Genomic DNA, 117,697 nt, shown 5'->3' with positions numbered 1-117,697 from the left:
AAGTTGAAGTGTTTTGGTTTGGTTTTTTTTTTGCAGTGAAAGCAGAATCTTAACCACTGGACCACTGTCAAAGTCCCTTGAGTGGTATTTTAAACGTTTTGTGTGTAGAGTGAATGTGGACACATACACACTCGTGTACATGTAATTTCTTTCAACATTAATTCATTTTTGATAATAGAAATATAAGCTTCTTTAAAGTAATATATTGTAAAAACAATGTATTTTTCTAATAAAATGTTAAGTAATTCACCTTAAGCCAGTGTAATGTTTTTTGGCCAAGCAGCCTAACAGTTTTCTTAATTTAAAATTTTTTAATTACCAATTTACACAGTTTACAGCAAATATATTAATCATTTAACAAATGTCCATCTTAAGGGAATTCCCTGGTGTTCCAGTGATTAGGCTTGGTGTTCTCACTGCTGAGGGCCTGAGTTCAATCGTTGGTTGGCGGACCAAGATCCCACACACTGTGTGGCATGACAGTGAATAAATGAGTAATCAATAAATCTTATCAATCAATCTATGGGAATTTCCTGGTGATTCAGTGGTCAGGACTCCGCACTTGCACTGTAGGGGGCACGTATTCAATCTCTGGTCAGGGAACTAAGATCCTGCATGCCATGTGGCTCCCCCCAATTTTTTTTTAATGAAATGTTTATCTTAGAAGTATCATCATTGAACCTTTTGTTTCAGTCAGATGCTTTTTAATTGCTCCAAGGTGACTGTTTCTATTAAAATTAGATTACTTGGACTCAGTGTTTAGATTGTCTTTATTTCTGTAATCAATCTATTTAAATTTTTCCAAAGAAATGTTTTATTTTTGTGTGCCAAGTTGCTTCAGTCATGTCCGACTCTTTGCAACCCTATGGACAGTAGCTCGTTAGGCTCCTCTATCCCTGCAATTCTCTAGGCAATATACTGGAGTAGTTGCTTTGCCCTCCTCCAGGGGATCTTCCCAACCCAGGGATCAAACCCGCATCTCTCATGTCTCCTGCATTGGCAGGTGGGTTCTTTTACCACTAGCATCATGTTTATTTCTGAGCACATGTCAATGTAAAAATCACTGAGATGTTCTTGGACTACATATTTTATTTTTATTTTAAATATATGGTTATTGAAAAGTGTGTAAAGTGATGAAAGTGTGCTTGAAATTTTAAATACACTGTTGTGTATTCATTATAAAGGAAAAAATGTAATTCCTGGATTCTCATAAAAATCTCTTTTCATTAATCCTCTCAGAAATGTATTTGGAGGATTTCCCTGGCAATCTAGTAGTTAAAAACTGCGCTTCCAATGCAGGGGGCATGGGTCCATTCCCTGGTAGGGTAACTGAGATCCCACATGCCGCACAGCATGTCTGGGGAAGAAAAAGAAAGAAACGTGTTCGGCATTTACCATAAGCATCCGTGAAGAATATTATAAGCTTGAGGGGAGGTCCTTCAGTAGCACAAAGGCTCTTTGATTAGTTAGTTACACAAGCTTCCCAGAGAGGGAGGAGAAAAAGGAGCAAAACCCAACTTTCATAGCCATAAAAAGGAATTCTCTTAGAAAAGAAATAGAGGTACAATATCAAGACATACTTAGATATGTTGCCAAATAAAATAACAACAAAGTTTTTCAGAACAATACACTTTTTGATGGTTACATTTAAGTATGTAAACTTACAGAAAAAGGTTTGTTAAGGGTATGCAGTCAATTGATGACATTGACTACTAGAGTGGAGGGCAGTCAGAAGGAACTTTAGATATATCTGTAATGTTTAATTTTTTATACATAAAAATATAATTTTGTACAATTTTAAAATCATAACCGAGACTAGGCTTCAAACTAGGAAATTGTCTTCCAGTTCAGTTTTATGACTTCTATACACCAGTAATATCTAAGGTAAGGACTCGTTGTTACGGGTATTATGTGCAATTCATTTGCTCTTTGGAATATGTCACCTAATAACAGAGCATGAGAGTAAGGTAAATGTTTGCAAAAATGCTTCTCTTTTTTTTTTTTTCCTAGGAAATTTTGGCAAGTAAATATGGAAAATCTGCTGTATTCTCTTACAAACGCCTATTAAGTTTGGGATTCCATCTTTATCCTGGTCTGTTATCTAATATTTAAAAAATGAGTTTGACTCCTTCACGTACTGATTCACATATAATTCTTTTTATTATTAACGGGTACCTACATGATCTTTCTGCAACATATATGACCCTAAGGCTATAGAATTGAGAAATTTGCCAATATCACCAAGCTAGGATGTGGGATTTAAACCCAGCAGTCTGATGACAGTCCTTGTGCTGTAGGTCACTATGATAATATTGCTTCTGTATCCTGGGGTAATATATCCTTATGCACTTGATTTAGTGTAATTGTAGATTGTGTAGGCAAGACTGCTGGCCTGTGCACGTTTCAGTTTTTATGGATACTGCCAAATTGCCTTCTTTCAAAGTTTAACTTTTACCAATGAAAGTTTCCCATATTCTTATCAGATCTATAAGGCGCTTGAATTTTTACCAAATCAAGAGGGGGGAAATGATACTTTTTTGTTTTGTTACTTCTTTTTACTAGTAATGGGTTATGTATTTTTCCACATTTGATGGTGATTTATATTTTTTTAGTGAATTGCTTTTCCTTTTCATTGGCCCATTTCCCTATTTGGGTATTTAGCTTTCTCTTACTGATTTATAAGCATATCCTATATAGTAACACGTAAAATACTCTTAAAATTTTAAGTAGGAAGAGCATGCACAGGATTTTTTTTTTTTAATTCAAGCAGAACAAAGGCCATACAATGAAAGGTACCTCTGTTCTAGATGCAGTGATTACCAGTTCCTTAGGTATCTTTCTAAAGATACATTGCCTATTTATATTCAAGTGTAACGTACACTTCCTTTAAAAAAAAAAAAAAAAAAAATATATATATATATATATATACACACACACACAAAGTTCTGTATTTTTTTCCCTTAACATATTTTAGAAGTCATTTCATATCAGGACATTGGCCTTTTAAAATTTATACATACACCTTTATAATGACCACATTCTTTGGAGGTAAGACAGTTTAACCAGCCCACACCAATGTACATTTAGGTTATAAAATGTCAGTTAAATACACATATACACATGCTTTAAAATAACAAAGTATAGATGTTTATTCTGGGATTAACAGGTGTCTTTTTTTTTTTTTTTTTCTTTAAATAGGTTTGCTATACTGGGTCTTCGTTGCTGTGCACAAAGGCTTTTTCTAGTTATGAGCAGGGGCTACTCCAGTTGCAGCGCCCAGGCTTGTTGCAGTGGCTTCTCTGGTTGCAGAGCACGGGCTCCAGGCACGCGGGCTTCAGTGGTTGCAGCACATGGGCTTGGTTGCCCCTTGGCATGTGGGATCTTCTCAGACCAGGAATCGAACCAGTGTACCCTTCATTGCAAGGCAAGTTCTTAACCACCGGACCACCAGGGATGCCCCAAGTTGAGTGTCTCAAAAAATTAAGTTAGGTCTTTGGATACTCAGTTTAACTGGTGATCAGTTTTGCAGTGTATTTCTTTGAGTTAGTGAAATACGAGAAAAGATAACTAGGAATATTAAAAATTTTTTTTTATTAAAGTGAGGTTTCAAAGCAGTTCTTGAGTTCATCCACTTCTGTAAGTATTAATACATTAATGTCCAGAGCAGGGAAATAGTATGAATTTATAACTAGTAAAGTGACCAATTACTGTGACTGCCTTGCTGTTCCAATCTTGCCAAAGTCAAGTGTTTTTTTTTGCTTTTTGTTTTACATTTCTGAAAGGCAGGAGGAATAATAGAATAAGCAAACTCTAAGTGCCCACCTCTCTGGATCATCTTTGTCTCCAAAGGTAATAGAATCAAATCAGATTTAGAAGGAATAACTTTCATGCCTTTTTTTTTTTTTAAGCTACACAGATCAGTTGTTTACAGTGTAAAATGCAGGTTACAAAGGAAATACAGTGTATTTAGAAGTTTTAAGATTGACATTGAATTGAAGTAAAAACGAAGATTCCTGCCAAAAGATGTGGCCAGTGTCTTAATCCATCAGGGCTACTGTAACAAAATACCATAGGCTGGGTTGCTTATAAAAGAAATTTCTTTCTGACAAATCTGGAAGCGGGTGAGAGTCTGCTTCCTGGTTCTGTCTTCTTACTGTGTCCTCACACGGTGGAAGGTGTCAGGGAGCTCTAGGGGCTTTTTATAAGGGTGCTAGACCCCTTTAGGAGGGCTTTGCCCAGAGTCCTCACTTCTAAACACCATGATGCTGGGAAATAGGTTCAGTGTGTGAATTTTGAAGGGACACAAACATTCAGTCTATATCAGTTCAGTTCAGTTCAGTTGCTCAGTTGTGTCCGACTCTTTGTGACCCCAAGGACTGCAGCACGCCAGGCCTCCCTGTCCATCACCAACTCCCAGAGTTTACTCCAACTCATGTCCATTGAGTCAGTGATGCCATCCAACCATCTCATCCTCTGTCATCCCCTTCTCCTGCTTCAATCTTTCCCAGAATCAGGGTCTTTTCAAATGAGGCAATTTTTCGCATAAGGTGACCAAAGTATTGGAGTTTTCAGCTTCAGCATTAGTCCTTCCAATGAATATTCAGGACTCATTTCTTTTAGGATGGACTGGTTGGATCTCCTTGCAGTCCAAGGAACTCTCAAGAGTCTTCTCCAACACCATAGTTCAAAAGCATCAATTCTTTGGAGTTCAGCTTTCTTTATAGTCCAACTCTCACATGCATATGTGACTACTGGAAAAACCATAGCTTTGACTAGATGGATGTTTGTTGGCAATGTCTCTGCTTTTCAGTATGCTGTCTAGGTTGGTCATAACTTTTCTTCCAAGGAATAAGCATCTTTTAATTTCATGGCTGCAGTAACCATCTGCAGTGATTTTGGAGCCCAAAAAATTAGTCTGTCACTGTTTCCATTGTTTCCCCATCTATTTGTCATGAAGTGATGGGACTGGATGCCATGATCTTTGTTTTTTTAATGTTGGGTTTTAAGCCAAGTTTTTCACTGTCCTCTTTCACATTCATTAAGAGGCTTTTTAGTTCTTCTTTGCTTTCTGCTATAAGGGCGGTATCATCTGCATATGTGAGGTTATTGATATTTCTCCCGGCAGTCTTGATTCCAGCTTGTGCTTCATCCAGTCCAGCGTTTTCCATGATGTACTCTGCATATAAGTTAAATAAGCAGGGTGACAATATACAGCCTTGACGTACTCCTTTCCCTATTTGGAACCAGTCTGTTGTTCCATGTCCACTTCTAACTGTTGCTTCCTGACTTGCATACAGATTTCTCATGAGGTGGGTAAGGTGGTCTGGTATTCCCATCTCTTTCAGAATTTTCCACAGTTTATTATAATCCATACAGTGAAAGGATTTGACATAGTCAATAAGGCAGAAGTAGATGTTTTTCTGGAACTCACTAGCTTTTTTGATATCCAATGGATGTTGGCAATTTGATCTCTGGTTCCTCTGCCTTTTCTAAATCCAGCCTGAACATCTGGAAGTTCACGGTTCACGTACTGTTGAAGCTTGGCTTGGAGAATTTTAAGCATTACTTTACTAGCGTGTGAGATGAATGCAATTGTGCAGTAGTTTGAGCATTCTTTGGCATTGCCTTTCTTTGAGATTGGAATGAAAACTGACCATTTCCAGTCCTGTGGTCACTGCTGAGTTTTCCAAATTTGCTGGCATATTGAGTGCAGCACTTTCACAGCATCATGTTTTTGGATTTGAAATAGCTCAATTTGAATTTCCTCACCTCCACTAGCTTTGTTCATAGTGACGCTTCCTAAGGCCCACTTGACTTCACATTCCAGGATGTCTGGCTCTAGGTGAGTGATCACACCATCGTGATTATCTGGGTCAAAGAGATATTTTTTGTATAGTTTTTCTGTGTATTCTTGCCACCTGTTCTTAATATCTTCTGCTTCTGTTAGGTCCACACCGTTTCTGTCCTTTATTGAGCCCATCTTTGCATGAATGTTCCCTTGGTATCTCTAATTTTCTTGAAGAGATCTCTAATCTTTCCCATTCTATTGTTTTCCTCTCTTTCTTTGCACTGATCACTGAGAAAGACTTTCTTATCTCTCCTTTCTATTCTTTGGAACTCTGCACTCAAATGGGTATATCTTTCCTTTTCTCCTTTGCCTTTAGCGTCTCTTCTTTTCACAGCTGTTTGTAAGGCCTCCTCAGACAGCCATTTTGCTTTTTGCATTTCTTTTTCTTGGGGATGGTCTTGACTTCTTCCTTCTGTACAGTGTCACAAACCTCCGTCCATAGTTCTTCAGGCATTCTGTCTATCAGATCTAATCCCTTGAATCTATTTCTCACTTTAGCACATAGGGAAGAAAAGTCATAAAACAAGGAACGTACGTTGATGCTGGTTTCCCCCAAAACGCAATTCCTGTTATGGCCACTAGAGCGTTTCAAAGATCAGAATATTGGGAAATTAAGGAATTTGATGGAGAAGGCAATGGCACCCCACTTCAGTATTCTTGCTTGGAGAATCCCAGGGACGGCGGAGCCTGGTAGGCTGCCGTCTGTGGGGTGGCACAGAGTCGGACATGACTAAAGCAACTTATCAGTAGCAAGGAATTAGAAATTGTAGAACATGCCTGGAAAATATGTTCACTCACTTAAAAGTTGCAAATATCGGGACTTCCCTGGTGGTCCAGTGGTTAAGAATCCGCCTTCCAGTGTAGGAGACATGGGTTTGATTCCTTGTTTGTGGGACTGAGATACCACATGCCACAGGGTAAATAATAAGCTTCCACCCTGCAACTAGTTGCAAATATAATCGCCTAATCGCCTATATTGCTGCTCTTTGTTTTTATATTGCCAGACTCCTTGAATTAACCCTTGTTAGGTCCTTGCCATCAGACTTATTCCTACCTTACCCCTGAGTTCTGTCAGGAACTCTTGGCTGCAAATGAATCATGTCTCAAGAGTTTGTTTATAGGTCAAATATTTACAAATGAAATTTTGCATGTTTTCCCACAGAGAGATAATAAGTGGTTATTGGTGCTGAGATTATCCCATGAAAACCTGACATGGAAGAACTGAGTATATATTCATTAAAACAAAAATACTATTTACGAGTTAATTTGTTAAAATTAATGCCAATATAAGAAAACAGAGTGAGAATTCTTTTTGAAAGTTTGAATGCTAACTTTTTTTTTTTAAGCAGACTTAAATGATGGAAGAAGAAGAAAATAATTTTAAGGAGATTTCTAAATGCTTTCAGTTATTTTTCTGCACTTTAGATACTCGTTCTGTGCTCCATACACATAAACTTGTCTTCTCTTCCTCAATTAAATTAACACTATTCTCAAATTCTACCACAGTTGAGGTCACTGAGTTTTTATCAATGAAACAGAGAAGGAAAGAAAGATTTTTCCTAAGATCACAAAGCACAAACTGGATGCATGAGGGAATGAGAAAAAGACCATTTCAGAGAAAAAGGTGTACATGAGATGGACAGAGAAAGAGAGAAAAGGGGAAGTAAAGCAAAGAGACCGTGGAACTGGATCGGAGCCATCACAGCCAGGGCGCCATCTCGGGTTTGTTTGTTTGTTTTGTCTGGGGAGGGATGGGACCCTTGGAAAAGGAAATCAGTGTGTAGTCCAGAAATAGTTGCAAATTAGGCACTATGTGACTTGGGAATGCCTCCCCAATTCTCTTAGGAATTAAGTTCCCTTTAGAAGAAAATCCAGCTGCATTTTTGAAGTCTTAGAAGACCTGGCAAAACAGAGCTGTTTGCATTCACATTTTCAGGCAAAATTACTTCTGGGCAGTTTTGTTTATTTGTTTATGTTCAGTAGAAACTAAACAGGTCAAATCCTAAAATTGTGGTATCACCAGAGAGACACTTTTATTGTGCCCAGTTGGCTTTGCTTTTCTTCTTCCCAGCAGGGGTGAATGGTACCCTCTTAAGGAGTTTAGAATCCCAGCCTTGTCCCTCCTCTTCCAAGCCCGCAGTCATATCATGGAGACAATTCAGGCATACTTATTGATTGAAAAGAATACCTTTGGACAGCAAAACTCAAGCATGCGTTTGCATTTAAACACTGGCAATGAAAGACTTGAGAATTTAGTGTCTGATAATATTGACCAGAGCAGAGAAGTGATCAGCCTTAGACATAGAAGTGGGTGTGGGGGTGGGGTGGGGTGGGGGGGGAGAGTGCAAAATGAAAATAGGGAGTTCTTGTTCAAAAAATAAGAATGTCGAAGAGGTGATAGCAAAGCGTCAAACCAAGTGCTCGGCGTCTTCACATCCTGGGCCCTGCACACCCGCCCAGGTGGTGCAGCCGTGATGCCAATCCTGCAGAGACGCTGTGAGAAACCGAATTCCCTCTGACCTGAGAGAAGTGTCTACTTTGGTTCTGGACATCACCCTGTGCCCTGGAGAAAGGGGTGGTGGCTGACTCTAACAAGGCTGCTGCAGAGGAAGGGAAGATTTTTTTTTAGATGAGTTTTGGGTTCACAGCAAAATTGAGGTGATCCCCCACCACAGTAGTACATTTGTTACAATTGGTAAATGCCTTGACACATAATTGCTCAAAGTCCATAATTTACATTGTTTCACGCTTGGTGTTGAATATCCTATGGGTTTGGTCACAGGGGCAATGACATGTATCCACCATTATAGAATCATACAGAATAGTTTCTCTGATGGGAAAATCCTCTGTTCTCCACCTGTTCATCTCCCCACTCTCTCCCTGGCAGCCACTGATCTTACTGTCTCCATAGTTTTGCCCTTTCCAGAATGTCATATAATTGGAATCATACTGTAGGCCACCTTTTCAGATTGGCTTCTTGCACTTAGTAATAATGCATTTAAGGTTTCTCCTTTTCCTTATGCCTGCCACGCCCACCCCACTTCAGGTATGTCTAGGAGGCTTCAGGGGATGTCTGATGTATGGTCAGCAAATGAATTCACTCTTGCCAAGTGTTGCCACTGCCTCCACTTGCCCCATAAGTCTTCTGATGAGTGCGACCTTTGCTGAAGACCCCACCGCCTGCTGGCACCTGAGACTGCTCCACCAGGCTTGAGGTTGCTTTCAGCATTTGTGCGTATTTAGCATATCAATCCTGAGATGCTAGAGCTTCATCATACCATACGTAGTAACCCTGGGTGAGATAGAGAATCTCTCTCCTTTTTGCATTATATTCTTTTGGGAGAGAGTTGTTAAAAACTCTCTGAGCCACCAGTGCTTCTGGGGGTCCAATGTCGTGCTGCATTCTTAGAGTTTTAGACCTATTAACTTATTTTGAATCGAGCTGGGCTGGCTTGGGGATGCAATCTGAGGGACAGTTCTTATGCTCCAGTTGGAATCATCCTTCCCCCAGAGATCTGTGCTTTGTTGCTGCCTGGGCTCTATGTCGTTTGGCTCGTTCTCTTTTTTTTTTTTAATTTTTAATTTATTTATCTTTGGCTGTACTGGGTCTTCCTTCCTGCACTGGTTTTTCTCTAGTTGCAGAGAGCGGGAGCTAATCTCTAGTTGTGCTTCGGCTTCTCATTGCAGCACCATCTCTTGTGGCTCCCGAGCTCTAGAGCAGAGGCTCAGTAGTTGTGGCACGTGGGCATATGTGGGGATCTTTCTGGATCAGGGATCAAACCTGTGTCTTCTGCACTGGCAGGCAGGTTCTTCCACTGAGCCACTAGGGAAGCTCTGGTGCATTCCCTTGAAATGCGTTATTTCCCAGAAGGATTCACCCCATGGCTCCCCCACCCCCACCTACAATCCACATGTGTTTACTTGCCAACCACACCCCACATGTCTGAGCCCCAGCAGTGAAAAATGAGATTTTCCATTAGCCTACTTTTTCACATCTCCTTGTTTCCACTTGAAATATTTTCTTATCCTATAGCGATCCTCTTTTAAGAAGTCTTTCCTCAAGAACCCACAAGTCTAGTTATTCCTTGTGCCCTGTTCTTTAAAAAAAAAATATTTTATCTATTTGGCTGTATTGGGTCTTAGTTGCTGCACGTGCGATCTTCTGCTGAAGCGCTTGGACTTAGCTGCCCTGTGGCACACGGGATCTTCGTTCTCTGACCAGGAATTGAGTCTGTGTCTCCTACATTGCAAGGATGAAGATGAGATGGTTGGATAGCATCAGTGATTCCATGGACATAAACTTGGGCAAACTCTGGGAGACCATGAGAGACAGGAAGGCCTGGCATGCTGCAGTCCATGGGGTCACAAAGAGTTGGACATGACTTAACAACATTGCAAGGGGGATTCTCAACCATTGGACCACCAGGGAAGTCCCCTTTGCACCGTTTCTATGCTGTGTCAAAGTGGTTTATAATGATTGTCTGCATCTTCATGTTGTATGTGACCTCCTACCTTTAGACACTTCTTTCTTCAGTCATGCTCACGGTTACTACATCAGGCTTCCTTAGTGCTTTGATAATGCTGCCAATCTTCAATAGCTCCCATTTTTTTATAGGAAAACAATTTAAACTGCTTAGCCTGGCATTCAAGAACTTGCACAGTCTGCGCCACCTACATTTCCATTCTGGTTTCCCATTCATCCCCTAACGAAACCCTCTCCAGCACGGTAGTCATGTAACCACCCCTCTTCTGGCCTTTATTTACATTCTCTTTTCTTCTTCACTATTTAAAATTGTTACCATCTATGACATGCACACATTTAAACATTATTTGCTGTGTTAGTAATGAAATAAATAAAAAATAATGAAGGTAAAGCCCCAGGCACTCAATAGTAGTCGATATTATTTGTTCTCATCTTATTCTCACTATTTCAAGAAGTCCACAGTTACCTGGACTACAAGGACTAATGACAGTTCTTGCCCCTGCCAATCTCGGCTAAAAACAGAAGAGTCTGACGTAGTAATAACTGATTACAGTGATGCATAATGACTAGCTACGAGGTCAGAGCTGAGTGCCTCGGGGTATAGTGCAGGAAGGGTTAAGGGTAAACTTCACTGAACAGTGAATTGGCCTTGAAGAGTAAATAGAAACTTTTTTCTTTTTCTTTGTAAAAGTTTTACACATTTCATTTTAGATTTATTCTAGGAAGTATTTGTAAAAGATAGCTTTTTAAAAACTTTGTTGCTGTTGAGTCGCTAAGTTGGGACCCTTTTGCGACCCCATGGACGGTAGCCCACCAGTATCTATGTGATTTCCCAGGGAAGAGTGCTGGAGTGTGTTGCTATTTCCTTCTCCAAGGGGTCTTCTTGACCCAAGATTGAATTCACATCTCCTGCATTGGCAGGTGGATCCTTACCACTGAGCCACCAGGGAAGTGTTTTTTTTTTTTTTAATTACATTTTAAAATTGTTGATGAAAGAGTGTGCCCTGCCCTCCTCCTTGTCTCACTAAGATATTTGACTTGTTTTAGTCAGAGTGAGCTGAAATAACTATTCAGAAATGTTTTCAGACTTTCACTACATTCTTAAATTGGGAAACAAATTTTGATCATGGGTTTCATTCAAACTGTTGGATATGAGAAACTGTTGTTGTTCAGTCACTAAGTCATGTCTGACTGTTTGCAACCCCTGAACTGAGGCACACCAGGCTTCCTTGTCCTTCACTATCTCCCAGAGTTTGTTCAAACTCGTGTCCACTGAGTCGGTGATGCCATCCAACCATCTCATCCTCTGTCACTCCTTCTCCTTTTGCCCTCAATCTTTCCCAGCATCAGGGTCTTTTCTTATGAGTTGGCTCTTCGCATCAGGTGGCCAAGGTACTGAAGCTTCAACTTCAGCATCAGTTTTTCCAATGAATATTCAGGACGGATTTCCTTTAGTGTTGACTGGTTTGATCTCCTTGCAGTCCAAGAGACTCCCAAGAGTCTTCTCCAACACCACAGTTCAAAAGCCTCAGTTCTTCAGCACTCAGCCTTCTTTATGGTCCAACTCTCACATCCATACATGACTGCTGGCAAACCATAGCTTGGACTATATGGACCTTTTTAGGCAAAGTGATGTCTCTGCTTTTTAATACGTTGTCTAGGTTTGTCATAGCTTTCCTTCGAAGGAGGAGGAGTCTTTTAATTTCATGACTGCAGTCACCATCCATGGTGATTTTGGAGCCCAAGAAAATAAAATCACTGTTTCCACTTTTCCCCCATCTATTTGCCATGAAGTGATGGGACCAGATGCCATGATCTTAGTTTTCTGAATATTGCACTTTAAGCCAACTTTTTCACTCTCACCATTATCAAGAGGTTCTTTAGATTCCTCTTTGCTTTCTGCCATTAAAGTGGTATAATTTGCATATCTGAGATTGTTGATTGGCAATCTTGATTCCAGCCTGTGAGTCATCCAGCCCAGCATTTTGCATGATGCACCCTGCATAGAAGTCAAATAAGCAGGGTGACAATATACAGCCTTGACATACTCCTTTCCCGATTTTGAATCGGCCTGTTGTTCCATGTCTGGTTCTAACTGTTGCTTCCTTTCCTGCATACTGGCTTCTTGGGAGACAGGTAAGGTGGTCTGGTATTCCCATCTTTTTAAGAATTTTCCATAGTCTATTGTGATCCACACAGTCAAAGGCTTAGCATAGTTAATGAAGCAGAAGTAGACTTTTTTTGGAATTCCATTGCTTTTTCTACAGTCCAACAGATGTTGGCAATTTGATCTCTGGTTCCTCTGCCTTTTCTAAATCCAGCTTGGACATCTGACTCATGGGCATACACATTTATTGAGAACTAGAACTCATACCTGATGCATTTCATTAATTACGATATCTGGGCTAAATGATCCCGAATGACTAAAATGTATTAATTCTGAGGCTTTATTTTTCAAAAATATGGCCAAATTTTCCATTGGCATTCCCAATACTCTTCCCCAAATCCTCTGAAGCCCAGGTACTACAACAATTTTCCTAAAACCCTCTTACTGAGACCCTCCTTGATTTCCTGTGGTGTGTGCTGCACTGGATAACAAACGGAACTTTAAAAGTTCCTGGTGTAATCTTGACCTTAAGGTTTTCTCTGACGGAACCTAAAACAGATATCAACCAATGGCAATGGATTCCTTTTTACTTTGGTTCTGATTTTAGTCCTTTTTGTGTCCCCAATTTCTTGGTTGCAGAAAATAGGCTTCATTTAGCCTCTTTGACATTCTCTGAGTTCCAAAGGGCAGACTCAAAAGGTTGCTAACAGGGAAGTTAGAGATGCAGAAACCAGAAAAGTGCAGTCCAGAAACGGCGCAGGGTGGTGGCCCAGTGGTTAAGATTCCACCCTGCAACGCAGAGAACTGTGATCCCACATGCCTTAGGGCAACTATACTGGAACGCCACAACTGCTGAGCCGTCCTGTGACAACCGGAGAGTCCTTGAGCTGCACTGAAAGGTCCTACACGACGCAGTGAAGATCCCAAGTGCCAACACTAAGACCCGATGCAGCCAAGAGAAAAAAAAACAATCGCGCAGTCACAACAGTGTGGTCTTGGGAAATAGGCAGAGACTACAAGGCCCCTACTCAGGTGGAGGATGGTAATTTAAGGCTGAGCCCAAGATTCCTGGTACACCACCGTTACCTCACCACCAGCCAATCAAAAGAAAGCCACCCACCCTGAGGCCTCACCCCAAATTTTGTCTGTAAAACTATCCCCCTAACCATCAAAGATTTCAGGCTTTTAGGCACAGGCACTCACCCCTGTGTATTGGCGCGTTTATAGTAAATGCCACGTTTTCCTTCCCTGCCGCCCAATGTCAGTAGCTTGGAGTGAGCAGACCCATTTGGTTCAGTAACAATCTGAAAAATTAACAATAAAAATAAGTACTAAGACAGGATAAATTTGAACTCTGGATATTTTGGTACTAAGCAATATTTCATTTTTTACGTTGGGATGATGCTATTGTGATCAGTTCCTGCTCCTCTCCCCCCAACTCGTTATTTTTTAGATCTACACCCTTAAAAATCTATAGATGACGTTACTTGTCTCCTACTCTCTTCCCTTTGGGAAAAGCAGTTAGAGCTGTACTACAGGCAATTAAGATGGTCAAAATGCCAGTAACTGTCAAGGGCTGTTAATGAGTAAGGTAATTATTCTGTTCTATATGATTTGGGGAATTCCCTGGTAGCTCACTTGCTGAAGAATCTGCCTGTACTGTAGGAGGCCAGGGTTCAGTCTCTGGGTCGGGAAGATCCCCTGGAGAAGGAAATGACAACCCACTCCAGTATTCTTGCCTGGGAAATCCTACGGACAGAGGAGCCTGGCGGGCTACAGTCCGTGGGGTCGCAAGAGTGGGAAACGACTTAGCGACTAAAACCACAATATGATTTAAGTTTTCCAAAGGGTTTTGTTTGTTTTTTTTTTTTAAGATTCCTTTAGGAGAGATCAATATTGCAAGGAAATTAAAACAAAAGGCCATAGCGCGCGGCCAGAAAGAGTGAAGCATTCCTGTTCGGAAGGCAGCTGCTGCTGCTGCTAAGTCGCCTCAGTCGTGTCCGACTCTGTGCGACCCCATAGACGGCAGCCCACCAGGCTCCTCCGTCCCTGGGATTCTCCAGGAAAGAACACTGGAGTGGGCTGCCTTTCCTTCTCCAACGCATGCATGCATGTTTAGGCGCTTCAGTCGAGCCCGACTCTGGGCGACCCCATGGACGGCAGCCCACCAGGCTCCCACGTGCACAGGATTCTCCAGGCAAGAGTACTGGAGTGGGCTGCCTTTTCCTTCTCCGCTCGGAAGGCAGGGGCTTTCTCTCTTAGCGCCCACACCTGAATCAAGACTGTTAAACACGTGTTCTTAAACGTCTCGGGGAGGTCAATGTCTGCATTAAACTGTATGCAGACCCCGGCTGTGTCGCGAGCTTCCGTTAGCAGGCTCCTCTGGCGTCGCCCCGGCAGCAGGTCCCTCCCTGCCCCTCTCCCCGGCCCGGAGCCGCCCGCGCCCACCAGCCTGGTGGGGCCGGACAGTGAGACGGGTCGCGCTCGCTCCGTCGCACGGCCTGCGCCGCGCCGGGGAGCGCATGCGCACTGCGGCTCCCCCGCTCGACCTTGGCGGATCGCGTTTGCGCGGTGGCGATCAGTTCCCAGCACCCGCTCGGCTCTGGGCTGGCCGAGGTCTCAGCGTGAGGGCGGCCGAGCTGGCTGGCTGCTTTAAGATGAGGCTTCTGCTGCTTCTGCTGGTGGCGGCGTCGGCGGTGGTCCGCAGCGATGCCTCGGCCAACTTGGGCGGCGTGCCTGGCAAGAGGCTGAAGATGCAGTACGCCACGGGGCCGCTGCTCAAGTTCCAGATTTGGTGAGTAGGTGCGCCGGCTCCCGGCCGCGCCTCTGCTCGGCTCCTCCGACTACGCGAGGCCCCGGATCCGCGGCCTAGAAGGCTGACCCTTCCCCAGCCCGGAAGAACGGCGCCAGCCGCCTTCCGCCGCCTGCCTCCTCCGGGTCTCTTCCCGGGGATGGCCTGGCCGCCCTCCTTGCCTCCAAGCGCAGCCGCTCACTTTGGTTTTTGTGTTTTTTTGGTTCCTCGAATGAATGGAATGGAGATTGGGGGCAGGGGGATGGTCAATACTGAAAGGCGAAGGCGTGGGGACACTTGTCCGTACGGAGACCCGGTCGGCGGCGTCACGCCACGGCCGTCCGGCTGCCTTGCGGAGGCGGGTTATGTATGAGTCGGCGCGGTGTCAGCGCCGGAGCTCCAGCGTTTATCGCTGGGTTCGTTTGCCTCTCGCCTTCCGCGGGTTGCGCCTGGCGGCCTCGCTGCCCGGCTAGACGAAGGTTAACTTGGGTCATTGGAGGGATCCCTCGAGGGACAGACGTCTTTTTCTCCAGGATCCGCCGAACTGACTGTTGGATGAGGGAGTAGGGATTCTGATAGCTGATGGGCTTGGATGGAGAAGCTGATTCTCCGTTTGCAATTTCCAAACTGTTTTTGAAAAGGAACACGTTGCTCTTCTGACAAACGTTCACTCCCAGACAACTGCATCTTCTCCAATCCCCATACTCCCGGGAGTTCCTTGCCCTGGCATCTCTCTCCACCTTTCAGATCTCTTGGGCCTTAAGAGAAACAGCAAAAGCAATCCCTCATCCCCCCAAACCCGGCAGTTTTTGACAATTTTCTGTAAGTTTGTTGTTACCTAGTTAAGTATTGGAAGCAGAATAGCAATGCATGCGATAAGGTAGGTGGTGTTGGGGAACGTTTGAAAGGCTCCGATGAAAAACAAAAACCAAAATTGTAACATTGTAGAAATTAGAATCCTGTATCTCAAAAGATCCCCCCCCCCTCTCAGAAGAGGGTAGTCAGATTAGTAAATCTGAAGAATCCTGTTATTTTTGAATATTGGTGTTGGCCTTAATGCATTTAAGATCAGTTTTTTCAAGCTTCATGTGTTAATATAAGTGTACTAAAATTTAGATTTTCTGCTTATCCAATTAGCTTTTTGCTCAATCTTAAAGACTAAGCAAATCTTCAAAATTAAATCAGTTTAAGTGACATTTAAAGAAAGTCAGAAAATAAGATTTTTGAAGTGAAAACTAAAACCTTGCTGCTTCTTTCTGATTGGAAAAAAGCTTCCTGTAGTGTTTACTGTGTGTCTGGCGTATATCGTTGTATATCATCTTTCAAGTGATACTGTAAATGGGAATTTTGGCTTGACCGTTCTGGCTCCCCCCTCCCCATCCTTTTTTTTTTTTTTGAAAGTGGCAGTCTTCTTACTAACTTATAAATATTATTAAGGATTAAGTGTGATACTTTTGGATTTAAGTAGTTAAAAAAAGACTGCATTTTCCAAGTTATGTAATTTTTTCTATTTCTTATCTCTGGGTTTCATTTGTGCTTTTCAAAAATATTCTTTTAAAGTTGCTTATATTGGTTTACTTGTCACAATAATTTAACAAATGTACCTTCCTCTTAGGTACACAGCAAAGTTTTGAAAATGTATAAATAAATGTAGGGGAAGGCATTCGGTTCTTAAAATTAAACTTCAAAAAAGTCATAAGTACTTCAGTTGAACTTCTTTTTAAAAAATTATTTAGTTATATTTGGCTGTGCTGGGTCTTGATGGCTGCACGGGCTTTTCCTTGGTTGTGATGAGCAGTGACTGCCGTCCGGTTGCGGCGTGCGGGTGTCTCTTGCGGCGGCTTGTCTTGTTGCAGAGCCCGCGAGAAGGGCCGGCGCTTCAGTCGCTGCGGCTCCCGGCTCTGGAGCACAGGCTCGGTGGTTGTGGCGGGCTTAGTTGTTCTTTGCCCCGTGGCATCTTCCTGGGTCGGGGATGGAACCGGTGTCTCCTGATTGGGGAAGCGGATTGTTTCCCACTAGGCCTCCAGGAACGCCCTCAGTTAAACTTCTGTTACTTAGTTTTTGTTTCCTTTTATTCTTTAAGCAGAGAAGTACAGACTTGTCCTAATAAATTCTTTTGCAGTCCTCCTAAGCATGTTACATATAAAATGCTTTCTTTGCTCTAAAAAAACAAAGATCTGTATAGGGCAAAAAAAAAAAACACCTGTTAATATGCCCTGTGCCCTTTTGTGACCCAGCAGTCCCACTTCTGGGCATACACACGAGGAAACCAGAATTGAGAGAGACACACGTACCCCAATGTTCATTTCAGCACTGTTTACAATAGCCAGGACGTGGAAGCGATCTAGATGTCCATTGGCAGAGAATGGATAAGGAAGCTGTGGTAAACATATACACAATGGACTTACTCAGCTATAAAAGAAAAGAACGCATTTGAGTCAGTTCTAATGAGGTGGATGAAACTGGAGCCTGTTATACAGAGTGAAGTCAGTCAGAAAGAGAAGCACCGATAGTATATTAATGCATATATGTGGAATTTAGAAAGACGGTAATGACGACCCTGTGTGCAGGACAGCAGAAGATGCACAGATGTAAAGAGCAGACTTTTGGACTCTGTGGGAGAAGGGGAGGGCGGGATGATTTGAGAGAATAGCATTGAAATGTGTGTGTTACCACATGTAAATTAGAGGACCAGAGCAAGTTCAGTGCACGAAGGGGGCACTCAGGCCGGAGCCCTGGGACAACCCAGAGGGACCCCGGGGTGGGGAGGGAGGGGGAGGGGACGGAGGGGGAGGGGGGCGGTTCAGGATGGGGGCACATGCACTCCTGGCTGATTCATGTCGATGTGTGGCAAAAACCACCACGATATTGTAAAGTGATTATCTGCCAATTAAATAAATAAATTAAAAAAAATACGCCCTATGCCCTACCAAATGCAGGTAAATTTAGCCTGTTTGTTACTTTTCCCCCCTGAGACTCATCTGTATATAGTAAAGTTAATATTCAGTTTCTGATTTTGGTAGAATCTCTTGGGCATTTATTTGCAGGTTTGTTTGGGAAAGGAAGGAAGCTAAGACGAGGATAAATCTGTGAAAATTCTTTTAATTCCATTTAAAATCGAAGTACTATAAAGTGCAACTTTTCATTGATTACCAGTGTTAACAGAGAACTCTTTTTTCCCAAACTTTAAACTTGTGTTTTTCCAAACTTTAACCCTTTTGTTTTGTGTTGGTGTGTAGCCGATGAACAGTGTCCTGGTGGTTTCAGGTGAGCAGCGAGGGACTCAGCCGTATGTACACATGTATCCGTTCTCCCCCAAGCCCCCCAGGCTGGCAGGTGACATTGAGCAGAGTTCCATGGCTATACAGCAGGTCCTTGTGTTATCCATTTTAAATACAGCAGTGTGTACATGAGCTATTTTCCCTTCCTTTCCATTTCTTTTGCCTTTTATCATTTTATATTTATTATGAGTACTCTTTCTTTAACTCAGTATATCATCTGTTAATTGTCGCACTTTTGTAATTGCTAACAGAACAAAATAATGCAGAATGGAATTGAAGGGAGAGAGACCAAGCATGCAGAGTAGCTTCAACAGACTTCCTGTCCTGTTTTCATGTACTTCTTCAGTAAATCCTCATTCAAGACCCGCTTGTGCCAAAGGCTAAACACAACTTGGTGAACAGGGCAGAGGTGGCTCCTCTCAAAGCCTCCTGAGAAGCACAATATAACTGAATGTTTGGTTTATTACATCAGTCGATCAAGTCATTGAATTAGATGCCTTTAAGGATGTTGCATATTTGGAGGAAAATTTATACTGTTTACTTGGATGTTTAGGCATTAAGCATAAAAAAAGAAGTTTTCTGATCAGAACTTAAAATTCCTTTATCACATTTTTTTCCTGTGATTTTTGTATAAATGTATTCTGACAGGTACTGTTTGGAGTGTTTGTATGCATGCTTTTTTCCTCCCATATATGTGAATTAACATGTAATCATACAACATAGTATCAGTTGTTGCAGGTTTTTTTTTTTTACAGTTGTTGCAGTTTAAAGAGATTACTATCTGCATCTCTTCATGGTTAATACTTAGTCAACATTTGACAATTGATTTACTCAGAATAGTAGATTAAAGTTAAGATTTCAAAACGTAAGCAGAATGCATCAGAATTTTCCAATTTTTGTTAACGAACCTGCTGCTATAATTTTAGGACAACCAATTTCTAAATGGAGTTTTAAGAGATAAATGAAACAATTACTAGAAGACATTTTAATTTAAATTTATGCCAATTTAACCTTGCTTTCATAGTATGGAGGTAAGAAAATAAAGACCAAAGACTGATTTGGATGTTAATATCGATCAAGATTAGTAAAATGCTGAATGGAGGAAATCTGAGAAATTGTGAGTTACAGTTTTTTAGACAAATATTTGTATGTTTAACAAATAGTTGAGCCCCAAGTCTATGCTTTGTTTGGTGCTGGGAGTTCAGTTCAGTGCTCTCATAGATGTTAAAGGCAAGACTAGAAGGCAGTCATTAATCCATGGCAACACATAAAATTCCCGTTGTGTTAATTGCAATAGGAAAGTAATATAGTATGAGAGATACCTAGTCACAGGATCAGGGAAGGTTTCTGTGAGAAAATGAACTTTGAACAGATTTGAAGGTTACAATATATTTAGGGAGCATTTTTGAGCAATGGAAATAACACGTTCGGTGGCCTTATAGTAGGAGAGAACATAATTTCTTGAGGTCAAGGCTCCTGACCTCAAAGACCAGGCAGAAGGTGGCGCAGACCCTGGGAGGTCTGAAGGGCCCCGTTAAGGGGAAATCAGCAGGTATCAGCGTGGGAAAGACACTGTGTGTGTGTCAGTCGCTCCGTCGTGTCCGACGCTGCGACCCCATGGACTGTAGCCCACCAGGCTGCTCTGTCCAGGGATTCTCCAGGCAAGAGTACTGGAGTGGGTTTCCATGTCCTCCTCCAGGGGATCTTCCTGACACGGGGATCGAACCTGGGTCTCCTGCAAGCATCCTGCAGGCGGACGCTTTACCGTCTGAGCCGCTAGGGAAGCCCCTTACAGGGGACAGCAGATAGCTACGGGGAGACGGTTTAGGGGACTCCTGAAGTTGCCCAGGCAGGAGACAGTGGTGCTCGGAACAGAGGGTGCTGGTAGAAGTACAGGTGCAGTCTGAGGTCTTTCTGAGAGTCAGTTAGTTCCCAGGGATGACATGTTTGAGGCCCGGAGGTGGCCTGGAATGAGAGGTGTCAGAGGTGGCTTCTCGGTTCTGGAGCGATGTCTAATGATAAATGGTTAAAGGAGAGAATAGTTTTTTACAGATTTGTGTGTGTGTAGTGGGGGGAATGAAAGGGGAGGAATCCTGAATCTTTTCTTTTTTTTTTTTTTTTTTTTACTAAAGTGTAGGTTATGATGTTGTGTTTAAAATGTAAAGTGATGTATATATTATATATATTTTCTTTTTCAGATTCTTCCCCATGATAGGTTGTTATAACATGCTGAGTGTAGTTTCCTGTGCTCTGCGGAAGGTCCCTGTTGATCTGTTTTACATTCAGTAGTACATATGTGTTAATCCCAAACTCTTAATTGACCACCTCCCCATCCCCTTTGGTAACCATAAGTTTCTTTTGTTTGTTCAGTTTTAAAACTAAAAACAGAGCAGCCAGGGCAAAATCCTACAGAGAAATTTTCATCTCTCCCAAATAGTCAATAGTAACTGAAACTAAAAACTTAAATTGCAGGGATTATATTTCTCCAAACCTAAGATATGATAGATTGTAAGATAACAGGTATTATATTTCTCAAAACCTAAGATACGATCGATTGTAAGATACACCATTATTTTATGTGGCACTCAGAAGGGGAAAAATATGGCCATTTAAAACTGTGACACACGAATGATGATGAGATAAATTTTGGTTTTTAGAGAGATGCTGAAAGGGAAGAATGTACTGCTTGGGAACAGTGAAATAAAGGAGTAATAGGAAGTTGATCCAAATAGCAGGGTAGTGGTAGAGCGCTATAGAGAGAAGTAAAACGGGAGCTGTCGCACCTGCCACTGTGGTGTATGTTTAAAGATACATAGAATTTAGTCATCATTTTGTTTTGACCATTTTGAAAATAAACAGCAGGAGCTAACTGACTGCTGGGCATATAATAGTTGTTTCTTCTTAATAATGAATGAAGTACTTCAGTTCAGAGCATTTAGATATAAGTAAAATATGAATGGTTTTAAGGTTTTATCTCCTCTTACAGAAAATTGGAACATTGTTTCCTTACAGTTTGCCATTAAGGTAAGTGGTAGCCAAAATCAAATTTAATATATCATTTAGAAACCTCATACATTTTGAATGGTGTAGTTACTGGGAAACTGAGCATTTACTGGACCAGCAGTTTGGAGGTCTAAAAAGGTCTGCCTTTTTATCTTCTGAATGACTTAGGGGAAAATTATATATCTCTTTAGCTCTCAACTTGTTCTTCTGCACAATAAGGATGTTGGTTGTATTCCAGTTACTTCTTTTTTATTTATTTTTATTTTTAAAAATTAATTTATTTTAATTGAAGGCTAATTACTTTACAATATTGTAGTGGTTTTTGCCACATTGACATGAATCAGCCACGGGCGTACATGCGTCCCCCATCCTGAACCCCTCTTCCACCTCCCTCCCCATCCCACCCCTCTGGGTCATCCCAGTGCACTGGCCCTGAGCATCCGTCTCATGCATGGAACCTGGACTGGCGATCTGTTTTACATATGATAATATACATGTTTCAATGCTATTCTCTCAAATCATCCCACCCTCGCCTTCTCCCACAGAGTCCAAGAGTCTGTTCTTTACATCTGTGCCTCTTTTACTGTCTCGCATACAGGGTCATCATTGCCATCTTTCTAAATTCCATATATATGCATTAATATACTGTATTGGTGTTTTTCTTTCTGCCTTACTTCACTCTGTATAACAGGTTACAGTTTCATCCACCTCATTAGAATGGACTCAAGTGCATTCTTTTTAATGGCTGAGTAATATTCCATGGTGTATATGTACCACAGCTTTCTTATCCATTCATCTGCCAGTGGACATCTAGGTTGCTTCCATGTCCTGGCTATTGTAAACAGTGCTGCGATGAACTTTGGGGTGCACGTGTCTCTTTCAGTTCTGGTTTCCTCGGTGTGTATGCCCAGCAGTGGGATTGCTGGGTTGTATGGCAGGTCTGTTTCCAGTTTTTTAAGGGATCTCTACAACTGCTACTTCTAATATTCTATTAAGTACTGTTGAGAAACTTAAAGGAAAAAGGTGAAAGCATGTATGTGTGTCTCATGTACATCTTTGTCACTTAAGAGTGTAGTTGGAGCCCTCTGGTTCATCTGATTGATATTTCCTGTTTTCTGGAAGCTTGTTGCTGAACCACGAAAAGATGCCGGGATTCTTTGCCTCCCGAGGAGAATTCTTCAGTCCGGGGCCAGAGACAAGGCTTGATGGCTGAGAGCTTTTGTGTAATAGAATTTTATTAAAGTATAAAGGAGATAGAGAAAGCTTCTGACATAGACATCAGAAGGGGCAGAAAGAGTACCCAGTACCCGCTTGCTAGTGTTAGCAATGGAGTTATATACTCTCCAATGAATCCAAAGAATGTCTGGAGGTTGTAAAGACCTCACCAGACCTACTCCCATAATTTACCTTTCAAGATAACAGGATTAGCCAGAAGGTTTAATCCAGAGACTGTCCTCAGGCAGGATTCATTATTTTTATATAATCCTAAGGAATGTAGAAAGAAAAAAAAAATTGACCTTTCTTCCTCCTTGAGAATTCCAGACCCCTCTCTCCTTGGGGACCCCTAGACTTCTTATCAACCTGCCTAGGAAATGACTCTCATTTCCAAAAAGGAAAATCATGTTTTCAAATACTTTATCTTGATTGAGATGCAGCCTGAAATTGATCAGAAATCGTGGCCACATAGATTTTAGCAAGAACTGATCATCAAGCCCTTAGTTTTTTTTTTCTTTGTTTTTTGATTGAAGGACAATTGCTTCACAGAATTTTGTTTTCTGTCAAACCTCAACAAAGCCCTTGGTTTTTAATGCCCCCTTTTTCATACCACTTTTTTCCCTTTCTGTTCAATTTTTAGGAAGATTTTTTTTTTTTTTAACTGTAACGTTTAAAAACCAGTGGTCTGGTAGGAGAGACAGACATGTAAACAATGTTACAGTAAAACATTGTGTTCTGCGTGTTCTAAAATAAGTCTTAAAAACCCAGAGGGAGGAAAGATTACCTGTTCAGGAGGCTGGAAGGCTTTGCAGAGAAGGAAATGAAATCTTGAAGGGTATGGGGAGCTCCTTCAGGAGATACAGAGGATGAGCTTTCCTAGCTGAAGGAAGGACGCATGCAAATGAAGCCTGACTCAGCAGAGAGGCAGAGCAGAGAGGAAGCAGGGAGAGCTGGACTCAGATAATCTGTTACAGACGCCGCAGTGTATCTGCTACTGCGTTTAGTAATTTATTGTTTATTGTCTTTAATGTTACAATGGTAACTTCAGTAAATAAACCTTTGAAAGCTTTACTTACTGGCTTTCAGCTTGAAAAAATTAAGATTATTGACTTGATGCTGAAAGGGTGGAGAAGGCAATGGCACCCCACTCCAGTCCGCTTGCCTGGAAAATCCCGTGTATGGAGGAGCCTGGTGGGCTGCAGTCCATGGGGTCGAGAAGAGTCGGACACAACTGAGTGGCTTCACTTTCACTTTTCACTTTTCACTTCTATGCACTGGAGAAGGAAATGGCAGCCCACTGCAGTGTTCTTGCCTGGAGAATCCCAGGGACGGGGGAGCCTGGTGGGCTGCCGTCTATGGGGTTGCACAGAGTCAGAAACGACTGAAGCGACTTAGCAGCAGCAGCAGCAGATGCTGAAAGCTTAGCTTCTTTGTACACTGGTGCTGAATTGAATCTCAAAGACAGCGTTTTGGGTGAAGTAGAAAAGGATCTGCCTTCCCTGGGTCAGGAAGACCTCCCGGAGAAGGAAGTGGCAACCCTCTCCAGTATTCTTGCCTGGGAAATCCCATGGAAGAGGAGCCTGATGGGCTAGAGTCCATGGAGTCGAAAAGGAGTCAGACACAGCTTGGCAACTGAACACATCAGCAGAAAAGAATAGTCTTACCGGCTTGCCGGGCAAAGGAAGACGGAGCAGACTCCTGCTTTGTGTCCCAACCCAGGGGGATTTGCTGAGTTTCATACAGTAGTTCAGGATGGGGTTGCTGACAGGATTAGGGTGGGTGCAGGGCCCCAGGTGGTCTTGTGGAGCTTCTCTGGTCTCTTAAATCTCACCTCAGCTGGTTTCTTGGATGCTCCTTTCCTTATAAGCAACTGTTCCATCTGCCCTTTGAAACTCAGGGAATGTCCTGGAGGTTAGAGTCTTGGCTATGAGAAACAGAGGACAAAAAGGCTTCTGTGCCCAGGAGCCCCACAAGTTCCCTCTCGGTTTCACTCTGAAAGTAACTTGTTTGTTGTAAAAATAATAAAAAGAGGAAGTATATAGAAGAAAATGAAAAACCCTTGTAGCTCTTTGATAACATTTTGAAGAATCATCCTTCAAGCTGACTCTTCACACAGGCACATGCTATATTTTATATTAATGAGTTCATAGTTCATAGTTGTATGGTTTATGAAATTTGCCTTCCCCTCCATCACTTACCCATTTATATCACTAAATACTGTTCTGTATCAACAGGCATCATATTCCATAAGATAGGTATTCTTTTTGTGTTAGTCACTTAGTCATGTCCGACTCTTTGTGACCCACTGGACTGTCCCCCGCCAGGCCCCTCCGTCCATGGGATTCTCCAGGCAAGAGTACTGGAGTGGGTTGCCATTTCCTTCTCCAGGGGATCTTCCTGACCCAGGGATGAAACCTGGATCTCCTGCATCGCAGGCAGATTCTTTACCATCTGAGCTATAGGGAAGTCGGCTACTCAGTCTTTTGTTTAAGGTTCATGTTTGCCCTGATTGTCCTTTTTTTAGAATGTGTTTATTTTTGGCTATACCGGCGTCTTCCTTGCTGCGCACAGGCTTTCTCTGGTCTCTGTGCACAGGCTTCTGGCTGCAGGGGCTTCTCTCGCTGCAGAGCATGGGCTCTGGGGCACGTGGGCTTCAGCAGTTGTGCTGCCTGGGCTTACGGAATCTTCTCAGACCAGGAATTGAACCTGTGTCCCCTGCATTGGCAAGTGGATTCTTAACCACTGGCCCACCAGAGAAGTCCTACGTTGGTCCTCATTTTCCATACAGTTACTTTGTTTAGGTGACTGTCAGTTATCTAGTGTACTTGTCCAATTATTTCCATAAACTAAATCCGTAGAAGTAAAATATTATGATTACATTAATGGGTATCACATTTAAAATTTTGACATAGTTAAACTAGGTAATACTCTTACTAGAAGATCTTAAAGTGAGTTGGGTTTTTTAGAATTCACTAGTTTATTGCTCTGTAATTAGAGAACGTGACATTTGCTGTTATATTTTATTCCACGGACATACTGAGGACTGAGCCCTGGGAGACAGCCTCTCATCAACAAGGGACTATTACCAAGAGGTAGGGGAGGAACCAGGAGTTTTTGCAGAAAAAAAACAAAACAAAACAAATGGTTATCAGAGCATCAGAAGATTACTGTTAATGAAAGAAGAACCTCTCAAGTTAATGAATTTAGTGCTCTTCTACATATTGGAGGTTGCATGAGTTTGGGCTTACTGAAATTTCTTTGATATGTACTTTAACTGTCTATGTCCTATATCCTATTTTTCTCCATCCTGAATCCCCTCAGGGTGCGAAGCTGGGGGCGTCTGCAGTGGCTGATGGCTTAATGGTTGCAGCATCCTTTGCTTACTGAGATAGCTGATGACATTCTTCATCCACATACTTATTGGGCTTTCTTTGTGACCAATTGTGATCAATTGTTGTAAATATTCTGTGGTCTCTCAGGGTGTTTTCTATAGGAAAAAAACCTGGTTTATCAACAAACTCCCTCTATTGATGATACTACTCAGATCTGTAATTTTTATGTATTATTCACCTGTTACTGATTCAGTTTTCCACCCATCAATTTTCTTCTTTTAGGGCCTCAAAATATATATATTTTTTTAATTCTGCTTTTTGGTTTCTTACAGTCCTCCCTTATCTCTTTTATCATTCTTTTTTTCTTCTTGCAGAATATTTTTGGATGTAGGCTTTTATTTTGAATCTTTTTTTTTTTTTTTGCTGTTTCTACTCTTTGAATTTGTGACAGTTTTTGCATAGTCCCTCAGGTGTTTCACTTTTTTCATTCCTGTTTCTCAAGCAAGACAAGGAAAACAGCTTCAGATATTATCAATGGATGAATTGTATCCTCTCCATTAGACTGTTACCAACTTACTCTTTTCTTCATTAGAATGTTGCCGGCATCGCAGCAGCATAGATCTTTGTCTGTTTTGCTTTGTTGCTGAATATCTAGAACCTGAAACCATGACCTGCCATCAAGCAGTATTTATCGAAACAACGAATACAGTCCCGTGCTAGTCCACTCGCGCCATGGCATGACCTGTCTTCTCCCGCTCACCCCCACTTGAAAGTTTCTAAGTGGAGTGTTGAACGGCGCTTTCTCATATTGTTCCTTTCAGGTGGGCTTTTCCCTGGTCAACCTCTACTTCAATTTGGTGGCTTTCAGGCGCAGAATGTGATGCATGTGAAACGTCAGTTTTGAATGTACTCCACACTCAGTAACCTTTTTTACCTGGCTGCCATCTTTACTGGCGGGGCTCACCTTCCAGAATTCATCGTGCTATCGTCCGTCATCTTCCTGCTGCTCTCGTTTCTGAGATACCCCTACTACTTCTCCTGTTGGTGGTTTTCTTTCTAGGGTTCCTCTTTGTGGTTTTCTTTCTAAGGTTCCTGGTCTTTTTATTGAGTTTATTCTAATTACCTGAAGTCAGTCTACAACATGCTGCTGAAAGCGTGAGAGAGGCAGCAAAGCAGCTTGGAGACACCTCTAGTTTGGTCAGTGAATTAGCATAGAACACTATGTTGTTGTTGTTTTCCTAATCATTCTGATAACTTATAAAAATGCACTGAGGATGAACTTTATGGATGTGAATTACACCTCAATTTAAAACAATGTATTGAAAAGAATAAAAGCATGGAATTATGTGAAATATTTTAAGTTGAGACAAAAATTCTTGCATAATACAGGTGAGTTGCCATTTATTGAATGCTTTCATCAAATCACTTTTACTGAGTGGCTTCATACCTTATAAATCTGTTGATGAGAAATGCTTTCCAGATTAAAAAGAGAAAATCCCTTCCCCACAAAGAGCTGAGGAACTTATACAGTTTATTAGTTCTTTATGGACTGCTGCTGCTAAGTCGCTTCAGTCGTGTCCGACTCTGTGCAACCCCATAGACGGCAGCCCACCAGGCTCCCCCATCCCTGGGATTCTCCAAGCAAGAACCCTGGAGTGGGTTGCCATTTCCTTCTCCAATGCATGAAAGTGAAAAATGAAAGTGAAGTCGCTCAGTTGTGTCCGACTCTTATCGACCCCATGGACTGCAGCCTACCAGGCTTCTCTGTCCATGGGATTTTCCAGGCAAGAGTACTGGAGTGGGGTGCCATTGCCTTCTCCATCTTTATGGACTAGTCTGCAGCAAAAGATTTCCTGAAATGTTATGCCAAAGATACAGGGAAACTAGAAACTAGTGACCTCAAGAAAAAGACAAAAAATAAAGAGAATAAAAACAGATCACTTACCGAATTTTAGGTTTGTGAAAGCTTTGGAATAAACTCAAGAAACCTGGAATCTTAGAAGCTTTTGTTAGCTGTTGTATTTTGTAATCCCAGGTGTTTTTACCATGGTGGCCACTGCAGTGTTCCGAGAGTTAGGCAAGTGGAAGAGACATAATTTGATTTCATATTTAATATCGTTCTTAAACCTGGTAAGCTCATACCTGTTTAAAAGTTTTGCAGCTTTTAAAAATCCTGAGTGAATTCTGGTCTCCATTTTGATCTTCAGTCAGAGTGTGTATGCACTCTTTTTTTTTTAAATTGAAATATAGTGCAGTTGATTTACAGTATTTTGGGTGTACAGCATAGTGGTTCAATTATTTTTTTAGATTTTTTTTCCATTAGAGGTATTACAGCATAATGAATATAGTTCCCTGTACTATACAGTAAGTCCTTGTTGTTTATCTGTTTTATGTATAGTAGTGTTTATCTGTTAATTGCAAGTTGCTAATTTATCTCTCTCCTACGTTTTGCCTTTGGTAATCGTAGGTTTGTTTTCTCTGTCTGTGAGTCTTATTTTTGTTTTTTGCATAAATTCATTGGCATTGTCTGACTTAACTTCACTTAGTATGATAATTACCGGGTCTGTTCATATTGCTGCAAATGGCATTGTTTTATTCTTTTTCCTGGTTGAGTAATATTCCGTTGTATATAGGTACTAAATTTTCTTTATACATCCATCTGTCAGTGGACATTTAGGTTGCTTTCATGTCTTTGCTATTATAAATAGTGCCGCTATGAACACTGTGTAAGCATTCTTGTTTGTAGTTTTTCTTAGAAAGCATTTATCAGGTTTGTCTATTCACCCCAAATATCTTGTTTCTTATATGGTTTATAGAAGCCCTTGTTCAGATTTCATTGCTTAAAGCACTTAGTGTAGCAGGAGATGCACTAGACAAATGCCTGTTACTAGTTTGTCTACTGAACAGAACAAGGAGAAATAAAGATTACGTCTAAAAATGCAGTTTTCAATGATCACTGAACTATTGGATTGTTGATAGTTAGAAGACATGCTATTTACCAAATACCTTTCTGATCTTCTGGGTTCAGCACAGGGTAAATATTAGTTGGAATTCTTAGAATGCAAGTAGAGAAACCGAATTTAAACCGGTTTAAACAACATATTTGGAAATCCGTTTAAAATTGCTAAAAGAATAGTACAGAATCCAAAGACAGGAATGCACCTGTGCCTGAGGATGGGCTGACATGTGAGACTGAACCGTCTGAGAGGACTCTGTTCACTCTGCCCCTGGCTCACACGCGTACTTTTCTCAGTAAAAAATTTAATTGTTTTCTCTTTGAAGATTGATTTATCTCCTCTTCCTAGTCCTTTTAAAAGATTACCCCTCTCTACCCACAATGCTGCTGCTGCTGCTAAGTCACTTCAGTCGTGTCCGACTCTGTGTGACCCCATAGACGGCAGCCCACCAGGCTCCCCCGTCCCTGGGATTCTCCAGGCAAGAACGCTGGAGTGGTTGCCCTTTCCTCCTCCAATGCGTCAAAGTGAAGAGTGAAAGTGAAGTCGCTCAGTCGTGTCCGACTCTTAGCAACCTCCCACCAGGCTCCTCCGTCCATGGGATCTTCCAGACAAGAGTACTGGAGTGGGTGCCATTGCCTTCTCTGCTACCCACAGTAGCTCTGATTAAATGTTCACCTGTCTGGAGAGAGTTACCTTTTAAACAAATACTTATTTATTTATTTGACCTTGCCAGGTCTTCAGTCTTTATCGCTGCATGTTCGCTCCTAAGTTATTGTCCTTTAGTTCCCTGAGCAGGGGTCAAACCTGGGCCCCCCCTGCATTGGGAGCACAGATTCTCAGCCACTGAACCACGAGGGAAATCGTGATAGTTACTTTTTAAAATCCTGGTTCTTCCTTTTTAGACAAGGCACTCAGGTCTTCCTGTGGCAGGTTTGCATTTCTAGAACATCAGGTACTGGCAGGAAGTTGAGTTTTATTGTATAAACAGGAGCCAATCCTATGTGTTGGATGATTGGAGGGGAGATTATTCTAAATAAAAGGGGGTGGGGTGGTAAGTTCAAGAGATGCAAGAAATAGAAAGAACTCACAAGGTTTTATCTCATAACAATAAATAGCTGAGATTTTGCCCTGTTTTCCTTTAGTAAGGAAATAGGAGAGGTGGGATTTGATGTAAGCAGGCATTTGACTACAGTTATGGGCAGATGTTGGTGTAGAAAAGGAAAACTGGGATGGTTGGTACCATGAGTTAGACTGAAACATGATGGACTGAAACAAGCACAGAATGTATTTGAAACAGCATGGCCATTCCTAAGTTTCCTTTCTATTCATCACAGAAGGATCATCTAGTTTGTATGCAGGTTCTGTCTTTTAGAAAATTGATCTTTGAAAAGTACTATGTGAAATATTTTAAATTTAGCCATTGCAAAAGTTGCTTCTTATTGTAAGGTATTTTTGTATTACAAGGAAGAGATTTGCAAAGTGATTATATGTTTAGTTGCTAAGTCGTGTCCGACTCTTTTGCGACCCCATGGACTATAGCCTGCCAGGCTGCTCTCCATGGGATTTCCGAGGCAAGAATACTGGAGTGGGTTGTCATTTCCTTCTCCAGGGGATCTTCCCAACCCAGGGATTGAACCCAGGTCTCCTGTGCTTCCTGCACTGCAGGTGGACTAATAGTCCCATGGTTTAACTTACTTCTTAAGGACTTTGGTTCAGGGGCGGAAGGAAGAGGCAGCAGCTACAACATGTTTTGAATATGTTCACATACTTATTTTGTTGAAGGTATTCTATGAGTTACATAGTTTTACTCACTGACCCAGAAAGAGTGCAAAAGTTGAAAGAGCTGGGTGTGGTGGTAGATGGGAAGTAATTACTGACTCCTTACCACGTGTGCCTTTAATTTGACATCTCTCGTACCTCGATAAACACTGGATATGTTTTATTTTGGGAAACATCTGTCAGCAATAATGATTACTATTTCAAAACAATTTGAACATTTGGGGGAAGTCATTATATAGGAAAAAAGTTACTTGTGTTTTCTTCACAGATCTGAAGGCAAATATAGGGAGGAGTGTTTATTTATGTATGAGTAAACTTGTCTAAGAATATGTTGTCAGTCTTGTAAATTGCTTCATTTTTCAGAAATAAATGTACAGTGTTTTGTTTTGAGATATAACAGTTTTAGGTGTACAGTGTATTGACTTGATATTTGCATATATTGCAAAATAATCACACAATAAGTCCAGTCAACATCTGTCATTATAGACATAGTTACATTGTTGGGGTTTTTTTTTCTGTGCTGAAAACTTGATTTCAAGAGCTGCTCTCCCAGCTACATTCATATATGAAATACAGTATTATTAGTTTATAGTCACCATGTTGTACATTATACATCCCCATGACTTATCCATTTTATAACTGGAAATTTGAAGAAAGTTACAGATTTAAAGTCCTTTTTAGATGTCAAGACTATGGGTTGATTCAAGATTATGGTGTGGAGTTCGATACAAAGATCTGAGACTTTACTGAGGAGTTGGGACCAGGAGAACCAAGGATAGACAGGTTGTACAGAAAGCTAACAGTAGCCAGAAAACTGGGTGACTGGGAGGAGTCTAACCTGTGTGTTGCCTGTACTTAGACATTCCTCTCTAGCTGGGCCTCTTGGGGCTTCCCTTGAAGAAGGGTTGGAACTCCTAGAGCAAACATGAGGATTGTTGGGGCCCACAGGCTTAGTTCTCCCAGAGGAAGAATCTGTATCTTCATCAGAAGAACCTCAAGAGACCTCTGCTACTTTATGGGTCCTTGATTGTAGCCTTGAAGTAGCAGAGATTTGTGGACACAGAGAAAGTTAGCTCTTACACCATCTAACTGTTTCGTTGAGGTTTAATGGAAAGGGCCTAGGATCTGAAATCACAAAGTCTGTGTTCCAGTCTCAGCCCTGACTAAGGGGGACTATACCTGAAGTCACTTGATCTCTCTGGGATTCAGTTTTTTCCTCTTCATCTATAAAAAAGGAAATTTCAACTCAAATAGGTCTCCAGCTCTCAAATACTGCATTAAAAGTTAGATGTCATCATTTCAGATCTTCAACTCCATTGTAAATACTGATGCAAACTTAGGCATTGAAATCACGTGGCATTTCTTGGTTTCAAGGCAGTTAGGTGTGTAAGTTGTTGCTATTCAGTCGCTTAGTCTGTCTGATTCTTTGTGATCAGGCTTCTCTGTCCTTCACTATTTCCTGGAGTTTGCTCGAATTCATGTCCATTGAGTTGGTGATGCTCTCTAACCATCTCATCTTCTGCTGCCCTCTTCGCCTTTTGCCTTCAGTCTTTCCCAGAATCAGGGTCTTTTCCAATGAGTTGGCTCTTTGCATCAGGAGGCCAAAGTGTTGGAGTTTCAGCTTCAGCATCAGTCCTTCCGATGAATACTCAGGGTTGATTTCCGTTAGGATTGTCTGGTTTGATTCCCCCATTGACTGGTTTGAACTACATGCACAGTGTAAGAAGGTACATAAGTGCTTTACATTATTTTTGTAATATCTTGAAAACAAAAGCAGCATTAAAATTCTCTTATATAGAAAGCAATTGTGGCAAAAAGACCAATACTTGATGAATCTAACAATAGTAATAATAAAATGTTGGATAAAATAAATGTTTATTTAAAGATTATTATTAAAGATAAAATTATCAGATAATTAAAATTATTATCAATAATATAAAATTATTATAAAGATAATATTAAAGATAAAATGCCTGGAGATTCTTAAGTTCTTTTGTTTAGTTAATAGAGACTTGTCTCCTTTTGCAAAAATTTCATGCTTATCTTCTGTGAGATTTTCATTCTCGGTGTGGAAGTATACTTGTAAAGAAAGAGTGGTGAGTTTCTTTTTTTTAAATGAGTTTTCTTACATTGCGATCTACTAATATTTGGACGCATTCTCCCCGTCAGATGTAAATTTGATGCTGTTACTTTGGGCTGGTGGTGGTGGTGCTTGCTGTTTTTTTCCTGGATGACTGCATGATTGACAGGCTGGCACCTCGGGTTTCGCCCTGCGGTCAGTGACTGACCCTGGCTCCTCCCACTGCGGTACCTTCATTGCTTTATGTTGTGTTTTTTGGTGATAGACATCCTAACAGGTATGAGGTGATAACTCATTGTGGTTTTGATTTGCATTTCCCTGTTGATTAATGATGTTGAGCATTTTTTCAAGTGTTTGTGGGCCATATTTATGTCTCTTTTGTAAAAATGTCTATTCAGGTTCTTTGCCCATGTTTTCTTCTTTGTTTTGGCCACACTGCAGCTCGCAGTGTCTTAGTTCCTGGACCAGGGATTGAACCCAGTCTCCCACAGTGAAAGCGCTGAGTTCTAACCACTGGACTGCTAGAGAATTCCCCTGGTGCCCATTTTTGAAGTAGATTATTGATTTTTTTTGGCTATTGAATTCTATGAATTTCTTATATATTTTGGATATTAACTCCTTATTGGAAGTTATATATGCAAGTATTTTGTCCCATTCTGTAGATTGCCCTTTTTGTTTGTGGGTGGTTTGTTGATGGTGCAAAAGCTTTTTAGTTTGTTGTAGCTCCACTTACTGATTTTTGCTTTTGATGTCAAGTTCAAAAAATTCATTTGTGAGGAACAATGCCAAGGAGCTTAGCCCTGTGTTTTCTTCTAGGAGTTTTAATGGTTTCAGATCTTCTGTTCAACTCCCATTTTGAGTTGATTTCTGTGTATGATGTAAGACAGTGATCTCATTTCATTCTTTGCATGTCCACTTTTCCCAACACCATTTATTAAAGAGACTTTCCTTTTCCCATTGTATATTCTTGGCTCCTCTGTTATAAATTACTTGAGCATATATGTGTCGGTTTCATTTCTGGATTCTGTCTTGTTGATCTATGCCTTGACATACCTGCCATACATACTGTAGCTTAGTAACATTGGAGTAAGGAAGCATGGTGCCTCCAGCTTTATTCTTTCTAAAGATTTCTTTGGCTACTTGGTGTCTTTTCTGGTTTTATACAAATACTAGAACTGTTTGTTCTATTTCTGTGAAAAATGTCATTGCAGTTTTGTTAGGCATTGCGTTAAGTCTGTAAATTGCTTTGGAGAAAATATGGACATTTTAACAATGTAAATTTTTCTGATCCATGGACATGAAATGTTTTCATTTATTCGTGTCTTCAGTTTCTTTAATCAGTGTCTTACTAGTAAGTTTTCAATGTACTTTTTTCCCCCTGTATATACATTCTGGTGGCATATCTTCCTTTTCTTCCTGGAGCAACATATAGATCCACAGTTTAGTTATTCAGAGATTTTAATGGAGATGATTGGATGCTGTTGACTTAATTTCTGGAGTAATGACATGGATTACTGTCTTTGCTAAAAAGTATCTTCTCAGTCTGTTTTTATTTGTAAAGTAGAGAGTCAGGATCTAAGAAATTTTAAAGTTTCTTTTATTGTGATTGAGCAGGCATGTTTGCCCAGTTAAGGATAGAATGGGAATAAGAAACAATATGTCGTGTCTAATGCCTTAGTATTTTTTTAAGATTCCTGTGCCCAGATTTTTTTTTTTAATTATATTTATTTATTATTGGCTTCACTGGGTCTTCATTTCTATGCACATGCTTTCTCTAGTTACGGCAAGGGAGGACTACTTTTCTTTGCTGTTGATGGGCTTCTCGTTTTGGTAGCTTCTCTTGTTGCAGGGCCTGGGCCCTAGAGCGTCCGTGGTTGTGGCATAGGGACTTATTTGCTCTGTGGTCCGTGGAATCTTCCTGGACTCAGGATGCCCCACGTCCCCTGCATTGGCAGGCGGATTCTTAACCACTGGACCACCAGGAAAGTCCCCTATGTCCAGATTTTGAATGTCTCTAATTCAGATAAATGAGTTGTTTTCATTTCATTGTTTATACAGTTGTTGATAAACAAAAAAACGGTATTTGAAAGTTGAGAATATGGTGACTTCTGTAAATAGGCATTTGCTTCTTCCAGTAATAACCCACATCTATAAAGTTTAATGTTCTAATAGGAGGACTTACTTGAAGGTAAGATAACTCATTTGTGAGAAAAGTCCATTTATACACCGTCAGCCATTACTAATATATGACTGTTTTGAGAAAGATTTTTAATCTTGGTAATAATTTTTAGGTTTTATATAACTATAAACTGTTGTTTAGTCGGTAAGTCATATCTGACTCTTTTGCGATCCCATGGACTATATAGCCTGCCAGGCTCCTCTGTCCATGGGATTTTCCAGGCAAAAATACTGGAGTGGGTTGCCGTTTCCTTCTCCAGGGGATCTTCCTGACGCAGGGATCGAATCTATCTCTCCTGCATTGGCAGGCAGATTTTTTTTTTCTTACCACTGAGTCACCAAGGAAGTCCCATAACTACAAAATAAATCTAGCCATATTCTAAACCACTTAACGAAAACACTTTTATTTTTCTGCAGTGTTTCCTGAGGTTACAGGCGGGTGTTTGAGGAGTACATGCGGGTTATTAGCCAGCGGTACCCTGACATCCGCATAGAAGGAGAGAATTACCTCCCTCAACCAATATATAGGTAAGTAAATGTTGGCTTATTAGGGAGTTTTTAAGTGAATTTTTTCTCATTTGTCAATCAACTTTTGTGAATTGGTTGAATTTTAACTTTCCTTGGTTATTATAATTTCTTAGTTGGTTATACTTTACAGAGAACAGTTTTGTAAATAGCAAGTTTATTTGAGCCAAATACCAAAGAATTTTTCTGTAAGAAGGAAAGGAGGAAAATCATTTCAGAGATGGCAACCCTTCTAAAGATGTGTTTTCTAAATTTATATTGTGGCAATAAATCAAGTCAATGGTACAAAATTGTGTTCTGTTAAAATAATAGTATCTTTAGAGACTAGTGCTATATATAATTTTAGAAATTAATTTTTGATTGATTCAAAGATCTTAAACTTTTTTGTTTTATGCTGCACAATAAAATTTAGTTATGGGTGTTTCAGATGGACAGGTATACATTACTATATTTAAAATGGATAAACAACAAGGACTTACTGAAGAGAAGAAATTAGTTACTAGCTTTTTCCTGGTATATTTAGCAGTTTTTAGATTTAGTGTTTAAAAAATGTCTATACACATGGACTTGAGTTATGAAATTTTGAAATAGATGAGAAATTGCAGCTTCTGATTAATTTATTTCTTTTCTTTTTATAGACACATAGCATCTTTCCTGTCAGTCTTCAAGCTCGTATTAATAGGCTTAATAATTGTTGGCAAGGATCCTTTTGCTTTCTTTGGCATGCAAGCTCCTAGCATCTGGCAGTGGGGCCAAGAAAATAAGGTATGTAATATAATGGGTTTGATATCTGTAGGTTTTTAGGTTGTCAGTGAAATAGTCTAGTGAGTTTTTCTTTTTTTAAGTACTTTTTGCCATTTACATGTGCTATTTCAACTTAAAGCAGTTTTTTTTTTTTTTTCTTTTTTTCCCTCTTGGCAAAGCACTTAACTTCCTTTGGCCTTAGTCTCCATATTTATATATTAAGAATGATTAGGTCTTGTGTTTTATTGTTTGAAAGATAGAGAAGGGTTACTTTAGTAGAAGCTGGGCACAGAATAATTTCATACCTGATTTTGATTGTATAACTTGGGCCAAGGCATACAGCAGAACAATGGATACATAATGTAAGCCTTTTATACAAAGTATTGAGTATTCATAGGTTTATTCACATTAAAAATGAGATTTCCACCGATTTACTCTTATCCAACTCTCTGTTTTTATTATTTGTTCTTTGACATTTCTGTCCATGAGGTATCTAAAGCAAATTAACTGGAAAAAATCAGTATAAATATACGTAAGGATCTTTTGCTATTTTTTCCTTTGTAGGGTCTTGGTGGAGCATACTCTTTTCTGGAGCTCTCATCTATTTTACTTAAAATCATTTTTTCTGCAGGGTCTACCTTTCTTCTATGAGAAATAAGACTAATTTTTCTTTCTCTCTTGAATGATATTGCTTAGATTTCCTTCTAAGCATTACTGTCTTTTGGAGTCCTCTGTCTTATCCGTTAGTTCTATGCTGAGACAGCCTTTAGCCAGCTCATAACAAAGCTGTTCTTTTTCTTACGGAATCAGGTAGTTTCCAGTAGCAGGCAAGACTTCTTAACATAAACATCCTCAGGTGCTACTTCTAATTGAGATGTGTATCTACTCTTATTAACAAAGTGTTGATTTACATAGGATTACATAGTACTTGTGACAATGTTCTGTGCTGTATTTGTTAACTCTGTTGATTCCACATTATCTTTAGTGCAGTTTACTCGCATAGACTTAACACGTCGTTGATCTGCTGTGGATACCTGAAAGTTGTAGCTCTCATGACCCTTCCCTGGGTATTGTTCTCCTGAAAGCAGACTGTCCCTAAGTGCTGGGATGACGTCTAGGAAATCAGAGCCCACCTGTCTCAAGTGGGACTAGGGGAAAGTGTCGTCTCATCTGCTGCAGGCATTTTATTTTATTTTATTTTATTTTTTTTTGCCGTAGGCATTTTAATTTATTTTTCTGAAGCAGCTGGCTGTGAGTTGACATCCTTACTACATCCTGCTTTCGATTGGGTGGTTTTGTTAAAATTAAAACCTCTGTCCAGCAGGAGCTTTTAATTTCTTGGGAGGGTATGGATTTGCCTTCAGAAAGTGAATGAATGTAACTTAATATGCCAGTGCTTTCTAACCTACTTTTTTCCAGTTTGGCTTCACATGGCTTGTTTGGAACATGGACAGGTTGTATTGAATACATGGGATTGCTGATGATTGCATCACTAGTCCCCTGGGAATTCATACATTTAGATCATAAAAATGCTAAAATGAATCCATCTTAAGCTGGTATTCTTTTGTTTTTGTTTTTGTCATTTATTTTTATTAGTTGGAGGCTAATTACTTTCCAATATTGAAGTGGTTTTTGCCATACATTGACATGAATCAGCCATGGATTTACATGTGTTCCCCATCCTGATCCCCCCTCCCGCCTCCCTCCCCATCCCATCCCTCTGGGTCTTCCCAGTGCACCAGCCCCGAGCACTTGTCTCATGCATCCAACCTGGGCTGGTGATCTCTTTCACCCTTGATAGTATACTTGTTTCAATGCTATTCTCTCAGATCATCCCACACTCACCTTCTCCCACAGAGTCCAAAAGTCTGTTCTATACTTCTGTGTCTCTTTTTCTGTCCTGCATATAGGGTTATCATTACCATCTTTTTAAATTCCATATATATGTGTTAGTATACTGTATTGGTGTTTATCTTTCTGGCTTACTTCACTCTGTATAATGGGCTCCAGTTTCATCCATCTCATTAGAACTGATTCAAATGAGTTCTTTTTAATGGCTGAGTAATATTCCATAGTGTATATGTACCACAGCTTCCTTATCCATTCGTCTGCTGATGGGCATCTAGGTTGCTTCCATGTCCTGGCTATTATAAACAGTGCTGTGATGAACATTGGGGTGCACGTGTCTCTTTCAGATCTGGTTTCCTCGGTGTGTATGCCCAGGAGTGGGATTGCTGGGTCATATGGCAGTTCTAGTTTCAGTTTTTTAAGGAATCTCCACACTGTTCTCCATAGCGGCTGTACTGTCTTTTGTTTAACTTACTAAGGCTTTATGAGATTTTTAGAAATTTTATCTTTTTTTTTTTTTTCCAATTTTTTGGCCACATGTGGAATCTTAGTTCCCCAACCAGGGATCAAACCTATGCCCCCTGAAGTGGGAGTGTGGAGTCTTAACCACTGGACCACCAAGGAAGTCCCTCGAAATTTTATCTTTACATTATGAATAACATATATAAATTCTTTAGAATGTATAGAGCTGCAAATTAGTGTTGCAGTTTTCTGTGTACATTATCTAAATATATGGAAAGGGAGTAATTGTATATAATCTTCAGGTAGATTTAAAAAGAACAGTTACCAAATAAAAATGAGACTGTATTTAAAAGATTACTTGTCATGTTGTTTTGATTTGAGACTGACTTAACCTGTTGTATTTTACTGTATTTTCTTTTAGGTCTATGCATGTATGATGGTATTCTTCTTGAGCAACATGATTGAGAACCAGTGTATGTCAACAGGTGCATTTGAGATAACTTTGAATGGTAGGTTCTGAATAGTTTACATTTTGTAGTAAATTTTAAATGATTTATGCTGAGCATCAGGCTTTTCTGTTTTTCATAATATGCTAAATTATATCCTTGTATGGTCCTCAGCTACTCCCATGGTTTTAGAATAACGTCTGTGTGATGACCCTTGAATGTATAGTCTGGAGAGTTCTAGACCTCTCTTCTGTGTTCTGTGTGTAGCCCGGAACCCTACACATTGCCTGCTCCCAGACGGTTGGTTACCTCTGCTTCCTGCAGTTCTGTGACACTCCGTCTGCTTCTTTCCTGGCATTTCTCACTTATTTAATGGCGCCATTATCATTCTACCCAGGTGCTCACGTCAGAAACCTAGGATAACATCACTTACTCTCCATATCTAATGGATTACCAATTTTTCTCAATTGTACTTTTTACAGTTTTCAAAGATCAGCTTCTGTTTATCTTCATTGCTAACCACCCTAATCCAAGCCACAATTATCTTGTTACCCTTTAACATATTGTCTGAACCAGAGGTTGGCAAGTATAGTATGGCCTATGAGCTAACAATGGCTTTGACAGTTTTAAAATTTATTTACTTATTTATTTTTATTAAAAAATTTTTTAATTGACATTGATTTACAGTGTCACGTAGTTTTCAAATATACAGCACAGTGATTCCTATATATATACTTTTTTGGATTATTTTCCCTTCTGAGTTATTAATATTGAGTACATTTTCCTGTGCTATACAATAGGTCCTTATTTTTTTATTTTATGGGAAGCAACATATATATGTTAATCCCAGCCTCCTAGATTATCCTTCTCCCTAACCCCTTTCCTCTTCAGTGGCCATAAGTTTGTTTTCCGTGTCTGTGAGTCTTTCTGTTTTGTGAATAAGCTCCCTTGTGTCTTTTTCTTTAAGATCGCACATATCAGTGATGCCATATGGTACTTGTCTTTCTCTGTCTGGCCTGCTTTGCTGAGTGTGATAATCTCTGGGCACATCCACTCTTGCTAGGTGGCACTTAGGTTTTGTTGGTTTTTCTTTTTTTTTTGGCTGCCTGTGTGATTTGCAGGGTCTTAGTTCCCCAACCTGGGATTGAACCCAGGTCCTTGCCGTGAAAATGCTAAGTCCTAACCACTGTACCCCTAGAGAATTCCTTTTTACATTTTTTCATGGATAAACAATCAAAAGAATATTTTGTGACGTGGACATTATATGAAATTCAAATTTTAGTGCTCATACCTAGGGTTTTGTGTTTCATCAATGAAAAATTTGTGTAAGTGCCTATATAATATCCTTGATTTTGCCTCTTGGTTTGTAAAGTCCAAAATATTTACTGTCTGGCTTTATACAGAAAAAATTTGCTGACACCTGCTCCAAACAGTTACTTAAAAGATTTTTTTAAATGCACCTTTCATCTTGTTGCTTCACTGCCTCAAATTTATTAAATGGCTTTATTTTGTTCTCAAGATAAAGACCAGAACATTTAACCTGGACAAAAGGCCCTGCATGATGTAGTGTAGGCATGGACAAACCATGGCCCTGTGTACCATATCTTCTGCTTCCTGCTTTGTAAATAAAAGTTTTATTAGAATACAGCCATGCCCATTCCTTTATCTGTTGCCTGTTACTGCTATTGGACTATAATGGATCTTAAGTAGCTGGGACAGACTGTATATCTTCTTGAACTAAACATGCTTGTTCTCTGACCCGTTATAGTTTTTTGATCCCTGATCTAATCCCTGCTTACCTCTTCAGCCTCCTTCGTACCACTCTTCTGTAATTTAGCTTTTATGTTTAATAATAATATCTCTCAATTTTAATAATATCTGTTTTAATAATAGTAAGTACAAAGGCTCCTCCCCAGCCTCATATGTCCCTCTCGTAGCATATTCTCGTTTTAATTTTTAGTGTACAAGGGTGATTTTGTAGCTGTTGTATAGTTCTTTTTCTGCTTCCTCTACTAGAATGTAAACTCCATAAAAGCAGAAAGCTTAATTCTGTGTCCAGCTGTGTGCATACAGTACAGTACATATTTGTAGAATGGATGTCTATTATAGAATCATCTTTAATTTGAAGAGGGCGGTACTATTTATTTTTGTAGATGTACCTGTGTGGTCTAAGTTGGAATCTGGTCACCTTCCATCCATGCAACAGCTTGTTCAAATTCTTGACAATGAAATGAAGCTCAATGTGCATATGGATTCAATCCCACACCATCGATCATAGCCCCAACTATCGGCACTGAAAACTCTTTTGTAAGTAGTTTAAAAATGCAGTAACTATAGGTATCAGTTAATTCTCATGAATCAGTAAGATATTACATATATTTTATATTAGTATACCAGATATACATATATAATAACAGGTGTTGCATTTATTGTCAGTTAAGTTTCCAACTTAAGATTTAACAAATGAGTGTCTTTTTCATTAAAATTTATAAGTGTCCAAGAGAGTTTGGACCATAAAGTAAGGTTGTGCTATTAGTTTTATGTTTAAGGCTTAATAATTGGGCCTGTAGTAGCATTTTTTTGACTACAAACTCCTGATGACTAGAATTCATATACTATACCTGTATTGTACATATAAACCCTCTCTTTACCTTCAAATAACTAGTTCATAAAACTATGCAATTTCTTTTCACATGCTCATGATAGAAAATTTATAAGCAAATGTGCATGAACATGGAGGGGTGAAAGTTAATTTTGTTTAGCAGAGGTGTTCTCAGTTATTTTCTGATCAGCAAGTTAATTTTATAAGAGTGAATTTTTAAAATAAAATGCTTTTTTTTTTTTCTTTGTCTCTTTCAGACATTAAGGGATTTTTGCAAGAGCAGCGTGACTGGCATTATGAAGGCCTGTACTGAAGACAGCAAGCTGTTAGTGCAGGCCAGATGCTTTCCTGGCAGGCTCGCTGTACCTCTTGGAAAACCTCAATGCAAGGCAGTTCTTCAGTGCTGGCACATTTTGGAATTCTGCACATTCGTGGAGTGCAATAATACTGTATAGCTTTTTTTCTTCCCCAGATCCAGTCAGTTAATAGTTTTAAAAAAAAGCAGACATGCTCCTTGTACTTTTTTTTTCTTGGTCATATTTTCAAAAGTAGAAAATTGAGTTATAATTTTATTTTTTGTTCAAAGATGTCTGTTAAATCTGTTGTGATTTTATATGAATTTTCCTTTTTTATAGTTTAAAATTCATCTTTTGGAGGCTAGAGCTGAAGTTCCCAAATACTTTATAAGAGTTTATCAGACATCTCTAATTTGGTTGTGTCCAATTTATATAGTTTTCAAAATACCGCAGATTGTGAACAGCATATTATATGAGATTATGGGGGGGAAATCCTATATCCAGAGTACTCTGCCAGTTGTGTATGTGTATGTGTGTGTGCGCGTGTGTGATTACCAGAGAACTACTAAAAGACCAACCTCTTTTTAAATCCTGTTATGTAGTTCAAGTGTCCTGCCTTGACCAATTTAATGAGTTGATTAACTGGGCCTTTATACTTAACTCAATAAAAAACTAAACAGATATAAGTTAAATAAAAAGTTCAAGTTTATTGCCCAGCGTACCTATTAACATTATATGTAACAGTTGTCTACCTAAATTTTTGTTCTTTGACTCACTGACAGTTTCCTAGGGGACACACTTTAGATTCACACATAAGTAATAGGTCACTCACCATTTTAAGGATAATTGAAACTTGCTTCACTTCTAAGAAAGTTTACTTAAACCTCTTCACAACATTAATGTTAGGTACATGGAGATCACTTGTCTAATAATTTAACCTGTTTGACATCATATATCAGAATTTTATTATATTTGAGGAACAAAATTAAAGTTTTTTATTTGGTGAATTTAATGTATTTTCAGAGTTCTAAAAAGGTAGTTTTTTTTTTTTTTTAATTTAAATTGATAAAGACTATAATTTAGCAGAAATAGGACCATAAAGTAGAAAAGTAGTCATATAGCAACAGTCATAACATACTTCAGCTTCCGTGTAGGAATAGAAGTGATAGGTCCAATTTTGTTAGTGGAAGAAAAGGGATTTATGGAAAAGTTATGAGATGTTTCAATATTGAGTCCACCAAACACTTTGCACAACGTTATACTTCATTTGTCAGTGAATATTTGTTGAAATGCATGTCTGGTTATCATCATGACTGTGACATCTTCAAGGTAGAACGCACTGTAGTCCCTAGCTGAACGGAAGTTAGCCTGATACTTCATGACAGAAAATTGATTAAATGCCTTATCCTTCTAATTAAGGCTGCAGAACTGTTAACCTGAGATCACACTGTGGCAACAGTCAATACAGTTTAAGCCGGAGGTTACTTGGAGGTTATCACTCAGGTGTAATAACACTTCGCTGTCTTTGACTAGGGTTTAAAGCCCTGTTAACTTGATTTGTACCAGCCCAGACCTCTCCCCTCTTACAAGTTGAACACACTGTTGAGTGTGTGTAGGGTCTTTCTTCAGCACCAGACATTCCACTAGTGGTGGTTAGCCTTTGGACATTTAGAACTTCCAAACTTGAATCTATCTAGTCCCATGTGTCTGACAGGCCAGCCATGAAGAATTTAAGATTTAATTCTAACTTTTTCCATGTTTGCCTTGGGTGAAAGACTTGTCTTTTGGAGAGTAGCTTTAAGTGACTTGGTCACTAATAAAACTCAACTATTTTGTTGACACCCATTTTAATATTTATGTTTGGCCATATTTAAATTTAAAATTTAGTAGAGTCTAGTGAAAAAATTAGTGGAATGTGTGAATATAAAAAAAGACAAAAAAAGAGAAAGCTATTTAAAATGTGGCTTTATTATATTCCTAACATTTCAAAATTTATTACATAGTTGCTTACAAATTGCTGTGGCTGTATAGTTTATAAATGTTTATGTACTGTGTTAATTAGAAGACCATAGAACGTGACACCAGTTTGGTTAATGTTATTCCGTAGTTGCTGTTGTGGAAGAGATTATATATTAGATTAATAAAAAAAAATGTTGGTAAAACCTGGCTTTATACCTCAGCAAGAAAATGTACCAAAAAACATAGGCTTTTGGGATATATGTGCATTATTAACTCATGGCACTCAGATTAATGATAACCGTTGATCAAACATGACTATCAAAATATAACAGGATCCTAATGATGATTCTTATTTTGAATTTTATTAGTTTGAGACTTTGATTGGTTAGCATTTTATCATTGTCATAATTTTAATTAATTTTGATTTTCAAAAATAGAACCTTAAAGCATGATTTGATATTTAATACTAAGACTTAAAATCTCTTTTGAGAGAAACATGAGGAATTGTAAAGTTCGGGGGCTTACCTCTATAGCACTGTGAGAATAAACGTTTATTAAGCTGATGTGAAAGGAATCCCTCCTTTCTGAAGCTGAATCTGTGCTAGAACACTTGATAACTGTATTTAGGAAATTTTACGTTGTAAAAGTTGTTATCAGGTAATGTTTTCTAATGGCTTCCTTACCCAACCAGTGCTAACACGCCCCGTTCCCCACCCAGCACCCCCAGCCCCAGCTTGGCACTCCAGTCTTAACTACTCTTGGGCCTTAACCTGCTTCCTGAACCTTATGGTCCAGCTGTGTGTACTTCAGTGTTCCTTTTATCAGCTCTGTGGCATGTTCTCTGCTGGGGTGGGGCAAAAAGGAGCAGTTTGGATTATTGTCCTTCACCCCTAACCTCCAAAACCCCGGTGAAAGTCATGCTAACACCCCCAATCTGGAGAGAAATAAAATGAGAGTTTCTCTCTTGACTGATAACAGACCATTTAACAATCTCAGAAGAGAAAGCAAAGTTGTTATTTTCCTTAAATCCAGCTGAGCTGTTTCCTTCAAAGTCCCTGGCTCCTTTCCTCTAGGTTTAAAAACCAATAGAAGCAGACCCAGATCTGAACTGAAGAAAAATAGAAATTGGTCTCAGGACCAGTGGGAAGAGTGTTAAATCACCCATCCTCTGTCAAGGCTTGTAGACTGTCCTCTGTTGCCTTTGTTAAGCAGGAACAGAATAAAAGGAAACATGATACCCAGGCAAGCGTGCAACAGCAGCGGTTTTAAACCTTGAGAGAATAATTAAGGCAAATTCCTGGACCCTGTCCCTAGAGATGCTGACTGATTTGCTCTGAGAGGGGTTCCAGTAATTTGTGCTGTAGCAGCTTCCAGATAATGCGGACGCTGTCAGCCTGAGGTCCACACCGAGGAACACAGGACCAGAGGGCCCGGGGTCAGCAGGCAGAGAGCTCAGGACAGATGCAGCTTGTGGAACAGAAGAAGGTTTTCCACAGTCACTTCACATGTGTAGAATGACTTACTAAGAACAAGACAGTCAGTAAAATGAGAACCTCAAAGAAGAAAGAGAATGAGATGAGACTGTTTTAAATAAATTGAGGGTTTAATTGTCCCAATTAATCTGTTTTATCAATGCAGTGTATTTGTTATCCTTTGGGTTAATATATTAAGACTTTTGGGGGTGGGTATTTTAAAAGGAAATGTTAAATCTTTGAGTATAAAATAACTCTTTTGAAATGCCAGATTTTCTCAAGGCAGAGTATTTAAATTTTTACCATTCTGAGTAGGCAAAATGTATACTTTTAGTTTTATTGTAGTAACCACAGTAGAATTCTTAAATCACTAGGGAAACCCACTCTAAACTTAAGCCCCCCAAAAGGAAAAGATTAACTTTCATGTGATAGAAAAATCCAGTGTAAAGTTGGTCTCATTTTCTATGAGCCTCCACCGTAACTGGGGAGAAGATTTTGTGGGGGCCTGGGGAGAATGGGAGAGGAATAAGAAATGTTGATAAAGTCTCAAATCACTTTGTTGAAACTTGAGTTACATTCTTTGGATTCTGTTTCTCAATTAATACCCACTCTAATAATTCTGACATGTTAAGTCTACTTTTCTTTAATTTTTGACTTTATTCCCTGCCACAACCTCCTTCCTATTCAGGATCGTTAACAGTGTAAGACAGGTTTATGGCTTTGTGGTTATAAGCTGCTGAGATCAAGTGCTTAGGTACCTGGGAATTATCTGGAATGGATGGAGCCAGTGTTTGGTCACTTGGCTTGGCTAGTAAAGTGTTAGAACCCGGCTGGCAGGTTGCTGCCAGTATTCCCTGGGGCCACTGGCTATACTCAATTTACTTTGTGTACTAGCAACTCTTACTAGAGAAAAAAACAATTACCGCTCTTGTTTATCCCTACTCTTGAGTTGCTAAGAACAGGTCTGTTTGCAGGGAAGTATGCTGATGACATTTCCCCCTAAATACTTTTTTAATGTATTAGAAGATGCTACTGCATTTCATCTCTTAATAGTCCAGATGATCTAGAGATGAGACACTGCTTTTAAGGTATTAAAACATGTCGTGTATTTAAATAATATGTAAACCATGAACTTCGAGATGTTCAAGCTGGTTTTAGAAAAGGCAGAGGAACCAGAGATCAAATTGCCAACATCTGCTGGATCATTGAAAAAGCAAGAGAGTTCCAGAAAAACATCTATTTCTGCTTTATAGACTATGCTAAAGCCTTTGACTGTGTGGATCACGATAAACTGTGGAAAATTCTGAAAGAGATGGGAATACCAGACCACCTGACCTGCCTCTTGAGAAACCTGTATGCAGGTCAGGAAGCAACAGTTAGAACTGGACATGGAATAACAGACCGGTTCCAAATAGGAAAAGGAGTATGTCAAGGCTGTATATTGTCACCCTGCTTATTTAACTTACATGCAAAGTACATCATGAGAAACGCTGGGCTGGAGGAAGCACAAGCTGTAATCAAGATTGCCGGGAGAAATATCAATAACCTCAGATATGCAGATGACACCACCCTTATGGCAGAAAGTGAAGAACTAAAGAGCCTCTTGATAAAAGTGAAAGAGGAGAGTGAAAAAGTTGGCTTAAAACTCTACATTTAGGAAACTAAGATCATGGCATCCGGTCTCATCACTTCATGGCAAATAGATGGGGAAACAGTGTCAGACTTTATTTTTCTGGGCTCCAAAATCACTGCAGATGGTGATTGCAGCCATGAAATTAAAAGATGCTTACTCCTTGGCAGGAAAGTTATGACCAATCTAGACAGCATATTAAAAAGCAGAGACATTACTTTGTCAACAAAGGTCTGTCTAGTCAAGGCTATGGTATTTCCAGTGGTCTTGTATGGATGTGAGAGTTGGACTGTAAGGAAGGCTGAGTGCCGAACAATTGATGCTTTTGAACTGTGATGTTGGAGAAGACTTGAGATTCCCTTGGACTGCAAGGAGAGCCAACCAGTCTATCCTAAAGGAAATCAGTCCTGGGTATTTATTGGAAGGACTGATGTTGAAGCTGAAACTCAAATATTTTGGCCACCTGAAGCGAAGAGCTGACTCATTGGAAAAGACCCTAATGTTGGGAAAGATTGAAGGCAGGAGGCGAAGGGGATGACAGAGGATGAGATGGCTGGATGGCATCACCAATTCAATGGACATGAGTTTGGGTAAACTCCGGGAGTTGGTGATGGACAGGGAGGCCTGGCGTGCTGCGGTTCATGGGGTTGCAAAGAGTTGGACACGACTGAGCGACTGAACTGAACTAATAGGTTGGTTATCAGTGTGATTCTGGCAATAAAATTTATAATATACATGCATACGGAAATTTGGTGATATGAAAGATTTTGAGATTTGCTTCAGAATTCTAGAGAAAAGACTAAGAGTTAAGTATGTTGCCCTGATGGTTTAGCTTGTGGGAATGCTAAGCCGAAAGGAAAACAAAGCCATATACGGTTGGAGAGGCTTGAGGAAGGAGGAGAAAAGTAAAGAGAGCTTCACCAGAAATTACCACTGGTGGGAAGAGAAGAGACCACTAGCAAAGCTAACGTAGACATTTAATCTCAGTTTCACTTGACAACTGTTTATTTGCTTTAGCTATGATGTGGAATTTTTTACTTCAACTAAATTGAAAATAAAAGGCAGGATATGCCAGAAGAGAAGGCAAATTTACATGGCAGTTTTCTTGTCCTTACATAACTGAAGTCTGGCTACAGATGGACTCAGACCTGGGAGGACCCTTCCCCCAGAAGGGATTTAGGAATCACAGTTTTCCTGACCCCTTTCCCTCCTTACTTTAAATGATGAGAACTGCCAAAGAAGGAGGGTACCAGTCCTAGGGAAAGCAAAGCTCATCTGTAAGATGGGTTTGAAAATACTGCACCTGTCTCTGAGTTGGAGTTTGGAGTTCTTGTACTTTTAATTCAAAGAAGGTGCTCCAACCCATTACATTACAGTAGGGCCTGTCAACCTTTGTGCTGAAGCGTCACAGGTCTGCCTGGGATTGGCTTGATGTGACTTTGCAAAACACAGTTTTGCCAAAGACCTATTTCAAAATCCATGCAAGAAATGCACTCCAAATTGTTCATGTTGCTTTTGAAAATAACTTTTTTATTGTTCTTAATAACTCCCTAAGTCTTAAAATTTGCATTCTAGGGCTTGTTTTTCTTGGCGGGGGGATGGGGGGGAGCGCCTGTTTGTACCCATTATCTGAGGAAACATGGAGTCGTTTGCTTTAAAATGTACATAATGTACACAATATAGTCACTTGCTTTAAACGTACATGAAGTTTGTACATAATCTGCACTACAGCATTATACTTAAGGTTTATTACAGTAACTGAAGAGGATGTGTTCCAGGACATTTGCATCCAGAAGGCATGTGGAAGATAATGTGAGAAGCGTAGCTGTGAGTTTTAAAATGTTAAAGAGAGGTACAGTGCCAAGAAACCAATTAAATCCTGTCCAGAGTGAAGTAATGACGAACATGCTGGGAACCTCAGCCTCTGAAAGTCTGGAGGAAGGCTAAAATGCTGGTTTTATAAATGCTGCCTGTGAATGAATGGCCAGAGGGAGGAATGGGTTTGGTTAAGGCAGCGGTTCTCAGCTGGGCGTTTTCTCCAGGAGACACTGGTGATGAGACCTCTTTGATTGTCACTCCTGGGAGGGTGCGGTGTGTAATTCCTGGGGTATAGCTGGTCGAGCCAGAAATATTATGAAACATCTTACAGCGGCCAAGACCCATTCCCACAACAAAGACTAATCTTGGGTCAAAATGTTAGTAGGGCAGCTGTTAGGAGTGTGGGAGGAGGGTGCTGGGAACGGAGAAGAAGATTGGGAGACAGAGACAGTGAACCAGCATGTGCTTACTTAGAGAGGATACTGGAATGGATCCTGGGAGCCACAGCCTTTAGCGGGGACCCAGGGTTGGCGGTGGGGTGGAGTGGGGAGGCGGAAGTTCTCTTCTAGCCGAGACTGAAAGGATTTCCTATCAAGGAGGCCTGGTATAGTTTCAAGGGTCTCCTTTGCTTCCCTGAGTAGTTTTAACATGTTTAAGTTTAAAATTGCTTCGACAGAGGAAGACTTTGATTCCAAAAATAAGGAGCTAAATTGAAGGTGACAGACATTTCTGTGGGCAAAGACTTGTCAAGCCAACAAAGAGATGGCTGTTAGTAAATAATTCCTGGTTTTGATTAGGGACAGAAGAGAAGGACTTTGAGGGCTTGAAGTTGGTAGTGGGCCACTGCAGAGCACAGAACGGGGTACAGAAAGGCTTCCCATGGTTTCCTGGGGGGTCCCGACTTCCTTGGAACTTGGGTGGGCAAGTGAACCATGACCAGAAGCAGCTTTGAGGTACATAAGTTTAAAAAGCCTAGCATTTGTGTAGGAATATTTTTTTCCCCTGGAGAGATTTGTAGTTATGAGTTGGGTGGTAAAAGATGATTAATATTTCAGACGAATAGAGTCCAGAAACGTCTTCTAACAATTAAAATAACCTGGGTTTAAATCCTCCGGGCTTCCACCTTCTCTTAGGCTGACTGAGAGGGTGGTGGGGAATAGCTTTGGAGTCTGTAGGAAGGACAAGTGAATCCACACTTGAAAGGCAACTGTGTTCTTTTAATATTCCAACTTGAGAATGATGCTTGTTTAGCTTCTTAAAGCATGTTTTGAGGTTTCTTCGTGCCAGGAAACGCGGAGGCTAACAGTTGGGAAGATGTATAATGCAGTTGCCGCATTCAGGGAGTTTACAGTTCCAGTCAAACACAGCACAAAATAGTAAGTCCTGGTAAAAGACGCCTAACAGAGGGGACTACAGAAGTAGAGGGTGGGGCATTGGCTCTAAACCCTTGAATACAGAATTTTTGGTAAATGGGGGAGGCATGTTGGGAAGACGAGAGGAACAAGGATTTTGGAGATGGGAAAGTGCAGAGGCACAGAATCTCTGATAATTCCTGCAGGGAAGGATCATTGAGGGGAGGTGTCTGGGAGGGGGCGGGAGGAAGAGGGGCGAGTGACGTGATGGGAAATGGGCTGGAACACGAGGTTGGGGGGGAGAGGGTAGAGGCCATCGAGAGCTGAGGAATCGGGCTGCATCCTATGGATAATAGCCAAGGAGGGGCTTTGTTCAGGTGAGCGGTAGGATCAGATCTGGGTTTTGAGGTGATTTGGCTCTAGTGAGGTTGACGGGGGCTGAAGCAGAGGGGAGGCGGAGGCTCTAACAAGCATATTCTGGTATCCTCATAGCATCTCTTCAGGTATCTTTGACGTCAGAGACAAACACACAGTGATGTATGCAGTTACAACTCTGTCAGTTTCTGTGGTCATAGTCCCTTTATATTCTGGAGTTTTCTTTTACTTCGGGGTTTAGATTCATGCTAAAATTTACATTCCCTTAGAATTACCCTCCTTAAGTAGAAAGTCTCATGTTTACAACATAACTTTTAACCCTTTGGTATCATTTAAGTTTCTTTTTGTATCTATTTTCTGCTCATTGGCTGAGGAGCCTGCCTTGCCCAGAGTGCATGAAATTTATTGTAATTAAAAGTGTCTGGAGTTTTAGTGTAATTATTCTTGTGGGGTTTTTTGGCTGCACCATGCAGCTTGCTAGATCTTAGTTCCCCAATCAGGGATCAAACCCATTCCCTTTGCAGTGGAATGGTGGAATCCCAACCACTGGACTGCCAGGGAAGTAAGTCCCTCTTGTTTTTTGTTTTTGAGAATCCATCCTTGCCCTTTTGACCCAGTTCAGGACACAATAGTGACTTTAGTCTCTGGGGACAATACTCTGTGTCCTATGAATATTCATTTCAGGAATGATACAGCTAGATACTTGTGTAGGGAATTAATTTTTCTTACTCGAAGGAAAATCATATGATGGATATTAAACTGACTACTCTCTTGGACTGAATGAGAACTCAGTACAGGTATGAGTAGGACCGAAAAGCCTTGTCCTCCTGAAATCTGGAATCTTGATTAGCCTATACTGAGCTGCCAGATATACTGATGTATAGATTCCCCTCTCCCATAGCAGTCAAGATGGCATAATACACATGCTTTTCTCAGGAGAATAATGGGCGGTGACTAAAGGCTTCTCAATGGTCCCTCACAATGGGGTTGTACCTCTCCATCTCTTACTATCCCAGAAATTTCTGAAGATCATTTGGTTAGAAGACCAAAAAAAAGGAAAAAAAAAAAAAAAAAACATGTTACACGGGAATTCATGCTTCTGGCCATGATAGAGTAAAAGACCTAACTAAACTTCCTGAATAGATAATTAAAAGTAGATGAAATCTGTGAAACAACTACTTTGAGAACCTGGACAGCAGGCAGTAGAGGACTGTAGCGATGAACCGGCACGTTCAGGCTGTCTCCTGGGACTGTGTCTTAGCAGCTCAGGCTGCCCTGACAAACCCTCAGACTGGGTGGCTTGAGCAACAGGAATTTAGGTTCTCACAGTTCTGGAGACTATAAAGTAGTCAAGGTGCTCTCAGGGTTGGTTTCTGGTGAGGCCTCTCTTCCTGGCATGTAGACGACTGTCTTCTCACTGTGTCCTCACATGCCATTTCCTCTGTGCCCACGTGGAGAGAGAGAGATCTTTGGTGTCTCTTCTTAAAAGGACACCAACCTTAGAGGATTAGAGCTGTACCATTATGACCTTATTTAACTTTATCTCCATAAAGGCCCTGTCTCTGATATATAGTCACATAGAGGGTTAGGGCTTCAACATATGAATTTGGGGGCGCACAGTTCATAATGGGCACTTTCCGAGCTAAAATGCAGAGAAGGGGAATCCCAGTCAAGGCACTGTCCTGTTACTAGGTTGCAGTGGGAGTTCGCACAGGGGGCTAGAATTTGTAGGGCAGAAAACTGAGGAAAGAGTTACACAAAGGAACAGTCACAAAAGTCTCCACAGATGTTTCCTTGCGTGTACTGCTGAAACCTCCTAAGGCTGGGCAAAGAACGGGGAGTTGCAAGCTGAACAGTTACCAGAGTGCAAAAGGGCTGGGAAACATTTGTGTTCTGAGCTGCCAGAATGGAGAGAGAAATTTAGGGCATTCAGCAGACACCTCAGAAGGGTCGCATCTTGGCAGTAGACCTAAACTAGCCGGGAGTAAAGATTACCTTAAACTCCCACCTGTAAGCTTAATAACAAGCCTTGAAAGGAGCAGCGTGATCCAGAAGTAACCCGTCACACTGAACTATCTTACACCCTGAAGGAACTGACAAAATTAAACCATTCACAGTGTAGAGTTTGCAATGTCAATCCATTAAAAAAGTTACTACTCATGGAAGGAATTAGGAAAATATGAATCATAGTCAGCAGAAACACTGATAAATAGCAATCAGAAATGACTGACAATGGGATTAGCAAAGATTTTTAAATAGTTTTTATCCATCTACTCAAATACTTAAGGAAAAACATGGATATGGTGATGAGAGGATTTGGAGATATAAAAAAAGAACCAAATGGAAATTGTAGCAGTGAAACTATACAACATCACTGGAGGGACCTAAAAGGTTGGACACAGATTAAAAGGTCTATGAACTTACAGACATTGCAGAAGAAACTAACGAAAGAAAAGTTCAAAGTGGCTACACCGTTTTGCGTTCTCAGCAACATTGCTCCGGCTTGTCAACGTCTTCACCAACACTTACTATTTGACTTCTTGATTCTAGCCGTCCTGGTGGTTTGTGACGTGGTATTTCATGGTGGTTTTATCTGAAATTTTGACAGCTGACGGCATTGAGCATATCGTCATGTGCTTGTTTGCCATGTGTATCTTCCTTGAGGAAATGTCTGTAAGTTATAAGGGTTCTTCATATATTCTGCATATTAAACTTTATGTCTCAGTTTGTGGGTTATCTTTTTGCATTCTTAATTTTTTTTCTTTTTTTGGGCAACTTAACATTTGATGGGCGTGTAGTTGATTTACAATGTTGTGCTTCAAGTGAATTATTTATATGTCACATTTCAGGTGTAGAGCCAAGTGAGTCATGCATACGTTACATATGTCCACTCTTTTTTAGATTCTTTTCCCGTATAGGCCATTACAGGTATTGAGGAGAGTTCCCTGTGCTACACTGTAGGTCCTTATTAGCTTTCTGTTTTGTATACAGTAACATGTATATGTCAATCTCAATCTCCGAATTTGTCCACCCCTGCTTCTCCTTTAGTAAACATACATTTGTTTTCTATGTCTGTGAGTCTGTTTCTGTCTTGTAAGTACGTTTTTTTGTGCTAGGTTTTAGATTCCATGTATAAGTGATATCATGATATTTATCTTTCTCTGCTGCTGCTGCTAAGTCGCTTCAGTCGTGTCCGACTCTGTGCGACCCCTTAGACGGCAGCCCACCAGGCTCCCCCGTCCCTGGGACTCTCCAGGCAAGAACACTGGAGTGGGCTGCCGTTTCCTTCTCCAGTGCATGAAAGTGAAACGTGAAAGTGAAGTCGCTCAGTCGTGTCCGACTCCTCACGACCCCATGGACTGCAGCCTACCAGGCTCCTCCGTCCATGGGATTTTCCAGGCAAGAGTGCTGGAGTGGGGTGCCATCGCCTTCTCCGTCATCTTTCTCTGACTTATTTCACTCAGCATGACAGTCTCTAGGTCCATCCATGTTGCTGCGAATGGCATTACTTCGTTCTCATTACAGCTGAGTAATATTCCAGTGTACACATGCACCACATCCTCTTTACCCATTTCTCCGTCAGCGGACATTTAGATTGCTCCCATGTCCTGACTGTTATAAATAGCAGTACAATGAACATTGGGGTGCATATAGCGTTTCAAATTACACTTTTTTCTGGATATATTCCTAGGAGTAGAAGTGCTGTATCATATTGTAACTCTACATTTAGTTTTTTGTTTTTGTTTTGTTTTTTCATTCATTTTTATTAGTTGGAGGCTAATTACTTTACAATATTGTAGTGGGTTTTGTCATACATTGACATGAATCAGCCATGGAGTTACATGTATTCCCCATCCCGATCCCCCCTCCCACCTCCCTCTCCACCCGATGCCTCTGGGTCTTCCCAGTGCACCAGGCCCGAGCACTTGTCTCACGCATCCCACCTTCAGCAGACGAATGGATAAAGAAGCTGTGGTACATATGTTTAGTTTTTTAAGGAACCTCCATACTGTTCTCCATAGTGGCTGTACCAATTCACATTCTCACCAGCAAGTGGGGAGGCCTCCCTTTTCTCCACACCCTCTCCAGCACTTATTGCTTGTAGATTTTTCGTTGTTGTTGGCTGCACTAGGCAGCTTGTGGGGTCTTAATTCCCTGACCATGGATCAAACCTGAACCTCAGCATTTAAAGCTAGAGTCCTAACCACTGACTGCCGGAGAACTCCTTGTTTGTAGGTTTTCTTGATGGTGGCCATTCTGACCAGTGTGAGGTGATAACCTCATTGTACTTTTGGTTTGCAGTTCCCTCATAAATCAGTGATGCTGATCATCTTTTCATGTGCTTTTTGATCATCTGTATGTCTTTAGAGAAATGTCTATTCATTTTAAATTGGGTTGTTTATTTTCATATTGAGCTAAATGAGCAGTTTGTTTATTTTGGAGAATCCCTTGTTGGCCACTTCATTTGCAAAAATTTCCTCCCATTCTTTGGGGTTGTCTTTTTGTTGTCTTTATGGTTTCTTTTGCTGTGCATAATCTTTTAAGTTTAATTAGGTTCCACTTGTTTATTTTGTTTTTATTTTCATTACTCTAGGGGGCGGATCAAAAAAGATTGTGCTGTAAATTACATCAGAGAGTGTTCTGCCTATGTTTTCCTCCAGGACTTTTATAGTATCTGGCCTTAAATTTAGATCTTTAATCCATTTTGAGTTTGTTTTCATGTGTAGTGTGAGGAAGTGTTCTTGCAAGTGTTCATGTAAAAGTGTTCTTTTCCATGTAGCTGTCCAGTTTCCCAGCACCACTTATTGAAGAGATGGTATTTTCTCCATTTTACATTCTTGCCTCCTTTGACATAGATTAGGTGTCATAGATGGGCACTTAGGTTTATCTCTGGACTTTGTATCCAGTTTCATCGATCTATACTTCTGTTTCTGTGTCAGTACCATACTGTTTTGATTACTGAACCTTTGTAGGATAGACTGTAGTCAGGGACCCTGATTCCTCCACCTTCATTTTTTTCCCTCAAGGTTGCTTTGGCTCTTAATGATGTCCTTCAAAGCAGAAATTTTTCTTTTTTTTTACTATTGGTGAAATCCAGTTTTTCTTTTTTGTTGTTGTTACTTTTCCTATTCACATCATATCTGAAAAGCCATTGCCTAATTCAAGGTCATCAAGATTTATGCCTATGTTTTCTTATAAGAGTTTTATAGTTCTTACAATTGGGTCTTTGATCCATTTTGCATTAATTTTTGTAAATGGCTTAAGGAGGCTTCCAAGTTCGTTTTTTGCATGTGGAGTTCAGTTGTGTCAACACTGTTTGTTAAAAAGACTGTTTCTCCTCACTCAATTGTGTTGTCACCTTGTCAAAGGTTGACAATGAGTGTGAGGGTTTATATCTGTATTCTCATGTTTGTTTTTTCTGCCATGTCACACGGCTTGTGGCATCTTAGTTCCCTAACCACACACATATGCTCCAGCAGAGCACGCGCCGAGTGCTAACCACCGGACAGCTCGAGAATTCCCTGGATTTTCAGTTCTGTTCTATTCCAGCCTTATGCCAGCTTACCCTCGAATTCTATTGCTGATGATTGCTTTGCTTATATTTTCCATTTCTTCGTATGTCAATTTCAGTATTTTGTGTTTGCCTGGGAATCTGTCCATTTATCTGTTTTGTTAGCATACAGTTGTTTATAGTATTCCCTTACAATCCTTTTCATTTCTCTAGAGGATGAGATGGCTGGATGGCATCACCAACTCGATGGACATGAGTTTGAGTAAACTCCAGTAGTTGGTGATGGACAGGGAGGCCTGGCGTGCTGTGATTCATGGGGTCGCAAAGAGTCGGATATGACTGAGCAACTGAACAGAACTGAACTAAACTGAAGTTTTGTAAATGTCTCTTCTTTTGCTTCTGTTTTAGATAATTTGAGTCTCTTTTCTTTTCCTTGGCCTGTCTGGCTAAAGACTTGCCAATTTTGTTGATTTTCTCAAGGAAACAACTTTCGGTTTATTGATTTTTTTTTCCTCTTGTTTTTCTATCTACTGAAAACCAGTAATAAAGAGAAGAATCTTATAAAGCAGCCATAGGAAAACAAAACTTGCTTGCTTTCAGCGGAAGACTTGCTTGCTTATAGAGGAAGAAGAACTACTAATATAGAACCTAAGGATACTACACTTAAAATAGCTGCATTGAATTTCTTTTAAAAATTTTGTTTAAAAAAAAAGGCATGTTTCCTTTGAGTCTAAATACTATCAGTTTGACCTTTGCTTGAGACAGTACACTTTCCCTGTCCCCAAATCCTCAGATAATACCATGTCCCAGAGTTCACGGTAGAGGTGCTGGTTTTTCCTTCCAGCACAAAAGGAAAAAATGAAGCAAAGCATAGTATGCTGTGGTCTCAGCGTAAGCAGGAGTCTGCACTGATTATGGTGCTTTTATGGAATTTTTTCCTCCTTCCTTTTAGCCTTAATCCAGTCATCATCAACCTCAACTGTGCTTTAGAATCAGCTGGGGAGTTTTTAAAAAACCACCGAAGCCCATTTCTATCCTGCTTCTGTTGCTCTTTTGTCGCCAAGTCGTGTCCGACCCTTTGTGACCCCGTGGACTGTAGCCCACCAGGCTCCTCTGTCCATGGGATTCTCCAGGCAAGAGTACTGGAATGGGTTGCCATTTCCTTCTTCAGGGATCTTCCCAACCCAGGGATCAAACCCGCATCTCCTGCTTGGCTGTGTGTGTGTGTGTGTGTGTGTAAATATATATGTATGTGTGTATGCATAGATATATAGATATAAATGTAAACTATCTATGTGTATTGTATATGTATGTATATATGCATGTTGTGTTTTTTTCACTATTATGTGAAAATTTAAAAACATTCTGAAGTGGTGAGAACAGTGATCTTTAAACTGGGTGTATGAAGACCGCTGGGGGTGGAAGACTTCTCCAGGGAACCAGCTTTAGCTGAATATCCAGGGTAGAGTTGACATCCCACGTATACTTTGTCCAGTTTCCCCATCATACGAGGTGCAAAATTGAGGTGGTTCTTGGTCATGAAACAGATACTGTCACACACACACAAACACACACACATATAAACACTGTTGGGAGAAAAAAGTTTCCCCTGTTACCTTACGTCCTAGTGGTTGGGGCCTGGGTGTTAATTGACAACTACCAGATTGAAGATCATGTCAAGGGGTTTGCAGTTCTTTGCTTTCAATAGAATTTTGAAAGGGTAAGTCATAAATGTCCGCTAAAATGTTACTTTCAATTGTCAGTTTGTCATTTTAATCAGCTATGTGCCACTAGTAGTGGTAATGTTAACTCAGTCAAAGTGTTGTTTTGAACACTCAGAGCCTTAAGGTCATAGGAAGTTAAGTTTAAACATTCTTAAAGTAAATATATACTTTGGTAGTCAAGAAATATGAGGAGATCATCAGTAATAGATCTTTAAGCATAAAAATGGACCACAGTCCAATAAACATCTTTGAAAGTAGTAGGGCTGAAAGTGTAAGCTCAAGGTGGGAGGTGGGAGGGAGGCTGAAGAGGGAGGGGACATATGTATACTTATGGTCGATTCATGTGGATGTGCGGCAGAAGTCAATACAGTGTAAAGCAATTACCCTCTAATCAAGTTTTTTAAAAAGAGTGTAACTTCGAAAAAGAAAAAAAGAATGTTGTTAGTAAGAGTGAGTTCATATATTTTTTAATGGAAAATGACAGGTCATATTGCTGTGGCCTTTAGGTTCCATTGGATTCATTTCAGAAAGTAATGTTTTACTTCAAAATATCAAGATTTACAAGTATATTGGAAATTAGGTCCTTCACAACTGCTTAAACTTATGATGAATCATTATAGATGTCAACTGAAAAGTGTAGAAGGAAGAACGTGCATTAAAAAAATTTTTTTTTAAGGGTTCGAGAAGGGAAAAGTGAAGATCACTGGTTTAGATTGCTTTGTTTCCTTCTGGAGGGCCAAGGACCATTCACTACAAGGTATTTTTATTTTAAACTTTGTCTTCACAGTTAATGAAGCAGAAATTGATTCATACTTTACAACTTCACCTGTTTTAGGACTGATAACTAATAAATGCTGCAAAAAAAAAAAAGTATGTTTAGGGAAATTGTGTGGCTATGTTTTGTATATGCACTTCCTATCCATTCCGTGTCCTTGAAGGAGAAACAAATATGTCTGTGTAGTACAAAGTTACTTTTGCTGTTGTTAATACCTATCAATACAGTTTATTTCATAGTAATAATGAAATCATTCCATTCTGACGTCAGCCTTCACTTCCTGTCAATTTTTAGTCTAATTTACCTAACCTAACTTTATAATCTATTACTAATTCTATGAATTCTCAGAAGACAGGTGGGTTCATTCTTTGGTTTGGTCAGGGGGACTGTGGGAATGTGGGGCTCTGCGCAAGCTTTGCAAGGTCCCTGTAACAGATGAGGGTTCCCATCACTGAGCACAACTTCCTCCAGGCTATGCATTATACGCTTGTTCTCTTTAATGGCCACCACAGCCATGGCAAGTTGATTCTGTCTTTTTCAGTTTACATCTGAGAGAACTGAGGCTGATGGAGGTAAGTAGCCCAAAGGCACACAGCTAGGTGGTGGGGAGCCAGGATGTATTCCTGGGGTGGTCTATCGGATGACTTCCACTTCAGCATACTGCCCTCTGGGCTCTAAGAGCAAAGAAGAGCACTCAGATGAGGAACAGAGGGAAGAACATTGGATGGAACCTGAAGAAGACCTGGGCTCAACTTCCTGGCTAGTTGTGACATCATAAGAAGCCACCATCTTCCTGTCTTAGTGTCATGGGAACTTTGCAGGATTATATGAGATTTAAACTGCAAGCAATACAGGAGTGCTTAGAAGCCCTCTTTCATACTGTCTCCTAGCTCGCTCTTTGTTGTAGAATTAATGGGAAACCATCATATCGCCTTTTGGTCACACAGTGTTCATAAAACATCATTCAGTTTTGTGGGATTGGGGACTCGGTTATGTTTTTCTGCCTCTGTTAAATCCTACAGTGATTGCATTGTCAAAGCTTGGAAGTGTGTAGAAGTGTGGAGTGTTCCTCCCTGATTTTGGCATGGGGAAAAGAACCCAGGTAGTGGATATTAGGAAAATATTTGCACATCTTTTTAGATAAATATTACCTCTGTGCATTCTAGATGTTGATCTAAAATAAATAGACTGCCAGATATTTCTCCAACGAAAATGGGTGTATTTGGGATCAGCAAAGAATTAGAAATTAGAGTCTGCAACCATGTTGGGGCATGTCCAGGTCTCCACCCAATCCAAGGTAAAGAGAACTGTTTTACAGATGGGAAAGGATGCTGGGAGGGTATAGGAAATAAAAGAGAGCATGGCTTTCCAGTGGGTCTTTGCCAGGAAACAAGTCTTCTAGTTGGGCTCCGCTACCTTGTAGGATGTGAGAGCTTCCGCTTCTGGTCTCCCAGTTTTATTCCACTGAGGTTTCTGTTTAACGTTTTGTACAGATGAGCCATGAGTTGAATGAACTCGGGTAGAGAACATCTAAGTTGTTCATGTTGAGCTCTGAATCTGGTGTCTAGAATTATGTCAGGGCGGCTTCCCCGGTGACTCACAGGTTAAAGCGTCTGCCTCCAATTCGGGAGGCCCGGGTTCTATCCCTGGGTTCAATCCCTGGGTTGGGAAGAGCGCCTGGAGAAGGAAATGGCAACCCACTCCAGTATTCTTGCCTGGAGAATCCTATGGACGGAGGAGACTGGTAGGCTACAGTCCACGGGGTCGCAAACAGTCGGACACGATTGAGTGACTTCACTTTCACTTTCAGAGTTACAAAACAAGAATACAGTGTGTATTAAAGGAATATCACTTGTTCCTTAAGGAGAAAAGAAATTTCTAAGTTCCAGCCTGGTTTCCCACTCTGCTTTCAAGAATCCAGTTAAAGCTTTTGCTGACTCATAGAATTGTTGTTTCTCCCCAGTAACTGCTTCAACTGTCTTTTCTATGTTTGTTTGCCTGCTTCTGGCTAGTCTTTTTTTTTAAGAACAATTTCAGATATTAAAAACATAAAGAATAATTAATGAGGGCCCATAAACTTACCACCTTGCTTAAGCAATAGTCAAAGGCCCTGCAGTCCCCTCCCCACACATACAGCTCCAGTGGCGAGCACCCGCCTGAAATTTGACATCTGTAATTCCCATGCCTTCTGTATACTTTACCTGCATGGATATGTCTAACTAAATGATATAAATGGTTGTTTTTGCATGCTTTAAAACTCTATATAAACAGAATAATACTAAGCATATCCATCTGCCCTCTTGATCTTTTCATTCAAAGTGGAGAGTTTTTGAGGGTTGTTCATATTGATTTAGGTAGGTCTAGTTCATTTCACTGCTGTATGGAATTCCATTATATGGAATGTGTCCGTTCAGGTTGCTTAACTAAGTGCCACAGACTGGATAGCTTACAAACACAATTTTATTTCTCACAGCTCTGGAGACTGGAAGTGTGAGATCAGGATTCCTGCGTGGTCACATTTTGATACAAGCCCTTTTCCAGCTTACAGACTAATTTTCTCTTTGGATTGAAGCCCCTCTACCTTCAATGCCTGGAGTAAAACCTGTGACCCTCCACCCCTCTCTTTGCATGTTTCTGGAAATTACTGTGGCTTCTATAAGTCCTTGGTCAAGGGTAGGGTTTGCTTGAGTCATCTCTGGCCGTCTCCTGCCAACCTGATGGGCTGGAAAATTCCTCAAAGGCCACTGAGCACATTTCACTTGCTCATCATCTGGACACAGTGACTCTACGGGCATCCTTTGAATTACCTGTGATTTCTGCAGTCACCCTACTGAAGGATTCCTAGTTGCCTTAGGCGGGGGAAATTCTGTGATTATTCTGAGACTGCTCAGCTGACTCGCTCACCTTTGTGAGCCTACATGAACTAAATTAGTTCCTGGGCTGGGACAGGTGATCTGTTTGTGGTGCTCCCTATAATTCTCCCTCTGCACTTACCTCATTGTTTTGTCGCCGCCTCTTTCGCCCTGAGGATAGAGATGTGTGATTTTTAGCTTTGTATTACTGGCCTGGCACAAAGTCGGCATGTAATGAATGCTTATTAAACATGAGCAAATGATCGCGTGGTATGACCTCTAGATCCGGAATGAACACCTGGTTTATTAGCATATTCAATCTGAAGAGGGACAGAGTGTGTGCCAGGTGTTTCTGATAGAAATTTGTGATCAGTAGCTTTTCACTCTTGAGAAAACCAGATTTTCCACAGACCGGTAGATTGAACTACACTTGGGCCAGAGTCAATTTTAGTGTATCCTCAAGCTCCACCATTCAGCACAAATAGAGCATGTGAAGAGACACCCAGAATTTTGCTCACTGGCCATGTCTATCCCAGGTAGAGACTTTATTTATTCAGCATTCGTCAGGTGCAAATATGTTTCCACATAAACAAGAGAGAAAAAGGCTGATTTTTTTCCCCTAGTGTGTTGTCACTTTGCTTACTAGTTTCCCCACAAAAAGCCTGTGTTATCTGGAAAATGACTCAATGGGGCATCATCTCCGAGGAGCCTGCATGGATGTTACACAGTCATTTTCATTTCCCAAGACAGGTATGTAAGGAGTGGATGCAGATAGTAGAGTCGTCCCCCCGCCCCCCACAGGACTGACTCCTCTATGCAGTGGTCAATGCTGGGTCACTGCGGGTGTGATGGAGAAATGCATGCGATTCTCTTCCTGACTGCGGACATGTGTAAGTCTTTTTATCACCTGAATTTGATTTCCAAGTTTGGCTCAAATCAAGGCTTTCCTAATTCTTGGATTTTACTATGTGTCATGGGGGAAACACTGACCCAGACGCTCCCTCCAAGGAAACATATAATTTGAGGAGTTCCCACTAGCTCATTGGCTATCTTTTCATTATAGGTTGTCTTGGGCCAACTTTAACAAAGTCTTGGGCCAGCCTTTAACTTAGGCTTTGTCAAAGAGATGCATTTAAAATAGACTATTATGTATTTCTATATTTGGCTGTCCTGTGTCTTAGCTGCAGCATATGAGATCTAGTTCCCTGACTGGGGATTGGACCTGGGCCCCCTGCATTGGGAGCACAGAGTCTTAGCCATTGGACCACCAAGGATGTCCCAAAGGGATGCATTTTGGAAATAATTTTACTCCTCACACTATTTTCTTATTACCTGAATTATATTCACCTATTTAAAAATTATTTTTCTATATTGACTATATTCCGAAAATATTTCTTATATTGTTTCTGGAATAAGGTAGAGTATAAACAAAATATACATACAAGATCTTTGTTGTCTCACAGGAAAATGAAACAATAGAATGATCATGATAAATTACTTGGATTAAGTAAAATCTTAATTACCCTTTGGGTATTTTCTAACATAGCTTTAAAAAAGGACTGTGCAGTTTCTATGTTTATAAAAAATTATCATTAAAGTATAATATTTGCTTCTTCAAAATATAACATTGGCATCCAAAATATTGCCAATTTTATTTAGATATATCTGTTGAAACTTAGACTCTGGAAGCTTTTGCTTTATTCATTCACTCATTTTTCATAAAGTGGTAGTTACATTTACCAGTGAAAATGGAAATACTAACAGTTTCACGAGATATTTATTTCCAGTTCACTAAGAAATAGTGTGCATTTAATTTTTTTTACTTATTTTGTGGCTCTCTATTTAATAGAGTTTAACTTTCTACAGCTTTTCTTGGGGAGTAGAAATCCAGTTTTCTTCCTCTTTCAAAATTCTTATTGGCAATGACTAAATTCCCTTGTTTGAGAGGCTTCTGTTTTTGTTTTCCAAAAACACACCCATACACAAATACAAGAAAAGGACGGGAAGGAAAGCACAACATTAGAGATGGTTATCTCCATCTAGTGAGACTGCTTTCAAAATCTTTAAAATAAAAATCTTTAAAATCTTTAAAATATCAAAATCTTTAAAATCAAAAGCTTTACTGGTGATGACTTTGTAATGTATAGAACCATCCAATCACTACGCTATGCACCCGGAACTAACACAGTATTGCAGGGCAAATATATGTCAGTAAAACACATAAAATCTTTATATAGTGGACCCTTGAACAACAGGTGTTCAAACAACTCAGGTCCACCTGTGCGGGGAATTTTTTCAGCAGTACCACGACAAACGCCTCTGTTCCCAGGTGTGTCAAATCCACAGATGCAGAACTGCCGATCTAGAGGAACTGCAGCTCCTGAGGCACGCTGGATGCAGAGAAACTGAAGGTAGGGAGGGGTGACTAAAGATAATACTCTCTCTCTCTCCTTTTTTCTTAGTATGTGGAGGGTTGGTGCCCTTACTCCACAATACGACTTTTTGCTTTTTTGCCCGCGCCTTGTGGCTTATGGAATCTTAGCTTTTCTGATCATGCACGGAACCCACACTCTCCACAGTGAAGGTGCAGAGTCCCAACCACTGGACTGCTACGAAATTCCCCGGTATGACTTTCATTGGCAAAACCTAGCAAGGAAATGCACTCTGGAATATGCTGCTTACTACTATTAGAGCTGCATGGAGGCCAATACACTGGACATGTCTCTTATGTTTCAATCCCCTAGGGCTTTGCTGACGCTGCTCCCGGCTTTACCTGGAGCAAAAAGTTTTCATTTCTTCTTTTTTTAAAAAAATGATTTCTGTTTATTTTATTATTTATATTTGGCTGGGCTGGGTCTTCGCTGTTGCCGGCGGGCTTTCTCTAGTTGCTGCGAGCCGGAGCTGTGGTACCTCCGCTTCTCACGGTGGTGGCTCCTCGTCTCAGAGCTCAGGTTCTAGCACGCTGGGCCTCAGTAGTTGTGGCACATGGGTTAGTTACTGCTGGGCATGTGGGATCGAACTCATGTCCCCTGCATTGGCAGACAGATTCTCATCCACTGCACCACCAGGGACGTCCGAAAGTTTTCATTTCTTTACTCATCTGTTACACTGATGTGCATATATGTATCTTCTCAAAGATGATAATTTTATCTGTTCAAAATTGTACACATAAAATGTAAAATACGTATAAGCAAAATAAAATGATAATCCTGAGATCAGGAATAAAAGAATACAAGGATTTGCAGTACTACTGTAAGCTCTAAGTATATCAATAATTCCTTTGAAATTTACAAATGGGCAGACCTACACATTTAGAGTGTTTTCTTCTCCCTCAATTTATGCATTACTATATGACAACTTTATGGCTAGAAGAGTTTAATTTTTTTCTTATGTCCAACTGTAATTGATTTATAATATTATTTTCAGATGCAAAGTGATTTGGTTATATATAATCTATGCATTTATATATATTCTTTTTAAAAATTATTTCCCATTATAGGCTATTACAAGATATTGACTATAGTTCTTTGTGAAAGTGAAAGAAAGTGAAAGAAAGAAAGCTCAGTCGTGTCTGACTCTTTGCGACCCCATGGACTGTAGCCCACCAGGCTCCTCTGTCCATGGGATTTTCTAGGCAAGAGTACTGGAGTGGGTTGCCATTCCCTTCTCCAGGGGATCTTCCCAACCCAGGGATCAAAGCTGGGTCTCCCGCATTGCAGGCAGACGCTTTACCATCTGAGCCACCAGGGAAGTCAGTAAATCCTTGTTGTTTAGCTATTTTATATATGGCAGTGTGTATCTGTTAATCCCATGCTCCTGATTTTCCCCTCCTTCCCCTTCTTCTCCTTTGGTAGTCATAAACTTGTTTATGTCTGTGAGTTTGTTTCTGGTTTGTAGATAAGTTGATTTGTACCATTTTTTTAGATTCCACATATAAGTGATATCACATGATATGTGTCTTTCTCTGAGTTGCTTCACTTAGTATGAGAATCTCCAGGTCCATCCATGTTGCTTGCTGCAAATGGCATTTATTTCATTCCTTTTTATGGCTGAGTAATATTCTATTGTCTTTATGTACCATATCTTCTAGGTTGCTTCCTTGTCTTGGCTATTGCAAAACGTGCTGCTGTGAACATTGAGGTGTATGAACTTTTTGGATTAGAGTTTTCATCTTTTCCAGATATATGCCAGGAATGGGACTGCTAGATCATGTGGTACCTCTGTTTTTTAGTTTTGTGTTTATTTTTTTAAATAATCTCCATGCTGTTCTCCAGCATGAAGTGCCTGCACCAATTTATATTCCCACCAACAGTATAAGAGGGTTCCCTTTTCTCCACACTCTCTCCAGCATTTATTATTTGTGACTGGAGTGGGGTGACACCTCATTGTAGTCTCAATTTGCATTTCTCTAATAATTAGTGATGTTGAGAATCTTTTCATGTCTTTGTTGGCCATCTGTAGATCTTCTTTGGCGAAATGTCTATTTAGGTTTTCTGTGCATTTTTTTTTGATTGGGTTGTTTTTTGATTTTGAGTTGTATGAGCTGTTTGTATATTTTGGAAATTAAGCTCTTGTTAGTTGCATTGTTAGCAAATATTTTCTCCCAGTTAGTAGATTGTCATTTTGTTTATGGTTTTCTAGAAAAGCTTAATTTTTTTGAAGGGTTTTTATTGTGAAAAATGAGAAAAAAAATACCCTATGAATTAACAGAGTAGATTATTTAAAAAAAAAACAAAACACCAAGCTTACTTTAAACAGCCATGTGAAAAAACAGGAATTGATAAATAAAATCTATGGCATATCCCAATATACTTTGGGATGCAGATATCCAAAGTAAAATTTATCACTGTTGTTGTTTTTAACAACTGAAACCCTTAAATAACAACTGCCTTTAAAAAATTTTTTATAGAAGTTAATTTACAATGTTGTGTTAGTTAATGGTGTATAGTAAAGTGATTTGGTTATACATATATGTTTTCCTTTTCATATTCTTTTCCATTATGGTTTATTACAGGATATTGAATAGTTGTCTATACTATACAGTGAGACCTTCTTGTTCACCTATTTTATATATAATACTTTGTATCTGCTAATCCCAAACTCCTAATTCATCCCTCCCCCACCCCCTTCACCCTTTGGTAAGGTAAGTTTGTTAAAGGCAGCTTTTAAAAGAAAAGGTGGTGAATGGATTGATACCAAGGCCAGCCCTCAGTCTCCCAGTAGCTCGCCCACTTCCTGCGGCCCAGCACTCAGCCCTCCCCGGACACCTCACCCTTCCAGTCCTCCTATGCCCTTCAGCGCTTCCTCGGCAGCCTCTTAGTAGGAAAACAATATGGTTTAGTCCTCACACTCACTGATGAATAACTAGCGGCTAGATTTACTTCCTCCTGCTACACACACTTAACACCCAATCTGTTATTCCCTGCAAGGAACGGCCCCTCCAAACGAGATTCCTCCCTCTCCCAAGAACAGAGACCTGAGGAGCCAGGGAAGTTCCGCAGAGGGCCGGGCTGGGCGCTCCAGTCTCTAGGGTTCTCCGCCTGAAGACTCTCCCCTCTGCTCTCTGCTCTTGAGTCATTTTATCACGGAGCAGAGGCCGCCGTGCTGAGCTGGGCCCCGCTATCCCTGCGGATCCAGCAGCATCCCTCCTCCCTCCCCTCAGACGGGGGAGGACACGTGGTCCGGTGACCCGTGCCTTTGGGAGCCCGTGATGGTCCCCCCGGGAGGGGCACCGCCTGAGGGGTGGGCGGCGGGAGGGGAGCTCGCTTCGGGCAGGGGCTGGCCTCCGAGGATGGCAGTTGCGAGCCGTCCCTGCACCGGTGTGTGAGGAACTCCTGCCCCTCTCCCTTGGAGCTGCTGGCTTTGCGGCTTCCTGAGACGCCCTCGTTTTCCCAAACAGCAGGGCTGTGCCTTGACCTTCACGTTCCCAGCTTTTCAGGAGGTCGTGGAAGCACCTGCTCCTCCCTGCTTTCTGTTTTCCTGACGGGACCCTGACTGATGAATAAGGCCTTTGGCTGACTTGCTCATTCTCTGTCGTCCCCAACGGCAGTGGCTTCGTTTTCCGACCACGGGTGCAAACCAGGGATGACTCAGGATGTGCTCCAGATTTGTAATAAAGCCCATTTCCTGGTATTTCCTAGTCACTGTATACACTCTTCTCGAGATCTCCCACACCGCCTCCCAGAAAAACACAACAGAACAAATGAAAGTACCATCGTCATTTGTTAAATGTTTTCATTTATCATAGCTGCTATTGTTGCTACTATATCTCGCTTCATACCAGAATTGTGACAAAGGGCAATTAGTTTTACAGAAAGTGAAGAAAGGTAGGAAGGTTGCTTAAATTTTTCCCAAACCTGGCTGGAGGGGAAATTCACACATCCTTCCAGTTTGTGAAACAGGCGTCGGATCTTTATTAAACTGGCCAGCAGAAGAAGGTCATCCCTGTTCAGGTATCGGAGCGCTGGAATCTCCTCAGCATTCAGCAGCTTTTCAGCAAAGAGAAAGAGAAAGGAAGCTCAGGGTGAGGCAGGAGGTGGGAGGAGGCGAGAAGCAACACTAGTTAGGGGCCGGAGTCCCTTGTGAGTCTAATTATCTATAAATAGGGGCGGTGGTATTAATCCTGATCTGAACAGGAATGAGCTGAGATGCTCTGGAGATCTGAGAGACTGGAGCAGACCAGACCAAACAGAATTTGCATACTTCCTTTCAAAGGCATACAATGCATTCAAGTCATGATAACAGCATAGACTATCACACCAGCATCTACTGAGGAGGGCACGGGGATGCTCTAGTTATCCTGTCCCTGGGACTCACCCCGTGTGGCGGGCGTCCGGAGGGCTGGGAAGGCTGCAAGGAGCACCTGAGCCGGGCTTTCCAGACGGCCCTGGGATGACCGACACTCCTTCCCCCACCGCCAGGAGGCTGCTGCCCATGAACATTCCCAGGACCCTTCCTTGCTATCTGTGCTGCCCATGTCCTCTCAGCCTCGGGTGATTCAGGCTGAAGCTGTCTCCTCGAGCTGCAGGAAGGTCAAGGGTCCCAAGCCTTGCCTGGAAAGTTTCCAAGGCTGAGCTTTAGGACCAGCCCGGGAGGGGCATGTAGCCATAGTGGGATGGGCTGAAGCAAGCCCATCTGCTACCTCCTGCAAGCAGAGTGACCACTGGCCAGAGATGTGAGATCACAGTATTCTTCTGCATTTTCACCGCTCCCCACGTTGGAAGGAAGGAGGGGTGGGGGAAGGAGGTTGAGGTAGCTGAGAAATGAAGGGTGAATCACCATTTTTAGTTTTCCTTCAATCCCAAATCCCATAAAATGGGGAACATTTTCAGAGAGTAAATCACTAGGAAATAGGAAAGATTTTTATCAGCAGGAATAATCTTAAGGAATTTCTGAAAGTTGAGAAGCAGCTGGGACCATATCCGCTGAGAGATAAATGATGAAATGAAAGCACTAGTCCAGAACACACATATTCTGAGCTCAAAGTCAAGTGAATATTAGGATGGCATTTCAAGTAAAGAGCATTAAGAGGGAAACATACTGATGATGTTAAATTTTTTTTGTCAAAATAGAAACAAAAACCCTCAGTGATACTCTGAGTCACATAATGGACACAAAGCTGAAGGGCCAATAGGTGAGCTGGCCCAGGGGTGAAAGGTGTAACTCACCATGAAGACAACACCTTGAATTTCCTAACCATAGAACTTCAAGACAGATAAAGCAAGACCTGATAGAAATTATAGAAAAAATGGACAGATTCACAATTGTACTGGGATATCTTCATACATCCCTCAGAAATAAACCAACAGTATAAGAAGAAATGGATATAGAGAGAAATATGAATAAAACAATTAAACATACATTATACAATTTGTGCCAATAAATATTAAACCATTTGGGGGGGGTCAAATATACATGGAACAGTCATAAATTATGTCATCAACTACAAAGAAAATACCCCTGCATTCTAAATAGTAAGAAAAAAAATGCAAGCCATATTCCTTGACCATTTATTTAGAAGTTAATGAGAAAAGGTAGCAAATTTAAAAAACCTTATTTGAAAGTTCAGGAACTACTGAGTTGAAGAAATCAAAATAGAAATCAGAAACTACATAGAAGGGAAAGAAAACAAGAGCACTCTATGAGTGCCATGGTCGGGTGGGGTGGGGTGCTGGGAGTTTACACAGGGTGGTCGGGAAAGGACTCGAAGAGCAGAGCCCAAGGGCGGTGCGCAGTGGGGTCTGGGGCATTTCCGGTTGAGGGAGCAGCAAGTGCAAAAGCCCTGCGGCAGTGATGTGCGTGGTATTGTCCACAACAGCAAAAAAGGCCATGGTGGCTAGAGCAAAGTGGGCAGGAAAAGAGGACTGCAGAGAAATATTGAAAAAAGGAAGTCCAGGTCAGGTATAGTGTTGCAGGTGTTTTATAGGATCTTGGCTTTTACTCTGAGTAACGTTAGAAGTCACTAGACAGACCATTTTCATTAGTCGCTAGGTAATTTTTGATTTCCTCTTTGATGTCTTCAGTGAGCCCATGGTTGTTTAGTAGCATATTGTTTAGCTTCCATATGTTTGTGGGGTTTTTTTTTAGTTTTTTTTCTTGTGGTTTATTTCTAATCTCATAGCTTTGTGACTGGAAAAGATGTTTGATATGATTTCAGTTTTCTTCAATTTACTGAGGCTGACTTTGTGGCCCAGCATGTGGTCAATCCTGGAGCATGCTCCATGTGTACTTGTGAAGAATGTGTATTCTGCTGCTTTTGGATGGAATGCCCCGTAAATGTCGATTATGTTTTCAAAATACCACCCTTACTATCATGATGGAATTGACTTTGGGAAGAGTGGAAGCTGGGACACTCAGGAGCAGACTATTGTAATAATTTAAACAAGATGGATTAAGTAGATACATGAGGCAGGCGGGGTGGCAGTGATGAAGGATGCAAGGTGTGCTGGAATCTGGTGACGTGTCGGTGGTGGCGTTTAGACGACTTGCAGATGGAAGATGTGGGGTTGCGAAACAGAGAAGGGGGGACCAACCCCCAAGTTTGGGTCTGAGCGGCTGGAAGAAAGGTGTTGCCGTCTCCTGAGATGGAGAAGACCGAAGGCAGAACGTGCCTTCCGATGTCATTTTTCTCTGTGAAGTTTCTCGTACCCTTCAGATGCCAGATGGAGAGGCAGGGTTGGAATCAGAGATGTGCAAGTTTAAAGTTCCTGGGAGATCCGCCTGGAGATCAAAGGAGGGGTTATCAGCAAGCAGATGGTATTTCAGGACAGAAAACTAATGAGATCACCTAGGGAGTGATTACAGAGAGAGAAGAGGTGAGCCCAATGACAGGCCCTGGGGCCTTTCAGTATTTAAAGGAGAGGAGGTGAAGAAAATAGGCAAAGGAAAATGAGAAGGAGTGGCCCCTGAGGTGGAGGTAAAATCAAGGCAGAGTAGCTCCTGGAAGCAAGAGAGGAAATGCTTCCAGGGGGCGGGGGTGGGAATCTGTCCCCACTGCCACTGAGAGGGCATCAGATTTCATATAGCAACCACAGTAAACGCGTAATACTATGCAACAACCGAATAGACAAATTTACTTGGATATCTAGACATGAAAGATATTCCACTTAACTTGTGGAAAACAAAAACAAATAGAACAAGTCTAATAGTACAATCAGTGTAGTCAGATAAAAACTTTTATTTTAAAAAAGATGTATACGAATAATTTATAAATATATAGAAAAGAGAAATACACACCAAATTTTCAGTGTGATTACCTTTGGGAAGAGGATTAGAATAGAAGAAAGGATGGAAGGGAGGAATATCATTTTTAACTCTTTTATATTATTTGAATCTTCAAATATAACAGTGTATTCACATGTCACTTTTGCAATTTTAAAAAACTGAAAGGGTAATTATGAGGATGATGAGAAAAGCAAACGTTTTTAACACCAAATTCTTTCTTTTGCACCAACTCTTTTTCTGATTAAGACTCATTTCGAAGGAGAGAGGCGAGGAGAAAGAGACAGAGCATTTTTGACATTTTTGATAAGGATGCATTTACCATGAATGTATTGAACCAAAAAGAGGTTAAATTGTAGATTTCTAACCAAGGAAGAAACTTGTTTGGACCTGCCAGCTGACTGCAGTAGCTGGAACGACTGGAGGCAGCTTGAATATTACTTAGCACGGTGTGGACCCTCGCTCTCTGCTGACTGAATCTGAAATCTCCCTTTTGTTTGGTGTTTATGAACTATCCCTGCCTACGTGGAATCCTGAAGTCATATTTCCACTTACTTAATGAAAGGTCGGGGCATGCCCCCAGGAAAGTGCTGCAAGGCAAATTCCGGAGGCTGGCTAAACTTCCAGGGGCTGGCCCCCTGCAGCCTGGCCCAATCAGGTACCAACATAAAGCCCTCGGACACTGACCACTGCTGTAGCCCGCGCTTTCTTCCTTATATGAAAAGACCTGGCCTGGATGCCTGCCCGGACTATAAAACCCCTCCCCACCCCTCATACCTTGCAGACTCCCTTTGTCTCTTCACTCACCAGCCCCCGGGAGTTCTGCCCGAGAGCGACGCTTAATAAAAGGCCTTTACCACCGGTCCTTAGAGGCGGCTTTTTTCCTCCCGCGGCGTTTTTCCTAACACTTAAATGTATAGACATTTTAGAAACTGAAGATGTCTTTGAAGTTTGGAGCCATCTCTTCCTTGAATAATTGATGAAACAAGGTCCTCAGAGTTTAGGATACTTATTCAAAGTCACATACTATGTATGTTCTATATATAGTATCTAAGTCGTGTCTGACTCTTTGTGACCCCATGGACTGCAGCATGCCAGGCTTCCCTGTCCTTCACCAACTCCTGGAGCTTGCCCAAACTCATGTCCATCAAGTGAGTGATGCCACCCAACCATCTGTTGTCCCCTTCTCCTCCTGCCTTCAATCTTTCCCAGCATCAGGGTCTTTTCAAATAAGTCAGTTCTTTTCATCAGGTGGCCAAAGTATTGGAGTTTCAGCTTCAACATTAGTCCTTCCAATGAATATTAAGGGTTGACTTCCTTTAGGATTGACTGGTTTGATCTCACTGCACTCCAAGGGACTCTCAAGAGTCTTCTCCAGCACCCCAGTTTGAAAGCATCAGTTCTTCAGTGTTCACCCTTCTTTATGGTCCAGTTCTCACATACATACATGACTACTGGAAAAACCATAGTTTTTGCTGACCAGACGGACCTTTGTCAGCAAAGTAATGTCTCTGCTTTTTAATACGCTAAGTTGGTCATAGCTTTTCTTCCAAGGAGCAAGCGTCTTTTAATTTCATGACTGCAGTCACCATCTGCAGTGATTTTGGAGCCCCCCAAAATAAAGTCTCTCACTGTTTCCACTGTTTCCCCATCTATTTGTCATGAAGTGATGGGACCGGATTCCATCTTAGTTTTCTGAATGTTGAGTTTTAAGCCAACTTTTTCACTCTGCTCTTTCACTTTCATCAAGAGGCTCTTTAGTTCCTCTTCGCTTTCTGCCATAAGGGTGGTATCATCTGCGTATCTGAGGTTATTGATATTTCTCCTGGCAATCTTAATTCCAGCTTGTACTTCATCCAGCCCAGCATTTCACATGATGTACTCTGCATATAAGTTAAATAAGCAGGGTGACAATATACAGCCTTGACATACTTCTTTTCTGATTCAGAACCAGTCTGTTGTTCCATGTCTAGTTCTAACTGTTGCTTCTTGACCTGCATACAGATTTCTCAGGAGGCAGGTAAGGTGGTCTTGTATTCCCATCTCATTAAGAATTTTCCACAGTTTGTTGTGATCCACACAGTCAAAGGCTTTGGATACAGTCAATAAAGCAGAAGTAAATGTTTTCCTGGAACTCTCTTACTTTTTTGATGATCCAACAATGTTGGCAATTTGATCTCTGGTTCCTCTGCCTTGTCTAAATCCAGCTTGAATATCTGGAAGTTCATGGTTCACGTACTGTTGAAGCCTGGCTTGGAGAATTTTGAGCATTACTTTGCTAGTGTGTGATGGTAAAGCGTATGCCTGCAATACGGGAGACCTGGGTTAAATCCCTGGGTCAGGAAGACCCCCGGAGAAGGAAATGGCAACCCACTCCAGTACTCTTGCCTGGAAAATCCCATGGACGGAGGAGCCTGGTAGGCTACAATCCATGGTGTTGCAGAGTTGGATAAGACTGAGCAACTTCACACTTTGCTAGCATGTGAGATGAGTGCAATTGTGCAGTAGTTTGAACATTCTTTGGCATTGCCCTTCTTTGGGATCGGAATGAAAACTGACCTATTCCAGTCCTGTGGCCACTACTGAATTTTCCAAATTTGCTGGCATATTGAGTACAGCACTTTCACAGCATCATCTTTTAAGATTTGAAATAGCTCAGCTGGAATTCTATCACTTCCACTAGCTTTGTTCGTAGTGATGCCTCCTAATCCCACTTGACTTCACATTCCAGGATGTCTGGCTCTAGGCGAGTGATCACACCATTGTGATTATCTGGGTTATGAAGATCTTTTTTGTATAGTTCTGTGCATTCTTGCCACCTCTTCTTAATATGTTCTGCTTCTATTAGGTCCATACCATCTCTGTCCTTTATTGTGCCCATCTTTGCATGAAATGTTCCCTTGGTATCTCTAATTTTCTTGAAGAGATCTCTAGTCTTTCCCATTCAATTGTTTTCCTCTATTTCTTTGCACTGATTACTGGGGAAGGCTTTCTTATCGCTCCTTGCTGTTCTTTGGAACTCTGCATTCAAATGGGTATATCTTTCCCTTTCTCCTTTGCCTTTCACTTCTCTTCTTTTCTCAGCTATTTGTAAGGCCTCCTGAGACAACCATTTTGCCTTTTTGCATTTCTTTTTCTTGGGGATGGTCTTGATCACTGCCTCCTGTCCACTGTCATGAACCTCCGTCCATAATTCTTCAGGCACTCTGTCTATCAGATCTAATCCCTTGAATCTGTGTATATACATGTAGTCCCTTTTATATACATGTAATTTTTATACATCTAATTCCTTGAATCTATACATATACATGCATATATACATATTTCAGCTTTACTGAGATATAATCGACAAATTCTACATCTCTATTGGGGCTTGCTTGGGAAATTCCATGGACAGAGAAGCTTGGTGGGCTACATCCATAGAATTGCAAAAGAGTTGGACAGGACTTAGCGACTAAACAACAACAACAAACATCTCTATCGAGCTCATTTATTAAGCAGTTGGTGCCAAGAAACATGCTAAGCACTTTATATTCTCATTGAATCATCACAGCAATCAATAATATAATGGAGGAATCATCCCCATTTTATAGAGGAGGGCACTGAAGTTCAAGTTCACCAACTTAGCTAAGTGGCAGAGTTGAGGTTTGAAACTATGCCCTGTAACCTGAAGTCTGTGTTCTTAACCATCATGCAGCATTGCTGGTCACCGAGAGTGTTCTTTGGGCCATGCCCTGGGTGATGTACAGAAATCAGTAAGAAAGAGATTCTAACCTGCAGGAGCTCACCATTCAGTAGGAAAGGCAGCCACAAAGGCAAGTAAGGCACATAGTTCAATAGTTCAGCAAGCACACACATGGACAGAGATGAGTACATGCACAACCTAGAGAAGGACATGATTGACCTTGTTTGGACAAAGGGCAAGGAGGTCTGGGAAGTGTCTCTAAGGAAACAGGGCTTGTGTTGGGTCTTGAAGATGGTCAGAACCCAGGACGCCTGACTCAGCCAAAGGCTTTCAGCTACAACACAGAGAAAAACAATACAAAATACTAAAACCAAAACCTCAAAGCTGCACTCCTCACAGAGTAGACACTTGGTAAACGTTATTTGGAATCAGATTTGAACTAAAAAGGAATTTGGGGAAGAAGAAACAATAAGGCTGTCTCAATTCCATATGAATTCAATTCAATTCCATATAAGACTTTCACTGTTTTTTCCTTGAATTTCAGAATTCACAGTGGTGCACAGTAGATTACACACGAGTATAATGTGTCAGTAATAACACTAACACACATTATTTTACTCTTATTATCCTAAGTGCTTTAAAATGTTTATAAAAATGGACCTACCTTCACTTTGGTTCCGACACTGATTCTTGCCTGTTGGCCCATTGCTAGAAAAGTGATTGAAATCTTGTCTTGCTCTAAGATGCGGATTCCAACATAATGGTTCAAAGCCAGAAACACGGGTTTAAATGAAACGAAGGGTGAGGAAGTGGCGGAACTTGACCAATTCCAAGCCCTGACTCTGTTGCCAGCTTGATCGGAATACTGACCACCCAGGATATTGATGTATACCCTGCGGAGAAAGGAGATTAAAAATCATAAACAGGAACATTGTAATTCAACCTTGAGATTAGCTCTGCCGCTTGCTAACCAAAGAGAGTAGCAGTTTATACTAGTCAATAGTCTATGGCTTCCCTGATAGCTCAGCTAGGGTAAAGAGTCTACCCTCAGTGCAGGGGACACAGGAGACATGAGTTCAATCCCTGGGTCAGGAAGATCCCCTGGAGTAGGAAATGGCAACCTATCCCCCTATTCTTGCCTGGAAAACCCCATGGACAGAGGAGCCTGCTGGGTTACAGTCCGTGGGGTCACAAAGAGTTGGACACAACTGCACACACACACGACGTGCACAATAGCATATGAATAGTGGAAAACCGCATATAATCACAGGAGCCATAATGCTGTGACAGAATTCTATACTAATTTGAAGTCCTGGGTGTAGTTTAGGACCTAGTGATAAACCAAAATGCGTCCAGAGGTGGAACCAGGACAATAAAGGGATCTGGAAAGTGATGTGCTGGGGAGGATTAAGAGGGAGCAGGGAAGATTTATTCTGGACATGAAAAAAACACGAGAAGGCAGGCTCTGCCTGGAAGGTGGGCGAGGACTGGTGCTCAGACTTCTGTGCCAGTGTGGGTATCAGCGAGCGTAAGTTCTAGGGAAGGCTGTACTAGCCTCAGTGCTGAGACTTGTTTTCTGACAGCAAGGGGGTGGGGCAGGACTTCTTCGAGGATATCAAGGCTGGTGTGGGCAGCAAGGACTCAGGGAGCATCTTTGAGATCACTGTGGTTGAGGAGAGCCCAGTAACGGGGTGGAAGGGGGACTGACTCCAGCCAGGCTCCCCAGTCTGTGGTTGAGGAGAGCCCAGTAACGGAGTGGAAGGGGGGCTGACTCCAGCCAGGCTCCCCAGTCTCTTAAGAGTCGCTGATGCCACGTTTCACTGCATCACCAGCAGAAGCAGCCCTGTACCGTCTGAGACCTGGCGTCACTAGCAACTGCCATTCTAGTCCATGAGCTCCTCTGCACACTCTATCACATTCTTCCATCTCGGCTCACCATGTGTTTCTCGGGGACAGAGGATAGGTAGGGTTCTAGGTTCTTAGAGAGTTGGCTTAATGTGATAATAAATTACATTTTAAAATCAGATGAATCGGTCATGAGGGCCCCCTAGAGTAAGATAACTCACGTCTTATTTTCCCAATTTTGAGTGGCAGCAGTAATCTAATAGCAAAAATACAAATGAGGAATTGAGGTGGTTATCTTATTGTTTCTGGGAAGGAGATTTAGTTTTATCGTGCTATGTGGGTGAAGAAAACATTTGGTTAAAATTATCTAGATAAATTGTTTATTAAATAAACTTTGAGTCCGTGCCATTTACATAGTATGTAGTGGCAAAGATTCAGGGTGTGCCTTCAAGGAGCGTCAGTCCGGCAGGAGAGGTGGGCTTGTTACACAAGAGGCTATGAGGGTATTAAGGAGCCATGTCAGGGGGCCCGGAATTCAGCTGGTGGGTAGGAAGGCTTCATTGGTACAGAAAAGTCCTAGAAGCCAGTGAATATTTGGTGACAATTAATATTGTGCCTTTCCAAATAAATGTAATACAGAATTGCTGCCTTTATTGTTCAGTCATCAGCTCGTGTCTGACTCTTTTCTACCCCACAGACTAAGGCCTGCCAGGCTCCTCTGTCCATGGAGTTTTCCAGGCATGAATACTGGAGTGGGTTGCCATTTCCTTCTCCAGGGGATCTTCCAGACCCAGGGATCAAACCCGGGTCTCCTGCAATGGCAGGCAGATTCTTCACCACTTAGCCACCAGGGAAGCCCCACAGAATTGCTACTGAGCCCTGAAGGACAAGTAGAGATTCTCCAATATAATTGGGGATAATGGTTTGACTACTCCTTTGAACTGAAAGTGCAATATTAATAGCTCCTTGTGTCCTAACTTTCTCAAGCACCAGCAGAGGGTTCAAACTTTTGTCAGTTTATTGGTAGAGTTTCTCAAGATGATATTGTTATACTTGTAAATAGTTTAAAGGCAGAGAATATCTCTTTCTGAAAAACTTAAAAAGTTGAAATTGTATTTGAAGTTAGAACCCAAATTTCACTTTCTCAGGCCAAATGAAATAATACAAGGTCACAGAGCATATAAATAGTAGATCAAAGGCATTAGGACCTTAATCTCTAGAGATTTGGTTTGTATATTGTTGTTAAGAATTAATTGTTAAAGAATTACATAGTTGCTCATAGGAAAAGTGTTGTTCATTGTGGCTATGGGGTGCCTTGTTGTTTGGTCACTAAGTTGTATCCGACTCTTTCTGTGACCCTATGGACTGTAGTCCACCAGGCCCCTCTGTTCATGGGATTTTCCAGACAAGAATACTGGAGTAGGTTGCCATTTCCTTCTCCAGTGGGTTGCCTACTTGTTAGGACTGTATCTCAAACAACAAAAGTATGACAACTGTCCGTTGTGAATTATTTCCATTGATGAGGCCAGCATACAGGCTATAGAGAGACTGCTGGGTTTGTATCTCACATCCCTAGAGTGGCCATATAATTTAGCTAGAGGTTTTTTTTTTCTAATATTAAAATTGTACAGCTCATATTTTCTTGCTGCTTATAGAAAAAGTATGATGAGCTTTGTTTTATGTAACTTCCTGGGATTTTTCCACTGCATATGGGATGACATAAATAAAAAACTTCTCTGAATTGGACATTCCTATCCTACAACCACTAACTTAAATAAATCTTCTTAAATTCATTTTTGTCTTTCTAGTCATAAGATGAATAAAATCTGGGGATCTAATGTAGAGCATAGTGATTTTAATTAACCCTGCAGTTATGTAGTTCAAAGTTGCTAAGACAGTGGATCTTAAATGTCTTAGAAAGAAATGGTAATTATGTGACATGACCCAGGCGTTAGTTAGCCAATGTGACAGAGGTAATCATTTTGCACCATATAAGTGTATCAAATCAACAACCATTGTACACTTGTAACTTACCCAAGTATGTGTCAGTTATATTTCAAAAAAGTTGAAAAAATAAAAGGAAAAATAAAATTTCATGAAACTTAAGAAACAAAGTTATTGCCAGAGGAAAAATCTAGAGGCCTACCAGACGTTTCCATTGGGATGATAGCAGGAACTTCTACCAGAAGAATCTAGCAACGCCAGGATTGCAGGGTTAGTGGGCACGTCTTCCTGGACGATACAAGTGAATCCATTTATCCTGTTGGGCACTCGGATGATGGCTAGGTTTCCAGATGGGTAACTGAGATCAGTTAAGGTCATCTGAGTTATTCTAATGGTCTTTGACTAGCCTGAGAGTAAATTTAATTTATGAGAGAGTCCTTTGAAACTATAAAGCATTCTGAAAATGAATGGGAAGCACCGTTAATTACTAAAAAATTTTATGCTTTCTGTGTGAATCAAAATATATTTATGAGACACAAAACTCCTCAACCAGAAATACCAGCAAATGGAATCTAGCAAAATATAAAAAGGATTATATGTACAATGACAAACCGGAGTCTATCTCAGGAATGTAAGGTTGGATTAACTCTATGGCTGATTCATATCAATGTATGACAAAACCCACTGAAATGTTGTGAAGTAATTAGCCTCTAACTAATAAAAAAAAAAAAAAGAAAGAAAGAAAAAAAAAACATACTACATTGATAGAAAAAAGAGCAAAAATAGAGATGATCATTGCAATAGACACATAAAAAGCATCTGAAAAATCCAATACTTTATCGTGATAAATGCCTCAATGAACTAGGAATAGACAGGAACTCCTCAACCTAATAAGGCATGTCTAACAAAAACCACAGTTAACGTCACACTTAATGATGGCAGACTAGGTGTTTTCCCCCTTAAGATCAGGAAGCAAACAAAAGTGTCCACTCTTCCTACTTCCATTCAATCTCATGCTGGAGGTTTCAATCAGGAAAATATTATGAAAGAAAAAGAAACAAAGGCATCTATATTGGAAACAGAAGAAGTAAATTATCTCTAATTGCAGATAACATGCTCTTGAATACAGAAAATCCTAAGGAATCTACAAAACAATGTCATAGAACTAACAAAAGAGTTCAGTAGGGTTGTAAACTAAAAGGTCAATATACATGAAAAAAATTGTATTTCTAAGCAGTGAACATTTTGAAGATGAAATTAAGAAAATAATTCCATTTACAACAGCATCAAAGAATAAAATATACTGAGGATAACTCACAAGCTGTTAATATTCAGTCCTATCTAAACTGATTGGAAGTCCAGCGGTGAAGTAAACACAAAATTGATTCTGAATCATTTTGAAAATCAGCCTTAGTCTTCAACGGAGTGAAAAAGAATTAAAGCAAGGGCGGGAAATGATAAGTAATGATACGAGTTGGAAAGTTATTTAAAAAATTTTTGATATAATGAAAGAAAAACCTACTCTCTTTCTCATAGGGCTTGGGGAACTAAAACTTCCTTACACTTCTTATGCCATCAAAGTAATTTTTCTGGGTTCTTGATGGGGTTTGACTAAACATTTAGGCAACTATGGCTAAAAATGACTTTCTCCTACAAAGTGAGGCCCTTAGTTCACCAAAAACTCCTCCTAATTTCATAGCTTTGTTTTTCTTTCCCAGAGATATTAAATGTCCTTTGTGTCAAAATAGCAAATGGCCTGGCCATCAGGCAGAAGTTCAAGTGATCAATAACTTAGTGTTCCATAAAATGGATATTGAATTTTTGCATTAAAAAACAACATACTGCTCACGGATGTGTAAACTGGTACACATTTTCTGGGGGACAAAATCTATTAAAGCTTTTTTCTTACCCAGAATTTCTATCTCTAGGTATTTAATTCAAGGAAGTAAGTGATAAGTAAACAGCAAAGTATGCACAAAGCTGTTCATTTAGTCATTGTATAAAACAGCCCCAAATTGTGAAACCACCTTTGATCAGTAATAGTGGATAGATTAAAGGAATTATAGTTCCTCCCTATGATAGAATACCATATGCATATAAAGATGGTGCAGTATCTCTGTATTTATTGCATATTATATACTCATAATGTTTATGAGTATTTATTGTCTAATATTATTATGTAAAGGGAGCAAGTTATAAAATATGAAGAACTTGTTTAAGAATTAATTTTTAAAGAATTATATAATTGCTCCTAGGAAAAAATAAGGAAAGATGTATAAACAGATGTTAATAGCTTTGCTCTGTGTGATAGGATCTGGTCATATCTATCTTTTTTCTTCATATTTTTTAATCTCTTTTTTCTTTAGCTTGCTTTTTCTGAAGAAATAAGCTAATGAAAATAAGTTGTTGAAAGAAAGGATACAATATTTGTGTTGTCCCATCTGGAAATGAAGTCAGAAACTTGCTCCCATGTTTGTAGTGCTTTTCAAAGAGCTCATTCGTCACGATCTACACACCATAGAAGACAAAAGGATGGTTATATGATGACAACAGACATCCTTTGCTTGCTAGATAGTGATACAAACCATTTCTTAATTTAAAATTTTCAGTCTTGCATCAGCAACCGGGGACAATCTTTAGGAATCATTAAAGACTGTCCCTAACCCGTGCAGATAACTTAATAAAATCTTTCTGGCAGGAATCTGACATTACTTATCTGTTTAAAGGTCTGTGTTTTTTTGTCTTTTTTAACTTATTTAAAAGTTTTAAAAAATTTACTCAGTAGGACAAGACAGAAGAAAGTGCTTAGGCTTTAGTCAGGATTATATTTTAAGTAATTGTTCTCATCAAAACAGCAAAAGAGCTTATCACATGGTAGGTATTTTTTTTTTTTTCACCATTTTTTTTTTTTTGGTATTTTTTTTTTTTAATTAAAGTATAGTTGATGTACAATATGATATAAGCTTCAACAGAGTGATTCACAATTTTAAAGGTTACATTTCATTTAAACTTATTATAAAACATGGACTGTATTCTCTGTGCTGTACAGTATTATCCTTGTAGCTTATTTATTTATTTATTTTTGCTTATTTATTTTATACATAGTTGTTTATACCTCCTAACCTCCTATCCCTATCTTGCCCTTCCCCACTTCCCTCTCCCCACTGAAAAATACTGGTTTGTTCTCTATGTCTGTGAGTCTGCTTTTCATTATATTCACTAGTTTATTTTCTTTTAGACCCTCCATATTAGTGATACAATGTAGTATTTGTCTTTTCTTATTTCACTTAGTCAAATACCCTCCATCCACATTGCAACAAATGGCAAAACCTCATTCTTTTTTATGGCGGAGGACTATTCACATCTACGTGTGTTAGCCGTTCAGTCGTGTCCAACTCTTTGCAACCCTGTGGACTGTAGGCCACCAAGCTCCTCTGTCCTTGGAATTCTCCAGGCAAGAATACCGGAGTGGGTTGCCACTCTCTTCCCCAGAGGCTCTTCCCAACCCAGGGACTGAACCTGTGTCTCCTGTCTTTCAAGCAGATTCTTTTACCATCTGAGCCACCAGGGAAGGCCATTCATATGTATCTGTGAGTGTGTATGTGTGTATGTGTGTATATGTTGCATCTGCTTTATCCATTCATCTGCTGATGACACTTAGTTTGTTTCTAGTCTTGGCTATTTTACAGTAAATAATGCCGCTGTAGACACTGTGGTGCGTGTCTCTTTGCAAATTAGCATTTTCATTTTCTCATGTATACGCTCAAGAGTGGAAGTGCTGAATCACATGGTAATTCTATTTTTAGTTTTTTCAGGAAACACCATAGTGTTTTCTGCCGTGACTGCACCAATGTACATTCCCTCCAACAGTGTACGTTTCTCCATATCCTTGCCAATATTTGTTACTTGTGTTCTTTTGGATGACGCCATTCTTGACAGCTGTGAGATGATACCTTATGGTGGTTTTAATTTGCATTTCCTTGATGATTAGTGACGTTGAGCATCTTTTAATGTGCCTGTTGGCCACCTTTATGTCTTCTTTTAAAAAAAATGTCTATTCAGGTCTTATGCCAGTTTTTCAATCAAGTTTATTTTTTATTTACCTACTTTTACTTTATACACATATTGCTGTGAAAACAGAATATCAAAAAAAACCAACCAAAAAACCAGCCCTAGCACAATGGAGATATCCTATATAGTGACTGTAGAGGTGATTATATAACTATCAAAATTAATGGAGCGGTACATATAAAAAGGTGAGTTTCACTATAAATTATACTTCAATAAAATGACTTTACATTCTAGTATAAGCTGTAGCATCTGGTGTCTCTTCAAGTTTGCTCTTGAAATGCATTTGAGCAAAATACTAGTGAAATATGGGAAGATGAAGAAAGAAATATTGAGAGATATTCTGTATGATACCTCTAAGCTTAACTATTTTATCATCTAGGTAATACTCAATAGGAAAATGAATTTGTACCCAACAATGTTTTATAATAAATTAAAAATTCAGTTTAATTCTATTTCTTCCTAATCTTGAATTATAATAAAATGGATATAAGAATTCCTAGGGCTAAACAATGAAATAATCTAAATTTTCATGTAAATGTTGCCATTTATTTTGAAAGATAATATGTTTCTCATTTTTATGAGACATAAAATACATTCAGAGAAGCACTAAAATATGCTATTTTGTTAATGGATAGTTAGACTCTTGAGAGTTCCTTGGAATGCAAAGAGATCCAACCAGTCCATCCTAAAAGGGATCAGTCCTGGGTGTTCATTGGAAGGACTGATGCTGAAGCTGAAACTCCAATACTTTGGCCCCTTGATGCGAAGAGCTGACTCGTTTGAAAAGACCCTGATTCTGGGAGGGATTGGGGGCAGGAGGAGAAGGGGATGACAGAGGATGAGATGGTTGGATGGCATCACCGACTCGATGGACATGGGTTTGGGTGGACTCTGGGAGTTGGTGATGGACAGGGAGGCCTGGCGTGCTGCGGTTCATGGGGTCGCAAAGAGTCAGACACGACTGAGTGACTGAACTGAACTGAACTGGTAACATGAACACCCATGTCATCACCATCTGGGTCAAGAAATAGAACAGCGCTCAAACTCTAGAAGTCCCCTGTGTGCTAACCCAAAGTCAGTGTTCTATAACCTCTAAACAATATAGTTTCTTTCCCATTTTGAATTTTACGTAAATGGAATCATATAATGGAAATTTTTTATATTTTGTTTCTTTTAATCAATGTTACATTTATAAGATTCATATGTGTCCCAGTATGTAGCCATAGTCCAATAGCTTCCATTTGTGTATAGTATTCTATTGTATGACTTCATCATTTATTTATCCACTGTATTTTTGACGGATATCTGGGTTGTTCCCAGTTTTCAGCTTATAAATAATGATACTCTGAACACTCATGCATGTATGCTGGTACCCAGTTCCTCTCAGATCTTATATCCAGAGGAAGAATTGTTGAATTCCACTTTACAAAAGGATATGTGTCTTTCACATTACAAAAAACTGCCAAAATGACTTTCAAGCTGTTGTACCAATTTGCATTCCCACCAGAGGCTAAACTGTAGTGATTGTTATTCTACATCCTTTCTAACACTCAGTAGTATCAGACTTTACAATCTATTTATTTATCTATTTTTGCCAATGTGATAGGTACGTACGTGCATGCGTGCGTGTGTGCTTAGTCACTCTGTCCTGTCTCGTCCAACTCTTTGCGACCCCGTGGACTGTAGCCCACCAGAATCCTCTGCCAGTGTATGCTGATCTCTAATCGTGGTTTCAGTTTTCTTCTCCCAGGTTACTAATGAGGTTGAGCACCTTTTCAAGTGTTTACTGACCACTTGGATTTTCTCCTTGGAGAAGTGGTCAAGTTTTTTTTAGTTCATTCTTTTTCTATTAGGTAGACTTTTTTTTCCTGTTGATTTATAAAAATTCTTTATACATTTAGAATAAAGGCCCTTTGTATATCATATGTGCTATAAAACATCTCCCTTCTTGGCTTTTCTTTCAAGTTTTTTTTTTTTTTCTTTCAAGTTTTAATTTATCAATTCCTTTATGGATATTGCTTTTTAGAATTAGTTAAATCTTTCCCTAACCTGAAATAAAGCTATTCGCCTGTTTTTTTAAAAAATCATTGTAGGTTTACATTTCACATTAAAATCTTTAATCCACTGGAAATGAAGTATTATTCCAACTTCATTAAAAAATATGGATATCTAACTGTCCCAGCACCAGGTGTTGACAAGATTTTCCTCTACCTTGCAGGGTCACTGCTGGCACATATCAGGTGTCTGTGTGTGCATAAGTCTGATTCTGTGTTGTGGATTTTTTGTTTATCCTGTCCCCAAGCTACACTATCTTAATTACTATACTTTGTAATGTTGTTGTTGCTTAGTCGCTCAGTTGTGTCCGACTCTTTGTGACCCCATGCACTGCAGCATGCCAGGCTTCCCTGTCCATCACCAACACCTGAAGCTTGCTCAAACTCGTGTCCATTGAGTAGGTGATGCCATCCAACCATTTAATCCTCTACTGCCCCCCTTCTCCTCCTGTCCTCAATCTTTCCCAGCATCAGGGTCTTTTCCAGTGAGTCAGCTCTTTGCATCAGGTAGCGAAAGTACTGGAGCTTTAGCTTCAGCATCAGTCCTTTCAATGAGTATTCTGGGCTGATTTCCTTTAGGACTGACTGGTTTGATCTTCTTGCAGTCCAAGGGAAGGCACCACAGTTCAAAAGCATCAATTCTTTGGTGTTCAGCCTTCTTTATAGTCCAACTCTCACATCTGTACAGTGACTACTATATGAAAGTGAAGTTGCTCAGTTGTGTCTGACTCTTTGCGACCCCATGGACTGTAGCCCACCAGGCTCCTCCATCCATGGGATTCTCCAGGCAAGAATACTGGAGTGGGTTGCCATTTCCTTCTCCAGGGGATCTTCCCAACTCAGGGATCAAACCCTGGTCTAACGCATTGAAGGCAGACACTTTACCCTCTGAGCCACCAGGACCTTTGACTATACGACCTTTGTGGGCAAAGTGATGTCTCTGCTTTTAATACACTGTCTAGGTTTGTTATAGCTTTTCTTCCAGGAGCAAGCGTCTTTTAATTTCATGACTGCAGTCATCATCTGCAGTGATTTTGGAGCCCAAGAAAATAAAGTCTGTCATTGTTTCCATTGTTTCCCCATCTATTTGCCATGAAGTGATGGGACCGGATGCCTTGATCTTCGTTTTTTTGAATGTCAAGTTTTAAGCCAGTTTTTTCACTCTCCTCTTTCACCTTCATCAGGAGACTCTTTAGTTCCTTTTCGAGTTCTGCCATTAGGGTGGTGTCATCTGCATATCTGAGGTTATTGATATTTCTCCCGGCAATCTTGATTCCAGCTTGAGCTTCATCCAGCCCAGCGTTTTGCATGATGTATTCTGCATAGAAGTTAGACAAACAGGCTGACAGTATCTGGCCTTGATGTGCTCCTATCTGTTTAGTAACAGATCTCAGTATCTGACGGAGCATGTTCCTCTTCCTCCCAGTCTTCTTCAAGAAAGTCTTGGCTCTTCTAAGTTTTTCACGCATGTGTGCTAAGTCGCTTCAGTTGTGTCTGACTCCTTGTGACCCGTGGGCTGCAGCCCGCCCGACTCCTCTGTCCTCGGAATTCTCCCGGCAAGAGTGCTGGAGTGGGTTGCCATGCCCTCCTCCTCCAGGGAGTCTTCCCAACCCAGGGATTGAACCAGTGTCTCTTACATCTTCTGCATCTCTAAGGTCTTCTGCATTGGCTGGCAGGTTCTTGACCACTGGTGCACCTGGGTTTTTTATATTTCCATGTAAATCCTGTCATCAACTTTTCAAGACTTTCCTTTTCCCAACACACAATCTACAACCTTGTTAGAACTGAATTATAGTTGCATTAGATTAATTTGGAAAGAATGTCATCTTTAAAATATTTGATCTTCCAATCTATGAACATTAGGTCAAATTTGTTAAACAGGCTGTTCAAACATTTTATTGTATTACTGCTCTTTTTTTTTTTTTTTTGGTCTAATAGTGCACTCAATTATTGAGAGAAGCAGGCTAAAGTATCTCATTATGATTATGGATGAAGTATTTTTTCCTTTTACTTCTGTGCAATTTTGCTTTATATTTTTTGAGGATATGTTAATATGGAAAAATATTTTGTAACATTATACCTTCCTGGGGGACTAAAACTTCTGTCACTATAAAGTGGTCTTCTATCTCTAGAGATGTTCTTCAGTATTTTCATGATATATCATTTTTTAATTTATATTTAATTTTTCTGTAACCTTATGTTTTAGATATCTCTCTTGTAATCAGTATATGGTTGGATTTTTTCCTTAAAAATTGTCTGACAGTCTTTATTAACTGAAGAATTTACTCTATTTACATATACCTACTGACACTCCTTGTGTTCTATTTGTCTTCTGTTAGGTATTTTTTCCCCCCTTATCCTTTCTTGTCTTTGGGGGATATTTAAAATAAATTATTCTTTTTTTCCCCTCTACCTCTGATAGCTGGGAAGTTATACACTCTGCTTCTGTTATTCTTCTGGCTGCCCTAGAAATTTTAGCAAGCAAATTTATCAAAGTCTGAGATTAAGCTATGTATTTGTTTTCTCCCAAACCAAGAACTTTTAAAACACTGTAACTGCATTTAGCTTTCTTCCCAAATCATATACTAATTTTTAAAACATTTTTACTCTATACTGTTTCTTGAAACTCCATATGTCATTATCATTATGATTGTTTTATCAGTCAACGTTTAGTTTTATACATACAGTGCATAATGCTTCTTCTTCTATGCAATTCTATGAGATTACATAGAATCTCACACTATGCTACTACACAAAAAATATTCTTTAGCTTTTTTTTTGTGAGAGGCTACTAGTGACAAACTCTGTTTTGCTAGACCATGTCTTTTGGGGCACATTTTCTTGAAAGATATTTTAACTGGGTGTAGGCTTCTAGATTGACCATTATTTTCTTTTAGCACAGACTGAAGACATTCTATTGGCTTCCATTGTCACTGTTGGAAGGTTATCTGATTTCTAACTGTTCTCTTTTAAATATAAACAGAGAATATAAATATATATATAAATATAAAAAGAGAATATAAATATTCTCTTTTAAATAAAACTGACTTTTCGATTTCCTTTTTGTCTTTGTTGTTCTACAGTTTCACTGGTGTGTCTAGAATTTTTTTTCATGGAAACACATTTTATTTTAAATATAGCAGTGTGTACATGTAAATCCCAAACTCCCAATCTACCTAGGATTATTTTTTAATTCATCCTGCTTAGGGCTCATTAGGATTCTTAAATCTATGAATGGGTCTCTCTTATCAGTTTTGGAAAATAATCATCCATTATCTCTTCAAATGCTGCCTCTGCCTGGTTATCTTTTTCCTCTCCTTCTGAGATTTTGAACAAATACATTTTATACCCCTCATTCTACTTTCATATTATACAAACTTTTCTGTATTCTTTACCTTTTTTGTAAAAGGTAAATTTTGTAAAAGGTAAATTTACCCCATGGTAAATTTTGATAGGTTTTTTTCAACCTTTCTTCCAGGTCATTAGTTTCTCTTTAGTTGGGTCTAACCTGCATTTAACTCTCATCTTTTAAGTTTTGACTTTGCTGGTGGCTCAGATGGTAAAGCGTCTGCCTACAGTGCAGGAGACCCAGGTTCAATCCTTGGGTTGGGAAGATCCTCTGGAGAAGGAAATGGCAACCCACTCCAGTACTCTTGCCTGGAGAATCCCATGGACGGACAGTATGGTATGCTATAATCCATGGGGGTGCAAAGAGTCAGACATGATTGAGTGACTTCACTTCACTTCTCAGTTTTTAGTTTCAGTTGTATTTTTCATTTCTATACTATCTTTTTGTCAAATTTGTCATGTCACTTTATAGTTTTCTGTTCCCTCCATATATCTTCAAGCTGACCTTTTGTTTTCATAAACATACTTAGATTACTTCAGGTTTTGAAGGCTTTGTAAGTCTTTGTAAGACTTTTCTCATTGGATACTAGTCCTTTGAATTTTCAGTTATGGTATCGCGTTTCCTCGTGTTTTTATTACTTTTCACTGTGTGCTGGTAATTGAACTTGAAAGGTAGTTTGTAGAAGTAATTTGAGGGTGGGATAAGCAACCTTCCTTCAGATAGGATTTGGATTTGATTCTGTCAGCACCTCAGTTCATTGCTGTCCCTTAAATTCTAAATCACCCAGGAGAGACAAAACTGGTCTCAGGTGTTTGATTTCTAGGGATCTATTCAGGGAAACTATACTCTTAGTTGTTCTTTGCTTTCGGTCATTATCTGAGGTTGTTGATATTTCTCCCAGCCTTCTTGTTTCCAACTTGTGAATCATCCAGTCCAGCATTTTGCATAATATACTCTGCATATTGAAGAAGGAAATGGCAACCCACTCCAGTATTCTTATCTGGAGAATCCCATGGACAGAAGAGCCTGGCATGCTACAGTCCACAGAATTCTCCAGCTCAGAATACCAGCATGGGTAGCTGTTTCCTTCTCAAGGGGATCTTCCCAACCCAGGGATCAAACCCAGGTCTTCCACACTGCAGGCGGATTCCTTACCAGCTGAGCCCCCAGGGAAGCCCCCAAATACTGGAGTGGGCAGCCTATCCCTTCTCTAGCAGATCTTCCTGACCCAGGAATTAAATTGCATTGCAGGCGGATTCTATACTTATATAAAAATTAATTTATACAAAAAGATATTCAAAGCAACATTACTTAGTAAAACAAAAGAACTTTTAATAATCTTTATTTCCAATACCAGTAGAATGGTTAGATACTATATGAAAAGGCTCATAGATATTAAAATGATGTTAACGTAACCTATGGGCTTTCCTGGTGGCTCAGTGGTGAAGAAGCCCCCTGCCAATGTGGGAAACGCAGGTTTGATCCCTGAGTTGGAAGGATCCTTTGGAAAAGGAAATGGCAACCCACTCCTGTATTCTTGCTTGGGAAATCCCATGGACAGAGGAGCCTGGAGGGCTACAGTCCATGACATTGTAAAAGTAAAACTTAGCGACTAAACAATAGCAATGTAAGCTATATAGTATCATGGGAAAATTGTTGAAAATTAAGTTAAAAGCAGGAAAAATTACATATGTAATATAATTACAGGACTGTTAACAAAAACCTATGCTTAAAAACTTTGGAACAGTGCTAATAGAACTTTTATTGACCATAAAACTTTTCTGTAACTGCCCTGAAATATGGTTGCCATTAGTCACACACAGTTATTTAACACTTGAAATGTAGCTAGTGTGACTGAAGAGTTAAATTTAAATTTCATTTTATTATAATTCCTTTAAATTTGGATAGCCATGTGAAATATTTGTTACCACATTGGGCAGTGCAGATCCAGATAATACTGAAATATTAATCATGATTTTGGGGATGAGGCTGAGACTTCTGGTGATTTTCTACCATTGATTTTAGGTTTCTAAAGGGTTCCAAATGTTCCTCACTATACAGTGATCACATTTTAAAGTAAAAAGGCTTTAACCAAAATAGCCCCTCATAAGACACATTCAAGGTATTGTTATAAAGTCTGCTTGCGTGCATGCTAAGTCACGTTAGTCTTGTCTGACTTTTTGTGACCCTATGGACTGTAGCCCACCAGGCTCCTTTGTCCATGGGATTCTCTAGGCAAGAATACTGGAATGGGTTGCCACGCCAGGGATCTTCCTAACCCAAGGATCAAAACTGTATCTCCCACAGTTCCTACATTGCAGGTGGATTTTTTACCACTGAGCCACCAGGGAAGCCCATTATTCTAAAGTAGAAGTTAAAAGGCCAAGTCTGTACCAGTTCTTTATGACTAATAGTTAAACATGTCCTGTAACCAAGCTGCCATCTTCATCAAGACAGCTTTTAAAATTTTAGGTAAAACTGGTTTTCAAAGAGTAGCAAATTAAAAAAATTACAAGCTAATTACCTTTCCACATGCTATTCTAGAATCACAGCAAACAATGGATATATTTCTTTTGTCCACTTGATAATCAGTTAGTTCTTCCTCAACTGACTTTACTTCTGGAATATCCACGGAAAATTGATAGGAAATTGTTTTATAGTGTTTTGCATCTAATGGGACAAGAATCACATGAAAATACATATACGTTTAAAACTTTCCAAAATCTCTCTTCTAAAATGAAATTTCAAATTCTATTACAAATGCATTGATTCATCAGACACTTTTCCATTGGACATTTTTTTTTAATGAAAGAAGAATGAGGAGCTTCATTAAGTTGAGGAGCCCTCTGTTTTTAAAAAAATGAGAACATTCTCATTTCGTTGGAAGAACAAAAATGATGATTTTCATCACTTGGAATTTTTTGGCTGTAGGTTTAGTAGGAAACAGTTGAATTGGGATTGAGTTGGAAAAAAAAAAGTCTTCTCAAAGTATCTTTTCAATAGCTCTGAGTTGCAGAGGAGCCTGATGCTCAGAAATATTAAAAATAAAATTTAACCCAAATTTTGCAGCCTATAAGGAGAAAAGCAAGAATATAACTCTAGAACTTCTGATTCTAAAATGATGCCCCTTCAGTTGTACTAGAATTGCAGCTATACTGGCCAGCTGACCGATGGGGCCCATGTATGAGAAAGGAATCTGATTTATTTTTGACAGACTTTCCATATTCTAGCCTGAAACAAAATGGAATGTATGTTTTACTAAAAGAGAGACAATGAACTCAAAAGCTCTTTCTAGCTCTCTGTAAAATGCTCTATGTGCTAAGTCGCCTCAGTCATGTCTGACTCTTTGCGACCCCATGGACTGTAGCCCACCAGGCTCCTCTGTCCATGGGTATTCTCCAGGCAAGAATACTGGAGTGGGTTTCCATTCCATCCTCCAGGGGATCTTCTGAACGCGAGGATGGAACCCACATGTCTTACGTCTCCCGCATTGGCCGGCGGGTTCTTTACCCTTAGTGCTACCTGGGAAGCTCCAAAGTGCTCTCTGGTGGGGTGGTTTAGTCACTAAGTCCTGTATGACTCTTGTGACCCCATGGACAGTAGCCTACCAGGCTCCTCAGTCTATGGGATTCTCCAGGCAAGAATACTAGAGTGGGTTGCCAATTCCTTCCTCAGGGGATCTTCCCGACCCAGGAATTGAACCTGGGTCTCCTGCATTGCAGTCAGATTCTTTACTGACTGAGCTATGAGGGAAGCCAGTCGAAGTCAGTGCTCTATAGATGCTGCTAAGTTATTTCAATCAATAACAGCAGTGAACTGAAGACTCATAACTTCAAAAGCTAGGTGATAGAAAAGTGGGGTTTTCTGACCTTCAGCCATTGTGACTGAGGCATTGACCAAAATGAAAAATTTTAATGTTATTTTTAAAAAATACATCAGTTTTTGCCCTTGGTCAAACACATGAGCTCCCTGATGTATAAGTGATCTGTAACATCAGCTTTGAGGAACTTACCTTCTTCAGAGAAAGTAGGCTGTTCTTTTGTTAAAATTTCATAGCGTCTGGCCATTTGTTGCTCTTGTTTTCTACAAAATTAAAAACGTGATGCACAAGTCTGAAATGTGTTCCAAGTTTAAAATAGTATACTAGAGTGTGGTGGGAGGAGGAGGAGGTGGTGGGGAATCCCTTATAAATGACTCCGAAGCAGGAACCAGAGCCTAAATTCCAGTAGGATAATGGTCATTCGTGACCAAGAAGGAAAGCCCTGAGCCATGGAATCAGTGGTTGTAGCCTTTCAATGTGAGTCAGCAGCCCTGAGCAAGGGGAATACCTGCCACCAGGCCTTCTTTCGACTGCAGCCGCTCAACCACTCCCTATGGTGAATCTAGAGGAAACTCTGAGAACGCAGAAATACAGGCCCCAGTTAGCTAAGGGCTATAAGAAATCCAAGCCAGCCACTTGGCTTTTTCCGCCCCCACCCCGGCAAACCTCATTTGTATTTCATCGGATAAAGCTTTCTCTAACTGTGAGATGCCCCGTGACCTGCAACCAGAGGATTATACATTCTGAAAAAGACATTGTTCAAAGGACTATCTCCAACCTGGACAGAAGGACCCTTATCAGATGACACAGATTTACATCAAGATAAAGATGATGTGCAGAGAAAAACCCATGCCTCCAAAGAGATCACAGCCACTCTTCCAAACAGATCCAGCAGGAATAACCACAAAAGTCACCCCAGAGCCCCTTCATAGAACAGGGCGAGAGCTCCATGACCCCACCTAGGTAGGGTCTACGAGTCCCGTGTAAGCATTAAATAAGTTACAGAAGACTGACCATCTGTCCCTCATTACCCCAATAAAGATTTCTTGGGGTTCATGTCTCAAGGAAAATTTGAAGTAGGAGATAGATGGGTCTCTGGACTGAAAAGCAGGTGATTTTCAAGCAGAGCAAAACTGAAGTTTGTCCTCAGCCAGACAAAAATGACACGTATTTCCCTTCCTCCATTGATATGGAGGGAATAAACTAACGGGGGAAATTTGTCGCAGTGAAAAGGAAAAAAGAGGAGTAGTTTTTCTTTTTCACTTCTCTGAGAGCAAAGAAGATAAAGAGAACAGTGAGCAGGCCCGAACTTTATTTTACTTTATTTATTTACTTTATTTTACTCTAACTGCTCCTAATTCTGCACATCTGTAAGTTTGCTTTTCTGCCCCCTAACTCTGCGGGAGCTACGCTTCACTGGACTCTATGCTAAATACATCCCCGATCCAGTGTTTACCTTCACAACGGCCTTTCCCTTGTAGTTACATGTCAGAAGGAAGGCCTCAGAGCCTCCAAACTGCCAGATGAAGTTACTGGGATACTGACGTCAGTTTATGACTGTCTTTGAAACAAAGCAAAAGGAAGAAATCTAGATCCTATCGCATTTGTTTCCTCATCACCGATGCCTGACTGCTAGCGCTTGCCTTAGGGGCACAGTTCTTGAGGCAGGAGCATACTGTGTTCCCGGCTCCATCAGCTGAGAATAAAAGCCACCATGCTATTTCTTTCAAAAAAAGAAGTACATTCTAATTTTTACTGGTTACATGCCGTTCCTTATTCTTTGTATCTGTTATTACTTGTGAACCCAGTCATTTAATCAGTGCATGTGTGTTTCTACTGTATTTGGTGGACAAATCTCTCTCATATATTAATAGGAATTCCCAATTACCCTGAGAATTTGGGATGGGTAAATTTCCTACTCTAAACGTCAGTGACCTCACTGAGTTTCTGACACCTTCTGACTCTCATAACGTCCACCAGGAACTGCATGAAGTTTGCTTTAGCCAATTTTTGTTTCTTCACTGGGAATGCATCTACACAATTACCTGCGTTGGAAAAAATGAGGTTTGTTTTACAAAAGGCCTTCTAGGGCTTCCCTGGTGGTCCAGTGGTTGAGCATCCACCTGCCAATGCAGGGGACATGAGTCCAATCCCTGGTCTGGGAAGACCCCACGTGCCACGTAGCAACTAAGCCCTCAGACCACAACCACGGAGCCCACAGGACAGCACCGATGAAGCGCTTGCAGCCCAGGGCCCACACCGCACCAGGAGAGGCCGCAGACAGGAGCCTACGCGCCACCCAGGACAGTCGCACCTGCTGGCGGCCGCTGGAGAAAGCCTGCGTGCGCAGCGAAGACCCGGTACCGGCAGAAATAAATACATAAATAAATCTTCTTAAAAAAGGCTTTCTAATTAAGTGGGCCTGTCTGAGTTCCAACAGCCAAGGCTCACTATTACCTCCGCAAAGCTTTTTCTTTTGCTTTGAGTCTGTCAGCTTCACTGCCGTGGGCGGCATGAGGGCCAATACTGATTAATTCAGCTTTAGAGCTCTGGATTTTTTGGTTTTCTTCATAGATGTAGTCGACCAGATTTTGGAAATAACTACAACAGGAAGTCTGAAAAACAAAGACGTTATTTTCATCTCCTTAGCCCTAGATGAAGGTAATTACAGGAGGGGAAAAAAATGAAACCCAAAATGGCTAATGAGGTTTTGGATAACAACCTATCATATTTTTTTTGGGGGGGAGGTGCTAACAACTTTATTGAGGTATAATTCCCATATCATACAATTCACCCATTTAAAGGGTACAATTCAATAATTTTTAGTGTATTCACAGAAGTGTGCAGTGATCACAACAATCAGTTTTAGAACATGAAACCTGTACCCAATAACAGTTACTCCTCCTCCTCCTCCCCACATGTCTCTGTAGCTTTGCCTGTTCTGTATGTTAATATAAATGGAATGTGGTGCTTTGTAACTGGTTTTTTCACCTAGCATAATATTTTCATTTATGTTGAAGCATGTTTAAATGCTTCATGTCTTTTCATGGCTGCGTAAGATTCCATAGTATGGGAGGAGGAACAAGATGGTGGAGGAGCAGGTGGACGTGGAGTACATCTCTCTCCACGGATACATCAGGAATACACCTTCAGACACAGAGGTGCGTGCGGAACACCAGCTGAGAGCGGACAGGAGGACCTGACCAGCAGAAGGGAATATATAGAGCCACGCAAAACCCAGTAGGACAAAGGAACTGGGGGCAGATACAGGAGTGTTAGTAGGACTGGACCTGCCCCCAGTGGGTGGGGGAACTGAAGCAGGGGTCCGATCCCCACAGCGGGGCAACTGTCTGAGTCAGAGGAGAAACATTTAAGGCTGAGAGTGAAACAGCTGATCTGTGGCAGCCTAAATGGAATGAGAATCAGACAGTCCTTGCTGCAGCCAAACATACCCTGGACAGGGATGCAGGTCCCCTGGAAGGGGCAGCGGCTGGGAGCTGGAATTTAGGGATTGTGCAGCAATCCCAGGGCGAGGGCTGCTACTTGACTGCAGAGAGACGGATTGAGGGGATGTGAGGGAGGAGATCGTGATGGGAAATGCCTGTGGAGGAAAGCCGGGCAGCCATGGAAGCAAGGCGATACTGCTGAGTCACGTGTAGGGGGTGGAGCCATCACCATAGCCTCTCTCTCCCCACACGCCAGCATCGGCAACTGAACAATAGAGAGGCTGGCCCATCAAACGCCTCACCACTGAACTACAGGGTAGGACCCCAGCCGGGGGTGGGGGGCCCTCTAATGTGCCTGACATGCCTAACAATAGAGAAGGACCCCAGGCAAGGGAACCCTCCAAGTGCCTCAACAGGCAGAGCTACAGAGAAAGACTGCCCAAAGAGGCCTTCTGATCGCCAGCTACAAGGGGCTTGAAAAAAGACTCTGTTAGGCCATAACTCCTGGAGTGGAGGCAGTCCGTGTTCCTGCACACTTGGCGCTGCCAGGTCCCTGCAAGCCAAGAAGATGCACCACCTTCATGCTCAACCCTCACTGGGGCAGAGCTGCCGCGGGCAAAAAAGTCTTGCATCTATGCATGCAGGGTTGCTTTGGCCATGTCCAATTCTTTGCAACCCTGTGGACTGCAGCCTGCCAAGTTTCCCTGTCAGGGGGGTTCTCCAGGCAAGATACTGGAGCAGATTGGCCAATACCGGTTACCATACCTTCTAGAGCACTGTATTTCCTGCTGCCCCAGCCACCAGCCCCCCTGAATACCGGGTGCTCCCAGAAACCCTGTGACCCAAGCAGCTGCACCACCTCCGCACCTGGCCCTCACAGGGGCAGGCCCAAGTCCTCCAGGGCAGCCTCAGGAGCAAACCCCAGTGGACGACCCACACATGTGGAAATAAAAGCACAATTAAAACCCAGGGGCGGTGTGGCTAAGGAAGAAGACCCAAAACCCTCCCACCGGCTGTACAAGCTGTGGATTAAATCCACACGATCAACTAGGCAGACTCTGTGCTATGGAACATATGAAAGGCCACTGAGAGCGCCCACAAAAGAAAGCGCACTAGTTCTCATAGCTGTGGGCATTGGAGGCAAGAACACAGGAGCAGGACCAGATTAGAATCTGAGCTGCCCCCGCAGCAGGTCCAGAGACCAGCGCGGTGTTGGAGGGCGTCCTAGGGAGGCGAGGTGGACTGTGACTCCCAGCGAGGGAAAGGACCCTGACAGCAATGACTCAGGAAAAACATTTATTATTCTTATGTTTTGACTGGTTTTACAGATTCTTTTGGATTCTGCCCACCTCCCCCCCTTTTGTTGTAGTTGTCAATTTTATTGGCACTGTGAAATCTAATTAAGGTTGTTTTTTTTTTCTTCTCATCACATTTTTTATTGCTGTTATAAACCTCTGCCTCTTCATGGGCTTTTGCAGTTCTGGGGAGTTTTCCTTTTTTTTTTTTTCTTTCTTCTTCCTCTTTTTTTTTTTCCTTTTCTCTTTTTTAATTTTAATTTTCTTAAACCCATTATAATTTTTTCTACATTTATTCCTTTGTTTGCTTTTCCTACTGTTCTTTTCCCTTTGCAGTTAATCTTTAATGTATATAAATCTTCTTTATCTACCTCTGTTTAATCTTTGCATATCTAATCTTTATTTCCTTTCCTCTCAACATATTTGTTAGTTTTGTTTTCATTGCTTTACTCCCAACTTAGCACCTTGATTTAGTTTTGTTTTCCAGTTTGTGCTTTAATTTTGCTGTTAAATAGTAGATATAATTCTTGGTTTTCTTTGTTCACCAGATCACTCTATTGTGCTTTATTTTTGTTGAACTGTTTTGATTTTGCTTATGGGTGTACATTCCATTATTTTAATTATTATTTGCCTGATTTTGTAACTGCCGTTTGTCTGGGGTTCATCTTTGGTTTCTCGTTTTTGGGTATTTGTTTTAATCTCCCTTAACGCCATAACAAACCACTTGTGGAATCTTCGTTCCTGACCAGAGATCAAGTCCTGAGTCTTTGGAGTGAGCACTGACTCCAAGACCCTAGACCACCAGAGAACTAACCCTGGGGAGTATCAAATAGTGAGAACTCACACAAAGGAAACCACTTGAATACAAGACCCAGCATCACCCAGCCACCAGTAGCACCCTGTGCAGGATGCCCCATCTAAACAACAAACAAAATGAAAATTCATCAGCAGACAGGATTACCACCTCACTCAGCCTTACCCCTCACAGGGAAAATAAAGAAACAACCAAAAAACTCAACAGAAATCTCATCTTATATGAAGCTTACACAGACCACTGGACCAACCTTAGGAGGGAAGAAACCAAAAGGAAGAAAGAATTCAACCCTGAAGCCTGGGAAAAGGAGACCTCAAACACAATAAGTTAAAAAAAATAATGAAAAGGCAGAGAAATATCACACAAATGAAGGAACAAACTAGAAACACTGGAGTCCAAATAAATGAAGAGGAAACGGGCAAACTACCTGAGAAAGAATTCAGAATAATGACAGTAAAGATGATCAAAACCCTTCAAAACAAAATGGAGAAAATGCAAGAATCAATTAACAACGATCTAGAAGAATTAAAGAATAAACATGCAGAGACAAACAACACAATTACTGAAGTTAAAAATACTCTAGAAGGAATCAATAAGGAGAATATCTGAAGCGGAAGAACAAATCAGTGAGCTGGAAGATAAAATGGTGGAAATAACTTCTGAAGAGCAGAATAAAGTAAAAGGAATGAAAAGATCTGAGGACAGTCTCAGAGACCTCTGGTGCAATATCAAATGTCCCAACATTCAAATTATAGGGGTCCCAGAAGAAGAGAAAAAGAAAGGGTATGAGAAAATTTTTGAAGAGATTATAGTTGAAAATTTCCCCAACTGGAAAAGGAAATAGTCAGTCAAGCCCAAGAGGCACAAAGAGTCCCATACAGGATAAACCCAAGGAGAAACACACCAAGACACATACTTATCAAACTAACAAAGACTAAACACAAAGAAAGAATATTAAAAGCAGCAAGGGAGAAGCAACAAGTAACATACAAGGGAAACCCCATACGCTTAACAGCTGATCTTCAGCAGAAACTCTGCAGGCCAGAAGGGAATGGCAGGATATATTTAACGTGCTGAAAGGGAAAAATCTACAACCAAGATTACTTTACCTGGCAAGGATCTCATTCAAAATTGATGGAGAAATCAAAAGCTTTTCAGACAAGCAAAAGTTAAGAGAATTCAATACCACCAAACCAGCTTTACAACAAGTGTTAAAGGGACTCATATAGTCAGGAAATACAAGAGAAGGAAAAGATCTACAAAATCAAACCCCAAACAATTAAGAAAATGGCAATAGGAACATACACATCAATAATTACTTTAAATGAAAATGGATTAAATGCTCCAACTAAAAGACACAGACTGGCTGAATGGATAATAAAACAAAACCCATATATATGCTGTCTACAAGAAACCCACTACAGACCTCAAGACACATACAGACTGAAAGTGAGATGAAGGAAGAATATATTCCATGCAAATGGGAAGCAAAAGAAAGCTGGAGTAGCAATCCTCATATCAGGCAAAATAGATGTTAAAATAAAGAAGATTACAAGAGATAAGGAAGGTCACTACATAATGATCAAGGGATCAATCCAAGAGAAAGACATAACAATTGTAAATATCTATGCACCCAACATAGGAGCACCTCAATACATAAGACAAACACTAACAGACATAAAAGGAGAAATTGACAGTGACACAATAATAGTAGGAGACTTTAACACCCCACTCACACCAATGGAAAGAAAATTAATGAGGAAACAAGTCTTAAATAATACATGAGATGAGAAAGATCTCATTGATATCTTCAGGACATTCCATCCAAATGCACAATACACCTTCTTCTAAAGTGCACATGGAACATTCTCCAGGATAGACCACATCTTGGATCAGAAATCAAACCTCAGTAAATTTAACAAAATTGAAATTGTATCATGCATCTTCTCTGACCACAGTGCTATGATTCTAGATATCAGTTACAAGAAAAAAACTGTAAAAAACACAAACACATGGAGATTAAACAATACATTTCTAAATAACCAACAGGTTACTGAAGAAATCAAAAGGGAAATAAAAAAATTTCTAGAAACAAATGACAATGAAAACTTAACAACTCAAAACCTATGGGATGCAACAAAAGCAGTTCTAAGAGGGAAGGTTATAGCAATACAATCCTACCTTAAGAGACAAGAAAAACATTGAATAGATAACCTAACTTTACACCTAAAACAACTGGAAAAAGAACAAAAAATCCCAAAATTAGTAGAAGGAAAGAAATCATAAATATCAGAGCAGAAATAAGTGAAAAAGAAATGAAAGAAACAATAGTAAAGATTAATAAAACTAAAAGGTGGTTCTTTGAGAAAATAAACAAAATTGACAAACCTTTAACCAGACTCATCAAGAAAAAAAGAGGGAAGAATCAAATCAACAAAATTAGAAATGAAAAAGGAGAGGTTACAACAGACAGAAATACAAATGCAGAAATACAAAGGATTATAAGAGACTATTATGAACAACTATATGGCAATAAAATGGATAACTGGAAGAAATGGACAGATGTTTAGTAAAGTTCAATTTACCAAGGACTGAACCAGGAAGAAACAGAAATTATGAAAAACTAAATTACAAGCACTGAAATTGAAGCTGTGATCAAAAATCTCCCAAAAAACAAAAGCCCAGGACCAGATGGCTTCACAGGAGAATTCTATCAAACATTTTAAGAGCTAGTGCTTTCCTTCTAAAACACTTTCAAAAATTGCAGAGAAAGGAACACTTCCAAACTCATTCTGTGGGGTCACCATCACCCTGATACCAAAACCAGACAAAGACAACACAAAAAAAGAAAACTGCAGGCCAATATTTCTGGTGAACATAGATGCAAAAATCCTCAACAAAATTTTAGCAAACAGAATTCAGCAACACATCAAAAAGCTCATACACCATGATCAAGCTGTGTTTATTCCATGGGTGCAAGGATTCTTCAATACAAGCAAATCAATCAATGTGATACATCATACTAACAAATCAAAAGATAAAGCCATATGATAATCTCAGTAGATGCAGAAAAAGCCTTTGACAAAATTCAGCACCTGTTTAAAATGAAAACACTTCAAAAAATGGGAATAGAGGAACCTACCTCAACATAGTAGAGGCCATACATGACAAGCCTACAGCAAACATTATTCTCAATGGTGAAAAACTGAAAGCATTCCCCCTAAGATCAGGAACAAGACAAGCGTATCCATTTTCACCACTATTATTCAACATAGTTCTGGAAGTCCTAGCTATAGCAATCAGAGAAGAAAAAGAAATAAAAGGAATCCAATTTGGAAAAGAAGAAGTAAAGCTCTCACTGTTTGCAGATGACATGATACTGTACATAGAAAACCCTAAACATAGTATCAGGAAATTACTAGAGCTAATCAGTGAATTTAGCAGTTTCAGGATACAAAATCAATACACAGAAATCACTTGCATTTCTATATACTAACAATGAAAAATCAGAGAGAAATTAAGCAATCAATCCCATTCACCATTGCAACAAAAATAATTAAATATCTAGGAGTAAACTTACCTAAGGAGATAAGAGAACTGTACACAGAAAATTATAAGACACTGATGAAAGAAATCAAAGATGACAAAAACAGATGGAGAGATATTCCATGTTCCTGGGTAGGAAGAATCAATATTGTGAAAAGGACTATACTATCAAATGCGATCTACAGATTCAATGAGATCCCTATCAAATTACCAATGGCATTTTTCACAGAACTAGAGCAAAAAATTTCACAATTCATATGGAAACACAAAAGACCCTGAATAGCCAAAGCAGTCTTGAGAAAGAAGCGTGGAGCTAGAGGAATCAACCTTCCTGACTTCAGGTTATACTACAAAGCTACTGTTATCAATACAGTATGATACTGGCACAAAAACAGAAATATAGACCAACGGAACAAGACAGAAAGCCCAGAAAAAAACCCATGCAGCTATGGTACTTTATTTTTGACAAAGGGGTCAAGAATATACAATGGGGCAAAGACAGCCTCTTCAATAAATGGTGCTGGGAAAACTAGACAGCTACATATAAAAGAATGAAATTAGAACACTTCCTAACACCATATACAAAGATAAACTCAAATTAAAAACCAATACAGAAGACCAGAAACTATAAAACTCTTAGAGGAAAACATAGGCAGAACACTCAGTGACATAAATCAAAGCAAGACCCTCTATGACCCACCTCCTAGAGTAATGGAAATGAAAACAAAAGTAAACAAGTGGAACCTGATTAAACTTAAAAGCTTTTGCACAGCAAAGGAAACTATAAGCAAGGTGAAAAGACAACCCTCAGAATGGATGAAAATGATAGCAAATGAAACAACTGACAAAGGATTAATTTCCAAAATATACAAGCAGCTCATACAACTCAATAACAGAAAAACAAATAACCCAATCAAAAAAATGGGAAAAAGACCTAAACAGACATTTCTCCAAAGAAGACATACAGATGGCTAACAAACACATGAAAAGATGCTCAACATCACTCATTATTAAAGAAATGCAAATCAAAACTACAATGAGATATCACCTTACACTGGTCAGAATGACCCTCATCAAAAAGTCTGCAAACAATAAATGCTGGAGAGGGTGTGGAGAAAAGGGAATGCTCTTGCACTGTTGGTGGGAATGTAAATTGATACAGCCCCTATGGAAAGTGGTATGGAGATTCCTTAAAAACTAGGAATAAAACCACCATATGACCCAGCAATCCCACTCCTAGGCATATACCCCAAGGAAACCAAAATTGAAAGATACACATGCATCCTGTTGTTCACAGCAGCACTATTTACAATAGCTAGAACATGGAAGCAACCTAGATGTCCATCGACAGAGAATGGATAAAGAAGTTTTGGTATATATATACACAATGGAATATTACTTAGCCATAAGAAGGAACATCTTTGAGTCAGTTCTAATGAGGTGGATGAACCTAGAGCCTATTATAAAGTGAAGTAAGTCAGAAAGAGAAAGACAAATATTGTATTCTAACACATACATACGGAATCTAGATCTAGAAAAATGATACTGAAGAATTTATTTACAGGGCAGCAGTGGAGAAACAGACATAGACAATAGGCTTGTGGACATGGAGAAAGGGGAGGAGAGGGTGAGATGTATGGAAATAGTAACATGGAAACTTACGTTACTATATGCAAAATAGAGAGCCAACGGGAATTTGCTGTCTGGCTCAGGACACTCAAAGAGGAGCTCTGTATCAATCTAGAGGGGTGGGATGGGGAGGGAGACGGGAGGGAGGTTCAAAAGGGAGGGGATATATGTACACCTATGGCTGATTCATGTTGAGGTTTGACAGAAAATAACAAAATTCTGTAAAGCAAATAGTCTTCAATTAAAAAATAAATTTTTAAAATAAAATAAAATTAATGATCTGAAAAAAAAAAAAAAGATCCCATAGTCTGGATGCTCCACATTTCTTTACACTATCTTAGTGAGCATCTGGGTTGTTTCCACTTTCTAGCTGTTATGAATTATGCTGCTGTGAACATTTATATGTGTTTCTGGGTGGACGTATGTTGTTAGTTTTAATGGGTATATACCTAGGAATGGAATTATTTGTTGGGTTATATGGTATCTGTATGTTTTAACTTTTTGAGGAACTACTGTTTAGACTTGTCCAAGGTGGCTGCATCATTTTATATTCCCCTTCAGCAATGTTTGAGAATTCCAGTTTCCCTACACCCTTGCCAACAGTTGTTATTATCTGTCTTCTGGGTTATAGCCGTTCAAGGGATGTGAAATGGTGTCCCATTGTGGTTATGATTTGCATTGCCCCGAGAGCTAACACATAACCCTTTTAAGAATGGCAATTCATGGAATTCCCTGGCAATCTAGTGGTTAGAATTTCAGGTTTTCACTGCTGGGGGCCCAGGTTCAATCCCTGTTCAGGGAACTAGGGTCCTACAAGCCATGCACTGTGGCAAAAAAAAAAAAAAAAAGAAAGGTAGGGGGTGATGTCGTGGGAAGATGCAGAAGAACGTGCTGCTTATGTTTAAAGTAATGTCTAAAAATAACACTATTTCCTCAGTAAACCTGCTGTAGCACTTACATGTTCTGGCAGTTCAGAGCTGCTGTAATCAGAGGAAACATCCACACTGGAGAGAAATGTTCTTAGGTCGCTCCCACAGAATTCACACTTGGGCGATACTTCCTCCTCTTCTTCCTTCAGAGAGGAGAGAAAAAAATGAAGATATGCCCACATGGAGGCCCAGAGCCTCTCAGAGCAGAAGAAGCCAGAGCCCTGGGCAGGGTCAGCAAATCTACACTTCAAAGAGTGTGGCTGGAGAAGAGAGCTGGCCAATCAGCTGCCGCCACCCCGAACCCAGACCAGTGTCAAGGCCCGTCTCGGAAGACCTGAAAGGTCTCCCTGGGGTTCAGGTGGAACCAGCCCTGCCCAGGGACCAGTGCAGAGACAGCTCTGTGGAAGGGAGTCCCCAAGGCCTTCCTCAAGCTCAGGCCCATCTCTGGGTGTCAGGGGAAGAAAGCTCAATACAAGCTCTTGTGCTTCAGAAAAAGGAAGGTGCTGCGTTTGCAATGCAAGAGACCTGGTTCGATCCCTGGGTCGGCAATATCCCCTGTAGAAAGGAATGGCCACCCACTCCAGTATTCTTGCCTGGAGAATTCCATGGACAAAGGAACCTGGTGGGCTATAGTCCATGGGGTTGCAAAGAGTTGGACATGACTGCGCGATTAACACTTATGTTTGAAGAAAGAATTTCTTTCTTCAAGAAAGAATTTACATTACATGATGTATTTAATGTGTCACCGTGCATTAGAATTGCTTAGTTCAACGTGCTGCACAAAATAACAGTGAACACCAACCACGCTGTTGCATCCACAGGGCCTTCCTGTCAACTCCTGCACGCATATCTGTGCTGCTCTGCTTCAACTGTTGGTGAATCTTATTTTCAGCAAATAAGGCTGTACCTTTAGTGTGCCCCAGAAGAAGTAATCAAGGAGGTTCCAGTCTGGGGAGTGTGCAGCTCTCCGCACAAGTCCGAATTTGGAAATAATCATACTGCCGGTCAGTCCCTGACCTCTTTGGCCAAGCAAGGTGGTGTGTATCCTGTCGGAATGACTAAGGTGACCTCTCCCTTGCCCAGCAAAAGCAGACATTAACTGGTCACTTACCACTATTAAATACAGCGAATGCTCACTGTGCTTCCTGGCTTATGGCCATTGTTACAGGTTGCACTGTGTTCCCCCAAAGGCTATACTGATCCTAACCCCTGATACCTGTGACTGTGGCCTGACTTAGAATGGGGTTTCTGAAGATGTAATGAAGTTAAGAGGAGGTCATCTGGGTGGGCAGTGAAGCAATATGACTGGTATCCTTGGAGAAGTGGGGCATCTGGACACAGACACACGCTGTGACAGCCAAGGCAGAGACTACCGTGACGCGGCCGCAAGCCAAGGAATGCCGATGGCTGATGTTCGGAAGAGGCAAGAAGGGGCTCTCCCAGGCTGGACTTGTTGACACTTTGACTTTGGACTTTCAGCCTTCAGAATTGTGAGACAGTACTTTTCTGTCGCCATAAGCCACCCAGTTTCTGGCTTTTTGTTACAGAAGCCCTAGGAAATGAACACAGCCACCCTAAACACTATTCCAAGTAAGTGAGCTCTTAGCCTGCTTTTTTTTTTTTAAAGTAAGTTCACTGTTTGGACTTCCCTGGCAGTCCAGTTGTTAAGACTTTGCCTTCTAAAGCAGAAAGTGTGGATTTCAGCCCTGGTTGGGGAACTAAGATTGCACATGCCTCTTGGCCAAAAAACCAAGACATAAAACAGAAACAATTCTGTAACAAGTTCAATAACAACTTTAAAAATGGCCCACATCAAAAAAAAAAATCTTAAAAAAAAGTATGTTCAATATCTTTTGTGCAAATCATCTTGTGCCTTTTTACATCATTTATGACAGAAATTAAAAAAATGTAAATGAAAATTACCTTGAACTTAATGCCTAAATTGGAACTCTCTTGTTTGAATGTCAGAATAGATGGTGGCCCGATGCTGGGTAATGTTCTCAGAGAGGGCTCAAAGAGTGTTATGAAGTCTTCCTTAAACTAAATTTTAAAAAGAGAGAAAGAAAAAAAAGGAAGATTGAATCAGTGATTTTTACCATGAGTATGGTGTACTAGTTGGGTTGATAAACATCTCTTACCTCCAGTTCACATAAAATCCTTAGTTTTTGTTCTTCTGGGTTAATTATCCATTTTGCTGAAGAAAAAAAAAAGAGATTTAGAAGGAAAGTTTAAAACTTTTATGCAGTGTAGTTTGAAAACCATTTTCTGTAAAGTCCTAGCCCATCTCACACACACACACACACACACACACACACACACACACAGAGTCTAAATGCCCTGAAACCCTCCCTTCCCCACCTTCTTACCTATATTCTACTTTTTATTGGAATGTAATTGCTTTACAATGTTGCATTAGTTTCTGCTGTATTCTTAGGGGAGCTCTTTTCTAAAGGGGTTGGAAGCAGTCCAAATTAAGGCAGGCTCCCTAAGGGCAGTTTGTCTTTGTCAGAAGGGGGGGGGGGAGGGTTGATGCCAGACATCCAGTTACCTCTTAACTTAGATGCTAGATTTTCAGGTACATCCTCCGTCTTTACAGAGGGCACTTCCTTCTCTGAAAAAAGAGTGTACATTTGTCAATCAGTCCTAACAAAGGAGGAAAGAAATCTCATAGAAAAGAAAATATGCCTGTGCCCTAATTGTGTTTATCTTTGAATGTTTTTCCTTTTCCCAAGTAACATTTTATCAACAAAAAGTAACAAACAGAGGAGGCGCACCACTAATGAAACACATTAAAAAATGTTTCCTGGGGCTTCCTAGGTGGCACTAGTGGTAAAGAACCTGCCTGCCAATGCAGGAGACGTAAAAGATGTTTCCTTGCTGCTTTTGAGTCTCAGAATACTACATGAATGCACATTTTACTTGGTTATAATCATGGTTTGCAGACCCTTTTGTGTTCTGCCTTTTAAGCATACCATTCTGTCTAATTTATGCAAAAGATTCTTCAGCTAGAGGAGTGCTGGGCTGGGGTCGAGGAGTAGTTCCCCATTCAAAACAGTGAACTAAACCACCAGGATAATTCCCTCTGCAGATTCCAGGGCAATTCTGGGAATGGAAAAGATAGTCATCAACACACAAGCCACTTGGAGTAAATGTCTAGAAGGTTAAGCAAATGAGATTGGCATGATGAAAAACCAAATCAGAACAACCCACAATGGGACAGAGGTGAAGGGAGAGGGTGGGCCCATTTTCCCAGTACAGCCAGAGCTGGTGCTGGAGAGAGATGGGTGTCAGAGGATGAGACCCTTCCTAAGTGGTGGTGGTGGTTTAGTCGCTAAGTCGTGTCCGACTCTTGCGACTGCATGGACTGTAGCCTGCCAGGCTCCTCTGTCCATGGGGATTCTCCAGACAAGAATACTGGAATGGGTAGCCATTTCCTATGACAGCCTCCAGTCATGCCTTCAGATTTCAGTTTCTCATACACAAAATGATGGGACTGGGTTTTATAGTCTCTGAGTTCTCTCCCACTGTAGATTTTACAGGTCTCAGTTCAGTTCAGTTCAGTCGCTCAGTCGTGTCCGACTCTTTGTGACCCCGTGAATCTCAGCACGCCAGGCCTCCCTGTCAATCACCAACTCCCAGAGTCCACCCAAACCCATGTCCATTGAGTTGGTGACGCCATCCAGCCATCTCATCCTCTGTCGTCCCTTTCTCCTCCGGCCTTCAACCTTTCCCAGCATCAGGGTCTTTTCCAACGAGTCTATACATTGACAGTAACCAATTAGAAAATATAATAGGAAAAAAAATTCCAATTGTTACATCAATAAAACACAACTGCAAAACACCTCAGAGTAAATTAATTAGAGCTGCAAATAAGTTCTCTATTAAATGGAACTATAAAAGAAGATATGAAAAAAATTGAAAATGTACGCTAGGCTCCTGTTGTTAAAGTAATCAAACAAGGAAACTATTAGATGAGGCGGCTCTAATAATGCCTTGGTAGCCAACTGTTAGCAAAAGGGAAACCTAAGCCAGAGTCAAGGTTAATGCCTCAAGGTTAAGAACAGCTAACTGCAAACAGCCAACTGGGCTTTCCCAGAGAATGCAACCTTAAGCAATAGCCAATCAAATACCTTCCTTGGTTTGCTCCTTCGACTTCTCTATAAAAACCTCTCCAGAGCGCTCCTTTGCGGAGTGCTCCTAACCATACCCGGTTTAGCGCTGGCCAATTCCAATCCATATCTGCTCGAATAAACTCTTAAACTCTAAAGAAATGGAAAATGTCTCAGTTTATCTTTTAATGCTGCAAAGCAAGATCAAAAAGTCAACTTGTCCAATTCCACTGAAAAACCTCATCGCGATTACTTGGACTATATAGATTAATTCGGGAATAATTAACAAGTTTTCTAATAGCAGGTTTAATGTTATATTAACATGTGATATTAATTCTACATCTGATTTTTATGTTAGATTATGTCAGTCCTCTGGGCAGACCCTCCAGTGACTTCGGACTTCATTCTCTTTGAATAAGATCTGGTCCTCACCATCTCTCTGACTTTATTACCTAGCATTCACTTCCTTCCTCACTCCACTGCAGCCACTCTGGCTGCCTCCTTGTTTTAGAGGGAAGCGCGTGCTCTTCCCTATGCCTGGAACACTCTTTCCCCGGAGATCATCATCACTCTCACACTTCCTTGAGGTCTGTACTCAAATACTTCAGCTTCTCGGAGAAGATTTCTCTGACCGTCCTATGTAAACTTTCACCCATCTGTCCAGCATTTCCCACCCCTCTGCCTCCTTTATTTTTCTCCTTAGCACTTACATCATCTAAGCCATTGTGCATTTACTTGCTTTGTGTATTATTTATGTCACGATCACCTTCACCTCCACCTTCAACGCTTTAATAGAAGACCACTGAGACAGGGGTTTGTCTGCTTTATTCATTGCTGTGACGCTAGAATAGGAAACTGACCTATGACAGGTACTTGGTATGTGCTCAGTAAACATCTGATGAACACATGATCCAACATACAACAAATAATAAAGTTTAAAGGAAAGGCTATTCATAATGATGACTTCTGAGGCATTTACTGGGTAAGTTAAAAACTTAATGTTCCCATTATATTTTTCTTAATGGTTTGATGTTTAAAAAACAGCATGCATATGCTACTTCTATAATAAAAAATAGAGATATGTATCAAAATATGATGGCAGATTATGTCTTGATGTGAACACAGGTGCTACCATTTACTAAAAGACTCAGTGCCAAGGAGTTTCAACGCTGAATCTCATTTTGATCTTGATAATGGTCCTATGAGACAAGGCTTATTATGGCCAATAGAGGAAGAAGGAGAGTCAATGAGTTAGTCAGTTAACTGACTTGTCTAGTTGTCAGGGTGTTAGTTTGTGTTGGTGCTGGGGTTTAATTCTACCTCCCCTGGTCGCCTACTCCCATGCTCTTTCCAGCATGCAATCCCACCTCCCAGGAAAAGCTTCAGAACCAAAGCACTCACTGGGCTTCTCCATGTCAGTTAATTCCTGAAGCCAACTTTCTTCTGTTTGTATCGATGCTGGAACTTTTGGATGCAGACTGTAATAGATAGCCCTGAAATTTAGACAAAATGCTTGTTTTCAGTATACCTAGAGCGTTCTTAGCAGTCCTTTTAAATCTGGTACATTTAACAATCAAATAACAAATGTCCCTAGAAGACCCTGATTTCTTTTTTATTGGAAATGTTTGCTTCCATTCTTATGTCTTCAGTTAAGTCAGGCATACTGTGTTAGAGTCGTATCCATTCTTTGCAAAGTACTTCTTTCTAAATCTTAGAGGCTCCCAATACCGTATTATTTCTAAGAGAGTAAATTACGGCCCCTGTATCTGTGCTGTGTGTCAGTATTGTTGGCGTTGGCAATGATGATATGTGTGTTCAAACATTTATTTGAATTTAAATTAGAACACACCGCTCGTTTTAAAATAGCTGTAAAACAATCCAGTCTTTTTAAAGGGCTGAAGTTAAATGTATTGTAATTAAGCATTCTGTATTCATCCCACAAGCATTGTGGAGCTGAATCAGTCAGTTAACATTGACATAACGGGAAGTAGGAATTTACTGACTAGCTAACATGACTGTTACTGGTAACAAGTAAATAGTAACAATTGCTTTTCAAACTCCTTTGCCTCTTTGAATGTAAGGTGGTTTTTTGTTTGTTTGTTTGTTTTGCCGTAATTTGCTGGCTCTTCTAAAAATATCAAACAAAATTTTCCCAAAGAGTGTAGTCAACGTTAGGACTGTTCCTTTTTCACCTTTCTCGGTTCTCTCATGTCTCCACCTCCCTTTTTGGAAGCCTTGTTTCCGGCACACTGCGTGTTTTAATTCTGAAATGACTATGCTGTAATGGCTGGGGAACTGCTCTGCTGAAGCCACTCCATCTGGGGGAGTCCTGTTTGTCTAACTTCTCAGGGAAACGAGTGATGAGACCAAGAGTGAAGGAACATGGAAGAAATTTTAAGACAGGCAAGAACTCAGAAATTTGACTATCCATGAGATCAACACAAAATAATTACCTAAGGAACTTTCTCCAGCAAAAAGAAGAGGAATAAAAAGAAAAAAAAGCAATATGGAAAACAAGAAACTATGGCCAGTAGCCCAATTCAGAAAAATTGAAGACAGCTAAAAACAACCAAGAGTTCAGAAGCTCTCCTTTTAGGAGCCAAGTTTTATGGACATAGGATTTCATTTTCTTGTACATGCATGCAGTCCCAGTATTGGTTTCTTAGCAAGAAATTATGAGTATTGGTTATTGGTTTTCAACTTTTAGAATCAACTTGCACCAAAAGCACTAAGAACTAATAAATCAATAAAAGTAAAGTAACATGACTTTATATGACTATATTATATATTTTAATAAAATCTGTTAAATAATTTGTTGTTTATTGGGAAAGGAAAGGGTAAGAGGAGAGAAGGAAGTAGAAGTTCATTAAGGTGTTAATTTTTTAAAAGAGTTAGTAGTCACTAAAATTGATAAATCAAGAAGTAGAGATTTAAATACTTTAAAGTCCTAAAGGTTGCTAAGTCACTTCAGTCGTGTCTGACTGTGCGACCCCATCCCTGGGATTCTCCAGGCAAGAGCACTGGAGTGGGTTGCCATTTCCTTCTCCAATGCATAAAAGTGAAAAGTGAAAGTGAAGTCGCTCAGTCATGTCTGACTCTTCAGGACCCCATGGACTGCAGCCTACCAGGCTCCTCCGTCCATGGGATTTTCCAGGAAAATTAAAAATAATATAACTACTGAAAGTGGAGAGGAGGGAAGTGGTGTGAGTTACATTCCTCAGCTTTCATGATGGGAGGTCAGTAGCTATGTTAAAAATTAATAAATCAAGTCATGAAAATGTACTATTTAAATTATACTGGAAACAAAGCAAACTGTTAATAGTATGTTAACTCTGGTGAGTGGAAGAGGGAACAGAGAGGGGTACATAAATCTACAGATAATAAGCCAGAGATGGGCAAGGACCCTGTCTCTATCTGCTCCAAAGTGTCTAACAGTGTAGATTAAAAATTTAAAGTAGATATATTAGTTGCAAATACCCTGGATGATCTTACTCTACCTTCCTGACATGTTCATCCCAAAAGGAAACATCATTTTCAAAAAATAATAAGATTAAAACCGAAAACAATTTCTTACCTATCTAAATTCATTTCAGACATGTCTTTCCTAAATGTCTGAAATATTCTAGGAAAACCTGTTGAATACAACACAAAACAATTTAGTCATTCCATTTGAATCAATGGTTCTCAAAAGGTCAATTTTGCCCCCTAGGAAACATTTCGCAATATCTAAAGACATTTTGACAATTTTTGATTGTCACAAAGCCTGGCAGGGGCTAACTGGCAGAGTCGGACGTAGACAGGGATGCTGTTAAATATACTATAATGCCAAGTACAGTCCCTCCTCCTGCCCTCAACACACTCAGCCCCAGCAAAGAATGATCCAGACCAAAATGTCAATACTGGGGGATGGACGAAATCTACTCTAAGTAACTGCTCCGCCTCCAAGTGGCTGGAGTGGTTTCAGTACAGGAAGTTAGGCACAGATGTGAACTGTTTATTTTGGGGGGTGGGGAGGGGCTGGGGAGGCAGGGCTGTTTCAATTGCAGAGCATCCTTAAAGCACGACTCCCTCCCCTTCCTCGTGGTATGAGAGAGAGGCGGGAGGGCAGAATGAATCTGAGAGAGAGGACACGGTCACTGAATGCCCTCGTTAAAAGCGAGCACTCTGTACAGTGCTGCCTGTTTCCTGTTTTAGGAGCATGCTTCCCCTTCATTCTAAACTGTGAACCATCACAGCCGCTCAGCCAAGTGTCTTTGATAGAAGGGACTGAGACAGGGGTGTATGCGAAGTGGTGAGTGTATTTGGAAACTGACACCCCGTAGACGAAGGTTCTAGAGTGGCTGGACCAGCTCTCCCCTAGGGATCGGGAAGCCTTAGAGGAAAGGGCTCGGCGTGGGGGGCGGTACTTTTTTGGGAGGAGATGCTGGAGGGGGCGCTCTCGGTGGGCACAGACGTCTGGCTCCACCCCGACAGGCTCGGCGTGCTGAGCGTCAGCGTTGGGCTCAGGCTGGGGCTGACGATGCTGACTAAGCGGGCGCGACGCCAGCCTTCCTCATTGGCATCTCCGAGGTCCCAAAACTTCCAGAAGTACTCCTCGCTGAGCCTCGCAAAGATCTCCAGCTCCTTCTCCAGGTCCGCCCCCTCCTGCTGCTCCTCTTCCTCCCCCTCCTCCTTCTCCTCCTCCACCTTCTCCTCTTCTTCCTCCTCCTCCTCTTCCTCCACGTCCACCTCCTGCTCCTCCTCCTCCTCCTCGTGGTCCTGCTCCTTCTCCGGCTTTCCGACGCTGCGTTGCGAGTCCATGTTAGCCGTGGCGGGCGGGAAGCAGGATCCCCGCTAGCACAAAGGACGCCGGCGGGTCCAGGCCCGGGGGGCGCGCCGCCTTCTGTGCGTCCGTCTCCCTGGACAACCGCCCGCAGTTCTGCCGCGAGCCTGGAGATTAAAGTCGCAGGATTTCTTTGGTTAGAAACTGGAGGCCTGTTCGCAGTTTGGTAGGGGGCCCCGTCATGTCAATGTATGACAAAAACCACTACAATATTGTAAAAATAAAATAAAATAAATGCTAAGTTAAAAAAAAAAGAAAACATCAATATAAGCCATAGAAAAGGAATCCTTCTAGTTATATTGTTAAGAATTCTATTCCATGCACTAAATTAAAATTAACCATTTAAAAAAGTAAGAATAAAATAAAACTAACCATTTAAAATTAAAAAAAAAAAAAGTGTCAGGACCCCTCAGCCGCGAGGACTGGCGCTGAGGGGGAGCGGCCGACCGGGAGGGTGGCCAGGACCCCTGCAGGTTCCTCTGGCATCTGCGTTCTGGACTGCTTCGGGAAATTCTAGCGGCCTGCTGCGACCTGATCCTCCTTGCTAATCTCTCAGCTCATTTGGAGCCAGTCTTTAAAAAAGTTTTTTAATTAAAAAAAAAAAAAAATGGAGAAGGAAATGGCAACCCACTCCAGTATTCTTGCCTGGGAAATCCCATGGACAGAGGAGCCTGGCAGGCTACAGTCCATGGGGTCGCAAAGAGTCAGAGACGATTCAGTAACTAAACAACACAATAAGGGAAAATAATTTGAAAAATTATATATAAAAAAAAAGAAAAAAAAAAAAAAAGGAGGTATAGTTGACTTAAAATACTGTATTAATTTCCAGTGTACAACACGATTCGATATTTTTGTAGAACATACTCCATTTTAATTTATTATAAAATATTGGGAGGCTAGTTTTTGGAGCTGGGGAGGGAGAGTGGCTACGACCGATGGACACCCATAAGGCCACGTGGTATTGCTGATGCCAGGGTTTGGTTTTGGAGTCACAGGTGCTTGTTGGAGCTTATGATAAAACTTTATTTACAAAAGCTGGCACCGGTCCACCGTGGTAGTTTGCTGGTTTGATGTTTTTAAAGCACTGCCTTAACTGTGGGCTTCCCAGATGGTGCTAGTGGTAAAGAACCTCCTGCCAATGCAAGAGACATAAGAGAGTTTCCATCCCTGGGTGGGGAAGATCCCCTGAAGGAGGTCATGGCAACCCTCTCCAGTATTCTCGTCTGGAGAATCCCATGGACAGAGGGACCTGGCAGGCTACAGTATATAGGGTCACAAAGAGTCGGACATGACTGAAACGACTTAGCATGCACACCTTAAATATTGTTTATCTTGATTGTGAGATTTTTTTTTTTTTTTTGATTGTGAGATTTTTGATGCCACTTATATTTTGCCACTGAGGTGAGTGCCTTGCTGTAGTCCGGGGCCTGATTGATGCTTGTTCTACCCATCCATCCACACAGGGGGTGGACAAGGCCTGAGGCATTTTACCACCAAGGCATCTCCTGTGGCTTTGCTTTCAGCTCATTGTACTTTTTACCACAGGGCTGGAAACCAACTTGGGTTTGGTTGCTCATTGCTCCAGAGTTAGTGCTCAACAAGCAAGGGTTGGTGGAAAAACAAAAGAGGCTTTGCTTGGGAAGCTGGCAATCTGGGGAGGTGGTGAACTAATGTCCCCCAAACCATCCCCCAGTGAGCAGATCAGGGGGCAGGAGCTTTAGAGGAAAGCTTTAAGGATGTGCAGACGGGCTGTGCAGAGCATCACAGTCAGCTCTTGACTACCGTCTTGAAACTGGTCATGCTGTGGTTTGGTCTTGACTGTTTCAAGCATAATAACTCTAAGTTTCAGGGTGGTTTGTTGCCATTTTCTTGAAGCCAGCTCCTGGAATTGTGCTAGCCATAGATGCAGTATTGCTCGGGTTGCAGCAGCTTATATCATGGCCACAGTCTGGTCATCATGCTGTTTAGCTTTTTCCCTTTGGTGGTGGTTATAGTATCTGCAAAATAACTCAGGAATGTGTTATCTATGACCTTCAGGGAGGAACTAAAGATTCTGTGACTGCGCTATGGGTGATTTCCTGCTTAAATTGTTACCAGTTCTCTAGGCCTAATTGCTATTTTTGTCACTACATGTCTACATCCTTTGAATCATTAATTCTTGAGCGGGGCTTTTGTGACTCAGGGGAGGCTTCTCGGAGACTAAAGCCTTTTTCTACAAACAAGAAATAGGGCACATAGAAGGACTTTTGTACCTGGGAGGATCCCCGTTGGATCCTGCTTGGTTTTGTTAGGGGAAGCACTGACTGAAGCCGCCCACCCTGGCCAGGCACCATAGTAACTATTTGCATGAGTTGTTTTATGACAGGAGGTCCTGGTAAGGAGCATGGAACTGACAAGCCACCACTAACCAGGAGAGTTCAGAAAAGGTCAAAAAGTGATACTACGTGTCCAGCCACCTCCCAGAATCCTTCTCACTGGCATCCATCTTGGCTGAACAAGGCATGCACCGCCAGGAAGGGTTCTGAGTCAGAATGATTGGCTAAAAACAACCCAGAAACGAATCGCATCACCATAAAACCCAAGACTGGCAGAGCATTTCTCCTGGGTTCCCTTAGCCTGCTGCTCTCTGCCCAGCTGCCTTTTCCCAATAAAATCGCTTGCTTTGTCAGCACATGTGTCTTCTTGGACAATCCATTTCTGAGTGTTAGACAAGAGCCCACTTTCGGGCCCTGGAAGGGGTCCCCCTTCCTGCAACAGTTTCATACTTACTAAAATTTTTGTAAAATATTTTTGTACACATAAAGTGTACAGAATAATATAATGGACATCTGTTTACCTACTGCTCATACTGCAAGTTATAACTTCACCTTACAGTTCAACTTCCCTTTAAAAGCCTGTTAAGACTGACAAGGGTTCCTGGTGGGAGGGATTGTGTTCTTGCTGTTTAACTTCAACTCTAATGAAGAAAGCCAACGGAGACTCTATGTGGCTGAGGACATTTAGGTGTTGTGAAAAGGGTCTGGATTGACCCTTATGTTAAGTAACCAGGGTTAGGCTTAGAGTCCTCTTCTGTGTTCTCTGCTAAATAGCCTTACATCTTTCCGCCTCAGTTTCCCTGGGAGTATTTTGGGAATAATAATATTTACCCCTAAGGTGTACATGGCTTCCCTGGTGCCTCAAATGATAAAGAATCTGCCTGCAATGCAGGAGACCTGGATTAAATCCCTGGGTTAGGAAGATGCCCTGGAGAAGAGAATGGCTACTTGCTCCAGTATTCTTGCCTGGGAAGTCCCATGGACAGAGGACTCTTTCGGGCTACAGTCCACGGGGTCACAAAGGGTCAGACATGACTGAGCGACTAAGAAAGATGTATGTGAAGACAATAACTGTGAAATGACTGCCTACGACTGTAAGGACATTTCAGCCAAAGACCACCAGGAACACATATATAGTTAAATAAGTTGGGTTTATGACTGTTACAGCAAGATGTTTTAGTAAGAGGATGTCGGAAAGAATCTAATACAGGATCTCATGTTTGGTTAGATGATTTGCGAGAGGTCTAAGGAAATGTGCTTTTGCTCTGAAGTGGATATTGTCAGAAAGTGAAGTATTCTGCAGCAAAAACCTATTGTATAGCACAGGGAACTATACTCAATATTTTGAGATATAAAGCCTATAAAACCTAAAAACCTATAAAACCTATAAAGGAAAAGAATATGAAAAAGAATATATATAACTGAATCGCTGTGCTGTATACTTGAAACTAACACATCATAAATCAACTAAACTTCAATTGAAAAAAGAAACTATTCTGTGATAGGGTATTTTGTGCTGGTACAGTGACCTTATTTTTGTCTATGTTTAGCTGACTCATTTGAAAAGACCCTGATGCTGGGAAAGATTGGGGGCAGAAGGAGAATGGGACGACAGAGGATGAGATGGTTGGATGGCATCACTGCCTCAATGGATGTGGTTTTGGGTGGACTCTGGGAGTTGGTGATGGACAGGGAAGCCTGATGTGCTGCAGTTCACAGAGTCGCAAAGAGTCGGACACGACTGAGCGACTGAACTGAACTAGACAAAATTATGAAGTGGCTTTGTTTTGTTTCATTTTGTCATGGTGACAGCATAAGCATGTGTCTTACTTTGTTTGGGCTGCCATTGACAAATTATTATAAACTGGGTGGCTTGTAAACAACAGAAATTTATTTCTCACAGTTCTGGAGGTTGGGAAGTCCAAGATAAAGGGGTGGCAGATTTGGTATCTGGTGAGTCTACTTGAGCTTCCCAGGTGGTGCTAGTGGTAAAGAACCCACCTACCCATGCGGGAGACAGAAGAGATGGGTTAGATCTCTGGGTTGGGAAGTTTCCCTGGAGGAGGGCATGGCAGCCCACTCCAGTATTCTTGCCTGGAAAACCCCATGGACAGAGGAGCCTGGCGGGCTACAGTTCATGGGATTGCACAGACTCTGACATGACTAAAGCGACTTAGCATGCACATGCATGACAGCCCACTTCCTGGGTCATAGACCTCCGTCTTTTGTATCTGTCCTCACATCCCAGAAGGAGAGAGGGAACTCTCTGGGCCTCTTTTTTAAGGGCACTAAACCCATTCAGGAGGGCTCTGTCCTTATGACCTAATCATTACCCAAAGGCCCCACCTCCTAGTACCATCACATTGGAAATTAGGTTTCAACAGATGAATTTTAAGGGGACACCAACATTCTAGTTTGTAGTCCCTTGTATGAGGTTGTTATTCTTCAAGAATCTTTCTATCCAACAGGAGGACTAAATGGCCTAGCAGTGAGCACCAGCCTAGCTTGCAATAATATGGAGGTCTAGCTGTGAATATCGGGTCAGTTCACAACAGAGACTTTCAGCCTTGAGTCTTCCCGCCCAGGGCACTTATAATAACAGGGCTTTCAAGGGGACAGAAAGTGAGAAGTTAAATGTCTAGAATCACTAAGCCATATCTAATTTATTTGTTTACTTTAAAAATATATCATTTGGTACATTTTTCTTAGTTTTGTGGCCACTCCATGCAGCATGTGACATCTTCATTTCCTGACCAGGGATCAAACCCATGCTCCCTGCAGTGGAGGCTCAGAGTCCTAACCCCTGGACCACCAGGGAAGTCCCTAAGCAGTATTTTATGATTGTCAGATCAAACTAA

General features: G+C 40.7%; 2 protein-coding genes across 2 annotated transcripts; one reads left to right on the top strand and one right to left on the bottom strand.

The window, feature by feature from the left end:
• Positions 1-14,984: 14,984 nt before the first annotated feature.
• On the top strand, positions 14,985-44,282 carry SELENOT (selenoprotein T). Its single transcript, XM_043474029.1, has 6 exons — positions 14,985-15,232; positions 35,472-35,582; positions 36,218-36,344; positions 39,055-39,142; positions 41,233-41,386; positions 41,939-44,282. Exons 1-5 carry the CDS (start codon positions 15,096-15,098, stop codon positions 41,355-41,357), a joined length of 588 nt encoding a protein of 195 aa, XP_043329964.1. The 5' UTR covers positions 14,985-15,095; the 3' UTR covers positions 41,358-41,386; positions 41,939-44,282.
• Positions 44,283-67,670: 23,388 nt separating this feature from the next.
• On the bottom strand, positions 67,671-112,502 carry ERICH6 (glutamate rich 6). The gene is made up of 14 exons (XM_043473401.1): positions 112,109-112,502; positions 111,277-111,334; positions 109,104-109,195; positions 106,142-106,204; positions 105,732-105,787; positions 105,517-105,633; positions 103,623-103,736; positions 94,392-94,549; positions 92,127-92,197; positions 90,639-90,784; positions 81,063-81,148; positions 78,843-78,998; positions 75,516-75,744; positions 67,671-67,934 (listed from the first exon to the last, which is right to left on the bottom strand). Exons 1-14 carry the CDS (start codon positions 112,500-112,502, stop codon positions 67,671-67,673), a joined length of 2,004 nt encoding a protein of 667 aa, XP_043329336.1.
• Positions 112,503-117,697: the final 5,195 nt, after the last annotated feature.

The sequence above is a fragment of the Cervus canadensis genome, chromosome 7 (assembly GCF_019320065.1).
Source record: "Cervus canadensis isolate Bull #8, Minnesota chromosome 7, ASM1932006v1, whole genome shotgun sequence".
In the NCBI taxonomy this organism is placed as follows: Eukaryota; Metazoa; Chordata; class Mammalia; order Artiodactyla; family Cervidae; genus Cervus; species Cervus canadensis.
Note: the sequence above shows the minus strand (reverse complement) of the source record. Positions and strands in the feature narration are given on the sequence as shown.

What these genes read in the sequence shown, in the direction of transcription:
- ERICH6 (XM_043473401.1), bottom strand. Translation starts at nt 112,502, where the DNA reads ATGGACTCGCAACGCAGCGTCGGAAAGCCGGAGAAGGAGCAGGACCAC. An exon ending in AAAGAAAAAGCTTTGCGGAG is followed by an intron (nt 92,198 to 94,391) that starts GTAATAGTGAGC and finishes TTAATTTTGTAG; the next exon opens with AAAACAAGAGCAACAAATGG. An exon ending in GCCTACTTTCTCTGAAGAAG is followed by an intron (nt 90,785 to 92,126) that starts GTAAGTTCCTCA and finishes TTGTCCCATTAG; the next exon opens with ATGCAAAACACTATAAAACA.